The following is a 144179-nucleotide window of genomic DNA, read 5'->3' as shown; positions in this document are numbered from 1 at the left end:
ATTACATTGGTATAGTATCAATTTTCTATTGCACGATTCTTGTTTTACGAATATGACCTACCAAATTAGACTATTTACCGAGTTTGTATTAAATAACATGCGTAACACGACGATGGAACAGGATCTGATTACCCTTCCAGAGCACCTAAGATCATCCCGAGGTTTTGGTGGGGTTCATTTTGATTACAGTAGTCTTTAGTTTTCTATGTTGTGTTGTGTGTTCTATTATTGGTCTGTTTTTGTTTTCTTTTTTAGCAACGTCGTTGACAGTTTATTTTCGATGTGTGACTTTGAATGTCAATCTGCATGGAATCGTTCACCTCTCATTCAAATAATGGCAAAATAAAATTACTACATAAATAGTTTGAATAGATTTGAAAATTACAAAAATATTAGGACTATAGACAGCATGGAAGGAACTGTGCTTGATATTCATATGATGAATATATAATCTTTCAATCAATTTAATTGAGGTCTGGAGCTGGCATGTTAGTAACTCCTAGTAGTCCTTTGTTAATTATTGATGTATTATTTTCGTTTTGTTTAGTTTCTTTTGAAACCTATTTTGACATCGGACTGGGACTTCTTTTAAACTGTGTTTTTCTTTGTGTGTTGTTGTGGGTTTGTTTTTTCTACATTGGCAAGAGGTATAAGGAGAGGATTGTGGGCTTTTTTTTCTAAATTGGATACTAAAAGTAAAGGGGGAGGGTTTGTGATCTTATGTTTAAACCCGTAACATTTTTGAACATGCCCCAAATTAGGAGCCTCTGGCCTTCGTAGTCTTGCATGATTTTATTTTTAGTTTCTTTCATGTATTTCGGAGTTGATACCGAATTTAATCCTTGTATCTATGATGAGTATATTTATAACAGGCGCCATTTGCACTGCATTTGACATCGAACGAAATATATTGAAAAAAAATATAGATTAAAAGATTCCGTATTGAATTCTATAGGATTAAAATACACTGATATATTAAATAATCCATTTCACAATATCAGATGCCGATTATGGTAAGACCGTTGCGGATTGCACCAAACGTAAAATGGTATAGATGTACATGTATCTGTATAAAATGTTTAACTGTATTATGTACAAACCACCCCTTTTGCCAAATTCTTCAAGATTTTGAGTATTTTATTTCAGGAGTAATTCAGTCAAGTAAAAACTCTATGCAAAAATGGAGCAAACAGATTCTGCACGTCTGGGTACCAGGCAAACACACCGCTAACACTATTACCAGCTGTCTGCTTATATCCGCTCTGACACTATCGTCATGGTAACCAGGTCATCTTGCTCTTCATACATTTATACGAATGGATGAATATCAGAACGAGCTACAAAGAAGAGTTTAAACAAGCAAGCAAAATAAATTGCGTTTATCACAAGCTAGCTCTCTTTTGCCAGGTTAAATTGATTTTGTCACTGAATCTCAGAAATAAAGAAAAGCAAATGTTGGGATGTCAAGAACCGAGTCATTCCAACCACCGAGTCATTCGCCGATCGAGTAATCCAACCACCGGGACATTCGACTCATTCCATTACCGAGCAATCAAACCAACAAGTCATTCGATCACCGAGCAATCCAACCACTGAGTTATTCGATCGCAAAGCAATCCAGCCACCAAGTCATTTGATCACCGAGCAATTTAACCACCGAGTGATTGGATCCCCGAGTAATCCAATCACAGAGCCATTAAAAAACCGAGTCATTCAAACACCGCGCCATTCGATCACCGATCCATCCAACCACCAAGCTATCCAACCACACAGTCATTCGACCTTCGAAAACATGTTGGATTTGGAAAAAAAGAAATATTACTTGGTGACATAAACGAATTCCAAGTCATGACATTGAAGAAAACTACTTGATGTGTATCGTTGTAAAAGTTATTTATTGATAATAAAAGAACATTTTGGGAATATAATACACTAGACTCAATCTGAAAGAGACTTTACACAGTAAAACAATAAGAACAAACAAACAAACAAAACAAAGATTCGTTCACAGCTCAATCTTAAATACCCGTGTTGTATTCGTAAGTTGCTTGAAAAATTAAATTATCATTAAATAAGTGCTAACTGTATCCATTTCACATTTTGGATATTTCATATACACCGACCTAACCCTAAGTATATAGCTGATGATAAATATTTGCTTGCGAATGGTTTATCTAAACAAAGAGGTTTTCTGTTCTTTACCTGTTTGGCTTTAACAGATTTAACAAAGGTATGTCGGTCCCCTCCGTAATATATCCAGTATGTCTTCGGAATGTCAAATAGTGTCAAAAATTTCAATAACGGCCGGGTACTAGTCTATAACAAAGGTGACTAAGATACCTGTTTAGTACAAGGGAGAGATCCTAGTCTATCTTAAAGATCTTTTCAACATTGTTTTAATATACAGAATAAACATAATTAAGGGGACATTCAAAAATTTCAGTAAAAAATAAACTGACAACGCCATGGTTAAAAAAACAACAGACAAACAGACAAACAACAGTGACGCAACGTCAGATATAGCTACCATTTAGTGTAACAGAAAAAGGACGTTAAATTGGAAACGCGCTTTATCAAATTCTTCCTGCTTTCCTTTTTGGGTAAATACACACAAGTATAAATGCCGTGAGAATATAATCCAATATGATTTAATAATTTTATTTAAAAAACATAGGATATTCAATTTTACTGCTAGTAATTATGTGTTTTTGGAGGAATATTGCTGCATTATATATTCAACCCGAGTATGACATTCAATAGCTTATACTTATGATACTGAAGTTTTCTTACTTTTTGATCGTCTTATAGATGTGTATTTTAGTAATGTGTGCATCATTTCGTTTTGTTGAAAGCAGGACATTTATATTTAATGGAGGAAGGAACACGCGAATGCAGCTCATGCCGTCCCTAGCATATTACGCTTGTTGCGACGTCAAATTATGATAACGGACAAACTTGCAAGACATTTTCATTAATCCGTATTTTTTATAGATAACCCTGTAATCTTAATGCTATTTGGTGTACCAACTTCAACTTTAAAAGTACTTTTTATTGGTATAGTTATCAAAGCCGAACAATAATCTTCATGAAATCAAATCTCTGTTTTTTTGGCCGTAAAAGTTTTGTGAAGGCATGAAAGTTTAAGTCGGACATTTCCGCAAGACATTACAAATCTATTGTTTTGAATTGAATATGTAGCTCAATTTATTTTTCAATTCGAATTTTGGGAGCTAACACTTAGTACAAAACGATCGTACTTACAATTTAATGAATTATCTGTCAAAATTTTATTTTTGAACTGAAATGTTTCAAGTTTCCAAATTAAATTTCCGTACATCATATTCTTTTGAAAATTGTATGAAAATTTTAAATGGAGACAGCCATGTTAACCAATACTGAAATATATCACGTTATAGAATGTTCATGGAAAATTTCGAAGAGTTGCGTGAACATTTAGCGAATTTTTCGAGTTTTATCTTTCGAGTTTGTTACATGGGACAACGCTAAGTAAACGTTTTTCGGATAATCTGTGTCTTCCTAAGCCTATGAATATTATATTTTTATTCTTTCTCTATCATAATGTGAAAATTTAAGAATCAATCTTTATTTTCATGTATAATTTGAAATATTTATTTCAGCATTTCTATAAAAAAAAAATCCCGTCAAATATTTACTTAACGCTATTTTTCGTGGTAGTAGCAATATCAAACGTTGCGTCAGTACACAAAACACAGCATACAAAACTAAAGACTCAGCAAAACGAACCCCACCAAAATCTGGGGGTAATCTCACGTAAAAACGCTACAAAATGTCACCTGGAAGTCCGAAGTAAATCCTCCGCAGAGGAAAAAAATCATTGCATTTCTATGCGCATGTCAATAACACTTTGAGTTATAATTCGTATGATAATATGCCTTATTGTGTGGTAAGGGTGTTATATTGGAATTTCAATCTCTGTCACTCCCACATTAACAATACAGATGAATACGCCTTTCTGGAAAAATATTTGCCATTGGACGTTAAGCAAACAATCAGTCATAGAATTGTCAAAATGATCACCAAATATAAATTAGACCGTTGGTTTTCCCGTTTGAATGGTTTTATACTAGTAATTTTGATCCCTGTATAGCTTCTTGTTCGGTGTTAGCCAGGGCTCCACCTTGAAGGCCGTACCTTGACCTATAATGGTTTACTTTTATAAATTGTTGCTTGGATGGATATTTGTCTCATTGGCACTCATACCACATCTTCCTATATCTACGTAAATATATCTAGAATACAAGTCTTTTTCATCCCAAATGATATCTTCAAACAAATAAAAACAACTAGATATGTTTGTTAATTTAATGCATTTTTTATCATGTTTATGGTTTTGTAGTATGAGGTGAAAGTTGTCGGTTCAACCATGTCAGTATAATCCTTTCGGATCTGTCTGCCTGGAACTTCGTGAGCCGGTATACGTTTATAATATTTCTTGGATGAAGTATCATTAGTATAGAATTTGATGATCTTTGATGGTACTAAAGTTATACGATACTTACATATTATCGAAGGACGTCATCCGCAATTGATCATATTTAAATCGAAAACTAAGTATGATCCCCGTTTTCCCTTGATTTGTTTGAGATCTCGCCACTAATCATTTTACCGATCATCATAACATGCTACTGTGATTACTGATCTATTTTTAATTTATTTACCTGCAACCTTGCTCATCACAGATATTCTGCATCATATAACTTTTCTGCTAATCTCGCCAGATTACTAATTACAAAAAAAGTTAATTATGATTTGCAAATTTATACCAAAAATCTGTTCAGCTGGCGTAGTCAAGTGGATACTTCGTCACCCGATTAGCTCAGTCAGCAGAGCATGAGACTTTTCATATCTCAGGTCGTGGGTTTGAGCCCCACTCAGGGCATGCGATTTTGATTGTTTCAATTGACACAGTCCAGCTTTTTGAGATAATTGGGTACTTTATCGAATGAAAACAAGCATTACAATGCATTTATGTATATCAGTCTAATCATGGATGTAAAAATGACAATCGATTCTTCCATGGTTCAATCAATGTGAATAGTCATGACTTTGTATGAAGTATTAGCAACAAACGACAGTATTAAAATAAGGATCATATGAGAGCGAAAACATTGCATTTATTCACATTCATTACATTTATTTCTAAGGAACAATAATTAAGATACTACAATGATACTGTTTAATTTTTATACGACCGCAAAAATTGAAAAACTTTTGGTCGTATATTGGTACGACGTTGGCGTCGTCGTCGTCGTCGTCATCGTCCGAAAACATTTGGTTTTCGCACTATAACTTAAGTATAAGTAAATAGAAATCTATGAAATTTAAACAGAAGGTTTATGACCTTAAAAGGGAGGTTGGGATTGATTTTGGGAGTTTTGGTCCCAACAGTTTAGGAATTAGGGGCCAAAAAAGGCCCATATAAGCATTTTTCTTGGTTTTCGCACAATAACTTTAGTACAAGTAAACAGAAATCTGTAAAATTTTAACATAAGGGTTATGACCACAAAAGGAAGGTTAGGATTGATTTTGGAAGTTTTGGTCCCAACACTTAAAGAATTAGGGGCCAAAAAAGGTCCCAAATAAGTATTTTTCTTGGTTTTTGCACAATAACTTTAGTATAAGTAAATACTTATTTTGGGAGTTTTGGTCCCAACAGTATAGGAATTAGGGGCCAAAAGGGCACAAAATTAAACTGTGTTTGATTTCATCAAAAAATGAATTATTGGGGTTCTTTGATATGCCAAATCTAATCGTGTATTAGATTCTTAATTTTTGGTCCAGTTTTCAAATTGTTTTACAATAAGGTCCAAAGGGTCCAAAATTAAACTTAGTTTGATTTTAACAATAATTGAATTCTTGGGGTTCTTTGATATGGTGAATCTAAACATGTACTTAGATTTTTGATTATGGGCCCAGTTTTCAAGTTGGTCCAAATCGGGGTCCAAAGTTAAACTTTGTTTGATTTCAACAAAAATTGAATATATGGGGTTCTTCAATATGCTGAATCTAACCTAAACCATGTATTTAAATTTTTAATGTTTAGGCCCGGTTATCAAATTGGTCCACATTGAGGTCTAAAGGGTCTAAATTGAACATTATTTGATTTCATCAAAAATTGAATTCTTGGAGTTCTTTGATATGCTGAATCTAACCATGTATTTAGATTTTGGATATAAGACATGGCATCATAGGTAAATGTCCAATTTAAAAATTTTAAGTTTTTAAGTTTAAGTTCTTAGACCACATTCATTCTGTGTCAGAAACCTATGTTTTGTCAACTATTTAATCACAATCCAAATTCAGAGCTGTATCAGGCTTAAATGTTGTGTCCATCCTTGCCCCAACTGTTCAGGGTTCGACCTCTGCGGTCGTTTAAAGCTGCGCCCTGTGGAGCATCTGGTTAAGATTAGAAATAGTGTCGTCAATATAATAAATTCAATTCATGAATGTAAGTAGATCTCTATGATTCCAAAAGAAGATCCTCAATTTCATATGATTGTGCCCTTGAAGTTTGTTTTAAACAAGGATGTGTATAGTAAACAAATCCTTGGTTCAAATCAGGTCATCAAATGATCATGCATGAATTTTTATTTAAAATGTTCGGTGATTTTTACTTCATAGGCTATAAGAGAAAAATATAGACACGTGTAACCTGCCACCAAAGTAAGATTGTGTTTACGATAAAAGAAAAAGAAAAAAATGTTTTTTTTAGATAAAACAGTACAAAAAAGGGGGTTACTCCAACCCTGTAGTGGCGGATCCAAGGAGAGGGTTCCTTGGGTTGGAACCCCCTCTTTTTTTACGATCAATGCATTTGAATGGGGACATATAGTTGGAACACGCCCCCTTTTTTTGACCTGGGTTGGAAACATCCCCCTTTTAAAATGGCTGGATCCGCCCCTGCCCTGATATCCTATTCCAACTCCAGGCATATCAGTGCATGTTCATATATCTCCGTTGTGGTAGAACTTAGACATAATTCATCCATGCATATTTGAATTAGTCCTTTTCCCGAATGCGTTTTGCCTCCAAGGTGTAAATGGGGGAAATCAGCAATTTCAGTTTGATTTCAGGCTTATTCCTCTCAGTTAACATGTATACGCTATTGTTCTGGAGACACTCCTCTAGAAATTCGTTTTGATGCAATCACATTCTCTCTATGAAACTTATTCTTGTTCATTAAAGGAACTCTGTTGTCCAATTGTTAATTTACATAGTATAAATAATAATTTAACGGCTGTGCGACTGAACATAAATTTAATAAAGAAATCTTTCGCATACACTTTTGAATAAACTACCATATGAAATAAAATGTTGTGAAAATCCGGGCGCTTTTAAAATAAAATGTATAGATTTCTTGACTGTGAATGCTATATAACAACTCACTCATATATAATAATGCTTTTGTATTTTATGTATATATAATATTATTTTAATTTTTTTTTCCACAGACAATGTATAGTCAGCATGAATATTGCATCTATATAATATGTTCAAAATTGTAAGCTTTGCAATAAGTGGACTGTTTGTGAGGGCTTCAAGATAGATTAGTTCTACGGCATGCATACGTTTTTCCCGCTTAGAATCATTTACAGATTTGTTTTTCAGTTTTGTACTATTGTCGATTATAAACCGAAACACCATTTTCGTATGAAATGTACAATTTTGTACAGTCGTTGTTAAAACAGATATGACCAAAGGGTCGATCTAAATCTTCATTCAACATTAAGTCGCTGAACGTTCCATCCGGTTTTAGTCTACACACACCTTGATTTTTGACAACGACGTACACGTATCCTTGACTATCTATTGCTATTCCATTTAGACTTTTGTTGTCTGGTGGTTTAAAAGTAAAAATGTTTTCACCATCGATTCTAGTACAATACACGACTTCACTGTCACTGTGATAGATGTTTACACTTTTATCTAATGCAATATACCTTGGTGTTGATTCATTATTATTCAGTTTGATAGATCGAATATGTCTGCCATTGAGATCTAGAACTTTTATGTTTCCTTTCGTGCCGACAAAGATGTTTTCATTTGAAGCAGCAACACCTGCTTCTTTGCATCCCTCAATCGAAATTTCGTTTAATACTATGGAAGTGTTAAAATCTACAAATTGAATTGTATCTTTTTTTGACGATGTTATTATTACTCTGTTGTGGGCCGGAACTGAAACAATTTGCCATGGTACAATTCTGATTTCCATTTCGTAATTGAACTTTTCATTATTGTCAAACACCTTTATTGAATGACCCAAAAAAGAATTAGCAGTCGAAATAATAAGTTCGTTGCTATGATTTACTGTTATTCCTTTAACACTATCATATAAATCCAAGGACATGGTAACACCTTGCTTCTTAATGAAGACCGGTAAAACTTGTTGTTGTACAATTGGAATTTGAGACTGTCGCTTCTTTCTCTGAATAAATTTTTTCGAAGCGGGTACTTCAATGGTGTCAATTGTTCCGATAGACATGATAGACATAATACTTTGTTTTGGTAAATTTGTATTTAATTTAATTGACGAATTAATTGTCTGCTTTGTAATTGTACTTATTCTTTGTTCAAGATCGGCCAGATCAGTTTTGTACGCATGAACAGCAAGAAAGGCTTGTTTTTCAGATCCATGTGTATCCACTATATCAAACGTGTCTTTTTTTTCTTTCGCGATTCTTCCAATATCTTGTAATTCAGTGATCGTCACCTTTGCATTGTTTAATATTTTTTCTTTTTTCTGCTTTAAGTCCTCGAGCAGTGTTTTTTCTAGAGATTCAATGTGACTTATTGCTTCTTCTTTCACTTTCCTAATTTCATCTTTAACCAAATTTGCTTCTTTTTCAATACTTTCAATCAAGGTGTGTCTGTCCTCTTTAATGGTAGGTATTGTCATTAAAACATGTTCTATGAGTTCGACAGCATCTATAAATGACTGAGAACTTTGTATGCCTTTAGATGCTATGTCAACTGACATAATTTTCTGACAAGAACGATGTGATTCTACTTGACATTCCTTGCAACAAAGACTATCATGGTCAATACAAAAGTACTCAAATGGCAAATTCTCGTGTTCTGAGCACCGTTGATCCGAGATATTTATATTTATAGGCTTTATGTTAATATTTAAAAGTTCGTGACTGCGGGAAATTTTCTGAACGCGATGGTGTTCCGTGCATTCTAAACATAACGCTTCTTCACAAATGACACACCAATGAGTCGGCGTGTTGTTCTTGTCTCGTGCTCTGCATGGCTCACACTGAGAGTTTTCCATTATCTAAAATAAGAGAAACCTGTTAGTGTCATTTCCTATAGAAACAAATCTGTTATTTTCCCAAAATACATATAGTTTAACTGGCATAAGCCAAGATCTCTTGTCAGTGTTAATTCATTCAATATAATGAATAATGAGCTAAAGATGCAATTTGCTGGTGATATCGTTAACATTTACGAAATTTTTGTTTATAAGAATAGACAAAAGTCTAACAGGCTGTGGCTTTGTCTACGTACGTGAACATTTATTTTTTTTCTTATTTCTTAAAGAGACTGTTTTCATATCAGTGAATTCTAGCTTCTGCAATATAAAAGCTCCACCCGTACTATACGTTTCCAGAGGTGTGTATGACTAAGTACATACAATAAATTTCGATAATATATATTTCAAACCACATAGTTCATAAGCATAGCTATAACTAAGTCAATACGTAAAGTGTTCGGCTAGTTTTGTTATCAAATGAAAGGTTAAGGACTTGGTATTACTGTAGAGACCTTGTTATTATTTCCATTTGAATAATTAAAAAAGATATGAAATCAAAATAAAAGGGCATAGTTTCCTTCCTACTAATATCAGAAGTACCTGCTTTTATAAAATAAGAAGATGTGATTTGATGACAAATGAGACAACTATCCACAAGAGACCAATTGACTGAAAAATTAACAACTACAGGCTTTCAACATTAAGCAAAGCCCATACAGTCTATAACGTAAGACCACCATGTATCATTAGTAAAGTTGAAACGGAATATTTGTTAACAAGATCTTCCGATAAACTTTTTTTTTTTTGAAAGAAAAGATGTACATTGATATAACCCTGGTTCACTAACTTTCTGCCAAGACATGAACTATTTGTGGATTCTTATGAATTCTATTGTGACGTATATAATTTCCTGACGTCAGACACGCGAATCAATGAATGTGTTTGTATATAGATGTTTTTATGTTATGTTAAATTGTTCCTTTTAAAATTGTTACACGATGATGACTAAGGGACCCATATTTTGACTATATTATTTTTTATGTCTTTTTAGTTCACGCATCAATGTAAATATTACGAAATTGGATGAGACTGTCAACAAAGTGAGAGGGTTAGCGCCATAAAACCAGGTTTAATCCATTTTCTACATTTGAAAATGGCTGTACCAAGTCAGGAATATGACAGTTATTGTCCATTCGTTTTCCTCTGAGTTCAGTATTTTTTATGATTTTACTTTACACTGCTGACGTTTTGTTAAGTCTGAATAGCAGCTGCTGGCTCATGAATATCGTATTAGTTGCAAAATGTATTCTCTATATGGGTCATTTTAAAAACATTTTGAAATTGAAAAATTTATTAAAAGTTACTTATTCAAACAACCCTCTATGTAGGCAAATCAAAACAAACAGTACTTAAAGAACAACATATTAAAAGATGCAATCTTAATAATGTCAAATAAGAAAATATATATACGTGGTACAATATTTTGTCTCTCCTGTTACCATTTTCAAAAGAAATTTTGGGTTATTAAGAAAACGTTTAGATAAAATTTTAAGCTTGTTTTACGTAGGCTATTAGATAATTTTCCAGAGAATAAACTTCTATATATATTCATTCTGTATAATAATAGATTACTTGCAAATTTTCCAGGTTGTACTGAAAAAGGCCTCTAAAAATTGATTTTCAAAGGTTGTAAAAATTACCCCCAGTAATGCAAGTCTAAGATAGCAATTCATATTGTTCGGCATTTTTTTCTCTCATAAGTTAGTTTACTTTTCCCTTTATTTCATTGGTAACAGGAACGTACGTTTATGATATATCCCTATATAAAAGTCCATCCTGTTTAAGTGACCTTTCTGTCTATCCTGTTACCGATATCAGTATTGCACCTGCATATGCTTAATTGGGAAGAATAAGACGTTAAAATTATAAGATTAGTTCAAACAACAAAATTTTTCATTCGTTTTGCAACTGTATGTTAAGATAAAAAGTTTAATGACGTTTCTGTCTACAATTGCCTATCCTGTTACTGTAGCCATAGTAACAGGATATAAATAACAGGATAGACAAATTTCTTCATTTTTGAATGCTGTTGTGAAATAACTACTCCCTTTGGTGAAGTGCATATGGTTTTCTGTTGTGAATTTGGTTTCCAACACGTTATTGCTTTTTTTACAAGTATACTGTTCGTGTAATTAATAAAAGCTGTTGGTAACAGCATAGGCATGAAAAAAAGTACCCTCTATTTTTTTTTCACTAAATGTTAAAATTTCTTTTCTCTACACTGTCGTTCAAGAAACGTGGCGTTTAAAATGTTAAGGTTACTTTGCACTTTTGAAATAAACATTGACTGATTCAATATTCAGAGGGAGAACAATTAAACGGCTGATTAAAGTAGCGGTAACAGGATGGACATGAACTTCCCGTACGCTGATAGAATTTAGTTTGTAGATAATATGTTACATATAATGATAAAGAAACTACGATTTTTTGTTAGAGGAATTATTAAAGATCTTTAAAAGTCCCTTTTGCAGATATCAAGGCGATCAGAAAATCGGGAAAAATCATTTGAAATGTGTTTTTTTCGGACACTGTACGCACACAAATACCCCCAAAATCGGATTTAATTCAATATCTTATCAAAATAGATGTATATCGTGTTTATTATCAATGTTCTGTATCATAAATCTGACAAGGTTTCATTTAAACCAGTACAACTTAAATTTTCATTAGAAATACAAATTTAAGCATGGGTGTACTGAAAATTCGACATTTTTTTTAAATGACCCATATATAGGTGGAATAGGTATTTTACTACTTAAGTGGGGGAAATATGTAATTTCAAAATTAAAATCGGTTCAATTATCATAGATTCCCGTACTGAGATGATTGCTCATGTCAAATTCGAGGTAAAAAATTAAACATAAGGTGGAAACCGTGAATGTTTTTTCTTTAATTTTTAGTTCTGGTAGAAAAAGTAATAAAACGTAATCAGAAAAGTTAGGATTGTTGATAGAAAGAACATCATCAGTATATCTGAATGTGAAATTACAGGATCAGGCTGCTTTGATAAATTGTTTTTGACAAGTGTCAGAAGAAAAAAACGACTCATATACAAATAAGAAGAGGTCGCTAGAAGGGACGCACAGTTCGTTCCCATAGGACTGCCGATATTGTTTTTGAAACATCTCCCATCAGATTCAACAAGTATGCTGTAAACCAAAAATAATCCTCCACTTGTTCCTTGGTATAGCATGATTTACCTTTTTGTGCATTACATGCAAGTACTCACAAAATACCAAATGTATGCCATATGGTATTACAAAATAGTGTTTATAGCGTATGCTACCATTTTCATATTGAAAAACATTGCGGTTTATTCCATTTAAAAGATTTTTCAATTTCACGTCGGGGATGGTGGTATAAAGGAAAAAAAATCAAAAGAATGTATTTCAGAAAAAGATCAAATTTTCTAAGAAATTAGTTGTAGTTTTTTTTTAATCCACGTATGGTTAATTCTACTACGCGAGTTTCATAGTATTTATGACGTTTTACGTTAACTGCAGACAGTTTATTAGTCAGTCTGTTGGAAATTCCTTTGTAGAACATGCAGATGAGTCGGTTATTATGTATCGTTTTTCGTAAGGAATTTGTGAACCATAGCCATTTAATACAAACAAGGTAAGACAACAGATTTGCTGTTAAAACTATTGTTCATTGAAGCTATGGATAAAGTATGCTTCGCCATAATTTAATCCTTGTCAAATGATATATTTTGTATGTGGGCTTACCTTAGGAGTGCTCATTTAACTATTTTACAAGACACACGTGGTACGGTTTACATAATTAAACAATGTTAAACAATAAGAGGTAATGTATAGTTTTGACATGAAATGATTGCAACTTTTATTAACAAGAAAGACATCAGTAGCATATCGCTGTTCAATAGTCATAGTTCGATTGAGAAATACAATTCCGATGTACACACTAAAACCGAGGAAACATATCAACTATAAGAGGAAAACAACAGAATTAATTAACTATAACATAAGCAAACGCCCACATACATAGTAACGGACAGAAGATAACAACTACCATATTCCGGACTTGGTAAAGGACATTCGAGGAAGAAATGGAGGATTGAACCTGGTTTATTGGCTAACGAAACATTCCTCTTATATAAGAATGTTAAAAAAGTCTCAGATTCATGCTTTTTCTTTTAAATTATATACGATTAATCGAGAAAGGACATTTAATGCCCAACAGAATATATTACGTTCAAAGTAATAAGTTTACAATCTATTTGATTTCAGCATAAGTGTTTAATGAATTTTGTGAGATTTCTATTTTATTTCTATGCTCAAAAGATGAAAGTTCGATGATTGTGTTTATCATTTGTAGTTATCACACAGAAGGGCAACATATGTTTTCTCAAATTCGATAACCATATTGAAAAGATTAAAAAATATTAAAGCACATTTTGCTCAGTGAAAATGTATAAATACATAAAGACAGTTATTGAGATTGTGTAGAATTAAATGCTATTTTGGTATAGAAAATGATCAGTTACAATACTATTCATCTAGTTTTATTATCATTTACAACCAACTCTAACATAAACATACCTCAATTTATTCTTACTTTAAATATGGCTACCCGGAAGGTTTATGCGTATCTAGTCTCAGACACATATTTAAATATAGCTCTACTTTGAAAAATAAAGCGGCTGGATGATCGAGACTAATGCGTATCTAACAACAATATGATCACCTGATCAAATATTTCAAACCCAAACAGTAGCTTTCCAAAAACCTTGGTTTGCCGCAGAGCATCAGATAAGCTGCGTATTTGCGTGATCACGCAATAAAAATAATTGAAATTTTTTGTTATACCTTCTTAAGAAAATATCTGGAGCTGTATTAATGAAACACGGATCTTACACTTAAACATGTGTTTGACTTCATGTCGAATATTGTATTGCTTGAAATTCAGATAACTTTCCTGAGAAATATATAAAATAAGATATAAACCAAATCATAATTCGTTACATTTAAATTATCAACATATGATGTGTAGTATACAATGTGTAAATCTTTTGCTTCTAAATGCGTCAGACTAAATAGGATATAGTTTGTCTTTATTGGAAACCATTGTATTCATCTTGCTGCTGATGAATATATTATCCTTGAACAATATGTTCCAATGGTAACGGACCTGACATTTAACGACTGTTCATGTAAACAATAAACCATCAAAGATAACAGGAGCTAGACGCGCGATTTGTCTACAAAAGAATCATCAGTGACGCTCGACTAAAAATAGTTAAAAAGGTCAAATAAAGTACGAAGTTGAATGGCATTGACGACTAAAAATACTTGAAGTTTTGCCAACTCAGCTAAAGTAATCTATTCATGAGGAAGTAAAGCCTTAGTATTTCAAAAATTCTAAGTTTTGTTAACAGTTGATTTATAATTATGACCATAGCAATGATAATTCATGTAAACATAGAACTAATGGGCTGGCAATACCCTCAGGGAATAAAGAAATTCACCAGCGGTGGCATCGACCCATGTTGTAAATAAACTCATTATAGATACCAAGATTGAAATTTTATATTACAGCATTCATACTTAACTATTTTAAAACTAATCATAAAATAGTTCAAACTGATAAATATGATGATTAAAGATGAAAAACTTGGCCTATTGTTAATTATCTAGGTATTAAGTCGAGCAAAGTAACAGTAATATATGTATGTTAAATTTAGAACTTTTTTTCTAATTCATCCCAAAATTCCAGTTTATAAACGTTAGTCAAAGTAATAGCACAAAGACCTTCTGTTGGTATTTTTTTTTATTATTCATACTGTAGAGCAGTTATGTAACAGTTAAACTTAAGAACAATCTAGAAAATGGCTTACCTCACCAAAACGACCAAAGCAGAAAAAACATCTAACAAAACAAAGGCTGAACTTGGCAGAGTATTTTATCCCCATCACAAAAATGACAATAAGTACATGGGATTCTCGAAGTTACTTACACCTAGATAAAAGTCACCTACAACTAATAAACACTCATGCATCTACGAATTTTGTCTTTCTTTCCTTATTATTACAATTAAATTTGGAAAAAAGTATACGAAACTAGAACAAGTTTCACCAGGTCACTGTGTGATCATGGGATACACGTTCTAGCTTTTGTCTAAAAGTATATCTATACATGTGTCAAAACAAATATCCTGAAAATGTCATCATTTTCTTCCTTTCATGACTATGTCGGTAAAAGATCAATATCCTACATACTCCTTTTTGTTGACAACTACGTATACATGATCGTGATTGTCTTTCGATATTCCGTAAAGCATATTATTGTTCAGCGGGGTTTGTATGTGAAAAAGCAATACCATCGATTCAAATACAGGAGAGATATGTTGTGGGTGTAAAAGATGTTTCTAATTCTGTACACTACAAGGTTCTTTATATATGGTATTGACGCTCTCTAGTCCACTCGCCCATCTATACTTAACTTCAAATTCAACTTTCGGTAGCATAGGTAACAAAAGAAACTAAACAAAATGACAATAATACATAAATTAACAAAGGACTACTAGCAGTTACGGACATACCAGCACAATCCCTGCTGTTAGGGGTTAAGTATTATATCATCATAAAATATATGAGAAGAACATAACCCGTATCATAACAAGAACGTCACCATCTAAAAATGAATAATTAAAGATAGGAAATAAAAAGTCATCTCTTTTATCATAAATTTTTGTATCAAGCTTCCCGTTAATGATAAAGCTATCAAGATCGAGGGAGTCGTCATTATTGAGAGCCAATATATGTGTGATTTTTTTTTTAATAAGAATATGAGGCAAAGCGATATAAAAAAAACTTTGAAGAGATTCAAAAACACCAATACATGCATACTTCCAACGAGTGTTTGACACTCCAAAAGTAATTATTTCCACTATTTTCAAAGGCCTTATTTGAACGATTTGTTATCAGGTTTTTGATTGTACAAAGTGAACTAATAAGTAGAATATACAATTTAGTAGTGGAACAATGGCTTGAAGAGGAAATAAATCTAAATTTGTAAGGTGTTTTGTGTAGCCTCGGAACCCAGTACAAAGTTTGAACTTTCATTGTATTTGGTTTTGCTTGTAAAAAAAGTAGCTAAAAGTGTATGTGTGTTAAAGATGTCGTTTTCTGAAAATGGAGTCAGTTGGAATGTTGGTGAATTCGTGATTTCCTTTTGCAGAACCTGAATGTAAAATTTACGTAAACCAATAATGATATTATTAGCAGCTTTATCAGCCGGGACAAAAACATATATGTCTTCATAGGTTGTCAAAATCAAAAAATGATTTTCATTCTGTTTTGAGATCAGATCACTTCTAAATAAGGATCAGAACATTATTGAATTATTAATAAGTATGTTAGAAAAGACAATACCATGGTAATAAAACGAAGACAAAAAGACATTAAACAGTAAACAAAACACGACATAGAAAACTAAAGACTGAGCAACACGAGGCCACAGAAAACCGGCAGTGATCTCGTGTGCACCGGAAGTAGCAGATACTGCTTCCCATGTGTCATCCGTCATGTTTCTCATGTAATTGCAATCCCCGTAATAAGTCAAATTCGGTAGGTCACAATCAGGAAAGGGTACGGGATTGTAGTTACGACCGAATTTTTGTACTATACTTGTCAACAAAAACAAACACGATACAAGGCAAGGTATTTTCCATATATAATGAAATTGGATACACTGTACCGAGATAAATAATTGCCCTATTGGTCTACTTTTTACAGAGTGTTATTTTCTCAGCAAACCCATTGATTTAAGGCAAAAACGCGATTTTTTGTATTTTCCATTTTTGTTATTTCAAAAAACGTAATTTGACCCAAAAATTCAAAAATCGATATCAGAATTTACAATTTGTGAAAATAAACATGGTCATCTTAAAATTCTGACTGCCTTTGAACATATTTGAATACTTAATTCTCATCTTCAAAATCAAGTGCCGATTTTTGTCATCTTTTCCCGCATAATAAATTTGTCCCCTGTGTTTAATAAATAACTCGGTATTTTCAAACTTTCCAATTTTGTCAGATCGTTTTTTTAAATTTGCTTTGTAAATGCATGTTTTTCATTGGATAATTTGACAGTTTTTCCTTTCTATTATATTTCATTAAAACTTTTAGTTCAAACTTGTGCGTCGTTTCTGTTGTTGACTAGTATATTTCTGGCGGTAAACTAAACTCTATTTTCACATGAGATGTACAATTGTGTGCATTCTTTGTTAAAACAGATAAACATGAGAGCTTCCGAGCCTTCTCCATTCACTAGTATGTCGACAAATTTCCCATCCGGTCCCAGTCTCCACACATATTGATTGTCTACAATGATATACACATAGCCGTAGCTATCTATCGCTATTCAATGCACTATATATTGTTTTCTGGTGGTTTATATATAAAACGATATTCACCGTCATTTCTCATGCAACAAACTGCTTCGTTGTCACTGTAATAGATGTGACCAGTTCTATCTAAAAGAGGGACGAAAGACACCAAAGGGACAGTCAAACTCGTAATGTTATATACTTTTTAACTGAACTGCTTATTGTTTTGACAGAACGAATGACTTTTCCCTGACGATCAAGTACTGCTATGTTTCCTTTCTTTCCAATAAATACGTATTCATTTGAAGCAGCAACTCCTCCAAACTGACGTCCGTTTACAGACACGTGTCTTATTTTGAAAATCAATGAACTGAATACTATCTCTTGACTCAAATGTTAGCACTCCTTTATTTTCACTCATCGGAATTGTAGCTATTTGACATGGTTGATATAGTGTATTTATTTCATTTTTTAATTTTCCATTCTTGTCAACCACCATTATTCCAACTTTCATTTTTTTTAGATATATCAATCCAAGTGATTATTACTCATTAGTATCATTTACAGATATTCCGTTTACCATAGTGCCTCTTGTTGGTTTATCTTGCTTCTTTACGAATGTATATGAAATATGATGCACAATTGGAATTTGAGACCGGCGCTTATAACTTTGGACACATTTACATGCAGTTGGTAATTCAATAGTTTCGATGGTTTCAATATACATTTTAGTTGTGTTAAATAAACTTGAATTCAATTTAATAGAAGATCTAGTTTTCCTCTCTGTTATTGTACTAAATTAACTTCTGTTGTCCAGACCCATCAGAACAGTTTGGCAAGAATGAACAGCAAAGAAAGCTTGTTTTTCAGATCAATGTTTCTCCACTATATCAAACACTTACTTTTTTTCATTCGTCATTCTTTCAATATCTTGAATTTCTTTGTGAATCTCCTTTGCATTTGTTACTATTTTTTCTTTCTTTTGTTTCAGGTCTTCGATCAGTGATTTTTCTAGAGATTCAATGAGACTAATTCTTCTTTCAGTTTCATAATTTAATCTTTAACCACACTTGCTTCCGTTTCAATGCTTTCAATCAAGATATGTCTGTCGATTCAAATTAAGGGTATTGCCATTGAAATATGTTCTATTAGTTCCATTGCATCTATAAATGACTGAGAACTTTTAATGCCTTTAGACGCTATGTCAACTGACATAATTTTCTGACAAGAGCGGTGTGATTCTACTTGACATTCTTTGCAGAAAAGACTATCATGGTCGATACAAAAGTACTCAAATGGCAAGTTTCCATGTTTTGAGCAGCGTTTGTCTGATATATTCATATGTTTAGGTCGCATGCCAATGTCTAGGACTTCGTGAGTGCGGGAAATTTTCTGAACGCGATGGTGTTCTGTGCAGTTGAGGCATAACGCTTCTGCACAATTGACACAATAATGTATCAGTGTGCTGTTCTTGGTAAGTGCTTTACATGGCTCACAGTTGTGCATTATCTGAAACAAAACTGAACAGATAGTTTGATCCCTTATTTTAAAAGCAGTGTTTGTTGTTGAGGGTTCATAGAACCAGTTTTACTCCTATACATGACGACTTGACTCTCATAAGACAAAAAGAGAAGATAGTACCATTGAGGAGTCTCAAGTTCAATTTGCCGTTTCAGAATCTAATGCATTCTGGGTAATATATTTAATAGCGTACACCAAAACGTTGTGATTGGTTTACAATTTTCTATAAAAAATAACAATCAATCCAATGGCGTTATGTTATTTTCATTTCGGTGTACGAATAATGAGATTACCCATATCCCTTTTAATTCTGAAAAGGCGAATTGAGCTTACCTTTTCAAACAATCATCTCACTCAAAGAAAATTTATAAAGAAGCATTGTTTTTCTTAACAAATTATTTAGTTCATAGTCTTTATTACCGATTTGTCGAGGCGGAAATCGAAATAGAGAGCTGGTTGCACTGGTAAAAACGTCAACAATGTATTAGTTTGTGATCATGTCAGTATTTCCATGACTGGTTTCTGAATCCGTGATATTTGTGTCAAGTGACCTTTATAGTTAAATGATTATTCTCTAAATACATATTGTTCAAACGTAGGGGAATGAATTACTCGTGGTTTGTTGGTGTTTTTGTTATGCAGTTGAATTTGCACTAGAACTTTATATTTTCATGAATATTCTTTGGCTGTACAGTTTAAGTCAAATTGTGAATTGTTTACATATTTTAGTATCGCTATTTGCATTTCACATTTGCATTATTAAAAAAAAATACATGAAAGTGAAATAGGTCTTATTCGTGCAGATTTTATTTCGTTAATACCGAACGTAGTAAGTTTGAATTACGGACTGTTTTATAATGATGTCCAAAGTATGGGTTCACGCCATTCACTGAACTTCGTGACTATTTCTTGTGATCTTGCCGTTTTCAAGAAAAAGATAATATATTAGCTTTGCACCGATTTTATTCTTTTAATTTCCAGTCCGTGCTCTTACACCCTATTGCTACGTGCTTATTACAGAATTTGAAAACTATTCGATGATAAAAAAAAAATAATATTACCTCTGTCGTATGACCCCCACCCCACCGACCCCAAACCTTGTTGCAAAAGATCAGTGAGTATAAGTTCTTTTTTTTAAACCAACGTTCAGTACGGAGCGGCTCCGTGAACGTAAGAAATAAGTGGAATATTAGAAGCTACAGTGGTGACACAGAAAAACAACTTACCGTGGATATTTTCCTAATGTCGTAACTACAATCTCGTCCTCTCTTCCCGAATGTCACCTACCAAAATTGACTTATTACAGGGTTGTACTTACATGAGCAACACGACGAGAGGGCAGGATTTGCTTACCCTTCCGGGGCATCTGAGATCACCGATGTTTTTCGTACTGTTTTTTTTTCTTATTTAGTCATTGCTACAATTTGTATTCGACAACCGCGAAAGTCATCTTTGATCTAACGGTATCGAACGTTATTCAAAAATAATAATAGTAGAGGTTTGTCTGATATAAAAGTATAATATTCAAGGGAAATGTCATCAGATTAAATGGAGGATGTGGTATGAGTGCTAATGAGACAACTCTCCATCCAAGTCACAATTTATAAAAGTAAACCATTATAGGACAAACCCATTTCAAAATGCAAAATTTGTGAAGATTTAAGTATTTTTGCATGAATAAATTATGCTACTTTCTGATAAGTGCTCATTATATTAACTAATACAGCGCATATTTGAGTCACAATAGTGATCATATTTCCAATAAATAGCAAAAGGTTAATACATTTTAACCATTTCTAAAAATATTCAGGTGCCAGAAAATTGCCGACTCCTGTAGCATGTTGTCGTACTTCGTCGTTTCTTCGTCCGTTTTGGATATTATTCAGTGCCATAATGTATATGTACTGTTATACTGATCCTCCTTTTAATGGGGTTTATAAACTAAAATTATTCACAACTCGTCTTCTTTAAACCAATAGTTTTTAAGTTTTTACATGGTATTTATATGTCACATATTGCAGATACTTTCCGCGCCACATGACACTTTTATTGATATTAAAGATTTGCGCAACCTCAAACGGATGGCCGGACAAATAGAGATTACGAATGGACACTCCGTTTAATGAATGCATGAAGGGTCCCTTTATAGCTAGCTTACTGTTCGGCGTGAGCCAAGGCTCTGTGATGAAGACCATACTTTGCTTCACGTCCACTTGTACTTATGTTCATCTGATGAGTTCAGTCTTTTCCAACTAATTTTAATAGATCGTTCTTATGTTGTACTGTTATACCACTGTCACGGGTTAGGAGGGTAGGTTTTGTGATCCCGCTAACATGTTTAAACCCGCCACATTATGTATGTATGTGCCTGTCCCCAGTCAGGCGCCTGTAATTCAGTGATTGTCGTTTGTTTATGTGTTACATATTGTTTTTTTGTTTATTCTTTTTATATAAATAACGCCGTTAGTTTTCTCGTTTGAATTGTATTACATTTTCATTTCGGGGCCTTTTATAGCTGACTATGCGGTATGGACTTTACTTAATGTTGAAGGCCGTACGGTGACCTATAGAGGTTAATTTCTGTGTCTTGTTGGTCTCTTGTGGAGCGTTGTCTCATTGGCAATCATACCACATCTTCTTTTTTTTTATATATTTGACCTATAATGGATTTCTTTTTAAAATTGTGTACTGGATGGAAAGTTGTCTCATTGAATCTCATACCCAATCTTTTTTAGATATATGCTTTTGTAAAAAGCTTTCTAAACAGAGAAACGTAACAATATATTAATGTATTCCTTTCGGAACTTATTAAAAATGTTACAGTTAGTGGTTTATCTTCATATACAATGTATTATATTTTCTAAGTAAGTGATGGTGACTCAATTAGCATTCACTAATATACCTTAAACCCCTCACAAACAGTACAAATATTACAAAGCTTACAATTTTGAACATATTATATAGATGCAATATTCATGCTTATTATACATGTACATTGTCTGTAGAACAAGAGAAAATTAAATTTAAGAAATAATTCCTTCATGGCATGCTCTATGCTCATTTTAACATGGATAGGCATAATATTTTTTTGATATTTTACACTGAGCGTTAGCGAGGTATGAAGGAATTATTTCGATTCTAACAGGACAAATACAGTACTTTTATAGGTCGAAGCGTACGAAATTACCGTAAAAATGTTTGGCTGTTCCCGTTTCCTCCTGGAGGAGTCTGTGCATTGCATTTCATATTTGATAAGTTTAAAAGCTACGAGCAGGGTAAATATATGTTGTTTCATAAAAAAATATAATAAAAGTTCATGTTAGCTGCTTAAATGTATATATTTTTAAAGGATAACGATGGAAATAACGTTAATATAAACAGTAAGTTCGTGTGCATGTGTCAAACATATTTTGTGCTCAATAGAACACGGCTTTGTTTACAAAGCGTAATAAGGACGTCATATTAGAATCATGAATATATACATAAAATACAAAATCATTAAAATAAATGAGTGAGTTGTCATTTACAGTCAAGAAATCTCTACATTTTCGTTTAAAAGTGCCCGCATTTTCACAATATTTTATTTCATATGGTAGTTTATTCCAAATTATTGCGGAGCTATATGCGATTCATTAAATTTATGTTCGGTCGTACAACAGCTAAATTACTATTTGCAGATGACCTTATATTTCTACTATGTAGGTTAACAATTTGACAACACAGTTCCTTAAATGAACAATAATAAGTTTATGATATGAAATTCTATATAAGAAATTTGACTATTTTAGTTCTTAAAAAAATCTAGGTGTTATACTTGGAGCATCAAGCATAATCCTTGCAGCTTTTTTCTGCATTTAAAGAATTTTTTATATCCATCTTCATAACAATACCCAATACTGAACAACAAAAAAATCAATTATGGGCTGAATATAAGCATTATAAAACAGCTTTGGACTATTTACATCCAAACATTTCTAAATTCTAGATAGCAATGCGATACGAGAACTAAAGTTTTTACATACATAGTCAATTTCAAATTGATTTTTTTGGCCAAACAAATTACTCTTAATCTGGCATTTTAACATGAAGTATACTTAAACATGATGGTTGTTTTATAAATAATTATTGTATGTATGTACTACATGATATACATTAGTTAACAAAGTAATGGCATTCATACGTCTTTTTTTCCTTAGTTTCATTTACAGATTTGTTTTTCAGTTTTGTACTATTGTCGATTATAAACGAAAACACCTTTATCTTTTGAAATGTACAATTTTGTACAGTCTTTGTTAAAGCAGATATCCCTAAAGGATCGATTTGAATCACCAGTATATAGTAAGCCATCACTGAATGTTCCATCCGGTCTTAATCTTTGCACTCCTTGATTTTTGACAACTACGTACACGTATCCTTGACTATCTACCGCTACTCCAAGGGGCCTTTTGCTGTATGATGGTTTATAAGTAAAACGATTTCCGCCCTCGATCCTCGTACAACAAACAACTTCACTGTCACTGTGATATATGTTTCCATTTTTATCTAATGCAATGTACCATGGTGTTGATTCATTATTATTCAGTTTGATAGATCGAATATGTTTGCCATAGAGATCCAGAACTTTTATGTTTCCTTTCGTGCCGACAAAGATGTTTTCATTTGAAGCAGCAACACCTGCTTCTTTGCATCCCTCAATCGAAATTTCGTTTAATACTATGGAAGTGTTAAAATCTACAAATTGAATTGTATCTTTTTTTGACGATGTTATTATTACTCTGTTGTGGCCCGGAACTGAAACAATTTGCCATGGTACAATTCTGATTTCCATTTCGTAATTGAACTTTTCATTATTGTCAAACACCTTTATTGACTGACCCAAAAAAGAATTAGCAGTCGAAATAATAAGTTCGTTGCTATGATTTACTGTTATTCCTTTAACACTATCATATAAATTCAAGGGCATGGTAACACCTTGCTTCTCAATGAAGACCGGTAAAGTTTGTTGTTGTACAATTGGAATTTGAGACTGTCGCTTCTTTCTCTGAATAAATTCTTTCGCAGTGGGTACTTCAATGGTGTCAATTGTTCCGATAGACATGATAGACGTAATGCTTTTTTTTGGTAATGTTGTATTCAATTTCATTGACAAATTAGTTGTATTTTCTGTAATTGTACTAATTCTTTGTTCAAGATCGGTCAGGACAGTTTTTTGAGCATGAACAGCAAGAAATACTTGTTTTTCAGATCCATGTTTATCTGCTATATCAAACGTGTCCTTTTTTCTTTTGTCTTTCTTTTAATATCTTCTATTTCATTGATCGTCGCCTTTGCGTTTGTTACTATTTTGTCTTTTTTCAGTTTCAGGTCCTCGAGAAGTAATTTCTCCAGATATTCAATGTGACTTATTGCTTCTTCTTTCACCTTCCTAATTTCATTTTTAATCACAATTGCGTCTTTTTTAATGCTATCAATTAAAGTCTGTCTGTTCTCTGTAATGGTAGGAATTGTCATTAAAACATGTTCTATTAGCTCTATTGCATCTATAAATGACTGAGATCTTTTGATGCCTTTAGATGCTATGTCAACTGACATAACTTTCTGACAGGAACGGTGTAATTCTACTTGACACTCCTTGCAGCAAAGACTATCATGGTCGACACAGAAATACTCAAATGACAAGTTCTCGTGTTTTGAGCAACGTTGATCCGAGATATTGATATGTGTAGGCTTTATGTTAATATCTAGGAGTTCGTGACTGCGGGATATTTTCTGAACGCGATGGTGTTCTGTGCATTGTAAACATAACGCTTCTTCACAAATGACACACCAATGGGTCGGCGTGATGTTCTTGTCGAGTGCTTTACATGGCTCACATTGAGAGTCTTCCATTATCTAAAATAAACGGCACCATTTAGTGTACAATACATGTTATTTAACTGTGTATAAGGCAGGATATCTCATCAGTGGATCCGGTTTATTTTTATTAATATTGTATTATAAATCAAAAGGAACTAAATGCTGGTCTAACCTTGCTTATTGAATAATGAACTTAAGACTTCATTTACGTTTTTTTTATATCGTAAACATTTACATCTCCTTTTATCTAAGAATAGACCAAAGGCTAACAGGCAGTTGCTTTGTCCACATGTGTGAACATTTTTATTTCTCAAAAGAACTGATTTCTTTGTATATGTACATTGCAATTTCAATCTGTACCAAAGTTTTCCAGAGGTTGTCATAATTATGAAGGTACTTAAATAATTATTCGGAACATACACAAAATCAAAATAGTACGTATTTCAAACCATATATAGTTCATAAGCATAGCTGCAACTCAGTCAATAAATGAAATGTTTGTTATCTAATGATAGATTAAGGACTTGGTATTACTGTACAGCCTTATCAATAGTTCCTTTTAAATAATTAAAAAGGATATGAAATCTTAATCGAAGGACATATTTACCCTTCTACTAAGACCAGCAGTACCTATGTTTTTTATAAAAAGAAGATGTGCTTAGATGACCAATGAGACAAATAAGAATAAACCAAATGACACAATAACTAACAACTATAGGTCGTCGTCGTACGGCTTTCAAAAAATAGCAAAGCCCATACCGCATAGTCAGATATAGAAGGCCCCGAAATGACAAATGAAAACAATACAAACGAGAAAACTAATTATACCGGCCTATTTTATATACAAAATAAAGAACGAATAACAAATATGTTATACAGCAATATAAACGACAATCACTGAATTACAGGCTCCTGCTTTTTTTACAGGCACATACAGAATACGACGGGGAAAAACTACTTTGTGGCAGTCAACCCTCCCCAACCTAGGACAGTGGTGTAACAGTAAAACACATAAACAAACTAATAAAATTCTGCTTCTAAAAGACTCAACTTGTGAGAATAATTGTAGAAAAATATTCAAAAAGTAATATAACAAAAATACGATATCTCCAAGGAAAATTCAAAATGGAAAGTATTTTTAAGTGGCGAAACGAAAAGTTCAACCACGTCAAACAAAACGGAAACGACTGCCATGTTCGTGGCATCGAACATGCATTTTGTTGAGTAGACAATGGTGGATTAAACCTCGTTGTATAGCTTGCTAAACCATCACTTGAATTGCACTTCCCGCTTGATGACATCCTTAAAAAATTATCGCTGAAGTCATCACTACGTGACAGAAATACAGCACAAACACATGCAATAACATCACAGAGAAATGCACAAACAAATAATGTGAAAGTCAACACAACATGCAAACTGCAGAACAAAAACATGAACAACGAACATGTTCCATCAACGACAAAACACCATAGGATATAAAAAAAAGAGTGACGCGCTTACGTAACTAACATGCAATCTTGGACTGTATACAATTATTTGAACAATACTCGTCCAAAGAAATTTCATGTTAAAGGTAACTCGTAGTTGTACGGTTTTCATATTAAAACAATGTTAAAAAATAAAAGTAAATGACTGTATAGTTTTGACATGAAATGATAGCAACTTTTAAAACAATAGAGACAACAGTAATGTACCGCTGTTTAATAGTTATTTAAGTCAAAACAAATCCTAGTTACACACTAAAACCGAGGGAAACAAATTACCTATAAGAGGAAAACAACAGAATAACAGAATTACTTGACTACAACAGAAGCAAACGCCCATATAATAGTAACGGACAGAAGATAACAACTACCAAAAATACTGACTTTGTACAAGACAAATTTTGTAGAAATGGCGGATTGAACCTGTTTTTATGGCTAGCCTAACATTGCTTTTTATGACATTGTTGAAAATGCCGCTAAAAAGAGGGACGAAAGATACCAGAGGAACAGTCAAAACTCATAAATTGAAAATAAACTTACAACGCCATGTCTAAAAATGAAGAAGACAAACAGATCTTCCTATATCTATAAACAATAATACACATGACACAACATAGAAAACTAAAGAATAAACAACACAAACCCCAACAAAAACTAGGGATGACCTCAGGTGCTCCGGAAGGGTAAGCAGATCCTGCTCGACATGTGGCACCCGTCGTGGTGCTTATGTGACAATGACAACACTACGTGACAAGAAAAACAGTATAAGCTCAAACAGTAGTGTAGGATGGTTTTTTTTAAATGTCCTGTACCAAGTTATGAATATGGCCATTGTTATATTATAGTTCGTTTCTGTGTGTGTTATATTTTAACGTTGTGTTTTCTCTTATATTTGAGTGTGAATTCACATTACTATAAGACGTGGCACGGTACTTTTCTATCCCGAATTCATGTATTTGGTTTTGATGTTATTTGTTATTCTCATCGGATTTTGTCTAATGCTAAGTTCGTTTCTGTGTGTGTTACATCTTAATGTTGTGTCGTTGTTCTCCTCTTATATTTAATGCGTTTCCCTCAGTTTTAGTTTGTTACCCCGATTTTGTTTTTTGTCCATCGATTTACGAGTTTTGAACAGCGGTATACTACTGTTGCCTTTATTTAAGTGAACAACCGACGAGAAAAAAATTACCAAATATCATCTAAAACGGTGGTTTTACCTCGAGTCTCTAGTTCATGCCGTTTCTTTTTAAAATATCCGATTAATCGAGAAAGAAAATTTCACAAATTGATGTTTTGATTTTAAGATTGCTGAATTAAATGATTAATTTTGCGGTTCTATATTTTCGAATATAGACTGACACTTGAATTCAATAAAACTGCATACAAGGATATTTTATGACCTTTTGTCTTTCACCTTAAAATCGTCTTATGATGACAGTTTTAACCAATACTGGCATTGGCTTCCCTGAATAATAAAAAAGGATGAAATAGTTTAAACGCGAATAATTGTAAAATCAGGTTTGATATTTTTTGTATATATCATGTGTCTGATAGTCATTATACACATTTTATTAAAAACTATTTGTTGATATGAAACGGGTTATGTTCCTCTCATATATGTTATGATGGTGTGATCCTAAACCCCTAACGGGAGGGATTGTGCCTGATATTCATATGATAAAGACATAATCTTTCAATCAGTTCAATTGAAGTCTGGAGCTGGCATGTCAGTTAACTGCTAGTAGTCTGTTGTTATTTATGTATAATTGTCATTTGAGACTCGGACTTCTCTTGAACTAAATTTCAATGTGCTTAATATTATGCGTTTTCTTTTCTACATTGGCTAGAGCTATAGGGGGAGGGTTGAGATCTCATAAACATGTTTAACCCCGCCGCATTTTTGTGCCTGTCCAAAGTCAGGAGCCTCTGGCCCTTGTTAGTCTTGTATGATTTTTAATTTTAGTTTCTTGTGTATAATCTCGAATTTAGTATGGCGTTCTTTATCACTGAACTAGTATATATATTCAAGTTGTGAAGGGGCCAGCTGAAGGAAACCTCCGGGTGCGGAAATTTATCGCTGCATTGAAGACCTATTGGTGACCTTCTGCTGTTGCTTTTCTATGGACGGGTTGTTGTCTCTTTGACACATTCCCTATTTCAATTCTCAATTTTATTAGTGTCGTAAGTTTTTAAAATATACGACAAAAAATGAATCAGTACAAAATTATTATACCAAATACAACTAATGGTAGCAAGAATAGAACAACAATTGACGATGATGGAGAACTGCATGTCTTATGGTAAACTAAAATCATAATCTGGTATGCATGAATCCAAATCCTTCACTGTACTAGAGAAAAATACAAAACCAAATTTATTACGTTCTAGGCCATAAGGTTACAATCCATTCGATTGATTTCAACATAAGTGTTTAATGACCTTTGTGAGAGTTCTATTTTATTTTCTATGCTCATAAGATGACATTTCTATGATTGTGTTTATCATTTTGTAGTTATCATACATTAGTGCAACATATGTTTTCTCAAATTCGATAACCATACATGGAAAGATTAAAGCCAAGCACATTTTGGTCAGTGGAAATGTATAAATACATAAAGACAATTATTGAGATTGTGTAGGATGAAAAGCATTTGTTTTATGTATAGAAAATGAACATTTACGATACCGTTCATCTGGTGTTGTTATTGTTTACAACCAATTCCAACATCAACATACCTCAATTTATTCTTACTTTAAAAATGGCTACCCGGAAGGTTTATACGTATCTAACAACAATATGATCACCTGATCGAATATTTCAAACCCCAAACAGTAGCTTTCCAAAAACCTTTGCTTGCCCAATAATATATCTGTAAACAATTTAATGTATGTACGATGATATGAAAAACCTCAAAGGCAATTAATATTTGGAAGCAGAATTGAAATAAGATTCAACACATATGAGTTTAAAAATAATAAAAAATGCAAAATAATTGGTTTTGAGGTATGATGTTTAGATTACCTAGCATATCAAGCAGATTGTTGAAATATGTTCCCTATTCCGTTGAATAAAAAAAACGCAATACATTCAGTCACATGGCCGAATATTTTATACAAATACTTCTGCTTACCAACATCAACAGTGATCAACCTCAAAACATAATTTGTTTCACAGTTTATCATATTTTTATTTAGAACCTGTTAATATTTTGTTGATCGTATGATTCCATTCGTGATTTCAATTTTGAAGCCTTTGCAATATTAAGAAGAAACACCGAACTGTAAATCATATACCATATAGTTAGCAACTTAAAGCAGCTGAGAAACAGACCTTACTACGAAATATTTGGCATGAACAATATGTCAAGATCAAATGAACCCTCTCCAACATTTGGTTATAAATAAGTCCATTATAAATACCCGGATTGAAATTTGAGTAACACACTTAATATTTCACTACTTGATATTTCAGTTCAAATAATTTTCTAATAATTATCTGATAAAACTGTGTTACGTTTACTGTAATCTTATTATTTATATTACAGCATTTAGACTTTACTGTCTTAAAACTAATCAGAAATAGTTCATACTGATAAATATGACGATTAAAGGTGAAAAATTTGGCTTATTGTTAATTGTCTACTTTTAAGTACTATTAAGTAGAGCAAATTGACATTGTTATATGCATCTTAAATTTGGGACTTTTTTTCTAATTCATCATAAGTTCATAAACTATAGTTAAAGTAATGGCACCAATATATACTAAGACATACTTTTGGTATTGTTTTATTGTTCATAGTGTAGCGCAATTGTGTAACAGTTCAACATAGGAACAATCTATAAAATAAAATCAGCTGAAAATGGCTTACCTCATCAAAACGAAGAAAGCAGAAATAAATCTAACAAAAACAAAGGCAATTTATTTTATCCCGATCACAAAAATGAGAGTTCTCGAAGTTACTCACACCTAGAGTCACTTACAACTAATAAAAATTCATGCATCTACGACTTTTGTCTTTCTTTCCTCATAGAAATTCTATTACAATTAAATTCGGAAAATAGAATACAACTAGAAAAAGTTGTCTCAAATTATATCTATACAGGTGTCAAAAATAATATCCTGAAGAGGTTACGGTTTTCCTTTCGTTCACGACTATATCGGTAAATGTTCAATCTGGTGTTATCCTATATACCCCGTTTTGTTGACAACTACGTATATACAGTCGTGAATGTCTTTTGATATGTCATAAAGCCTATTTTCTTCTAGCGGGGTTTGTATGTGAAAAAAGCAATATCATCAATTCCAATACAGGAGAGATATGTTGTTGGTGTAAAAGATGTTTCAAACTCTTTCCAATGCGAGGTACTTTGTACATGGTATTGACCCTCTATACCACTCGGTCACCTAGACTTAACTAACAGTTCAACTTTCGGTAGCCTAGTGTTACTTTTCCACGTCAGTAGAATCTAGCGTTGAAAACAGTACATGATATATTAGGCATGCAGATGGAATTCATTACAGATAAACTAAATATATATCGTAAAGGATCGTAAGTACGTCTAAACAATTAACATACTACGATTTATCAATCTATTGGATCATCAGTGAAGGTTACACACGGCTGAAAGCATATATTATATTCACGGAAAATATCAACACAACATTGTTAAATCTGCAAATTTGCGGAGGCAAATCATTCTTCCTTTGCCGGAATTCGAGCTCATGCTATTGGGATATCGGGATAATACCGCATGTACTATATCATGCACTCAAGACCACAAGACTGATAAAAGTAAACATCATGATTTGATATGAAGCTCTCCTTGTTTGCACTAGATTGAAACGCTGGTTTTAGTTCATGGGACAAATAAAGGGAAAAAAATCAATCACTAAAAATCGAAATGTCACATGTTTGAGAGATAATCAGCAAATATTTGTTTCAATTACCGACTCCACCAGGAAGGTTTAAAAAGAAATCCTACATTCGAGGCAAAAACACAACAACACTCCAGTTCATTCCTTAATGATATATACATATAAAATAGCCCATTACACTGCCCTTTTATAAGAATTTAAAACATATATATCGAAGTTTTAACGAAACATTGTGTTCCCAAGAGATCTGTTCAAAAGGCGAAGGAAGTTTCAAGTCTTCATAGGTTGTCAAAATCAAATGATGGTTTTCATTCTGTTTTGAGATCACTTTAAAAAAAAGGATCAGAACAAAATTAAATTATAAACAGGCCTGTTAGAAAAAACAATAAACAGTACAAAAAACACAAGATAGAAAACTAAAGTCTGAGCAACACGAGCCAACAGAAAACCCGCAGTAATCTCGTGTGCACCGTAAAGGTAATCAGATCCTGCTCCACATGTGGCTACCGTCAAGTTGTTCATGTAAGTACAAACCCCGTATATAAGTCTAATTCGGTAGGTCACAATCAGGAAAGGGGACATGATTGTAGTTACGACCAAATTTTTGTACTATTTCTGATAATAAACTAAAACTCTATTTCCACATGAAATGTACAATTGTGTACAGTCTTTGTTAAAACAGATAAACTTAAAGAGTTTCCCAGCCTTCACCATTCACTACTATGTCGACAAATTTCCCATCCGGTCCCAGTCTCCACACATATTGACTGTCTACAATGATATACACATAGCCGTAGCTATCTATCGCTATTCCATGCAATATATTGTTTTCTGGTGGTTTATATATAAAACGATATTCACCGTCATTTCTCATGCAACAAACTGCTTCGTTGTCACTGTAATAGTAGTGACCAGTTCTATCTAATGTTATATACTTTTCAACTGAACTGCTTATTGTTTTCACAGAACGAATGACTTTTCCCTGAAGATCAAGTACTTCTATGCTTCCTTTCTTTCCAATAAATACGTATTCATTTGAAGCAGCAACTCCTCCAAACTGACGTCCGTTTACAGACACGTGTCTTATTTTGAAAATCAATGAACTGAATACTATCTCTTGATTCACTCCTTTATTTTCACTCATTGGAATTGTAGCTATTTGACATGATTGATGTAGTGTATTTATTTCATTTTTTAATTTTCCATTCTCGTCAACCACCATTATTCCAACTTTCATTTTTTTAAATATATCAATCCAAGTGATTATTACTCATTAGTATCATTTACAGATATTCCGTTTACCATAGTTCCTCTTGTTGGTATATCTTGCTTCTTTACGAATGTATATGAAATATGATGCACAATTGGAATTTGAGACCGGCGCTTATAACTTTGTACACATTTAATTGCAGTTGGTAATTCAATAGTTTCGATGGTTTCAATATACATTTTAGTTGTGTTAAATAAACTTGAATTCAATTTAATAGAAGATCTAGTTTTCCTCTCTGTTATTGTACTAAATTAAATTCTGTTGTCCAGACCCATCAGAACAGTTTGGCAAAAATGAATAGCAAAGAAAGCTTGTTTTTCAGATCCATGTTTCTCCACTATATCAAACACGTACTTTTTTTCATTCGTCATTCTTTCAATATCTTGAATTTCGTCGTGAATCCCTTTTGCATTTGTTACTATATTTTCTTCCTTTTGTTTCAGGTCTTCGATCAGTGATTTTTCTAGAGATTCAATGAGACTAATTGCTTCTTCTTTCAGTTTCATAATTTCATCCTTAACCACACTTGCTTCCGTTTCAATGCTTTCAATCAAGGTATGTCTGTCGATTGAAATTAAGGGTATTGCCATTGAAATATGTTCTATTAGTTCCATTGCATCTATAAATGACTGAGAACTTTTAATGCCTTTAGACGCTATGTCAACTGACATAATTTTCTGACAAGAGCGGTGTGATTCTACTTGACATTCTTTGCAGAAAAGACTATCATGGTCGATACAAAAGTACTCAAATGGCAAGTTTCCATGTTTTGAGCAGCGTTTGTCTGTTCATATGTTTAGGTCGCATGCCAATGTCTAGGACTTCGTGACTGCGGGAAATTTTCTGAACGCGATGGTGTTCTGTGCAGTTGAGGCATAACGCTCCTGCACAATTGACACAATAACGTATCAGTGTGCTGTTCTTGGTAAGTGCTTTACATGGCTCACAGTTGTGCATTATCTGAAACAAAACTGAACAGATAGTTTGATCCCTTATTTTAAAAGCAGTGTTTGTTGTTGAGGGTTCATAGAACCAGTTTTACTCCTATACATGACGACTTGACTCTCATAAGACAAAAAGAGAAGATAGTACAATTGAGGAGTCTTAAGTTCAATTTGCCGTTTCAGAATGTAATGCCTTCTGGGTAATATATTTAATAGCGTACACCAAAACGTTGCGATTGGTTTACAATGTTCTATAAAAAATAACAATCAATCCAATGGCGTTACGTTATTTTCATTTCGGTATACGAACAATGAGATTACCCATATCCCTTTAAATTCTGAAAAGGCGAATTGAGCTTACCTTTTCAAACAATCATCTCACTCAAGGAAAATTTATAAAGAAGCATTGTTTTTCTTAACAAATTATTTAGTTCATAGTCTTTATTACCGATTTGTCGAGGCGGAAATCGAAATAGAGAGCTGGTTTCACTGGTAAAAACGTCAACAATGTATTAGTTTGTGATCATGTCAGTATTTCCATGACTGGTTTCTGAATCCGTGATATTTGTGTCAAGTGACCTTTATAGTTAAATGATTATTCTCTAAATACATATTGTTCAAACTTAGGGGAATGAATTACTCGTGGTTTGTTGGTGTTTTTGTTATGCAGTTGAATTTGCACTAGAACTTTATATTTTCATGAATATTCTTTGGCTGTACAGTTTAAGTCAAATTGTTTACATATTTTAGTATCGCTATTTGCATTTCACATTTGCATTTATGAAAAAAAATACATGAAGTGAAATAGGTCTTATTCGTGCAGATTTTATTTCGTTAATACCGAACGTAGTAAGTTTGAATTACGGACTGTTTTATAATGATGTCCAAAATATGGGTTCACGTCATTCACTGAACTTCATGACTATTTCTTGTGATCTTGCCGTTTTCAAGAAAAAGATAATATATTAGCTTTGCACCGATTTTATTCTTTTAATCTCCAGTCCGTGTTCTTACACCCTATTTCTACGTGCTTATTACAGAATTTGAAAACTATTCGGTGATAAAAAAAATTAATAATACCTCTGTCGTATGACCCCCATCCAACCTACCCCAAACCTTGTTGCAAAAGAAAAATGAGTATAAGTTCTTTTTTTTTTAAACCAACGTTCAGTACGGAGCCGAGCGGCTCCGTGAACGTAATGAATAAGTGGAATATTAGTAGCTACAGTGGTGACACAGAAAAACAACTTACTGTGGATATTTTCCTAATGTCGTAACTGCAATATCGTCCTCTCTTCCCGAATGTCACCTACCAAAATTGACTTATTACAGGGTTGTACTTACATGAGCAACACGACGAGAGGGCAGGATTTGCTTACCCTTCCGGGGCATCTGAGATCACCCATGTTTTTCGTACTGTTTGTTTTTCTTCTTATTTAGCTTTTGCTACAATTTGTATTCGACAACCGCGAAAGTCATCTTTGAACTAACGGTATCGAACGTTATTCAAAAATAACAATAGTAGAGGTTTGTCTAATATAAAGTTATAATTTTTCAAGGGAAATGTCAGATTAAATGGAAGATGTTGTATGAGTGCTAATGAGACAACTCTCCATCCAAGTCACAATTTATAAAAGTAAACCATTATAGGACAAACCCATTTCAAAATGCAAAATTTGTGAAGTATTTTTGCATGAATAAATTATGCTACTTTCTGATAAGTACTCATTATATTATCTAATACAGCGCATATTTGAGTCACAATAGTGATCATATTTCCAATAAATAGCAAAAGGTTAATACATTTTAACCATTTCTAAAAATATTCAGGTGCCAGAAAATGGCTGACTCCTGTAGCATGTTGTCGTACTTCGTCGTTTTTTCGTCCGTTTTGGATATTATTCAGTGTCATAATATATATGTACTGTTATACTGATCCTCCTTTTAATGGGGTTTATAAACCAATAGTTTTTAAGTTTTTACTTGGTATTTATACAAAATGACTGCTCATTTATGAATTATAATAACATATACAAGTAGAGTGACATGTCACTATTTCCACAAACTACTACCTGTATCTTGTGAGAAGCACATTAAAAAGCATACTCAGTGTGCTGATCTTATACAAAGGCCAAAGCAGGTAATGTGTGTTGTCTCATTTAAAAAACATGTTGATGTGATAAATTTGCAATTAGATATTTGCCGCTGGGCGACAAGCAACTATCAATACTAATAATTACCTATTGCAGCTTTTGTGTTGATGTCAAATATTGCAGATACTTTCCGCGCCACATGACACTTTTATTGATATTAAAGATTTGTGCACGCAACCGCAAACGGATGGCCGGACAAATAGAGATTACGAATGGACACTCCGTTTAATGAATGCATGAAGGGTCCCTTTATAACTAGCTTACTGTTCGGCGTGAGCCAAGGCTTTGTGTTGAAGACCATACTTTGCTTCACGTCCACTTGTATTTTTGTCCACGTCCACTTGTACTTATGTTCATCTGATGAGTTCAGTCTTTTTCAACTAATTTTAATAGATCGTTCTTATGTTGTACTGTTATACCACTGTCACGGGTTAGGAGGGGGTTTTTGTGATCCCGCTAACATGTTTAAACCCGCCACATTATGTATGTATGTGCCTGTCCCCAGTCAGGCGCCTGTAATTCAGTGATTGTCGTTTGTTTATGTGTTACATATTGTTTTTTTGTTTATTTTTTTATATATAAATAACGCCGTTAGTTTTCTCGTTTGAATTGTATTACATTTTCATTTCGGGGCCTTTTATAGCTGACTATGCGGTATGGACTTTACTTATTGTTGAAGGCCGTACGGTGACCTATAGAGGTTAATTTCTGTGTCATGTTGGTCTCTTGTGGAGAGTTGTCTCATTGGCAATCATACCACATCTTCTTTTTTTTTATATTTGATCTATAATGGATTTCTTTTTAACATTGTGTACTGGATGGAAAGTTGTCTCATTGAATCTCATACCCAATCTTCTTATATCTATATGATTTTGTAAAAAGCTTCCTAAACAGAGAAAAGTATCAATATATTAATGTATTCCTTTCGGAACTTATTAAAAATGTTACAGTTAGTGGTTTATCTTCATATACAATTTAATATATTTTCTAAGTAAGTGATGGTGACTCAATTAGCATTCACTAATCTACCTTAAACCCCTCACAAACAGTACAAATATTACAAAGCTTACAATTTTGAACATATTATATAGCTGCAATATTCATGCTTATTATACATTGTCTGTAGAACAAGAGAAATTTAAATTTAAGAAATAATTCCTTCATGTCATGCTCTATGCTCATTTTAACATGGGTAGGCATTATATTTGTCGATATTTTACACTGAGCGTTAGCGAGGTGTGAAGGAATTATTTCGATTCTAATAGGACAAATACAGTACTTTTATAGGTCGAAGCGTACGAAGTTACCGTAAAAATGTTTGGCTGTTTCCGTTTCCTCCTGGAGAAGTCTGTGCATTGTATTTCATGTTTGATAAGTTTAAACATATATTTACCCTGCTCGTAGCTTTTAAACTAAGCTACGAGCAGGGTAAATATATGTTGTTTCATAAAAAAATATAATAAAAGTTTATGTTAGCTGCTTAAGGTAGCACAATACAAAGATTTTTTCACTCCCAATCAGACAACTTTAAACTGATGTAATTCATTTCATCCTTCTTTATATTTTATAAATGAGGTACCAAAAGAAAGAAGAAAGATTAATCTTTCAAATTGTGATAATGTCATTATGACATAATTATTACATAATTAATTATTATGTAATTAGTCGCTATATTGTGATGTCCACACTTAAATGAATTTAGCGTCTTTGTTCTTCATAACATCCCAAAATATTTTATAGATTCTTGTACAACACAGCTTGACCTCAAAAACTGTGTCTCAGATTTCCAAAAACATCAATAGAACAAATTTTATACCAAATTGAATTTAGTGGTGTCTAATGAATTGATGTTGCAAACTTCATTGAAGATTTATGAGAGAATGAAATACAATAGGAAAAATCTGAGACACAGTTTTGGAGGTCAAACTGTGTTGTGCAAGAATCTATAATTTTTTTTAGGATGCTATGAAGAACAAAGAAGCTAAATTCATTTAAGTATGGATATCACAGAATGGCAACTAATTACATAACAATTAATTATGTAATAATTATGTCATAATGAAATTATCACAATTTGAAAGATTAATCCTTCTTCTTTCTTTTGGTACCTCATTTATAAAATTTAAAAAAAGATGAGTGGAATTATATTAGTTTAAAGATGTCTGATTGGGTATGAAAAATCTTTGTATTGTGCTACCTTAAATGTATATATTTTTAAAGGATAACGATGGAAATAACGTTAATATAAACAGTATAAGATGTTTTACATGGACGGTTACTTCTTACTATCTAAATTAATTCCAAATGATTGAGAGAGAAAAACTAGTTTTAAAGGAAAACCCTGTTTATATTACATTTAAATAAATAAATGTTCCGGACCATATGAGTATTTGGGTATATACTCATTTTGTCCGACCATACGCGTATGGTCGGGGTAATTAACACTCTGTTACAGTTTACTTTTAATACTTCTAAACTCTGCATATGGTATGACCGTTCATCAGAAGGGCGCTATCATATAGGTAATTTTATTATTATATTATAATAAAACGATTAATAGCTAAATAAAATTTAGAAGTTTCACACAGTAAATTTTACTTACTTGTCAAAACTATAATAAACACATTTTATTCTTATGGTCATTACCGATGGTCATTACCGATTTGTTATTACGAGTGAATGGCAATATGTCTATTTAAAAAAATATGTTCAAAAAATTTCTTAATGAACTGTTACACAAGAAGTCACTGGAAAATATGGTGTATTGCAGTCATGCTACAATATTTGAGATCTAGAGCCTCTTAAAAACACCGTAGACATATTGGAATGGCCCAAGACTAGTTTTTCACTCGCAAACAAAATGTGTACGTGAAAAGGATCGTGCACAACCAAGACTTGCAAAAGCAAAAAAAAAAGCTATGATACCGTGTGGAAGTAAATGTGACCCCAAGCCTACATGCAAGAATGTAATTAGCGATAAAAAGCTAACAATGGCATCAATGTTTAATTTTTACGTAGTATTTGAATTATAAAAATAATACATTGTCATGAAACCATCATTTTTTTTAGGTAAAGTTTTTGTATTATTGAAACTTTTATAATTTAATTTTTTTAAATACCTATATGATCCAAATACTCATATGGTCCGGCCCGTTAATAACCAAACGAGTATTATACTCATATGGCCCGACCATACGCATACGGTCGGGCCATACGCGTATGGTCGGACCATATGAGTATACGCATATGGTCCAAATACTCATATGGTCCGGAACATAGATACATATTAAACTTCATAATTATCATATAATTCTATACATAGCTACAACATGTTAACAAACATGTATTTTGCGTTACTCGTTTCAAAGTTAACACTGATTCGATTTTATTTCCCGTTAAAAATAAACAGATACTCGTCTAAAAATAAACTCATCGAAATAATTTTAACACCAGGAAGAACCCCCTACCATAAACAAATAAATTGAAAAAGCAAACAAAATCAATGAAATTTAATAGATATAGATTACATGTAACAAAAATCAAGATAATAATAATATTAAACAACAACAAAATATGTGGGTGCACATTCAGATAACAGAGTAGAACAAAGTAATTGTTATGATATTTCATACAAACACTAAACAGTTAATTGAAGGTTATCAGTAACGAAATTTCTATTTGATTGTGTTCCAATCATAATGCAAATTTAGATAAGGTGAAAGGCCTTGGATGTATCAAAATTTTACCAATTGAACAGATACGCGCATTTATCTGTTATCGCGTGTTACACACATTGAAATTGATAACTAACTGAGTATTATAAATAACTTAAACACTAACTGAAAAACTGAAGAGGACAATCTGAACCTTGTTCTTCTACACATGTGAGTGGCAAAAGCAGGGGTTGTGTTTCAATATGTTGTATATATATTTTTTTTTTATCCACAGCCCGTGTATGATGATTAATGCATGCATATTTCAGCTTAACTATGCTGATTTTCATAGACAGACACTATGAAAATAGGGAGATGTTGTATAATCGTCATGAAACAAATGTTTATTAAATTCCAAATGACATAGTGGTAAGCAAATTTACGTACGGACTCAACATTTAGTAAACCCAAGCATACAGTCATCTATAAAGGGTATAGACAATATTGGTTCATTACTCACTTTGATTAAAGTGAACGACTGAAATGAAAATACCGCTTATATAGTTTGTGGTTTGCCTGACACCTGATAAGTTTCACAATCTCGAAGCATGCACGCTTTATTTATTTTTTTAAACGTATCACAAAAAAAGAATATATAATGATATGACTCTTCATTTTAAAGACCTAGTGAAATTATATTTATGTCTTTAGTAGTTTGTAAAGGCGAAGCTATGCATTATCGGCGTATAAACATAGCCTTTTCCTCATATTAATAAAACAGTTGATATTACCTGATACAGATACCAACATATAATACATTTTGAATAATCTATAATAACAAAATTTAATCCTTTCATTGTCAATATCTAGTTGTATCTTTATTTCACGCCTATTTCAATATTAGTTTGATATGAAACCCTACTTGATACAAATCATCATTACATTTATTGCATGCTATTGTAAAATCATGACTATAAACTAAACGTATGTGAAGGTCTGTACTACTGTTGATTATAAACCAAAACACCATGTCTATATGATGTGTATAGTTTTTTGCCGTTTTTGTTAAAGCATATATCCTGAAGGGGCAGACATCCTTCATGAACTACTATATCTGCAAATGTTCCATCTGGTCTTAGTCTACACACCCCTTTATAGTCGACAGCTACGTACACATACCCTTGACTATCTATTGATATACCATAAGGCTTATTTTTATCTTGTGGTTGGTATATGAAAAGAATTTCACCATTGTCTCTCATGCAACAAACGATTTTACTGTCACTGTAATAAATGTTACCATTACTACCCAAAGAAATATACCTTGGTATTAATTCTTTATTGTTTATTTCAATAGAATGAGTATAACTTCCGTTGAGATCAAGAACTGCTATGCGTCCTTCCAAACCAATAAATATGTTTACCGTTGAAGCAGCAACGCCTCCCTGTCTGCTTTCTTCTAATGATACTTTATTTAAAAATGTCTTTTTTTCAAAGTCTACAAATTGAATGAAATTCAAGTTATAAAATGTAACTACCCCCTTGTTTGTGTCTGGAATCAGAGCAATTTGTCGTGGTACATATTTAGTGTCAAGTATATGATATAGTATTCCATTGTGGTCATATACCCTTATTCCTCCACTATTTTTAAGTGTTTTGTGGCCCAATCTATTAAAGGTCGTAATAAGTTCGTCTTGGTCATTTATTGTTATTCCGACAACAGTTAACGAATTTCCTATGTTCATATCTTTCTTTTGCACGAAGCGCGGAACACTTTCTTGATGAAAAACTGGAATTTGAGATTGACACTTTTTCGGTCGACAAAAATTAATATCAGTCGGTACTTCTAATATCTCAATTTCTCCAAATGAGGTAATGAGTTTCTGAAGAGCATTTGGGTTGAATTTCATTTTGCTACGAGTTGTCATCTCTGTGAAAGCGCTTATTCTGTTTTCTAGATTGATAAGGACAATTTTGTAGGCATGAACCGTAAGAAACGTTTGTTTTTCGGTTCCATGCTTTTCCACCATATCAAAAGTGTCTTTTCTTTCTTTCGTCATCTTTTCAATTTCTTGCATTTGGTTAAGCGTTTCCTTTGCGATTGATACTATTTTGTCTTTTTTCAGTTCCAGGTCCTCGAGCAATGATTTTTCTATGGATTCTATTTGACTAATGACTTCTTCTTTTAGTTTCCTAATTTCATTTCCAATTGCATTTGCTTCCTTTTCTATGTTCTCAATAAAGGAGTGTCTATCATCTGAAATTGAAGATATGGTTCTTAAAATATTTTCTGTAAGTTCAACGGCATCTATAAATGACTGTGATCTTTTAGCACCTTTAGACGCAATGTCAACAGACATGACTTTTTGACAGACACGATGTGATTCTACTTGACATTCTTTACAAAATAGAGTATCATGGTCGATACAAAAATATTCAAATGGCATGTTATCGTGTTTGGAGCAGCGTTGATCTGAGATGTTTATATGTGTGGGCTTTGTCTCAATATCTATAAGTTCGTGGCAGCGAGACATCTTCTGTACGCGATGATTTTCTGTACATTCTAAACATAACGCTTCCTCACAAATGACACACCAATGAGTCGGTGTGTTGATCTTGTCACGTGCTTTACATGGCTCACATTGAGAATTGTCCATTTTCTGAAATACAGAAAACTCAAACTTTTAGTTATATTTCTCAATAACGTTTTTATACATATCCCTGTCTTTAACAGTAGAAAGGTTTTTCCAGGTAGTTTTGATTAACATTGACAACAATATGCTTTAAAATAAAATAAAAATCCTCATAAAATATACAATGCTCATATAATCTTTTTTTATATCATATAATTGTTTATGTCAGGCGCGTTTTTCGTTTACAAGGCACTTTGAAAAGTTACTACTTTAGAACCATTTGGCCAAAGTTGCATTCTTTCAAATTATATGATTTGAATTTAGTTTATCCTTGATATACATTTCATTTAAATGCACAATTAGATGACTGACCCCCTTAAACATTTATTGAAGTTGTATAGATTCAAACTAGCTGATCAGAATGTGCATTTTGCATTGATGACAATTATATTCTAGCAAAAAAAAAAAAAAACTTTTAAGCAAGTCACCATAAGACTGAATGGGAATGGCCTAATTTAGACTGAACTGGTCATGACGTGGTTTCAGAGGAAATGACTGTAAGTAATGTTTCACAACAGATAACCGCGAAAAAAAAAATTACAATAGGTCTATAATTCTATAAAAAAAAAAACACTTATATTATTATAATTCAAATTCAAACATGTATTGCCATATAAACTTTAAACATTAAGTTTGTGACATACAAAATAAGTAAACAATATAAATATAAGTCCCATATGTATACACGCTATCATTCAATTACAGTAAATAGTCCAGTGTCCCCTGTCCTCAGTTCTAATAACTTTTTGATGTAGGATCCCAATTTATTTATTTGTGAGGGTGTTGATGGATTGAGACTAAAAATCAACTTGTCTTCATCAGATAAGTCTTTAACGGTTAATTAAAGACCCTGAGTCATCATAATTTTTTTTAAAAGGTTTAAACATTTCTTTCCTATCCCATATCCATCTTATAAAGTTTATCAAAAAGCAACTCTTCATACCGAGTCAAATGACTTTCTTAAATTTACAAAACAAGCATAAAATTTCTTTTTTTGCTTTTGTTATTTATTAGAAATTTTAATATAAAAATGCAATCTGCAGTTCTGTTGTTCTCTCTAAAACCAAATAAGCTGTAACTCATTTTTTAATCTATAATTTAGAGTTGCATTGAATTATTTTGACACACAATTAATCATAGAGATTCCTCTGTAGTTATTGGGGTAATTTTTATCCCCAGATTTATGTAATGGGACTTAAAATGAGTGTCTCAATGTTTAAGTGTATTTCCCTGTTTGCAGGAGAAGATTAAATATTTTTACATAATTTTTAATCATAAATTGGTTAGAATATTTTATTACTTCATTTACAATTCTATCTGGACCAGCAACTAATTTTAGTCTATTTATAACTTTTTGTTTATTTCTGAATAACTAAAATTGAGAATGGAAATTGGGAATGTGTCAAAGAGACAACAACCCGACCATAGAACAGACAACAGCACAAGGTCACCAATAGGTCTGAATGGTTTATCTGTTTCTAAATTTTCTATAATATTATTTTTTTAATTTTTAAGTCTATTTTCTTTTTTAATTTGGAAGGTAGTATCAATTTTAGTTGGATTTCTTTAATCAATCAAGTGTTTGATAAGTTTGTCTTCTTCTTTTAAAATTTCAGGGATATCATCCGTTTCATCTTTTTTTTTTTTAATTAAATGATTTTAGTTTGTTCCAATATTCTTTTGCACTTTTACCACTATTATCCGACTGTGAAGCAAATATTAGCAAATATTTATTTCTTTATATTATATTTTATAGCTTGACCATCTTTTAAAGATTTTTATATAGTAAACAATATTATTGTTTTAAATGATTATTATTAATTATTGTTTTATTTTATTACCAATGGAATTAATCTCTTTTTTTGTTTCATAAATTACATAATCTGACCAAGGTTGTCTTTTTTCTTTTTCTTTTTTTTTTTTTTTTTTTATAGTTGTCACACATTATTTTGATACTAAATTTTCTATTACAAACTGTCTTATATATCGATTTGTATTTGTACATTTCGTATGCTGCAGGCATATTCTATTTATTCAACTGTAACGATCTCGAAATTCGCTGTGACTTTAAATGTCGGAAATATTTGTTAACATCTGAAACATGTAGGATTATAATTTATATGTGTCAATAACCTTTAAACTCTAAGCTTTTGCAAACATCTTACAAATACACCCATACTTCAATTATATAATTTCTGTAAACAAGATGACCCTAACAAACTGTGTTGTTATAGCAACTTAATTTGGTTTTGAAGAAAGATAAATTAATTTATATTCAGGGACTCCGTTTGGATATATATGCCAACGAGAGCACGCGTACTGCGTTCGGATTTTTTCCTTCGCAATCATATATATTGTTTTTGGTTTGAAATAACTAATGAGTAACACTGATATTTTATATTTGGACTTAATTAAATGAGTTTGGACTTTACCAATTTGTTTGTATTTATTGTACATGAACTGCCGACTTGTTGTGGAATAAAGAGCTAGTACCCCGCATTGTGAATTGTTCCCAAAGACTCAACTCAAAGCCATTATGGAAATGTTTATCTGGAAAGGTACAAAGTATTTCTTTATACTTTCAACAATTTTCTTCCACGCTATCTCAGACATATTTTGTAAATATGTGTAAGCTTCTCAACAACTGCTTCATCAACACCATCTTGAGTTTTATTAATATTAAGCACTTCCAGATTTCCATTTATTGTTATCTAGTTTAATCTTGGAGTTCTCATTAATTGAACATTTGATCTTAGAGATATGTTAAATAAAGGCAACAGTAGTATACCGCAGTTCAAACTCATAAATCCATGGACAAAAAACATAATCGGGGTAACAAACTAAAACTGAGGGAAACGCATTAAATATAAGAGGAAAACAACGACACAACACTACAATGTAACACACACAGAAACGGACCAGGCATCAGACAAATCCCACGAGAATAGCAAATATAACATCAAAACCAAATACATGAATTTGGGATAGACAAGTACCGTGACACGTCTATTCGAAATGTGAATTTACACTAAAAAATAACAGAAAACAAACGACGCAACGTTAAAATGTAACACACACAGAAACGAACTATAATATAACAATGGCCATATTCCTGACTTGGTACAGGACATTTGTCTTAAAATATTGAACTGAGGACAGGAGACTTTAACTCACTAAAGCACAATCAACAGTGCTAAAACCATTTTTAGACATATATGTATAATAACCTAACGAGTCCCCTAATAAAGGCAACAGTAGTATACCGCTGTTCAAACTCATAAATCCATGGACACAAAAATAACCTCCCATTTACTAAACGTAGCTCTGACAGTTAAGCGTCCTTTAAATAAGTTATACCCTTCGTATATTCTTTTCTGATGTAGATTATTACACCTCCACTATATCTCCGATCTCGATCCTTTTTTCTTCTTACGATTACATTTTGAAATTAAGTTAAATCCATTTATTTTGAATACCTCAAAGTCTCCTTCCCAAGGTTTTAATAAAATATTAATATAACTTTTAATATAATTTAGAAATGGATCATCTATCTATTTGTCCTCAAGGCCATGAACCTTCCATGATGAAAGAAAAAGTTGTTATTGTATAGTAGTAATGCAACTTTTTGTGTAAATTTGATGATAATACACTATCAAATTATCAAATGATTATCACTTTTTGTACTTAAAAATAATGATTAAGTATTACAATAATAACTAATAAGAGATTATCCTGACAATGTGAGAGTTGTAGTAAGGTTAAGTGCTTCTTTTTGTCTTAACAAGAAAGACGGAAATTGAAATTTGTTTCTGCCTGGTTGACCTTATTTTACATCCAGTTTTTTTCATTACCTATGAACAAAGGGTAATTCAAACGTTTAACTTACCCCAAATTATGTTGAAATCAACTATGGCTACCCGGAAGTTTTATAGATATTTCACAACATTCAGATCACCTGATCTAATATTCAAGAGAGCACAAAGTAGCTTATTAAAAAGCTTGTTAAGGGTAACACATAAATATACAATATTAGGTCAATGTCAGGAAAATATAAACTTTTTTGTGTGAGACTGGGATACTGGGGAAAGACGAGGTTCTCCCGAGGTCCTCCCCAGTTTTGTGTTGAGTTCAAAAATGTTTATATTTTGACACTGACCTAATATTAATTATATACTGCATCTCGTAACACAAATGTTAAACATATTTTCATCCCTTAATCGACCCTTGATTGTTGAGAAAGTGTTCCATAACGAAGAAAGTGTTCCATAACGAAATTGACATTATACAAAATAGCTATGTTACTATATTAAGGAAATAAACACAACTAGTTGCAGTTTAAAAAGTGTTTATATAAGTGTTGTACAATGTTACAGACTCTAAATATGAATTCGTAAAGATTTTGATGTGAGAGAAACATTTATATTTCCATCATTACCGTACTGAACACAGAAATAACACGACAGGTGCCGTATACTGTGCAGGAAATGCTTACCCTTTCGGAGCACCTGATTTCCCTCCCGGTTTATAACTGTTGATGTTAATATCCTTTTGTGTTTTAGTCTTTGTTTACTCCTTGGTTTTGATTGTTATTGTCTTATATGTGAGAGAGCTGTCTACTTATTTCATTATGTCAAATTCCGATTTTTCATTTGATCTCTGACTGTAAGTTTTCTTATTGGCAATCATACTACATTATTTTTATATCTACTGCAGGGTTTGCTACTCGTGCTGTCTACTATATTATTCCATAATATTGACTTTCTATTTGTCATATGTTCTCTTGATGAAGATTATTTCATTGATAATTATACCCTATCTACCCTATATCGATGATTTAGCATATTGATAGGGTTAAAATTTGATTCATAAAAATGGACGTAAGTTATGGTATGTATTTAAGACTGCATAATAAAGCCATCATGTCTTTAAAAATACTCCATGTATTTGCTTTATACGACTGTTTATTGTCAAAGTGTATTGATAGAGGTTAAATTTTTAATGGTAGGGGTTCAAAATTCAATGGCAAAATAAAAAAGTCAAACTATATTTTCTAACATATTTATCCATATCAAATGATAAGCAAAGCTTATTACTATATACTCAGTTTGAATAGCTATGGAAATTGGAAAAAAAATCTTATGGATATAGAAGGGTTCCATTTTCCATGGTAGGGGGTTCAAAATACAATGGCTAAGGGGGAAAAAGGGTGTTGCATACCGAATAATTATTGAAGTGATATTGCTATATATGGAAAAGGTATATTATTTGAAAATTGTGGGTTTATAGGAGTACAACTATCATGGCTATTTAAAATGTTTTATTATCTTTTATGTCATGCTTTATTCATACGACTATAGAAAATCTAAGGTTGGAAAGTGATTTCATTTTCCATGGTAGGGGGTTCAAAAGACATTGACAGTTCAAACATTGTTCCTTAAATGTGTAATCCATCGCTAGGGTTTATCAAACTATCATTTCTAAATGAAACTGTGGCATTAACAATCTGAGGTCTTTAATCTTCTATGGAAGGGAGTTTACAAAACTATGGCTCAGTAAAAATGGTATTACATATTTTCTATACATGTTTCATGAAAAGGGAAATATGGTCTAATTGCCAATGGGTCTATCCACCAAATTTCAAATTAAGTGGATGTAAGCAATTATTGACAACAGTTTTCATACCAAAAGCTTATGAAAGCAATGTTACTGTAAGAAGTAGTTTGAATGGCTATTGTAATTTGAAAATCTGAGGTTTATAAGGGGTCTATTATGACCATGGCAGAAGGTTAAAAATGACATAAATAAATAAAACTATTCAGAAATTGATTTATACCAAATACTCTGATGTCTGAAGGGAATTAGATTTTTTCATAGTAGGTGGTCAACAAACTATGGCTTAGTTAAGATATTCAAACATTCTTTCATGTTTATTCATACCAAATTCTTCTTAAACCATTAATTAAATATAAAATAGTTCGTATCATTAAATCTTCTGAAAAGTCTGCACAATAAGTTTTACAGACAATTCCAGTCATACAGTTAATTCTAAGAATAATTCACCGTGGTAAATTCAGTTCTGATCTGACAACTTTGCTTTCAGTCTATTTTGTACTCTTTATCTGCGATTCAGATAATTCAATAGTTTTGATGGGTACAGGTTAAAATAAAATAATACCGAACTCCAAGGAAATTTCAAAATTGAACGTCTCATCAAACGTCAAAAACATCAATCTAAAGGGAAACAACTGTCATATTATTGTATACTTTGCAATGTCATCAATCAGGACAATTTGTAAGCATAAATGAATCAGCAAATTTCCGAAAGTATTTATTCTATTAAAAAATTGATGAATGTTGTCAGTAATTGAAGACGTACAATTAATTGAAAGTTAACACCTTGCTTGGCAATGTCCTACAAATCATTATATAACAACATATGATTACTTTTTAGCATCGTCGTTTCTGATAATAAATTAATAAATTAATAAACTTTATTTAGTGTCGTCATTGTATACAAACAAGGAAATAACATAAGCTCTAATTAGCTTTTAACCGACATACAAGACAATTAAAACAGAACAACACAAAATACACATGCATATACACATCACAAAATTGAAGCGCTAAAAGCATGAAGGTAATAAGCTGAATATAAGCTTCATAATCTAGGTATTAAAGCTAAAAGCATATGAAATGTATTCTAAGCATGGTCAGAAAGCTGGTCAAATGCATAGCATGAAATATTAAACAAAAGGTATGATTAAAATGATAAAATTTAAACATATAAATTATAATTAATAATCTTCACAAACTATCCACATGACTTTAGAAAATATTAATAAATTAGCTAAAATTAGCATTTTTTTCTAAACATCATCAGTGGAAATACACAAATTATATAACCATAACATATCAAGGGCCAACAATGCGTTAAAACTGTTTTAGATGCACAGGTCGTATATACTAAGAGTAATGTGTGTGGTTCAAACACTGTCAATATTTTATCTTTAGCCTTAAAATAATGATATTGAATTTAAAAGACCAAAGGAATTTCTATATTTGATTCATTTTTATCTGTGTGCATATATGCTGTGTGGATCATTGACGAATTAACATCACTTATAAGTTATATATAATTAGATTATGTTTGTGAAACTATTTTTTTTTCCTTTTAGTCTTGTAATTCAACTAGTTCAAGTACGTGGACACTCTTGAACTACCAAATTGAAAACCACCTTCAAATTTCCCATTCAGATCAGTTGAAACGATTATAAACTAAGATGCTTTTACCGCATGCGATAAACAATTTAGTACAGTCTTTGTTGAAGCCAATATCCTGGGTCCGCGTTATTTGTTTATCAACAACTATGTCAGTATATGTTCCATCCGGTCTCAGTCTACAAACTCCTTTATTATGAGCAAAAACGTACACAAATCCTTCCGTGTCTATTGCTACACCATGCAGTCTTTTGTTGTCTTGCGGTTCGTATGTAAACAGACTTTCACCGTCGACTGTCAAACAACAAACTATCTCATTGTCGCTGTAGTAGATATTTCTATCAAATACGATGTACCACGGTGTTAGTTCTTCGTTAGATATTTCAATAGAACGAATATAGCTGCCTTTGTGATCAAGAAGCGATATGTTTCCTTTCGTTCCAACAAACACGTTTAGTTTGGATGCAGCAATCCCTCCTAGTCCACTCGTTTTTAAGTATACTTTATTTAAAAGTTTCTTTTGGTCAAAGTCTATAAATTGTATAAAATCTTGTAAATACGATGTAACTACACCCATGTTTTTATCTGGAATAAGAGCAATTTGCCCTGGTCGGAATTCAATATTAAGTTGGTATTTGAAATTAACCATATTATCATGGATCATTATTCTTGAATCAGACAAGAATGAATAGACAGTTGTAATGAGTTCGTCTTTCTCGTTTATTATTATTCCCTTGATAACATGTCGCATATTCCCTATATCTATATCTTGCTTATGAATGAACGATGGTAATCCATGATGTTTTCCAAGAGGAATTTGCGGCTGCTGCTTTTTTGTATGAACACATGTAATGACAGATGGTTCTTCTTTTATTTCAAGTGTTCCAATAGACGTGATGGTTTCTTGAATCATGTTTTGATTCAGTTTAATTGTAGGTTGGGTTGTTTGCTCTGTCATGGTAATAAGTTTCTTTTCGAAAAAATCCAGAAGACTTTTGCAACTATGAACAGCAATGAATGCTTGTTTTTCTGATCCATGTTTCTCAACTTTATCAAAAGTATCCTTTTGTTCTTTTGTTATCATTTCAATATTTTGTATTTCACTAAGCATTTCTTTAGCGTTTGTTACTATTTTATCTTTTTGTAGTTTCAGATCCTCTAGCAATGACTTCCCCAGAGATTCGATGTTGCGGATCGTTAATTCTTCTCTCAATCTCATTATTTCAATTTTTACTCCAATGGCTTGTTCTTCTATCCTCTCAATTAAGGTGTGTCTGTCGTTTGAAATGATGGATGTAGTAGTTAAAACATGATTAATGAGTTCAATAGTCTCGACGAATGACTCAGACTGTTTAATGCCTTTAGATGCTATGTCAACTGGCATAACTTTTTGACAGAAACAATGAGTTTCTACTTTACATTCTTTGCAATATAGAGTATCATGGTCGATACAAAAATATTCAAAAGGCGATTTGTTGTGTTTTGAACAGCCTTGGTAAGGGATAGTAGGATGATATGGCTTGTCGTTAATATCAACGAGTTCGTGTTCTTGAGTCAAGGGTAGGGTGTGATGGTTTTCTGTACATTCTGGGCATAATGCACTTTTACACGTGACACACCAATGAGCCGATATGCTGTTCTTACCTAGTGTTTTACACGATTCACATTGAGTGTCTTCCATTGTCTGAAACACATGTATTACAGGTAATTCGGTAAAGAAAATGTTAGTCGTCGTCAAGACTTCAAGCATTTTTTGGAGAGAAAAATGGTGTAACCTTAATAGAAAAGATACACATGAAGACATCGGCTGTTTTAAAAATAAAAACGTCTCTAAGCGTAACAGTTGTGTTGTCAAGCAGGAAATCAAGCATCTTGATGATAATGACAGTTTCAGAGATTTTTGTTGTTTGAATCTCAGTATGATTTATCTCTTCCTAAAAGGATATGTGTCGTCGTAGGCCATTCCTTTTACGAAACCATTTGTCTTTTTAGTTTGAAGATTCTAATGATGAGGATTTCGAAAACAGAATAGAATTTTTTCACGGTTACACTTAACTCCTTCCTCGGAAACGACGTGACCCAAAAAGGACACTTCTTCTTCAAAGAGGGCACATTTCTTTGGTTTAAGTTTTAGGTTTGCTGACTGGAATCGATGGAAAACAGTTGTCAAGTTTTGTAAAGTTTCATCAAAAGATTTCCAAAAGATAATAAAATCATCAAGATACACAAGGCATCTTAAATTCATCCAGTTTCATCCTGAAATGTAGAATTTCTTTTTGACAGTAGCAAAATGTTTATTTTGTGTAGGAATATCTTGTCAAACTGAGCAAACTCACAATAGGTGCATAAGACATAGGATTTAAATGTTCTGGATTACTTAGTGACTAACATTTGCGTCGTAGTTTGCACTAAGTGGTACAGTTATCAACGTTACCTAATTCTGTAATTACATATCTTTGAAATTTAAAAACATGTTGTATCATTCAACAAAAGTTTATTCGGAACACAGAGAATTTTGTAAAACTATGAACAAATATTGTGTTCTACTTGCTGTTGGTCTAATTAGTTCCTTTGTCAGGTATAAGTTATGTTGAGTCTTTTAAATTTTTGTTCTAACATAGGGTAATAATGCAACACATTTATTTAAAGTTGAGTCATAAAAAATAAGCATTTTTCAGACATTTCGGGAAAAGTATGTATAATAAATCATATACCCACTAGCGTTCGTCAAACAATAATGCAGATACAATTATTTTCTATTCAGAAGGAATGACAATTCTATATTGCATTCAATATTTTACATTTAATTTTACTCATACTACCAAAATGTCAATATAACGATAAACATACCTCAATTTATTTCTTCTTTAAATATGGCTACCCGTCTTGAATGCGTATCTTATAACATTCTTAACAATGGAATCAATATCTAGAACATTAAATACAACTTTTGAAAAGTTTAATTGTCCTGACTAGACATATTTGTTTATGTTAAGATAAATGTCATATGAAATTTGAGAATATGGTCCAAGGACACAGTTATCGTCCTTTGGTTTTCGTTCATAGTCCCTAGTGTGAACAGAGTATAACTTCTTTTTTTTTAATACACTTTCCCATTTCATTTCTTGATATTTTATGCATCAAACTGGATGAATTTAAGAACAATTAAACTATGAATACTAACCTTCTACGTCTTTTGGTTTCTGGCAATCATACCACATCTTATTTTTGTATGGATATGCGGTATTGGACACGTTTATAAGTGATCCACGAAACCTCTCTCTGAACTACGTATACCAATTGAAAACCTACCTTCAGGGCAGTGTGAATCAAATGTACTTACTTAAAAACCAATGGATGTGTGTAGATCTTACCTGAACATTATTGCTGTTTACAGTTTATCTCTATCTATAATAGTATTCAAGATAATAACCAACCAGATGTTCCGCAGGGCGTAGTTTTATACGACCGCAGAGGTTGAACCCTGAACGGTTGGGGCAAGTATGAACACAACATTCAAGCTGCATTCAGCTCTAAATTTGGGTTGTGATTAAATAGTTGACACAGCATAGGTTTCTGACACAGAATGAATGTGGTCTAAGGAACTTAAAATATTTTGTTTTGCCTTTGAGCAATTCACTATGCTGTTGAATATTAATCCTCTCAAAAAAATATTTTGACGAAATTTTGTTTTTATTTCTGAAATCTGGAATGAGAAAAATTGACCCCCCCCCCCAATTTTTTTTCCCATCCCCCTTTCCCTTATTGCAAAACTGATCTCAATTCAAATTTATAATGGAGTTTGCAACAATAACTACTCATTTAAATACATCATAAAATATTAAAATGTAAAAAAAGTGTTTGTAATCACTTAACGGTAAAGATTGTTTTAACTTATTAGTTGGTAGTAAAAGTGAATATACATTGTATATTGTATAAAGCAATAATTTAAGTTGATTCAACTACTATTCTGGACAACGAAAGATAACTCCAATTTTCAAAGAATATTTCATATTAAGCATTGGTTTAAGGTGATTCAAAAATCATTCTGGACAAAGAAAGATAACTCCAATTTATTTTCTTGAAACTACAATAATCATGGCTAAAAATAAACAAAAACATTTTATATTGGCAAATTTCCAATGAAGTTTATTAAACTAAAGTCATTGGCAAATTTGCAATATACATAATTTAAAAGCAGTTTAGGTGAGATAAACAGCAACATTTTATATTGGCAAATTTCCAATAAAGTTCATTAAACTAAGTTATTGGCAAAGGAGTAGGTCCGGTAAGGACCGATTTTGGCCTCAAATTTCAGGTTCATCTTACGAAAGATTTTGACCACTTTTTAAACACTTAAGTGTCTATTTCATTTGAATCAATTAATTTATGTGAAAGATTTTAACTGATTTAGTTATTAAAAACAACCCGATTCAAGCTCAAATATGAAAAATATACCAAAGATGCCGAAAAATGTCACTTTTCAGATGATTTTTGTCAAAAATGAAAGTGGCCGCATCCGTGTTCATCCTCAACCTTTATATATGTTATGTATTATCATAAAATACAACTTACATTTCAATATTAAGGATGAACACGAATGCGGCCACTTTCGTTTCACACGAAAACTGTCTAAAATTTAACTAAAATGCTAGAATTGTGAAGATTTCAGTAATTTAGCATGACTTAATGGTGCTAGTACCCGATATATGTGCATTGTATTGTCAAAAACAGCCCATATTTATGTAGCAGAAGCATACTACTGTCCAATAAATAACTAAAAGTTTACATTTTAACAATTTTGTAAAACTGCTATATTTTGGGGCCAAAAATGGCTCTTATTGGACCTACTCCTTTCCATTGGAACTTATTAATAAAAAAGTTTTTGGCAAATTTCCAATATACTTTTTTAGTTTAGGTGAGATATTAAAAAAGTTTCAATTTCCAATGATACAATATTCCCGTGCTGCATTTCCTATTATGATTATCTTGATAGAGGGTTGCTGCTTAGAAGGAAGCTATTAAACCAAGAGTTCCAAATCGTGAAGTTGAAATCATCCCTTTGTAAATTTTACGGACGCCATCACGAGTTGGTTGACCGTTATGGAATAACCGTTTCACAAATGATATCGGATATAATCCTTATGTCGTAACTACAATCCCCTTCCCTTTCATGAATGTGACCTACTGAATTAAGACTATTTACCGAAATTGGTATCACATAAGCAACACGACGGTTGCCACATGTGGAGCAGGATCTGCTTACCCTTCCAGAGCACCTGAGATCACCTCTAGTTTTTGGTGGGGTTCGTGTTGTTTATTCTTTAGTTTTCTATGTTGTGTCATGTGTACTATTGTTTGTCTGTTTGTCTTTTTCATTTTTAGCCATGGCTTTGTCAGTTTGTTTTAGATTTATGAGTTTGACTGTCCCCTTGGTATCTTTCGTCCCTCTTTTACACTGCTTTTAAATTATGTTTTGTACTTAAGTAATTGTCCATTAACCTGGAAACCCTTTTTTCCCCTTTTTTGCACCTTATTCCTTAACGGTTTGAGCCATTACTCCCAAAGACACTTCTTACCATCCGTTGTGGTATTCCAATATCCAAAATCTAAATACATGGTTAGATTCAGCATATCAAAGAACCCCAAAAATTCAATGTTTGATGAAATCAAATAAAGTTCAATTTTGGACCCTTTAGACCTCACTGTGAGACAATTTGATAACCAGGCCCAAATATAATAAATCTAAATACATGGTAAGATTCAGCATATCGAAGAACCCCAAATATTCAATTTTTATTGAAATCAAACAAAGTTTAAAATTGGACCCCGATTTAGACCAACTTGAAAACTGGAAACCCTTTTTTCCCCTTTTTTGCACCTTATTCCTTAACGGTTTGAGCCGTAACTCCCAAAGACACTTCTTACCATCCCTTGTGGTATTCCAATATCCAAAATCTAAATACATGGTTAGATTCAGCATATCAAAGAACCCCAAAAATTCAATTTTTGATGAAATCAAATAAAGTTCAATTTTGGACCCTTTAGACCTCACTGTGAGACAATTTGATAACCAGGCCCAAATATAATAAATCTAAATACATGGTTAGATTCAGCATATCGAAGAACCCCAAATATTCAATTTTTGTTAAAATCAAACTAAGTTTAATTTTTGACCCTTTGGACCTTAATGTAGACCAATTTGAAAACGGGACCAAAAATTAAGAATCTAAATACATGGTTAGATTCGGCATATCAAAATACCCCAATAGTTTAATTTTTGATGAATTCAAACAAAGTTAAATGTTGGACCCTTTTGATCCCTAATTCCTAATTTGTTGGGACCAAAACTCCCAAAATCAATCCAAACCTTCCTTTTGTGGTCATAAACCTTGTGTTAAAATTTCATAGATTTCTATTCACTTATAGTAAAGTTATTGTGCAAAAACCAAGAAAAATACTTATTTGGGACCTTTTTTTTTGCCCCTTATTCCTAAACTGTTGGGACCAAAACTCCCAAAATCAATCCCAACCTTTCTTTTGTGGTCATAAACCTTATATTACAATTTCATAGATTTCTGTTAACTTATACTAAAGTTCTTGTGCGAAATCCAAGAAAAATGCTTATTTGGGCCTTTTTTGGCCCCTAATTCCTAAACTGTTGAGACCAAAACTCCCAAAATCAATCCCAACCTTCCTTTCATGGTCATAAACCTTGTGTTTAAATTTCATAGATTTCTATTTACTTATACTCAAGTTAGAGTGTGAAAACCAAATGTCTTCAGAAGACTACGACAATGACGACGACGATGCCAACGTCATACCAATAAACGACCAAAAAAATTCCAATTTTTGCGGTCGTATAAAAATGGCAAAATTTCCTTAAAAATTACAAATTCAGGGACAGCAACTCAACAACCAGTTGTCTGATTCATCTGAAAATTTCAGGGCAGATAGATCTCGACTTAATAAAAAATATAACAACTTTCCAATTTGCTCTAAATGCTTTGGTTTCAGAGGTATAAGCCAAAATCTAAATTTAACCCTTATGTTCTATTTTTAGCCATGGTGGCCATCTTGGTTGGTTGGCTGGGTCACCGCACTTATTTTTTTTTAACTAGATACCTCAATGATGATTGTGGCCAAGGATGGTTCAATTTGGCCCACTAGTTTCAGAGAAGATTTTTGTAAAAGATTACAAAAATTTATGAAAAATTGATGAAAATTGACTATAAAGGGCAATAACTCCTTAAGGGGTTAATTGACCATTTTGATCATGTGTACTTATTTGTAGATCTTACTTTACTAAACATTATTGCTGTTTATAGTTTATCTTTATCTATAATAATATTCAAGATAATAACCACAAGAGTGCACACGCTGAAATGTCTCGCCTTCTTTACTAATCATTGATATAATGTTGATAGACCTAAATATAAAGCTTTATTACAACTGTCACATAAACTCAACATTAACCAAGAAACATTGATCAATGAACCATGAAAATGAGGTCAAGGTCAGATGAACCATGCCAGGCAGACATGTACAGCTAACAATTCTTCAATACAACAAATATAGTTGACTTATTGCTTATAAATTAAGAAAAACAGACCAAAACACAAACGCTTAACACTTAGCAATGGACCGTGAAAATGAGGTCAAGGTCACATAAAACCTGCGTAACAGACATATAGATCATAAAATATTTCCATACACCAAATATAGTTGACCTAATGCATAAAGTATTAGAAAAATAGACCAAAACTCATAAACTTAACTTTGACACCTGAACCATGAAAATGAGGTCAAGGTCAGATGACACCTGTCAGCTAGACATGTACACCTTACAATCATTCCATAAACCAAATATAGTAGACCTATAGCATATAATATAAGAAAAACAGACCAAAACACAAAAGCTTAACTATAACCACTAAACCATGAAAATGAGGTCAAGGTCAGATGACACCTGCCAGTTGGACATGTACACCTTACAGTCCTTCCATACACCGAATATACTAGACCTATTGCTTATAGTATCTGAGATATGGACTTGACCACCAAAACTTAACCTTGTTCACTGATCCATGAAATGAGGTCGAGGTCAAGTGAAAACTGTCTGACGGGCATGAGGACCTTGCAAGGTATGCACATACCAAATATAGTTATCCAATTACTTATAATAAGAGAGAATTTAACATTACAAAAAATCTTAACTTTTTTTTCAAGTAGTCACTGAACCATTAAAATGAGGTCAAGGACATTGGACATGTGACTGACGGAAAGTTCGTAACATGAGGCATCTATAAACGAAGTATGAAGCATCAAGGTCTTCTACCTTTTAAAATATTAAGCTTTTTAAGAAGTTAGCTAACGCCGCCGCCGCCTGATCACTATCCCTATGTCGAGCTTTCTGCAACAAAAGTTGCAGGATCGACAAAAAATGGCAAAATTTCCTAAAAATTACCAAATATGAGGCAGCAACCCAACAAAGGGTTCTCCGATTCATCTGAAAATTGCAGAGCAGATAGATCTTGACCTGATAAATAATTTTACCCACATGCAGCCATCTTGGTTGGTTGGCTGGGTCACCAGACATGTTTGTTAAACTAGATACCCCAATGATGATTGTGGCCAATTATGGTTTAATTTTGCCCAGTAGTTTCAGAGGAGAAGATTTTTGTAAAAGTTAACGATGGATGACGACGATGGACCACGCCACATTCCGGACGCAAAGTGATGAGAAAAACTCACTTGGACCCTTTGGGCCAGGTGAGCTAACAAAAGGGGGGACAATACAATATAAGGGAGATAATTTTTTTAGGGGATGATGAAATCCTACATAGCTCCATCTGATTATACTTCATAATGAGGCCTACGTGTATCAGTGGCCAATATTTGGTCTTGATAACTAATAGAAATGAGGAGGGCAGGTAAAAAAGTGTCTTATTATCATTTATGTTGGAACTGAAACCATTCACTCAATTAATTCAAAATTAATAATGCACTATTTAAACTGATATTTCAATGATTATAGTGGTGGTCATCTAGTGTGCATACACCCTCTTTCCATTACAAAATTAAATATCATGTTTCTTACAATATATATTTGATATTTTAGCATGAAATTGTCGAATTTTTATGTTTTTCATTGTTAATTGTTTGCTTTTTTGTTGTTACCGAACTTAAACTGTTAAAACTGTGCCAACTAAATATACTGCAGATTTATTTTTTGTTCATTTGATACCATATTTAATGGATTTTGTGGTTACAGGTGAATCATTGAATTTACTGTTCAATGAATGACACATTTTCTTATAGTTTGTATGCAGACTTTGGCAAAACCACACAATTAAATATCAAAGAAATGCATGAATCCACAGAAGACAACAATAATTTAAAGTTTCAAAATGTGCAACTATTTTAAGGAACTTCTAAAAAATATAACAACAACTACATGTATATTTTTTTATTATCAAACTATGCTTTCCAAGATCACATTTAATCATATTATATTCACTCAACATAAATCACTTATTTTCTCTCATTAACATTAAATTTATGCATAAATAATGAAATGTGATAAAAATGTTAAATCATGCAAAAATGTGAAAAATTTGTAAAATGTGTAAATGATGTGAAAATAAAGAGTATAAAAATGTTCTTCTATTCTACAAATATTCTCTCAACAATACATTTTAGAGTCAGTCTTTATTTAAAGCATACTGACTAGCAATATTATATTAACAAACATTCAATATTCAAAAACAAGAATATACAATTTAAGTTTGTGACCATTTTCATAGGTGGTAAAACTAGAGGTATATAGCTTGAAAATTTGATACTTGTAAAATAATGTCCTTATCTTTCAAAAAAAAAATGCCATTAAAATATAAAATGGTTAGAAACCACGCAAATAGATGTACTATAAAAATAAAGGTGTACAAATTCTCATATGAGATATTTGCAAATATCTTTTTAGGTGATAAGAATATTTGATTCACAAAACTGTAAGTACTATACCAGCAAATGCTTAAGGTGGTACCAAACACATTGACTATAATTAATTTTGCTCATTTAATTTCAAAACATTTTGACAAAAATATAAACATTTTAAAAAACTTGAACCACACACTTTATCAGAAAATATATATATATAGCAGTTTGATGAACACAAATTTTTATCATTGAGAAGCATAAATTGCCTCCTTAAGCTGATCAATACAGAGTTATCTCCCTGCAGTGTTATGTACCATCTTAACTTTAGTCATTTGATGTCACAATTAAAAAGTGATTGTTGCCCGACGTCAGAAGATTATTCAGAGCAGATCTAAGGTCACTAGGAGACAAAATTCAGCTTACAAATACCGAAAGTGTAAAAACTTTTATTCAGTTTGTAGAAAAATTTGAATTAAAAATAGAATAATTGAGCTATAAAGCTACATTATAACAATACATAATTTTACCAAACTTTTTTCACAATAAATAGCTTAACTATCAATATACAAAATTGATAAATACTAGCAATCACTATAAATTGTCTTTTCAGTTCTCCTAAGAATAACATTGATAGTATGTTAAATTGATTTTTTAAAGATAGTTAAAATCGGATAAATATACACTGAAATATAGTTCCATCTTGGCAAAAAAACAACTATCACACAATATTCTTAATGATAAACAAATGAATCCGAATTCTTTGATGAGTACATTAATTTCTATGTATAATTCCATTTTAAAGCATACAAATGAGTTCCTTCCACAACTTTAAAAGGACAGTTACCGGGGTTTCACAATAAGAGATAATCATTTCTATTTACATACAACCTTTGTTATGAAGTGGTTTTATCACATAGGCTAGAAAAAATAAAATTCTCAAGTTTCTCAAACGTTTCATTGTTAATTTAGCAGAACAGCATTATTTTTTATTTATTCCTAGCCATTCTACACATAAAAAAACTAACATTTTATGAAAAATAAAAGGTTTCTGCCTTTTTGTATAAATTAACACAAGAAAGTGTTTAAGCATTTTCTTAATGTTAAAAAAAAATGAAACTTCGTTACACAAAATACACAAAACATAACTCATAACTACCATCTCTTAAGGTGGTACCTAACACTACAGGGAGATAACACTGTAATTCAGCTAAACGTTTTAACTACGTTGCGTTGTAAAGAGAATATTAAGCGTCTCAATGATCAAAATTAGTGTTTGTCGAACTGCTATATATCCAGTGTAATTTTTCTGATAAAATGGTTGGTTTTTTGAAATTTTTATATTTTTGTCAAAGGGCTAAAGTAAATACTTCGTCAAAATTTTTATAAAAATTAAACAAGCCAAATTGATTTTAGTGAACGTGTTAGGTACCACCTTAAGGAGAAAATGCAGAAAATACTTGAGAATGTAACTTAGAAATTAATTTGATCTAGCCTTATAATGCAATACAAATTATTGATTAATTATGACTACCATATACACTAAACAATGCCCAATTGCCATTTTATGGCTCTGAGACTCTTTGTACAATTAATTAATTCTAAATTTAAATTACATTTTATTTTGTTCTATACATGACTTTTATTTGAGATTAACTGGTTACGGAGGATACAAACTAGGGTAACTTTGAATCAGTAGCTGAAATAATACAGGGATCACAAGTTATTTAAGGGAGTGCTCCTTAAAATTTGAATTTAGCACCATTCTTTGATTTCCAGCATCATCTTAAATTTCTCAGCATAAAAATGAGATAATTTGAGATAAGTTTGGCAACAAAAATTTAATCAGTACAATTTTCATTGATTTTGAAAAACCAAAAATAAGATTTAATTTTAACTTTCTATTATATATTTATTTTTAAGCATTCATAAGCTCCACCCTTGACTACATTTCTATGGTAACCCCTGTAATAATTTGCTATGATTCTTTCTAATGAATATTCATTTTAAAATACTTGGTTATGTATCCATCATACAAAATGGTCAATTTTAATTTCTATCGGATTTATTTTTATAATACTTTACTGTTCTATAAATAAAATTGCCTATGTAATCATAAATGCACCAATGAAATATGAAATGAAAACACTGATAAAATTTTAATGGTGAAATTGAAATATTTTTAAAAGTATTAGTAATTCTAAAATTAATCCATCATATAACTTCTATTTGACGAAATTTCTTCCGTAAGTTTGATACAGGATCTTTGAACAACACCGGGTCCATCCGTACTTTTGATCGAATGAGAGGCATATATCCAAATAACTGGACAAAATGAGCTAAGCAAGCTTGTCTCTGTGAAAAATGTTGTTGATCCAATGAAAAAGAGGTTCTTGTCCGTCCACTACTTCCCAGCATGCTCTCTTTGTATATTTTTCTATGAGTCACTTTGATTGGTGGTTGTTTGGTCACATGACTGACTAGAAAATTCATAAGTATATCCTCACAGTTCTGAGATTGGTCCACAATTTGAGTGAATACAGTACTTAGAGAGTTTGTATATAAATAATTATAATACCTGAAATAAAAGACAAAAATATGTAAACAGACACAAGTAATAAACAATGTGTATTACATAAGAAATCCTTCTTTTTTTTCTTTCAACTAAAAATATTTTTTTGAGGTTATAATTATAATTCAGTATGTAGATGACTTGTATTTGAAGTCAGATGTTTTTATATAAATATATACAATGAATATTTGTCCAGCTTTCTTTGGTGAATACAATGATTACAAGAATTGATGCTTGTGTTTACCTTTTATTTTATCCACTAAGTAATTTTAAAATCTCACTGAAGTTCTAGATACAACCATCAAATGAATCTTGGCAAAGATACAGTGCCAAGATAGTTGTTTTGTTTCGTGTCTGTCCTTATTGTTATTTTAGTTAAATATTTTCAAATTAAGAAATAGGTTTACTCGTTTAAGTTGTTTCATTTTTTTTTGTCTAGGTTATATCTTTTGAAGGCTGTAAGGTGACCTATAATTGCTTATTTTTACTTTATTTTAACACTAGTGAATAGTTGTTACGTCCTTGAAGGCTGTAAAGTGACCTAAAATTGCTTATTTTTACTTCATTTTAACACTAGTGGACAGCAGTCGCATTTGCAATCATATTACATCTCTTCATTCCTATATTAACAAATCAGTAAGCTGGATAAGTGATTTGTCTACAATTAGACAATAATACATCAGTGGCCTTCATTTCAAACAGTTTGAAGGCCAATGAAATATAAATCTAACATACCTATGATAAACTGCAGCACCTGTTAAAATCATTGAATATTCATTACTATATGTAGATGTGTAGCTCCAGCGCTTTTTTGTCGTATCATAAAAATGTTCTCTGGCGGGATAACCAACGATTCTATCTGGAAACTCTCTCCATACACCAAAGGCAAAGTCAATCTGTGGAAACAAAATTATCAACAAATTAGTGTTCAAATCCTAATGATATAATCAGTATACCGGTAGGTAAATTTGTAGTTTCTTCACTGCTGGTTATCATTTTTTTATCTTTGTTTGTGTTCTTATCTATACTTGGTTTACTTTTTACAGTAAGCTCATTGACGATTGTAGGTGTTTATTTTCCAAGTAAAATATTCAATATAATTAATTTTCAGTTTTGGTTTTAGGTTAACAAAATCTATTTGATTTGTATCAAAATCAATCAGTTTAACCTATTTTTAATTTACTTTACATTATGTTTTTGACAATTATATTGTAAATATTCTGCTCATTTTGGGCACCGTGATTGGCAAATAAATATTTATTTGTTTGTTTGTTTGTTTTTGTTCATTTAATTTGAAGCTTTTAATTGGGAAAAGTATTAAAGAATTGAAAATTATGAATTACTTCCCTTTAATCACATCATTGGCTTTTTTGTTGTTTGACTTCAACAAACAGAAATTTCATAGAATCTTAGGAAGTATGCAGTGAAAAATTGTATAAAAACATGAATTATAAGGTGTTTGTCAAGCAAATTTAACAAATGAGTTATGATCCCAAAAACTGAGATATTGTTTTATCCCTGAGAAGTGGGTACTTTTAAACTAAAAAGAAAATGTCTGTAACAAGATAATTGGCCACACATTTCACCTATCCTGCCTTGACTGAATCTAATGATACTTTCATGACGGATCTAAACAGTAATGCTGAATTCCTTCCCCTGACTTACCTCATCTGTGGTGATTAAGGCATCTTCATCTAAACTAAACACTGCATCTGTCTGTACGTCTGGAAAAGCTTGGAATCTGTCACTAATTGACTGAAAAATAGGTGTAGCAATAAAATTATTAAATCATAAAACCAATTTCAGTCTGGATCAAAGTCAGGAGCCTATTATTCAGTGGTTGTCGTTTGTTGCTGTGTTACATATTTGCTTTTCGTACGGTAACCTATAGTTGTTAATTTTTGTGTCATTTGGTCTCTTATGTAAAGAGTTGTCTCATTGGCAATCATACCATATCTTCTTTTATATCTAACCCAAACTTTCCCGTGGGCAATGCCTGTGCCAAGTCATGAATAAGTCAGTTGTTTTCCATTCATTCTGTTAGTTGATATATTGGTAGTGTTTGATTTGGTCAGTTTTTACAGACTTCCCCTTTTTTTAATAAACCTTGAAGCATGGTATTTTTGTTAATATTTTTTCATTAAGAGTCAGCCTTTTCCTCAAAGTCATGGACAGGCTTTCAAACATAAGCCACAGCTTAAATTCTAATTGCAAATTCAAGATGCAACTAGCAAAGCTTTGAGCGAACATATTTTTTTCACTTGTTTTTAATTTCTACCAAGTTATCTACACAAGGTCTGTTTACACTTTATTTGGATGTAGAATGGATTTTTCATTCTTTTGTCCATACAGTTGTTTGATTTTAGTTGCTTTGTTCTTTAAGTGCCAAAATCTTCTAATGTTTTAGTTAAGCATACCTGTTGATGAAAAATATAGTTCTTTACAAGTCGGACTATGACTTGTTTTTATTAGTTTGATAAGTATGAGCTATGTCATTTGATGACATTCCTTGCTGTTTGGTATTTTTGTTATAAGACTTATTATACCATTACCTATTTACCTGTTTGCAATAATTTACCTTTATATTTCTAGTTTTGACTAGTACAGGTACACCTAAGTTTCCTGGCCATTTTTGTGCAGGGGGTGGGGCTATATCACAGTGCCATACAACTATCATCTGAAAAAAAAAAACCCAACATGCAATGATAAAATTTAAAAATAATGACTGGAATTATTGTCAGATGAGTCTACTCATTTATTTAAAAACAAACTGTCTTTACACCACCACATTCTTAATGTGTCTGTCTAAAGTCAGGAGCCTGTTTGGGACAGTAGTAAATGCTTGTCTTTGGTTTGTCTATCATAAATGTTTTTTTCAAAGATTGTTTTGCTATGAATAAGGCCAATATTTTTCTCAATAGACCACTTTTCGAGTTCATCCATCACCGGAAAAAACTCGTCAATTAGGCGCCCCTTTGCAATGTCATTTACCAAATAGAGGGGATTGCCTGTATCCATGCACTATTAACATTTATCAATTAAGCGTCTTAGTGATCGTCATTGTGCAATAACTAGAAATAATTTTTGTTTTGTAAGTACTTAAAAGCAATTCACTAATGTCAGCAGTACTGATTTTCAATTATGAGAATTTAGTTTGCTGAATAAATCATGCAATATAGTATTATAATTTTCCAACCACTCGCTCAACATTGGAATAGAAGTGACAATGCCCCTAAACACACGAATTATGTTCACTATAACCAGAGTTTTTGACAGAAATACATCAAACTCGAAAGTTGTCTAATGAATTGTTTCATATTTTTCATGTCAGTAATTTTATAGCTGACTATACAGTATTGGGTTTTTTTTTCATTGCTTTCATCCACTTTATTTGAACTTTGGTGGATAATTGTCTCATAGGCAATCATACCACATCTCATTCCACATCTTTTTATTTCTATAATAATAACTGACAGAATTTAATTAGCTCATTTGACAACAGATAATTTGTTTCCTAGAAAAAGAACATTTTCTTATCAATTATTTATATTAACTGTGAAGAAGTTACTAGAAATGCTAGTTCCATTCATGTTCAAGGCTAAACATAGTTCTTGTTATTTATAAATATTGGACAACAGTAAAAAAATAATTACATTGAAGCTTACATCCACTTCATCTGTAGATGGATAGTTGTGTCATCGACAATCATACAAAATCTCCGTATTTTTTTCTAACTTCAATAAAAAATCTATAGATATGTTGCCTTCTGGCTACATTTAACATCAAAAACTGGTCATCAAGAGAAAGCAATAGTGTAGACAGTGGTGTTAAACACCAACAATAAATCAATCAATACAATGTCCTGACTTTAGAAATGCACACAAGTACAGATGTCTTTTATAAAAGGAAATAGTTTTATGAAAATAATGAGATGTGGTATGATTGATAATGAAACAACTATCCATCAAAGTCAAATGAAGTCACTCAGTCTGGATGCAAACATAGGTAAACCATACGACTTTCCACAATGAGAAACTTCTAGTTCATTTTTTATCATTGACCTGTTTAAGTTAAAATTTAGAATGTTAATGAGGAATGTGTCAATAAGAAAACAACCTGACCAAGGAACAGTAAGCAGCCAATGGCAACCAGTTGTTCTCCAACACAGCAAGAAAATTCCACAACCTGAAGCGACCTTCAGGTGGCCCTTAAAAAATGTGTACTAGTTAATAAACTATACCTTATGTACATATGAAGATTTAGCAACAGTTCTGATGAGACGAAACAATGGAGCAGAAGACAGCATGACAGGTGAGGTTGCATAGATAATGGCGGTAAACTGGTGCCCTGGACTGGTCCCATTGTCAGAGTAATAGAACGGGAACTGTGTTTTGGAGGTGGAATATTCTTGTAGTACAGACAGAGCACCTGGGAAACTGTTCCACACGGCTAGAGATCTTGCCAAATGTCTGTTCACACGATCTTTTACAACCTGAAAGTAGATAAAAGTTACTTTGAAATTTATCTCAATAATTTCGAATTGCAGCATTTTAAAATCATTTGTCTTCATCTAAAATAAGGTTTTCAAAATGATACAGTTCTTTGTAATTATTTCAAAGTAAACAATCTGTTGTAAGGAAAGTGATATTTCACAGATTTCCTACAAAATAGCTCACTAATTAATGAAAACTACTATCTCACAGAACAAACTATGCAGAAGTTTGCATATTTTTTCTTAAAAAAAAGACAAAAACTCACCTAGTTGTTATTTTGAGTATATCACTTTGACTTATTTATCGTAGTTTATTTTACTATAATTTTTATTTCATGACATAAAGAAGACATTAGACAATTTTTTTCACATATAAAAGCTACAATTTGACAAAAATATTTCAGTTATGTCCCCTTGACCACTACTATCTTAATTTCTAGTTCTACTAATTTTGAATACTTGTAGAACTAAAACGTACAGGTGAATTCAAAACTTCCAATATTTTACAAAGTCTTTTAGGCCAGGATTTTTTAATTTGTTGGTTTACGGATCCGCCGACCCGATTTTGCCGATTTCCAGAATAAAAATAAAATTGACTTTTCATGCTTTTTTATTCTTGCCGACCTTAACAAATGCATTATCCCTGAAAAATAATTAAAATATTCTTTTTTTATGAAATGAAATGCATTAATCACTAACAAAATTGATAACACTTTCTGTTGTGAAAAAATAAAACTTCCAGTTTACGTTTCTAAAAATAGACAAATTAATTATAACTGACCTTGAAATGTCATTTGCGCAAATAATTTTGTGGAACGAAACCTGTGTTTAAAACCAATTACACAATAAGTTTGTTTCCCTAATTTGTCATCAGTCCGTAAGATGCATCATCTCATAGAAATAGACTTGTCCAAATATGGACAGGTGGAAGACATCAAGTTAGTACTGAATATTAACAAATCATTTGGAATTTTCTTGTTTCATAGATAATAAAAAAATATTATCCATTTGGATAAAAAACGGGAATGCACGACAACTGATTAACCCGATATTCTCGTTTTTCCAGTGGACGAGTCTATTAGTTTTTGACACGTGTGTTGAAACTTATTTTCGTACGATGTTTTTACATTTTTTTTGTTTATCAGTTTTCGTGCTTGAAGATCATTATTCACCAAGTTTTCTGGAATTGATTAAGAGCTACGCGAATCTGTTTTTCTTGTTTGTGAAATGACGATTAATTTCGTCTATGTCTGTGCTCACACCCCTTTTTTACGGGAAATTATTTGACAATGTCATGCGATGTTTATGACAGCTCAGCAATAATATTTCATCGAACTAAAATTTAAGAAATGATGACAATATAACATAACAAACATATTGTTAGAAAGGTGAAGTATATATTTATTTTGCATATTTTTCTGTCTTGAAAGATATTTTTTTTTCTTTTTTTTCCCGACCGACCGACCCAACTTTTTCATGGGGAAAATCCGTAAACCATCAAATTAAAAAACCCTGGCCTTACTTTTATTTTGCAGTAAAAACCTCTTCAGAAGTGAATCTCCCCCTTCGTCTCTTGTGAGGGAGATGAAAATCTTCCTCTTTGAAAAGTTCTCCTCAATCATATGAGCTCTTTAATAGAATTTTCAGGGATTGATTTTCACTGAATTTGCAAATCATTTCCATTTTGAATCTCACCTAGAACATTGTTTTAAATAATTCAATTTATGCAAAGATAACTCATTTAACTCATCGTTTAATGCCTAACTAAAAATCCTGAATCAAAATTAGTTAACAAGTCCCCTAAGTAAAATTGATCCCCCTTGTAGTTAGATTGTTGTTGGTTTTTTAACATCACTTTTGGGCTATTTCTTGGATGTTAGTTTTTATGGGTGGCGGTTCCTGGAGTGCCTGGGGAGAAAACCACCAACCTTCGATAGGTATACTGACAATCCTAGTCAATTAAGATTGGAATCAAGTGCATTTGCACCAGCTAAAAAAAAAACTCACAAAAAGTTGACAAGATACGCATACATTATGATCATACAAAAAAAATGCTGTCATGTGTGAACCAGTCTCGTCTTAATTCAATACCAATATGATTTATACATGTAATATCTGCATTATAGTGTGTAAGTCATTTGTCAGACACGACAATCATCTGTAACCAATTCTTTTTTTACGATCCATAAATTCACACAATTTGTTTGAAGTTCAGTTCAGAAAACATACTTATGTACATAAATATTTTATATTCTGACAGCAATTGTGCAGTTTGAAGTTTAGTTCAGAACATACTTATGTACATAAATATTTTATATTCTGACAGCAATTGTGCAGTTTGAATTTTAGTTCAGAACATACTGAAGTACATTAATATTTAAAATTCAGCACATTGTGCAAATGGAGTTAATATTTTCCGATATCTATTGGTATATCTTGAAAAGGTGTGACTTCTCTCGGGAAGACACTTAACATCAACATAAAACAGGCTATTATTTGAACTTGGAATTATTTTTAATTATGGAATTTGCATATTTTCTTGTGTTTAAAATTTTTAATAAATTCCATGTTTATTTGGTATTATAATCTTTTGAGCGGTTAATAGCACTTTCCTTACAATGTATTTTGGTTCGATAGTGTTGTGCGCAGCACAGTACATTCTATTGAAAGTATACTATTTTCTTTGTAATAGAAAGTGTTGTGTGCAGCACAGAACATTTCAAGACAGAATAAACATGGAATTTATCAAAAATTTCAATAACAAAAAATCAAGCAAATTCCATAATTAAAAATAATTCCAAGTTCAAATAATAGCCTGTTATAAACTGTACATTAAGTACCATGCAGTGCACTAAAGGAGTATGCAACGATATGATAAATGCAAAAAGTTCAAGCCTACTTAAATTTTTTTTGATAACTTAATTATTTAGGATATAGAATTATGTTAAAAATCCTATTCAGTGTTTACATATATAAATTGTATACCCTTAATACAGGTGCACTATCATTTCTAATGACTGAATATGTTATGTATAGGGTATGACATTTTGTATTTTGAAATTTTTATCTAATTTTCATATATTCTCTAACTAGACAATGCCAGATGAGATATAAATCATAAAGAATGCATTATAAAACTCAATTCTAAGGCAGATAACTCCAATAATATGCATATATATAATCTATTGTAAAATCCTTTCCATCTAGTTTCATTTAAAGAGCAGTCATGGAAATTATTACTCCCTTTCATCTACATCTATATCGCAAATGATTGACACAAATTATTATTGTGATCTTTCATGAACTTTATCACAAATTTCTATTTTGCTTATATAAAACCAATTCTCATTTAAATTGTTTTACTTATGTCATTTCAGGGCCTTTTACAGAGCTGACTATAATGCAGTACTGCGGTTTGTTCGTTGCTGAAGGTTGTACAGTGACCTAAAGTTGTTAACTTCTACACCATTTGGTCTCTAGTGGGGAGTTGTACGTGTCATTGGCAATCATACTACATCTTCTTATTTCTATATATATATATCTATATACAAGTTCTTACTTTAGCATTTGAACACACTTTTCTTATATCTTGTACCTTACTATTTTTACTGAGAATACTTTAAGGTTAAATCAGTAGCATGTGGGAATTTATAAAATTGTTGCTCTTTGCTGAACATGGACTTGTTGTGGGTTCTGAATAATGTATTAAAATCATTTCTGAGAATAAATTCTGATTATTGTCTTTCAATGATTTCCCAGGAGAAATTATAAGTCAAGTATTAGTGTTCAAAATTTTACAGATTGGAAAAGCAATTCTTCTAATTTATATTTGAGAAACGTCTTAGACCTTCATCAGAGATTTGTTGCTTTTTATGACTTTTTTTCAAAAGCAATTGAGAAGCAAGTTAACTGTGGATTCATTATTATTCATTGGATACTACTTTTCGTTGATTTCGTGGGTACACATATTTAAATGTTCAACGAATATCAAATTTTCTATAGGCTTGTTTGCAAACTTCGGCAAAACCACAAACATGTACATTTTCCTTCATCGACGAAATTGATACCAAAAAAAATAAACGAATCCAGTGTCAGTACATGACAATACAACTGAATTCTATCATTATGAAAAACGAAGAACAAGAGAACTACTATAGATGTGAACAAAATATGATTAACCTGTTACTCACCAGGGAAAGAATAAATTGGCTTCGAATAGACGATTTAATATTACCGAATTTTGACTCCGGTTTATATTATTTTTGACAGGTTACCTACGACATCCTGGTACCAAGTCAAGTTAGAGCAACGTAAAGAAGTAAAGTCAATTATATAAACTTCAGAGTCAAAAGTCGGTAATATGAAAATACAGTCTATTGGTGGAATATATTCATGAATTAAATTGAAAGGCGAAATTAAAATTGGATCTCTTAGGATCTCTTACTCATGATTCTATTCAATTATTTTGGACGTTAGGAAGCAAAGTCAGAGTTTGTAAAAAGAATGACAGAATGTTCCCATTGATTGGCAGACCTGTCTGTTTGGAATATAGATTTTAAATTGTTTTTTAACAATAAATATACAAAAGCTGATAGATTTGTTAACAATTTATCAAGGTCTATAAAAGAAAAAGAAATAAATGGACAAATGGAATACATGACAATGATGAGGCAAACTAACAGGCATAATCAAACTATAAAGACAACTGGAAATAGTTATAGTGGTCTCCATAAAAAGAAACATCTCAATTATCAACACCATTAATAGGCCAAGCTCTAAATTTCCCTGGAAATCTTGACAACTTGTGACAAAAACATCAAATTCTATGTAAAACCACATATTCTTTCGCTTGGTAAACATTCATTAGAACTCAAAAAAAGGAATTGGGACCAAAAATAAACTCTGCTAAAAAATAGTTTTTCATTTAGTTAATACTGTAAGTTATTTCCCTTTTTTATGCATTAAAATTCTTTATAAATCAACCAAATTTTTTTATTCTTAAAATAAAGAACTCTTTTCATATTTGTTTGAACTCATGGTTAAGATTTGCATGTCAATAATAAAATCAACAGGTTTTCTCCCCAACATTGTAACCAGCCAAGGGAAATAACTGCAATTGAAATTGATTCATGTTAAATCTTTTGTAAGAATTATAGTAAAACAATTCTAGAGGATAATAGAATCTCCTTGTTTCTATATTCTGTTAATAGAAACTAGCAACTTTTAAAAGTATCAAAGAATGAGAATTTTAGGAAGATAAAAGAAAAATTCCACTCATCTAAACAAAAATGTCTACACCTGCAAAAACTATTCAACCTATTGTTCAGAGAAACAAATCTTTCTTTCTTAATTGGCTCGATCATACACAAACATCTCTGGCAAATTATAAAGAAGGAGTAGCTTAGGAATAAATGTCTTACAACAAACACCCAGTTTTAATTATTCTGTATCTGTATAGGATTTAGAGGGTTATAAATCACATGTATTAGTGTCTGGATGGGGTGCACCATTTCTATAAGAAGATGTGGTATGCATGCCAATGATACAACTCACCATCCAAGTCACAATCGGTTATAAGTAAATGATTATAGGTCACAAAGTACGGCCTTTGACACAGCCTTGGCTCATACCAAACAGCTAGTTATAAAAGGCTCTAACCCTTGATCATCAGTCTGTACATCCATCAGTCTTTCTCTCTCTTGCGATCCAATCGGTCGCATTTGTATCCTCAGACACATTTTATTTTTTAATATTGTTTTTCTCTATTCTTTTAATATATATTTAGGCCATTATTCACTATTTTTAATATTTAAACACCCCATTATTTTCTAATTTCTTTTGGCCTATTTTCCAAATCATATATATATTTTTTTTTCTGCAGTTATTGAGACAATTACTTTCTATTCTGTAAAACCAATCCAAGCCCTCCTAAATCACATGTATGAAGTTTCAGATGAGTACACATTGATATAAAACATCCTTCATCTGTCAGCTATGTTGAGAGAAGCATGTGAAAAAAGATCCTCGTCAGAAATTCTTCACACTTCAAGCATGCTATCCCTTGGACATTGACAGATTAACTGCATATCTACTGTGATTAGAAAGTTTGGATTCAATTGCCATTTTTTAGTTGGGTAAAATACAAAACATAAGAAATATATATAACACTAGAACACACCCGTGAATATCGCGGGTCTGTGACTGAATTAAAGAATATAATCAACAGCATTGTACTATATTAGTTATATATAAAGTTGAATTCTTTGATTCATCGTTTTTACGTGATGACGGCTAATAAATTGGACCTCGATCGTTATTTTAGTATTATAGATGCGAAAACTCTTCAGAATATTTCTCTTGTCAGAATAAAGTCTCAGAGAAATATTGTCATAAGCAAGTTTGGAATATGTTCTTAGTTAGAGTCAATTCAGCATGGAAGAATTAACATGTGAAATCTCATTAGAATTGTTCTCTCTGCAGAAGTCTGAACCTCTAATCTCCTCTGATTAGCCAGTCAGGAATTCCATTGCTTTTTTTTTATTAGTGGGCAACCAATACAAAATGAAATGACATGTGAAATCTCATTAGAATTGTTCTCTCTGCAATCCTAAGATTCCTTGGACATTGACAGAAAGTTAACCTCTTCAACTCTGATTAGCAAGTTTGGAATGAATTGCCATTTTTCACTTGAGGCAATATGTAAGAAATAAACTTTTCTCTGCAGTTCTACTATCCCTTTGTTAACTACTGTGTTTTCTATTATTTTGTTTATATTATTTTCAGGTACATGTTACTTGGTGGGTTTAGTTTATAGTTTAGTAAAGACATTAGAATAGACAATAGAATTATATTGAAGCCATAAATAGCCAATCAACACCCTTGGACATAGACAGAAAGGGAACATCTCATCTCCTCTGAGATAATAGCCAGTTATGAATTTAGTAGAGGTCAACGATTACAAAACATAAGAAATAACAATGTGAACAATCAGAATACTCTCGCTCAGAAATCTTACTTTTAGTATTTCTTGGGACATTGACAGAAAGTTGAAATAAACCTCTCATCTCCTTTGAAATTAGCAAGTAAGGAATTTAATAGAGGGCAACCAATACAAAACATAACAAATAACAATGTGATCACTCATTAGAATTATTCTCACAGAAATCAAATGTCTTTAATATGACTAACCCGTCTGGTACATAAGTCAACTTTATATTTGTGTGTTTAATTAGCAGTAATAAGAATCTATGACGTCATTGATTGATGCAAAAAATGAATTATTAATACTTATAAGCAAAATAAACTTTCTGATCAAAATCCTTCCAAATGTCTGTGGATTTATTCATTTCTAAGGGTACAAACTGGACGAGTTTGATGTACAGTAGTTGTCGTTTGTTTCTGTAATTTATACATGATTCTCATTTCTCATTTTTTTTTATTTTATATAGATTAGACCGTTGGTTTTCCCGTTTGAATGGTTTTACACTAGTAATTTTGGGCCCTTTATAGCTTGTTGTTTGGTGTGAGCCAAGGCTCCGTGTTGAAGGCAGAACATTGAAATGGTTTACTTTTTTTAAATTGTTATTTGGATGGAGAGTTGTCTCATTGGCACTCACACCACATCTTCCTATATCCAATTACCATGCTTTATTGCTTTGTTCAAATATCAGGTTTTGAGTTTTCTTGTTTAATTGTCTTACATTTGTCATTTCAGTGCCTTTTATAGCTAGCTGACTATATAATATGCAATAGTGCTTTGCTCATTGTTAAAGGTCTGTATTGTGACCTTTAGGTGTTGACTACTCTCCATCATTTTGTCTCAAGCTGAGAGTTATAATGTCTACATCTTCTTATTTTTATCGAAATGTTTTTTTAATAAAATCCCTAATTATGGATAACAAATAACCATTGACCACCTGAGAGATCTATGATCAATATACTTTATACAGATCATTGGCTTCTAAAGTCCCCTAGAACAGTATTTCCATATAAATCTTTCATGCAGTAATCCACAATGTCACAGAAAGTAATTCAACAAGAAAAACCTTTAATGTCTCAAGAGTTGTAAAATTAATGGTGAGACTTTCAGATTCCATTACAAGGATAATGTATCTTATTATTGAAACCAAGTTGTACGATTGATCATTTTGTCACATACGATTGGACATTGTGTCTTTTAGAAAGTCATCAATTTCATGCTCTTAGATTAGCTGTCTGGGTTTCTTACAGCACAGTCATCATTGTACTTTATAAGGAGAGGTACAGAGGCTATAGGATTGGTTTAAAATCAAATGTTCCTCAGAAAAATTTAGTCCTACTTTAACCTTATAAATGCCAGAACAGCATAGATTTTTCTATAGGTTTGGTTAAGAGAGTCTCAGAGCAAATGAGGATTTTCTGACAATCAAGAATGTCCATTATAACTTATAGAAGGGACTTTGATTGAACCCATCCTGTGTTCTCAAGGAGAACCACGAAGGTCAAAGGTTTTAAAAAATACAAATTCTCTATAATAATTAAGCTTGTTAATTATATAAGTAAATAATAGATTGACAAAACAATGATATCAAATATCCATGAAATTGTAATCTTTTCCTAGTAATTCAAATTTCAGTCATTCATTTTGTCCTTTAATATAATCACCCAAAAATCAAGATATATTCTATCTGAATTATTCAAGAGAGAAATAATTAGAGATTTCAATTGAATCTAAATATTTCCTTATACAAGACAGAATTCATCAATAAACAGTTATGAACTTTGCCATGCATACAAATTAGAAAATTTCAAATCTGTATTGAAAATATATTGCTTAATCAGATCAGAGGGCTTGACTCAAACATCCAACAGCAATCGAATAAACTATAGTGTCTGATGATAAGGTTCAAGGACATAGTTATCCTCCTTTGACTTTTCCTTGTCTACAAATATAGTCCCTTAAGTGTCTACAAATATAGTCCCTTAAGTGTCTAAAAATATAGTCCCTTAAGTGTCTACAAATATTGTCCCTTAAGTGTCTAAAAATATAGTCCCTTAAGTGTCTACAAATATAGTCCCTTAAGTGTCTAAAAATATAGTCCCTTAAGTGTCTACAAATATAGTCCCTTAAGTGTCTACAAATATAGTTCCTTAAGTGTCTACAAATATAGTCCCTTAAGTGTCTACAAAAATAGTCCCTTAAATGTCTACAAATATTGTCCCTTAAGTGTCTAAAAATATAGTCTCTTAAGTGTCTACAAATATAGTCCCTTAAGTGTCTACAAATATAGTCCCTTAAGTGTCTACAAATATAGTCCCTTAAGTGTCTACAAATATAAGATCTTAGAGAACTTGACTAAAACATATCTAACAGAAATTGAATAAAGTTTAAGTGTCTGATGATACTTAGGTCCTAAGACAGGGCACAGTTTAAAACACCTTTGATTTTCCTTGTCTTCAAATATAGTCCCTATAGTGTCTTCAAATATAGTCCCTATAGTGTCTACAAATATAGTCCCTATAGTGTCTTCAAATATCAGATCAGAGGACTTGACTCAAATATCAAACAGCAACTTTAATTTTGGTTTCAAATGATTAAAGGAAAACATTATATAAATCTCATTGACCTCTGGCAGTGATAAAAATATAGACGTTTAACTGTTCTTTTCCTGTTTGACACACACAGACCTAGAAACATGAGATATTAATGGATCGGTTCCACATACGGGTTAAGCCACTGTGGCAAATGAAGTACTACCATAGTCTCCCAATTAAGTCCCATAATCTCATTTCTTGTGACTAATTTGGGTCTCTGTGGAGCACTAGAAACTGAAAATGAGATGTCACAAATTTTGAAGCTGGAGTCACTTATATTATAAGTTGCCGATCCAGAAATTTTGATAAATGGTGGTTTACTGACTCAGACAGACTGCCTGAGAGGGGGGCCGCCCTAGTCATGCTTCAGTGATTCCCTAAATAATGATCAACCACTAAATCCACCTCTGATAATGACTAGAATCATATTCAATTTCCTTCATAATTATGAAATACTAACTTAAAAGTATTAATGTCATATTGATTTTCATACGAGAATCTTTAAATAAGATATAAATTGAAAAATTTTACAAAAATGCTGATCTGTCAATTTCGATTTTAATTTTAAAGATTTAAACTTTTCAACCTCATAATTTTTCTGACAGCCAGTTATGCAATACACTTCCTGAAAATTTGCTATGACATTTTGATGGTGAGTTACAACATCTTTACATAATATTTTATATTTTGTGTTCAGATAAAATCCATCAGAAGATTATTTATAAGGCTTAAATTTCTCATAAACAGGAGATAATTTCTGGGAATCCATTTTTATTCCCGAGAAAATTCCATGGATTGAGATGTATTTCTGTCAGGATTGTAAACTTTTACTGCTGCTGAGCATGCAACATGTATTTTTTCTTGGAGCCTGTTTTGAAAATATTGACAAGTTTATTTCAATGTTTTAACTGATGTTTGCATGAAGAGCATTTTGAAAAGGAATGAAAAAAAAATTACTGCATGATGAATGAGCACATTGTGTCACAGCTTAATATGAGCTGACATTTACGTCCCACCTGACTTTATTCTTTAATAACCTAGTTGTGTTAACATATATATATTTATGTTATATATTCAATTATAGATTTGAAAACATTTTCTGTATAAAGATTTTTTTTTTTGGTATTTGGTTTGAAAGAGGAATTAAACGAAATATTTTAACGCTTGCCTGGCATTTTTAACATCTGCTCCTTGATTTCCTAAGCCTTAAGGATAATTTCAGAAGTTTCCAGTACATGTATTGAAATATAAAAGTAAAACCATTAAATTGTCAAACTAAATTTTATTTGTAATATGGATGTGGCATTTGATATAACATATTTTTTATCATTTTTTCTATGCTTACTAAAAGAAACTGATTTCACAGTAACATTATAACAACTGTGGAGTATTAAATTTCAAAGTTGATCAAAAGTGACACTTTAGATAAGAAAATGTCAAGTCCTCCAGACATCAATTTGTCTTGTAAATATTTCCCCTGAAAATAATCCAATGCAATTTGTCTAATTCATGGTCCTGTCAATCTTTTCTAAGAATTTAATACCCACAGGAGTGGACAGATTATTTTTGTCTAGTTCAACAATTTTGTCCAGTGATGACCATATTTGTTATCGCCTTCTCAAACTTAATTAGGGATAGAGTGAAATGCCTTTCTGGTCTTTAACTATACTTGTGGACATTGTCACCAAAACCATATCATTCATCAAAGTTATTCTTAAATAAATTATAATGCACCACAAGGGAATATGATCACAGGAAAAAAATATGTTGCGGTATTTGGAATCAAATTAATAATCTCTCATTAGTAATTCTCATATTTCCTTGGCACATTATTACAAAGAGCAACAGTTGTATTTTTCTTCATTTCTGTCTCCACTCTTGTAGCTAGGTTTTTAATGGACCTGAATTTCCAATGCAAACAAAATGTTTAAGGAAAATATAAAAGTTGGCAGGGGTATAGTGACTTATAATTTCTTATATATTCACTTCAGTCAAACTCTTGTGGACATTTGTAATAGTATTTGTCGAAAATGGTGGGCATCAGTGTTAAACTGTTCACTCAGAGGAAAATCAAATTGGAAAGTCCCTCATCACATGGTAAAATCATTAAATGACAGCAAAACACATCAAAATGAATGGACAACAACTGTCATATTCCTGACAAAATATAGACTTGTTCCATTTGCTAAATAGTACTGCTGAAGAGAGTACTTAGCATAATTTTACTGTATTATAATGGTCAAGAAAAAAAGAAATTTACTAAATGTAGCAATTAAATGGTCAAAAAACCTTACACCTAGATAAGAATTTGTGTGTCTTTATATTTCAAAGTAAAACTCCAGATGATTATCTCTTTCATAGTATCTTTTTTGCTGATGTTTAAATTTTATCAATATTACCTAACAAACTTTTGTAAAAAAAAAAGTATAATGTTATAACAGATTAGATAAACGAGACTCAAAGCTAAGTCATTAATTCTATGATCATATATAAACTATTCCTTTGATTCTAAATAGAAAATCATTGATTTTTCCTTTCAAACCATCCATCTATACCATGAAATTATACATTAAAACTGTAATCATATTTCACATTTATTTTGTCTTGAAACATTAGACACCAACAGAACTTATAATCTAAGTCAAAAGAAATTATTGCATCTTGATTCAGTTTTACTTGAAATATTGATATTACAGATATATGATAGTGCACAAATGTACAGTGCATGGACATAAGTATTGATAGCTATCTATTTATAAGAAACCACATTTAAGAGAAAAAATGCTGTTTTAATCAAAACCAGCAATCCATAGGTATATATATAAATTTAAATTGGAATTGAAAGCACTCACAGGGTTTGAACTCACAACTGCAGTATTGACATGTATGATTAGGGGCCTTTTATAGCTGACTATGTGGTATGGGCTTTGTTCATTGTTGAAGGCCATTATACATTGACCCGTCATAGTTGTTAACTTCTGTGTCATTTGGTCTCTTGTGAATATGATACCACATCTTCTTTTTTATATTTAGGTTAAGTGATACAAAAGATGAACTATTAGATTAGTTCACTTCCCAAACCATAAGGCCCTTAAAAAGGTGTTTTGTATTGAAATAATGGAGACTTTAAGTGACTGAATACTTAATGGTTATAGTTTTCTGCTCCCTTTATACTGCTTTAGTCTGAAATTGCTGTAAATGAAACGTTCAACTGATATACAAGTAAGAGGTATAGCTAGTTATAAAACCAGGGTGTCAAATGTCTTCTATACACTTTTCCTGATCGGTGACTAATGGTACACCAGACCAAAAGATTACAATAAATTTTAAGGTAATTAATTTTAACTGAATGCACTGTTTTGCACATTTGAAAGAAAAACATCTGCAACATCATTACCCAGTTCCTTTTCAGCTCTATTCAATTTTTTTTTCTGGAAACATTGTTATTTGTACATTTTTTCCCAAAGGTTATTGGTTCATTTCACTTAGCAACGTACAATTCCAATTTGATGAATTAATTTTATTCTAGAAAAGCTGAACACATCAGTTCTATTTATGTAAATTCTCTCCCTTTTATTAACTCTTCTCTCTGGAGGGGTGTGAAATATTGATCACAAATTACTTTATTCTAAGGGTAACAAAAGACTAATAAGAAGGAAACAAATTACAAATAAATTGTGAAAAATTAATGGATTATTTTTTTAATTCTTCATACAGTTTTTGAGTACTTAATTGTTTTCTGTAAATTTCTGCCAATACATTAACCTTTATACTGTACAGTTCTCACCTTAAGGTAATTATAGCCTTTATACTGTACAGTTCTCACCTTAAGGTAATTATAGCCTTTATACTGTACAGTTCTCACCTTAAGGTGATTATAGCCTTTATACTGTACAGTTCTCACCTTAAGGTAATTATAAGTGTTTGTCACAAATAAGAAGTTTTTTGGCAGCAGATTTGTGCACTACACTATAAACAATTTGGATTTGAAGGCAAATTACAAGCATACAAAATAGGAACAGACCAATATAAGGATATAAAGAGATGTGGTATGATTGAGCTGACAACTATTTACCAGAAACCATAGAACATTAGGATGTAAATAACTAAATATAGATCAAAGTACCACCTTCAACAATGAGCAAAACCAAATCAGTGAAACTAAAAAATTGACCCAGCATGACAAAATGTAAATCAATTCAAACAAAAAAGACAACAGCTTGATTTAAGCTAGGGACCTGCAGGAACAATTATGGGAGAAAGCAACAAAGTACACAACAGTTTAATAAATAAGCATAATCACAGGCATTTGTCCCTAACATAATACGAAACAACCATCAATAAAAATTCTAATGAAATCTAACCCCAAATTGAATTAATTTACAGTGTTTAATCTGGACTATCAAATCAAACTTATCAGAACACTGTGGCATTGATTTTAATCAAACGTCCGTCAATATAAATGGTAAAACAAGGATTAATTCTTCCATGAATCAACTGGATGACTGATTTGAATGTATGACACATACCGAGAAAGAGCTTGCCCTTTTTTTCAATATTAAATTAAATTTAGAAGTGCTTCAACATTATGCATAAATTCGCAGCCATAGAATTCTATATTGCATTTGTTCTTGGAATTTGAGCTCTCTTGTTCAATATAAGATTAAATTTAGAAGTGCTAACATTATGCATGGCTTCACAAGCATAGAATTCTATATTTGTTCTCGGAATTTGACTCACCCATGCTTGATCAGCTGTTTTCAAAATTACTAAAACTTAAAATATTTTTGTTTTTATCCTTTCAATTGCTTTACAATTTATCAAGGCAAGGCTTTTTATAGCCAACTTTGAGACATTGGCTTTGTTCATTGTTAATAGCTGTCAGTGGGCTTAGTGCTAAAAGGTGCCTAAATCTATTTATTTGGACTCTGTGAGTTTGATAGTTATATGACTCATTTGCAATTAAACCATAATGCAACTCTCCTTATTTTCGCATAATAACAGAAAACTGAAGTAGGGAAAAATATCATACATTTTATAATAATGTAATTTAGATCTCATAGCTAGGTTGTTTTGTGTGAAAAGCACAGTGTGATTGAGATTAATTATTTAAAACTAATTTCCAGAATGAGTTTTGATCTAGGTCAGAATTATGATTTACTAAAATTATTAAAGATGTGTTAGAATATCATTATGGGTAGTTTTGTCACAACTGAAATTGTTTTGATATATTTGACTTGTAATTGACTATCAGTACAACAAATAAGTTTACTACAATGCAATGCTTTTAAGCAGACAAATTTACTTAATATTTATTGTGTTTTTTTATTTTGTTTTAACATGAACTAAATATTCCATTTGAAATTCAAATTTTACTGAATATATCTATTCCACATCTATTTAGGAAGGGTAGAGCTCTGGGTTTTTCATCCCCAAATCCCTGGAAAAAAAACTCAGAATCTTTAATTCGTTAAAAAAAAAGTCTTTCCTTGATCCTGAAAAATTAATCATTAATTTCAGTCTGAGTCTCAATAAGAGTTTATCCTAAATCCTGCAAAAATAAAGGCCCACCCAAACCATTCCCAAAAAAGTCTTGGTGCCCCTGAATATCTATCTAAAAGAATAATTTGCATGATTGTCAGATTCAAACAAATATTTTCAACATAAATTGTTTATATATCAAGCTGCATCTGCATCTTAAGGCAGAAAATAGATTTAAAATTAGAAAATTTTGTCAAAAAACCACAAGTTGCATTACTCAACTGTTGAACATAAACGTTTTGTTGATGTAGCAGCATGTGCATCTGATTCACTTAAGTGTTTTGAGATCCTTGTCAGGAGGTGCAATCCAGTAAAGAGGAAATTACAATAGCCTTAATAAGTAGTGCACTAATAGCAAATCCATGACATCTTAACATTAGCCAAGTGTCCACACTTAAGTCTGGGACAAATATAAGTACGACAATTAGAGAATCAAAGAACATTAAGACTCCAGAAAAATCTATAATCTGGGTCTTTTCGTAATCTTTTTATTCATAATTTTGTTTGATGCAATAATGAATCGTTTGATCAAAAGTGTCATTTTGATCTAAACAGACAGACATAAGCCTAAAGGTTGCTACTATTATAAACCTACACAATTATACGTACTTATATACTAAGTGTCCGATTTCTATAGTAAAAGTGCAAAAGGAAACTGAATTTTTTTTTCAAATATCAATTAAATGTCACAATGTAACTCCAATCAAACTGTAATTTACTCATTTTTTTTCAACTATTAAACATTTTTAAACTAAGAATTATGAGATAACTGTATTGTATTTTAAGCTCAGACCGCATCAATTGGTGATTTGATGGTAACAAATTAAGTTTACTGACAAAGCTTTATAGGTCAAGTTTTTGCATTTCAATTATTGAGAACAATTAATTTTCTTACTCTTAATAAAATTCTCTCTAAATCTCAAAAGTGATGGCAAAATTGATCCCATCTGAAATTCACATTGCAATACACTTTAGACCAAGACTACTTAATTTCAAATCAAATATATATGTGATGTAAAGTTGCTGAATACCTGCAGGTAAACTTTCAATATGAGCCTCGGAGTGAGTGAGTGAGTTTTATAGGTAATATTTATTGATGGCAGATACTGATATCCTGGAAATATAAGGAATTCCAATCAAATCTTACAACTCATCAAATCATGAAATGCCACATTTCCAATCATTGTCATATGAAGAATAGTGGAAATACACATTTTATTAGAATTCAATGATCAATGTACCGGTTGTGTTTTTGTGGATATATATTCTAAGGTTTTGCTATTTTCAAAACAGCGAAAATCATGTGAAAATACAGTTTGCACTGTTATAAGCCATTGGTCAGATGTCCAAACTATGTTTAATAAAACACATCTATAGGTAAACTGTTGGTCTTTGGACTAGAAGTTGGTAAAAATTTTGGTGCTGACATTACCATTATACTCATGCTAAGATGAATACAAAATGTGTAAAATAATTTACTCCGAAAAAATTGTCATCCTAATTTAAATTTAACTCCAATACATGGTTTACTATTAAAAATTGTGACCTGGATGGAGAATTGTCTCATTGGCACTGACATACCACATCTTCTTACATCTAAGTGTTCTGTTTTTTTCATTTGTTTCTGTTTACAACTTTTTATAATGTAAGTTATATATTTAATATTTAGAACATGATCAAGAAAATATGTAACAAGTTAAGAAACCATTTTAAAACTGATCAGAACATTTTTACACCAGGATGAAATCATATAAAAAACTAATTTAGAATTCTGTAAGGAGGCTTTTAATACTTCATATAATCGCTATAAACTGATTTAAAACATTTTTCTTGTATAATTTCACAGGATGGTAAGCTGACCTTAAATTATAAGTAATTGTATATAGATTTTAATATAATTTTAACAGTTTGAACAGAAATAATGTTTTTTTCTAATTTTATATCCATTTATAGACAGACATCAATTAAACCTGTTACAAGTATACATGAAAAACTTCCACTAAATTTAATACATATTTTAGTTTATATTAAGTCTATTGAAGTCTTATAAAATGAATTGATCAATTGGGGTAAAATTAAGAAGAAACTTTTCAAAAATCAAAATTTCTGATACACGCAATTTTGCGCCTATCCCAAGTCAGGATCCTCTGGCTTTTGTTAGTCTGGTATGATTTTTAATTTTAGTTTCTAGTGTATAATTCGAAGTTTAGTATGATGTCCATTATCACTGAACTATAGTATGCATATTTGTTAAGGGGCCAGCTGAAGGACACCTCTGGGTGCCAGAGTTTCACGATACATTGAAGACCCATTGGTTGCCTTCGGTTGACTTGTCTGCTCTATTGGTAGGGTTGTTGTAGCTTTGACACATTCCACATTTTCATTCTCAATTTTATTATTGACATTGTCAAGTTGCAACAAAAATTGCACTAACTTTCTCCACCCTCTATTTTACATGCGACAAAAAAAATATTTATTGAAGTAGTATATCCAAGAGGAAAGGTAAAGGGAATAGGAGATTATTATAAAGAAAGGGAATTTTTACTTTAAGTAAAGATTAAATGCTGATGGCCTAAATGTTATTTAACTTTATGTAAGGATAATTTAACAGGCTGAAACATCAAAATTTTCTAAGTTGACAGAGTCAAACATAGCTATGCAATTCTTACAACTGGTTTATCTAACGGTGTTCATGACGACAACGCATTTGTTTTTGTTAAGGTAACTTGGTCTAATATCAATTTTGTGACCAGTTGAATAGGGGCCAGCTGAAGCACGGCTCTGGATGCAGGATTTTCTTCCTCTGTTGAAGACCCATTGATCAGGCCTTGTTTTCTGCTCTTTGTTGGGTTGTTGTCTCTTTGACTCATTCCCCATAATGGCATTTCCATTCTCAATTTTATTATTTACCTAAATAGATCTGCTCTGATTTTTTAAGTGGAAAGGGAAAACAGCTACCATATTATTGTTACTTTTAAACTGTCTCCGTGAAGTAACCAGGTGCATTTTTCTTATGCCAAACTGCCCTCTTTAATAACTGAATGAGATTTGTAAACATTAAAAGCAAGGCACCAATATCAAATTGTAAGTTGTTTTTGTACTGGCCATGAATTCAATTTATCTGAAACATCTACAACTCATAAAAATCTTCCTTTCCCTTGGTTAAAATTTAAGCCTCATTTTCGTTTTATCTCCTGTATAAATACACCAAGCATTATTCTCCAGGTGTGGAAGTCATTTACCAAGTTATGCAATGTGTTTAGCTTGCATTTCAAAGTCAATTACCTGAAAGTTGCAATAATAAACACAGCATGTGTTCACACTTTAAAATCTTCACTGTAGTTTGAACATGGAAGTCATTTATCTCAAGTACTTGGCTTTGATAATGTAAATAGTTAGGGAAAGATCGGAATTCTTTTCTAAATAAAGGACAGGTGTTTAAATTTAAATATAAATTAAAGTACAGCTGACCTTTCTGACTACCATATATATGCATGTTAGTAGTTTGCTTATATATATGGTCAAGACCATAATAAACCTTACTCAGCGAAATTTAGAAAAGAAAAAAAGACGAAATAAATTCATTGCCATCATCCTCATACAAATATTTCTTAAATCTTAAATTTCTTTGTTTGATGATTTCATCAACCAGATAGCTAGGTCTTGGTTTTCATAAAGATATTTCTTTTAACACTTGATTGCTTTCATTAATTACTGCTGCTATTTGGCAAACACTTTAAAATATACACAGGATATGAAGGGTCCTGAACCCGAAACCCCGCGCTTATAAAAACACGAAATTTTGAGGTCCCAAATTTAAATAAATTCAAATCCTGACTTGCCGAAATTCGAAAAAAGAATTCCATGATCCTGAAAAGGTCAATCCCGAAATCCTTGAGTCCCAATAAAGGTCCTATCCCCCCTTTTCTAACAACTTAATTTTGCAAAATATTCTTCTACCTGCAAAATCACTCATCGAAAAAAGTTGGTGAACTTTTTATATTTCAGCACTGACAATTATAAATTTCAGAAAAATCCAAATAATATACAACATGCAAAACTAATTTGTTCACCGACAATGTAAAGAATTTTTACCATGTGAAATTGTTTTAATTTTTTTCCATATAAACAATAAAATAGAAAAAAAATTAAAACAATTAAAAAAAACCAGCCATAATAAATTTCTTTTTATTTCCAATAAATCTATTTATTTTGAGAAGATTTATAAATATATACATCTGGTTATATCATTACCGATTAAGATTGATCACTGATTTGTTCTGATGATGGGCTAATTGAATGAAAAGATTTACTTGGCATCTCATCAAAGAAAATTGTTATAGTATAAAGTCATCATTTGACTTTACAAACACTTAAATTTAAACTGCAAAATGATTAATTACAGCTAAATGCTTCAATACTTTCTCTACAGATTACTTGCTTAATTAAAACTGCCTGCTATTTTAACCATGGTCTTTTAAAACTCTGTGTCTGGGACCAGGCTGCTAAAACTTTAATACACTTAAGCATAACATTATTTATAGAATTTTTCAGATTATTAAGTTGGGTTTTGGTGGGCTTTGTGTTGCTTTGTCTTCAGTTTTCTATGTTGTGTCTTTTGTACTGTTATTTGTATATTGCATGTCTTATTCTTTTATAGCCATGGCATTGTCTGTTTGAATGTCCCCCCTAGTATCTTTTGCCCCTCCTTGGTACGGTATATTGCAAAATAGTCAGGTTTAACATCTACTTATCAAATTTAGTGCCCATCAAAAAGAAGCTCTATTTGTGATGATACAAAAATTATTTGTTTGTGCATTAAATCATATATTTTGGCAGGCTGCACATTTTAAATCTTAAATTTTTTATTAACTTTCTCAGAAGCAGAGAACTATTGTAATACACTTGATGCAGTGTTGGAATCTATCTTCATCCATTTACAATACTTATATAATGTTAAAATTCATTTATCATATTAAGTATATGACATAATCACATGTATTTTGGTGAGTCTCTATGTGCTATGTACCATATCTACACTAATTATGTACAAAATCCATGTCTTTCAAATAAATTACATCATTTATATATTGGTCCAAATTATGTCAGTACCTGTTGCAGATATCACCATTATTTAAATTAACTGGTAAGGTTTTGTAGTAAATTAACAGATAATTATATAATTAACATGGTACCAGGAACTAATAAATCAGACATTTTAAAAATACCACTATTTCCTGAAATTAAGAAATAATTGAGCTGTTAAAACAATTATTTCTATAATATGTTAAGTCGTGAGACAAAAATTGTTTTAGACATGAAATCATCTGAGATCACTTCCTGGATTATTGCTTTTCAAATACTCCCAAGTATTATATAATGCATGCATGTACATTATATAATATTGAATTAACTATTTTTAGCATTTTTACAATTGTATTTAAAAAGAATTAATGCAAAAATCAGCTTATTGATACTTATTTTAATGGTATTAAGGGTTACTTAAAAATGCTTTTACATTAATTTGATTGGCATCAGTCTGGATGGATTTATTTTTTTCTTTACTTAATTATAAAGAACACAACTATGGAGAGGTTATTTTGTCCCTGCCGCAAGCGAAGGTGGCATTACGTGTTACACTTCACTGTCTGTCCATCCCATTTTTCTTTCCAAAGTTTTCCTCATCAATATTGTTCACAGAATATGAATTTGGGCAGTGGGTCACTTAAGGCCTCAGATCACAATTAATTCCCTTTGTTCGTGGTCTAGGAATATAGTTCCCAATTATTATATAGGGTATTTCTTCCCAAGTAATCTGTCTACTATTTTCTTTGAAATGTTTACTATTTAAGTGGTCCTATCAGTTGCATATATATTGAAATAAGTAAAACATGTGGAAAAAAATTATTGTTGAAAGTGAAAGTAGTGATTTGGCCAAAATGAAAGTAGGGTAGAAATTAGCCTTCGTCATTTATTCAAGATTCAAATCCTACCATTGGCATGCTAATAGGGCCCTCAAAAGAAAAAGCACTGATGGATTGTCCTGGGACAAGCATATTTTATTAGAATAATAATGGTCTATAAGCAGTTAAATTTATTTCATGTTTGTGGCGGTGCAAATTTTTAATTCACTTTGACTTTAACTAAAAAATGCATTGTAGCCAAGGGGAAGAATAATTGTGAGGCCTAGGAACTGTTCTAGAGTTATGCCCCTTTATACCATGGAAAATTAAAAAAAAAATAACAGGGAAAACACATGCTCTCAAAAAGGATTTTCATGTATCATAAGCACATTTCATGTAGATTGAATCTGTATTAAAAGACCACCTCACCTGTCTAATGAGACCACTTTATGTGCTATCCTAAGAGGACCCTTAAAACTACCAATTTTTTTTTTATCTAATCTTATAACATGTAATCAAAAGGAACCTTAGAACATTTATAACTTACAACCATCCAGTAAATAATCAGCTGATTAAGAGAGATTAATTAAATCATCACAACCCTACAGTCAATGTGTGTGGCTCTAACAAGGGTTACAACTGCCAATTAAAAACAACTGTCTGGCATTCCCATGTTTCTATCTTAATATACTACTGTTAATTCAGAAATTATTGTGTGCATTTATTAATGAGAATTTTGTAGAATAGACATGAAAAATGCCTGATTAATTATTGCAATTTCAATAAATAAAATTTAAAATAGAAATAGGACATGTGTCAAGGAGACAACAGCCCGGCCAAAGAGCAGAACACAGTCCAAGGCCACCAACAGATATGTATCAGATTTCAGAATATGAGTTATTTATTTATTTATTTTATATGAGTTCTTATCATTGCATTTATGAATTATTAATCATTTGCATTAAAAGCCTCATATATATTACAGTAACTTGTAAAAACCTACCAGCCAAAAAGCTGACATGTAATTGCAACATAGACATTTTTTTAAGAATATTAAAAATTCAATGTCAAATTTATCCATTTTTTTTTTGCCTTACTACTCTTATCTTTTACTTACCTCTAAATTTTGAAAAAAATAAAGGTATTAAGATAATCTATTTATAAAATGTACAGACTAGATCTGCTATATAATTGATAGCATCTCAAAATCCAATAATTTTTATGTTAAAACGAAACAAGAAATAACACACAATTAAAATCAACCAGACAATTTCATATGCATGGATTACAAATATAAGAAGATACTTTCAAATATTTAATTGAACGGCTACACCAAGCAGTCATTTATTGAATAACAAATATATTTATCAAACATTTATCAAACATCAAAAGTTTTAATTATGACATAAACTGCACTTCTTCATAATAGTCTGCAGTTAAATATATATGACAGCTAAAAATGAACATCAATATAGTCACATCATATTAGTTTTGTCTGCATTTCATTTTTTCTGGGAGCTATTAAACCTTTAAAAAGATATTAAACCTTAAATATCTTTTTAACTGACAACAAGCTGGGATGATAAAAAGTTTATTACCTCTTTAACTGCCAACATGAAGACTTCTCTGACATATAAATCAACCTCATATGTGTTGAACCTTTTGTTCAAAAAGTGCACATGACCTTCAATATTGCATAAATTTTACTCATTTTTAGTGAGAAAAAAGTTTATTCAGAAATTTCTGCTTTCCTGCTGTCAGCACTAATTCCAGTTGGAGCTACAGTTGGACATTCACTAATTAGTTCAGACTTTATTCAGCAATTACTGTTTTACTGATGTCAGCATTTATTCCATAGCTAGTTGGGACATTGGTGGTTGGTAAAAAAGAGAAAAATTTTGGTATGGTCCAGGATACCAGATTCATAGTCCAGCATACCAGATTCATATTCGTTCTTGTACTGAGGAGTCATTATTTTTTCTTGTGATATCTATTTTTTGTGGATTTCATGGCCATGAACTTTCAATTTCAACAAGTTCAATTTTTTCGATACACTTTAAAATATGGAGTTTATTCAAAAATCCAATGAAATCATACATCCCCTTAATATGTTTCCTCTAAAACCATGAAATAATGGTTTCCACGAAAAATAAATGAATCACCTAACACTAAAAAAGATTTAAATTTATAGTCACAAAATTCGCTTTGTTTTTAGATCTTTTTACATTAATAAACATGTACTTCTTACAAGACTATGTATTATACATGTACTTATCACAAAACTATTTATCCTGAGTTAGAGTAATTTCTCGCATTTTGATTGGCTGATATTGTCCTAATAAATTTCAGTACAATGTTTTATCACGTCAATTGAAATTATCTCCCTTATACCATTGACCTAATAAAAAAAAACAAAAAATTGAGTTGCTTTATAGTCATAATATTTTTAATTTTTCAGTTTTAGATTAAATATTTAAAATATATTATTGATATTGTCCTAAAATTGAATTTGAATATAATAATATGTAATATGAAAAATCAGGATAAATTCGTGTTCAATTGTCCTAATACGGAATTTATCGCGTCAATAAAATTCATATCAGGTTTGGTTTCGCCTCACCCAATATGAATTTTATTGACCCGATAAATTCTCGTATTAGAACAATTGCACACTGTGTAACTAATAGTATACACAGATCTCTTTGACCTAAACACCTATGTAGAAAACATGTAATATGTTCGCTGAAAGGATAAAAGTTTGTTTCAAGACCGAACTATCAAAGAATATTTTACAAACCTGTAACACGGTGTTGACAATTTTATCAACAGAAGAGAAATAAGTCTCCCATAGGAACTGTGTTTGTTGTTTTAGCGCCAAAATCTCTGGAACAGACAAGGATCGGACAATGGATGGAACCTGAAAAATATGTAAATCAATTAAATATTTTTTGCTAATCCATACCTGTCAACTGACCTGTATCCTGCAGGTCACACCTGAGAATTTCACCCCATACCCGGGATAGTTGTCACATGATTAGCCTTAATAATCATGCGACTACTATCTTATTGATATGTATGGGTGATAACTCTTAGTTTTCACCGATAAAAATACTTCACTATCTCCAATAAGGAGCAATGAACATGCATAAAAACTTCTAAAAGTTACAATACTCTAGCCAATCTAAACATCATCTAAAAACAAATGTATCTCAGTTTGCAAGACTTTGATTATTAGCTCAACCACCCAAATGTTAAGATAAGAACTACTCTGATTTAAAAATACAACTGGTATTGACAGGAAAAATTTCAGAGGTTTGCTTTGCTTATTTCAAGATCATACATAGTGCTTGAAAACCTTCTTTATGGAATCAATAATATCTGAATATAATGCTAAGGATTTTTTTTTTTTTATTTCTATCTGTAATAAAAATAACAAGCTGAGGTTATTGAGACTATTAACTCTCCACCAGAAACCAAATGACAATAGAAGTAAGCAACTATAAGTCACTGTACGGCCTTTAACAATGAGCAAAACCCATACTACATAGCAGAGTTAAAAAATTTAAAACAGTTATTAGGAATAGGCACACAGCTTGTCTAAAATTACATGTTTACATAAATTTTATCTTTGGAAAAACTTCAGAGATTTTATATTATCATTTATCAAATGAAATAGGACATTCCTGAAGTTTAACCTTCCATCAACTACAGTACTATATAAATAATATACTTGATCCACCCCCAACTTTTAACTACAGGTAATTAAACTTAATCAAAGGTAAATGCTACAATTGACCATCCATATAATTGGTCAAATTTAAAGGTTAAGGTACTAGTAGACCAAATCATTAAATTAATTATCAAAACTAAACTAGGGGTTTACTGACAGAATGGAATGCTATTCAAAGCAAGATTAATATACCAAACATGATAGAATTTAATGTATAGGCTATTTTGGTAGTTTAACCTTTCAGTCCTCAAATATAACAAAAGATCAGATTTATATGAAAGTTAGACTAAAAGAAAATAATGATTATCAGAAGAATTTGACTTAAGGTGGTACCCAACACTTTCACTAAAATTAATTTGGCTCATTCAATTTTCATAAAACTTTGACAAAATGTTTACTTTGACCCTTTGACAAAAATATAATAATTATAACACTGGTTATATAGCAGTTTGACAAAAACTAATTTTGATAATTGAGAAGCCTAATATTTCTTTACTATAACAGTGACTTTAACATTCAGCTGATTTTTTCAGAGTTATCTCCCTGCAGTGCTGTGTTCTACCTTAAATAATGAAATTCAAAATTATATGAAAGCAGATATCTCAGGTTAGTCTTGGTAAAAAAAATATTGTACTAGATATGAGGTTTTTTTTTATCAAAGGATTGTGAAAATTTTCATGACATTTGGTTGTGGCAAACTAAAGTTAGAGAATATAAACGAAAAATTCAGCAATTTCTATTTGTATATATAAAGGGGAAAAGCTCTAAGTAAAAGATACCAACAAAATTTAAACTAATGAGATCCATGTTTTGTGGTAAGAAACATTGTGCATAAGATTAATGATGCCTGGTTGATGCAAACTTCAGTTAGAGAACGGAAATGAAAAAAAATAGACATTTTTCCGTTTGCTACTCTGAGTCAAACTTGATCTATATTCTGTGATATTATGTATATGTTTCATGACATTTGGTTGAGGAAAACTAAAGTTAGAGAACGGAAACAATTTCGGGATGTAGAGATTATAGGATGTTTGAACGGTGGGAAATCTGAAAAAATTAACACGTTTTATCTTTAGTACATGAGTCTGGGTCTCTTCTCTATAAGTTATACAAATACTAAATTCAACTACTTTTTTGTCGATTCATCATCATCTATGTCTGACCTACATGTATTATAAGTCCCATACTTATCTACTTAATGTGACGATATTTGAATGTCAAAGTCTACCTGTTTCTAAAGCTCTATATTTAGTTCTGTCAAAGGCATGGGTTATGAAATAAGTTGAGGCAATCTAAATGTATTAAAGAACGGAAACCAACTTTGGGACCTACATATGTATGGATGGACATACATATGGAAGTACCTATGGACAAGGGTAAAACTGAATGCGCCCTCTCATATGGCAATCTAAAGTAAGGGAACAGAAACCAACTTTGGGACTTACATGCATAATGGACAGACGTACAGACAGACGAACAAGGGTAAAACTTAATCTTAATGCCCCCTCCACTACTGTGGGGATGTAAAAACAATAAAAGATAATACTGGGATGATAAATTTGAAAATTCTAATTATTGACATATAAATCATAATCAAAAATTCTAAGATTTCTTGCTCTATAATATACTTTTAATTTTTTAAATCCAAAATAATTCACACAACTTTTTAGTACACTGGCCCTCTAAGATGTACAAATACAAAATCGACATCATCATTGTGTCTGACCTACATGTAGTTTAAGTCCCATACTTATCTACTTAATGTGACGATATTTGAATGTCAAAGTCTACCTGTTTATAAAGCCCTATACTTAAATACCTACAAAGTCGTGGGTTATAAAATAAGTATATAATTGTCTGGTCATTTTGACATGTTCCCAAGAGTATAATGTCACCAGTCTCTCCAGAGCGGTGTCTGACCCTTGACTCAAGGACCTGTTCAAGTAGTATTATAAAGGACACACTGCTCCTTGTGATAACATAAAGAAGAATTTATTACATTGCTTGAATTACTGCAATTTCCCAGTGAAATAAATACAGAACAACACTGATAATTAACTCGTGCCCTACACACACTCATGAATTAATGTGTTCATAGACGGATCCAGGGGTAAAAATTTGGTTGATTATATAGGGAATCATTGAAGCTTGACTGGATCCCCCCCCCCCCTCTCCCCCTTATAAAAAGAAGATTTGGATCCGCCACTGGTGTTGTTCGCTCACTCACTATTTTTCTATTCTTTGATAAGTTATTCTATAGTACTCCAATGGGTGGACACTTTTGTACAACCAGTTATTTTTAAAAGTAATATACATGTACCTATCATGACTCTCAAATTGTCTTGTGCCATATTTCAAGTGATGACTAATTGGTAACTAATTTATTGTTATGAAATGTTATTGGTAGCTTTTAAATTCATTATAGCACCAGTCCTTCGGATAATTGGGATTTGAAATGAAAACCATAACACATTCTTTAAGTGCTTGTCCTAACCAAAACCAAAATCACCATCATTAATTTCAATACCAGCAGCTTGTTTATATAGTCTAGCTTCTATCTGAGAGTATTGTTTTTAATATATCTTCAATAAGTAAAATAAATGATGATTTAAGAAGTCTTTTTTTAAAAACTCAATACAAAGATTTTTCTGATAATAAAATGAAATATATACCAAATCCAACCACTAGTCAGCAAGTGAAATCTTTAGGCTCCTTTATTACACAGTCTATGGAACTGAGGACAGGGAGCACTTGAGGTCATTTGTTAATGTTTTGGTTTATTTTTATTTTTTATGTAAATTTTAATGTCATCATTATATTGTTGTTATCACATGTAATTGTCATGCCTTTGGCCCTCTTAATGGGTCTAATTTGTGCTATAATAAAGTTATATTAGTTTCTCTCTATCTGTTATAGTTTTCAAGATTATAAACCCGCAAAATCAAATAAAATGCTAAATATCATGATGACATCAAATTTAGGCACAAACCCAGGACTTTAATTTGTGTAATGTTGACCTATTTGTTGATCATTACTAAAGACATGATTTTGATCAAGTCACAGAGATGACAATAAAATAGCAACCAAACAGCACATGGAAAACAAATCAAATCTGTAGGTAAACAAACTGTCACCCTTATAGTCCTGACAGTTAGGATTAAAATCTATCAAAATATCTGAAGAGTAAACATAAAATTCCTTAATGGACAAAAAAACACTTTAAGATATTTGTAAACTGTCACATCTGAAGGTTGCAGACTTCCAACATGTGTTAGTGTAAAAACTAAGCTTTAAAATAATTTGTCCTTCTGAAATGGCCATTAATTTTGATTACTATACAGCCCCCCACAGCATGATATTAAGCAGGTGTGATCTTCTTAATAATTTATTAGTACATATCATCCTCCTGGGTTAACAGAATGACAAAGTACAGGTGTTAAGTACAGGTAGGTCACTATATTGTCTATCTAATACAAATGTACTAACAAAGTACTCAAAAAGTACAATTGTATAGTAGCTGATATAATGATTAATTGATTGTTGCTACCTTAACTTCCTAAATGTCCAGTGGCAGGTATTTCATATCATACCTATTCATGCAGGACTAGAACAAATTATCAACAACGAAGTACAAAAACAATAATGTGTCCATAGTACACGGATGCCCCACTCCGCATTATCATTTTCTATGTTCAGTAGACCGTGAAATTGGGGTCAAAACTACAATTTGGCAATTAAATTAGAAAGATCATATCATAGGGAACATGTGTACTAAGTTTGGACTTCAACTTCATCAAAAACTACCTTGACCAAAAACTTTAACCTGAACAAATGGACGGAAGGACGGTTAGGGACGGAAGGACGGAGGGACGGAAGGACGGAGGGACGGTAGGAAGGGCGGAAGGACAGACGGATGGACGCACAGACCAGAAAAATAATGCCCCTCTACTATCGTAGGTGGGGCATAAAAACACAAGCCCAGTCTATTTGAAAATGTTAGCTTTCTTTTATTCAGACATATCAAAGCGATTACCGATTTTACTGTATTGAAACATTTTTATTTTCATGGAATTAAAACTTTGTGGTTTTGTCTCTAAATTCAATTTTATTGGGAATAACTATTCCTGGGTTTTTTTTCAGTATGTGAAAGTAAAATTCTTTGTATTAGTTTTGTTTGATTTTAATTTCTGAGATTACAAAATTTAAACCAGTGGCAGAATTTGAGAGGGGGGATGTCTGGACCCGTATGGAGCTACATTTTTGGTGAAGGCAGACTTTTCACTCTAAATGTTAATTCGTCATCTATCATTATCAAATGATAATACTAATGTTATACAGTAAAAGGTTCTTTTTCTTCAAACATCTTTTTAATGTTATGTTCTAAAGAGACAAAAAAACATTCCTTCATGTTGATAACAGTCATCAATGCCCTCATTAAACTGTCAAATACAACCTCAGTACAAAAGACCATTTAATTTAATGGTCATCTCAAAATACACAAGTTAATACAAATTAATTTAGATAAATAGTATAAAACTTCAAAGTAGACATCTGTGAGCATGTTATCTCAGTTAACCTTAAGATTATCATCTCTTTGATAACACATTAAGAGATTCTTTGATTACACTTTATGAGAAAGAATGATATTTTAACTAAGTGTGTAATAAAGATGAACTGCTTAGGTGATAGCATAGGAATAGAAGCCTAAAACCCAAATCAAAAGCCTGGATTATGGGTCCAAAAAATTTGTCTTCAGTAAGAAGATGTGATATGATTGCCAACGAAACAATAATTTTAAGAGGGGGATGTAAAGCACCTTCCATAATATTTCCACAATCCACTAAAATAAGCAAGATCTCAGTGGCGGATCCAGCCATATATAAAATGGAGACTCCCAACCCATGACAAAGGGGGGTTCCACTATATGTTCCTATTCAAATGCCTTGATCGGCCAAAAAAAAAGGGAGGATTCCAACCCCCGGAACCCCCCCCCTAGAATTCGCCAATGGATCTCCAGTTGAGCTCAACTCAAATCAAAAATAGTATTAGCTGCTTTCGTAATGACTATTTGTAAATCTTTGAATCAACGGTTTATCATATTAATCAAAAGACATATTGATACAATTGCAAAAAATTCAGTAAAATCTTATTGTGAAATCTTTTGAACTAAGCAGATTGCAAATTTTGTAAAAATTGTAGAAGACTTCCAATTAATTGCTACCTGTAGTGGCAAATATTTCATGCATATTTATGTAAAAAAAAATCGAAAATACCAGACTTGAAATTTATACATTTTATAACAACATCACATCGTTCGTTTCATTCAAGAAAATTCATTCAAGAAAAGGATGCTTTTTATTATATTTTTTTATGTCAAAATTTCTAAAAGATTTCCTGAGAATTTGGTTTCACATAGAGATAGACATCACAATTTATAATGTACTTGACACATTGCTAAGGTTTAATGCTATTGTTTTGGTCTGGTGAAAAAAATAACATGGGAGAACTGATATGCTTCAATACATTAACATTATCACAATATGCTGATTCTGGAAGAATTCCTCTTTGGTTTTCACCAACAATGATTTAATACCTTATCAACACTCCTTTCTAAAATTCATAACCTTCAGCCTTGAAAAATCAAATAGAGGCTCAAAGTGTATTTCATTGAGGCCTTTACTAAAGTCCAAAATTTTAATAATTTTTAATAGAAGATCCAGATTGGCATTAAATGTTCTGCAATGGTGTCTATCCTCACAATATCATGACATATTAAAAAGTATACATATTTTTTTTTCAAATATGTGTAGTAGATTTTCAAGCATGAATAAAAGTATTTTGACTAATCTGGATAACTTCAGAAATTGCATATTTTGAATGTTTTTCATCAGCTTTCATGGTTTAAATTCCCCTAAAAAGTGGTTCAAAGATAGCTATAGAAGATGGTGATTAATTTCATAGGGAACTTTAAATTTTAAAGGATGCAGGCTTCAATTCAGTTCTTGGGGCTATAATAAGTACACCATGCATACCATCTATACAGAAAATATTGACTTCATAAGTTCATATTGTCATGATTGTCAAGTAAACTTATTGTAAACTGTTTATACAGAGGTATTTTGAGTTATGTAATCCTAAACTGTAATGATTGTTTATGCCCTTGCCACCGGAAGACATGTATCACCATTTAGTCACATGCATCTGTGACAAGGGAGACAAATAACAGATTGCTATACAAACAGAGGAAGTGCAGATAAATAACTGGTAGCTCATCAGGCCATAAAAAAGAATAGGTTTGTTTGCCCAAACGCTACCTACCCAGAAAAAAGCTGCCTACTCAAATTCTTTTATTGTCCTGATTTGAAGAACTTTTTTTTAATCAGATAGGCATGAAGACTAATAAACACCCGATACTTCAATTTCTCTTTAATAAAAAAAAAAAAGAAAATGCCTACCTACCTACCCACTGTCTCAGCCTTTGGGTAGGGTTTGGGCAAACCAAAATATTTTTAATTGTGGCCTCATCATGTCAAGCCTCCTATTATGTCAGTTCAAATCAGCTGCTGTACAAAGGAATTAAATAAGACTTTAACTTGGGGAAAGCCCATAGTGTGCAAAAAAAAGCAAAATATAAAAATCTGCAGATTAGGCCAGGCAAAAATTATTGTTTGATTTTACCCTCAGGGTCAATGCTTTTTTTCTTTGTTTTAATTGTCTTATAATTTAGATCTATTCATAAAAAAGTTTTATCTATCTGCCTTCTTAGAGATAATATATCACATATATAAAGATCAAGATCTGAGATCAAGATATAATGTCAAACAGAAGTTTCCTGTCAAGCGTTTTTTGTCAGTCAGATTTAGGAAAGAACAAAAATCTCTGTTACATGAAAAACTGATGTGCTTTGTTTATTTTTCTTCCAAAATATATAATTTAATTAAAAGTTTTTTCCAGTCTGCAGATATATAACCTTTAAAATTTCATATATCAGACAAAATCCAAGTCTGATAATTTTCCAATCGCTTTAAACAATTCTTTCTTTCAAATTAAAGGACTATGGGAATTCTAATTGTTCTTACACCAACAGTGATATTGTTGTTTTTTTTCAAAACTACCTCTACCGTTTTTTATTGGGAAAAATGCATAAATTGTATTGAAATTGGGAAATTTGTATATTTTATTCTAAACCCATCACTGATTATTTGATGGCTTTGCTGTCTTTTTTGCACTGTTTTTTCATGTATATTTAGGTTGTCAGACATTTTCAATCTGAAAGGTACTTTTCGGAGAAGGAAAGAAACAGAAGCAATGATGGTACTTAATGCATTGAAAACTACATGTGTTACAAACACCATGATGATTCTGATCAGAAAACCGGATCTCAAAAGTGCTTTCTAATATCAAAATAATAAAATGAATACGATATTTACAAACATTACTTCCAATATGCCATCACTGTTTGGGGAAAATGTTAAACTTTTTGGGAGGAATTTTAAGCCATTTTTTTAAGTAATTGGGAATTTTCTCTAGGGGAAAAGGCCGAATTTCGGCTGTAATTTGAGGCAAACAATATCACTGACCAAAATGAAGAAAAAAATCCATTGTTTAGAATGCTTTAAACCGATCACAACACCTTGGTGTACGCTTCTGAAAATATTACCCAGAATGCATAATAGACTGGAATAGTGATTGGATAGTTAAGAGAAGGCTACAATTTTAAAGACACAAGAACAAACCACTGACACCCACTAAATCTGCCCTAATTTTTTGCATTCCTCTTCAACTATTTAAAGTTTCTGTGAGAAAGTTAGAGATATATTTGCACATTTTAACTACACCAACAACATGGCCATCTTTATGCAGCAGTATCACATGTATCTGTGCACCAGACTAGATAATACAGATAAAATATTAGCATCACAAAAATGTAGGCTGAGATCTCTAATTATGATATTAAACACAGACAAACTAAGTGCTCGCCATTTTATTATTTTGGGTGCTAGTTTGGGGGACAAAATAATAGAGTTTAAATCATTAGCAATTCAATTCAATTCAATTATTATTGTCACATATAAACTCTTAACAATACGTTTGTGACAAATTATATAAAAATACATATCACAAACAAATTACCATAGGAAAACATATCCCATAAAACATAAAAAGTAAAAAACTAAACAATCTATCTATCTATATACATAATTAGCATCACAAAAATGTAGGCTCAGAGATTTGGAACTATGATAAAACACAGACAAACTAAATGCTTAGCTATTTTATTGTTTTTGAAGCTTCACATTTAATCATTTATCATATTATATTTAAAGTTTGGGAGAGATTTACCATCTGGTAGATATAATTGATCATTATGATATAACAGGTATAAAACTTTACATTCTTTTTAAGTATTACTTTATCTGTATAACCTTGGCATTGTTTTCCTCATTTTCTCTCTGCTTATTCAGCTGTATAAATTTACACTTAAGACACAAATGCAATGAAGTTTTGGAAAAAACCATGACCAAGATTATAACACATAAATATATATATTGTAAAAATAAACAGACCAACCACAAGTGACCAAATGACATAGAAATTAACAACCATATGTCATTAATGTTTCTTGGTACACTGAAACTAGAGGCTCTGAAGAGCCTGTGTCGCTCACCTTGGTCTATGTGAATATTAAACAATGGACACAGATGGATTCATGACAAAATTGTGTTTTGGTGATGGTGATGTGTTTGTAGATCTTACTTTACTAAACATTCTTGCTGCTTACAATTATCTCTATCTATAACAGTACTTTCTGTGGAAAATGTTATTGAAAATCTTCAAATTTTAAGAAAATTGTTAAAAATTGACTATGAAGGGCAATAACTCCTTAGGGGGTCAATTGACTATTTTGGTCATACTGACTTATTTTTAGTTCTTACTTTGCTGTACATTATTGCTGTTTACAGTTTATCTCTATCTATAATAATATTCAAGATAATAACAAAAAAACAGCAAAATTTCCTCAAAATTACCAATTCAGGGGCAGCAACCTAACAACCGATTATCCGATTCATCTGAAAATTCCAGGGCAGATAGATCGTGACCTGATCAACAATTTTATTTCCTGTCAGATTTGCTCTAAATGCTTTGGTTTTTGAGTTATAAGCCAAAAACTGCATTTTACCCCTATGTTCTATTTTTAGCCATGGCGGCCATCTTGGTTGGTTGGGCAGCGCACCGGACACATTTTTTAAACTAGATACCCCAATGATGATTATGGCCAAGTTTGGTTAAATTTGGCCCAGTAGTTTCAGAGGAGAAGATTTTTCTAAAAGATTACTAAGATTTACGAAAAATGGTTAAAAATTGACTATAAAGGGCAATAACTCCTAAAGTGGTCAACTGACCATTTTGGTCATGTTGACTTATTTGTAGATCTTACTTTGCTGAACATTATTGCTGTTTACAGTTTATCTCTATCTATAATAATATTCAAGATAATAACCAAAAACAGCAAAATTTCCTTAAAATTACCATTTCAGGGGCAGCAACCCAACAACGAAATGTCCGATTCATCTGAAAATTTCAGGGCAGATAGATCTTGACCTGTTGAACAATATTACCCCATGTCAGATTTGCTCTAAATGCTTTGGTTTTTGAGTTATACGCCAAAAACTGCATTTTACCCCTATGTTCTATTTTTAGCCATGGCGGCCATCTTGGTTAGTTGGCCAGGTCACCGAACACATTTTTTAAACTAGATACCCCAATGATGATTGTGGCCAAGTTTGGTTAAATTTGGCCCAGTAGTTTCAGAGGAGAAGATTTTTGTAAAAGTTAACGCAGGACGACGACGGACGACGGCGGACGACGATGGACGCCGGACGCCAAGTGATGAGAAAAGCTCACTTGGCCCTTTGGGCCAGGTGAGCTAAAAAGGGTACATGGTAAGTAATACCTCAACCAGGACTAGGTACCAATAATACCTCTACCAGGACTGAAGGTACCAGTAATACCTCAACTAGGAATAAATAGCAGTAATACCTCAACCAGGATTAGGTATCAGTAATACCTCCACAAGGACAAGGTACCAGTAATACCTCAACTAGAAAAAGGTACCAGTAATACCTCTACCAGGACTAGGTATCAGTAATACCTTCACAAGGACAAGGTACCAGTAATACCTCAACTAGGAAAAGGTACCAGTAATACCTCAACCAGGACTAGGTATCAGTAATACCTCACCCAGGACAAGGTACCAGTAATACCTCAACCAAGACAAGGTACCACCAGTAATACCTCAACCAGGACTAGGTACCAGTAATACCTCAACCAGGACTAGGTACCAGTAATATATCAACCAGGACAAGGTACCAGTACTCAACCAGGACTAGGTACCAGTGATACCTTAACCAGTAATATATCAACAAGGACTGGGTATGTAACCAATTATATCTCACTCAGGACAAGGTACCAGTAATACATCTATCCATATATTAGATAGCAGTAATACCTCCAACCATTCCAAAGAAGGTTATAAAAGAGTAATATCTCAACCAGGACAAGGTTATCTCAATCTAGACAAGGTACCAGTCCAGACATGGTACTAATAACATCTCAATCCAAACATGGTACCAGTTATACAAACAGAACACTTTACCAATCCATTAAAATAAGTTAAAACATCAAATTACGCAACCATGTATTCTCTAATGTGCTTTCATTTTAACTGGTTACATAAGCAAACTATTACGTAATAACGAATAATTGAATTTTTGGTAAGTTTGTCCCGTCAGTTCAATTACCTTTCCATGATCAAAGAAGTAACAGTAGACATTCACATCCTGTATCTTGTATACACATTAAAATGCAACCATTTACTTTTAAAGAAACTACATATAAATTATTATATAAATGTATACCTGTTTAATCTATTTTGTTTTTTCACTATATAAGTGTTTTTATGTCACAAAATATTATATAAATGTACTCTTCATGCACGTGTTTAACCGATATTGATTTTAACTATAACTGTTTTTATGTAAAAAAATATCATATAAATATATGTAAAAGATAAAATTTTATCAAATATAGCATGTTCATGTAAAATCTTTTAGGTTAATTTTGTAAGCATTTCCGTGTCACCATTACCACATACAAACATCTTTTCATTTTTTTTTAATTATGGCTTCAATATATAGTCAGGGTTTTACATCACCCTTTCAGCACCACCTATTCAAGGTGTCACAGAGTTTTAAAAAATATAACAGCAAATGAAATACCAAAACTTGTGAAGCAAGTCAAATAGATACATATATGTTTTAATACAAAAGAGTTGTTAGACTATTATATATAAACCATTCAGGATAAATAATTTGCATATGGGCCCAAAGTTTTCACGTATATTTTCTCATATAAAATTCTACATAAAAACAGTTTAATATAAACATTGTGTTATTGAAATGAGTAAAGAAATTTATATATATGTAAGCAATAAAAGGCACTAGGGCACAATCGACTTATATATTTAGGTAATTTTTAGTTATTTTAATCCTCTTTTTTGACCTGTTATATGGGTCAATATATGGATTGATTGATGTATGCTTAATTTCTAGTGGCAAATAGTTCCTGCTTGTTCAGGATACTTGAAAAATTGTTAAGAATCTGTAATAAGAATTGTTCAAATATCCCCTCCAATTCTATTGGGAATAAAAAATATCATAACTTTCAAAATGGTACTCTCTCTTCAAGTAAAATGATTAAAGCTCATAAAAATCTCTTTTTAAAGTACATGGAAATAAACGTATTTATTTATTTTACATATTGGCCTATATTTTAAAATTCTAGGTCACTAAGTTAATGAAGATTTAACCCACAGACAAAATCAAACAACTAAATGATATGCAGGACTTGAAATAAAATATGCCCAGGGACAAAAGTACTATTATTACACAAACTACCTGTTAGATTAAAAATATTAAGACATGACAGAACAATTTCATTGAGTATTTAGACACATTTTGCAAGTCATTTTACCATGTTTAGTGTGGTTTCTCATCATAATGTATGCAGTGTTGACTTTTGGCCCACATACAATAAAGGATAATAAAACCTTTTATGTTGCTAATGTTTTTTTTGTAAATAAAATGAGATATTTGTATAGACTTAACACTCGAAGAACTGAAAAACATCTTCAGAGTTAACTTTTCTAAGGAAATAATGAAATTTTCAAATAAATATTGAATAGGTGCACTTTGTCATTACAATTTAGGTACATGTATATGAAGATTTGTAAAGAGAGAGCAATATCTCTTGCACGTATAAGTCACACTTGTAGATTTCGAAAAAGAGAAGGCTCATGCTGCTACATTTTAGGCAGCACTCGCACTGCAAAGTGGAAAGGGATTAATATAAGTTGTAATAACTTGTTTCCCTATCCACTATAAATAAATATGTTTAAACAAAGATAGCTTACTTTATCGCTATTTTTTGCATTTTTCCTATGATATTTTTTTGTGATAATTTTCATATCATGCTACTCACTTCAGATGGAAAATTATTGCTAGAAACTAAGGAGCCACGTTGCGTTGCTAATGAAATTGACAACGTCGTCTAAAATAGAGATAAACAGATTATCATTGGTCATCTCAACTCGATTGCTTTTCTCGCTTTCGCCGTAACCGGCTCAAGCGAGAAAATTAATCTCGTTGAGATAACCAACGATAATCTATAAATATAAGTCCTCCACCAATAAAATATAAGAACTTGAGGTGGAATATACAATTGTGAGATGCCAACTGGTTGTTTAGACCATTATGTATTGCAAGCAAAAATGTATCTATGACACATGTCTACATGTATTGTATTTAGCAAACTTAAGTGGATATATATAGTTTTATATACCGTAGATATTTTATATTTAATCCTCTATTTTATATTTAATCCTCGTCAGAAGACAATTTATGTCTGAACAATGGCTTCTTTCAAAATTCAAACCATTATTTCATATTAAATCCCCAGAAGATATATATAGTTTAATATAAGTTATAGTTAAAGAATATTTTTATTTTATCCTTTGGATGAAGACTTCTGTCTGGACAATGGCTACTTTCAACATTAAGTTCTTTGGAATTGAATGCTCAATAATTGCCTACTGGTACAATACATTAAATGTTCCATGGGTCAGGGTTATGCGTTCATAAAATTGCCTCCCTGCAGTGGACACATTAATCACCCCTTAGATGTTTGCTTAAATTCTATATGAAATAAAATAACTTTACTTTTCATAAAGTTGAAAAGATAAATTAATTCTCTAGTTCAGGTCCATAAAGCTGTAGTTATGTCTTTGTCATATTGCCAAATGATTTTTTAATCCATTCATACTCAATTGTCAACATTTAACCGCCCCTTTTTTCCCCTATCTAAACATCCAGTTGATAAATGTGTGTTTCATTGTCCATATTGAGTTAAAATTTGATTCCTAAGATTTAACGTATAATTTCATTAAGATTATATTTTATAGAATGCTTGAAATATTATTTGCCAAGCTGTTTTCTTAGCGATAAAGTCCAAGTGACAAATTTGATTTTAACCTTCGAACAAGCAAGATAAAAATCATTCAAAAATTAGATCTTATTCAATTACCTTTTATTCGGGGTATGAGCTTACATAAGCAAATTGTATTTTACACTTTGATTACACACAGCATATTTATCTCCAGATTGTGCAAATTAGCAGAAAATTTGAGGACAGAATTACTTCTGTAAGGGGGATTATGTAAATGTGTTTAATCAGGAGAAAATTAGGTCTACAGTAGTCAAATTGTATCAACTTTCCTATGAAAAAGGATAATTTTTATCTGTAGCCTAATTGGTGTTTTATCAAAAGAAAATGAGGTCCTGACTGTAGTCCAATTTTATCAACTTTACTTAACGAGAGGAGTGTAAATTTGAGCTGGAAATACCCCTATAAGTATACTTAATATAAACATAGGAAGATAGTATGTTTGCCTATGTAACAACTCTTCATAAGAGACCAAACAGCGTAAAATGTAACAATTAAAAAATTAGGTCCCCTTAAAAGTAAATTTTTCATCTTGTTGCTGGTTGGGTGATGTTAATTCTTTTTCCAAGCATTTTAATGTAAATTGCTCACCAAAACAGCTATTTCAAACAGACTTCTGATAATAAAATTCTTCTGTGAGTAAGAGCTTGAAACATGTTATAAAGAAAGACCACTCAAGTTGTGACTGTATTTTGCCATCAAAGAAAATTTTCCCCTTGGGATACCTCATCTTAATTTGCAATGACTGCACAATTTAACTGCATTATTTAAAAGGATATATGTACTGTTTGATTCTGATCAAAGTAATTTTAATTGCAGGTTAACTTTACATTGTACATGTTGTATAATAGGAAGTTATCTGATAATCTAGTATAAATTTAGATCTTAAGATTGCGCAGCGTGTGCAAAATTATTCAAGTAAAAATAGATAAGTTTCCTTCTTTTAAATGGCTAAAAACTAAGGTTTTTTAAATTTAAGAAATAATATTTGAATTTTATTGTAAAACTGTCTGTATTGTTCATTTCGAATGAATCAATTCTTTGACTGATAGTCTGAAATTGTCTATGGTTAAATTGAATTTTTTTTTAAATTTAAGAAATAAGATATGAATTCTGATGCAACGCTGTCAATATTATTCCTTTTGATCGACCAAGTATACACAATTGATCTGAAATTATGAATGCATCTTTGGTTTATGGTGGTAGTGATCATATTACATGTAGATCTTCTTATTTTTATATGCAAGCACAAGCCTTGGGAAAGTCTGTTATTAATTTTCATTAAAACTGGGATAACATTATTGAATTTGAAGATTTGTGGATATCAATTCATTATTTGTTGGTAGCAATTATTTGTTAAATGGTTCCACTGTTGCACCACCAGTTGCTTAATAAAAATGAAATCGCCAACAGTAAATTTATTTTCAAAAAAGATATATTCTACTCTCTCATCCTATTTTTCTAACTGATGTGGTCCCTTAAACAAACATAATATCTTTCTTAAAAATAAATAAGATTTCTTGTAAATTGCATCACAGGAGTCGCCTTCATAAGGGACAATAACATCAACAGTTTATGAAGTATAAAATAATTATACCCTGTCATCCTATATTGTTACTTTTAAACAAACATAATGTCTTTCTTCAAAAAGTTAATAGGATCTCTTGTAAATTTTTCAATGAAAATATCTTCCTGAATAAATTAGCAAAGCAAGGAACCAAACAGACGAAAATTGATGGATTCAATGCACATGTGAACAACCAAAAGTGCATTTAGTACAATCTGTTGTCTGTCATTCCACATGTCATTCAAAACTTTTCAAATTAAGATAAATAATCTGTCCCATGATTCATACAAGAACAGCGTTTTAAAAAGATTTAAAAAAAATTTGAACTCCACTCTACACTTTCAAGCTGTGCTATATTGTGTCTGAATTAAAACTTAAATCTTTGTCACCCGATCGGTGATTATCATGTTAAGTCAGGAATACAATATCACATATTTATCAACAAGAATTGCCTGAATATTTCAAATTTTATGTATCTTTCTTAAATATTTATTTCTAAACATTATATGGTTTTTATGGTTTAAACGTGTGAAAATTTCCTTAAAATTGCTTGTATTAGAGCCATTTCAACATCTATTTAACCTGATTTTTACAGAATGTAAAAATTATTTGAGATTTGTTCTATTTTAACAACAAAAGACGACAAATGTTTTACTTTTTATTTCATTATAAAACATCCTTTTACCTCTCATTGTGAAAAACTGTCAACAAATTTAACACCTTCGAATATTATATATACAAATCTTTTTAAATTTGACACGTCAGTAAAATATTTCGTTCTTTTATGAATGACTGTATTCTGTTCAAAAGAACACCTGAAGATGTCGTTATTTTTATGTAACTAGAGTATACAGACTACCACCCTCCTTAGAAATCGTCAGGTGCACTTGTTTGGAAGGATGTGTCAAATCTACTTTGTAAAACCTGGTTACCTAAGTGTATATAACAAGTTCACAATATAAATTATTCCCTAAAAAGCAAATTTAAATGCTAGAATCTAATATTTATTGAGAAATTGAACCAATTTGAGATTTAGATAAAAAAAAAAGAAGAAGATATATCAATTTACAAGGTTGAGGCCAGTGGTGGATCAAGAAATTTTCATATATTCATATATAAGTGGGTACTAATTTGAGTGGATGATGGAAAATTTGCATGTTGGTTGACATTTAATTTCGTGGTTTTGCCGAAGTCTGCATACAAGCCTTTAAAAAATTTGTTATTCGTTAACATTTAATTTTGTGGTTCACCTTCACCCATGAAATCCATGAAAATTAGTATCCAACGAATAATAAAGAATCTACAGTATCTTGCATGGCCAACCCAGGTCCCTGCCCTCAATATGAGTACAATTACTGACAGAAGTCCACAGTATCTTCATGGCCAACGCAGGCCCCTGCCCTCAATATGGGTACAATTACTGACAGAAGTCCACAGTATCTTCATGGCCAACCCAGGCCCCTGCCCTCAATATGGGTACAATTACTGACAGAAGTCCACAGTATCGTGCATGGCCAATCCAGGCCCCTGCCCTCAATATGAGTACAATTACTGACAGAAGTCCACACAGAGCTCCAGATAAGCTGCGTATTTGCGTGATCACGCAATACAAATAATAAAAAACCCAATGCAATTGCCCATTGCAGGGTTCAATAACCCAATTAATTCAAAGGAAAACCCAATTATATTCCAAAACCATGAGTTCTCAACCCTTTTATTGGCTACTATTTGCGTTATTTACCCTTATCTGTTTACAGTGGTCGCGTAAACTATTTTTATAATATTTATAATTGGAAATTTCCTTTCGTTCTAAAAATAGATCCCTGCATCAAGTAGCTGAAATGGGTTTTCCGTTGCTCAATAGGTACACGTGTTTTTGAAAACATTTCGATCTTCTCGGCATTTATCCATATTAGCGTGTGTCATGAAGTCATATTTTTTTCGCATTGCTTGGGATTTATCATTACATACATTGAATTAAAACAAAAGTGAATGTCCGGTAAAATTATTAAATAGAAGCATGTTTTCTGCTTCTTTTGAAAAGCTTAGGGAAAGTTATGATGATAACAAGACTCAGCCAGTGTTTTTAGGAAGCGTCCATCGAACGCACGGGCGTGTGTATGTACCTTAACGAGAACATTGCTAATAAAAGCAGGCCTAGGGTTTCCTCAAAAACGAAATCAGTTGGAAAAAGTGAAAGGCCAAATTAATTTTGACATGATAAAGCATCAGAAACCAAAAGTTCTAATAAAAGACAACTAAACCCAGATTTATGAAAATTGGAATAAAACAAAAACATTCAAGTATAATTAGAGTTTTATATATACTATTTTTTTTTCATTTACGGTTAATTAATGAATACACACACAGGCACTGGTCTCAGAATTGATAATATAAAGGTATAAGACGAGTGCCTGTGAATACACATATCCATTTTTTTACAGTTTATATGAGAAAATACAAAACTGGCAGAAGGTTTGAAACGGAACACAAATTAAACCTACAATTGCTTCTCAGTCAATAAACCAAATAAAACAGCTAGCAAATAACCCTAACCCTAAACCAAATAAAACAGCTAAACAAAGAAAGGAACATATTTAAGATGGAAAAAAAATCTGGGGTTGATATTGCCTAAATATTCAATATTGTGTTGATGAAAAAACCCAATACATTAAGGAGCTTGGTGGTGAAAAACCCAATTTGATATTAACATGAGGGGTGAATTGGAATTGATAATGCAATCAAAAAACTTTATCACCCAATTATATAAGAAAATGGTGGGTAAAAAACCCAATTTGTGAATTCTTATCTGGAGCTCTGCCACAGTATCTTCATGGCCAACCCAGGCCCCTGCCCTCAATATGGGTACAATTACTGACAGAAGTCCACAGTATCATACATGGCCAACCCAGGCCCCTGCCCTCAATATGAGGCCACAATTAAAAATATTTTGGTTTGCCCAAACCCTACCCAAGGTTGAAACAGTGGGTAGGTAGGTATAGGCATTTTCTTTTTTTTTTCAAAAAGAGAAATTGAAGTATCAGATGTTTATTAGTCTTCATGCCTATCTGATTAAAAAAAAACTTCTTCAAATCAGGACAATAAAAGAATTTGAGTAGGCAGTTATTTTCTGGGTAGATAGCGTTTGGGCAAACAAACCTATTCTTTTTTATGGCCTGAGTACAATTACTGACAGAAGCTATGACATAGTCACTGAGGCAAGTGTTACTTTTTACCTGCACAGCAACCCCCTCAATACAGGTCTTATTGACAGAAGGGAGAGGTCAAGGTAACTGTAAATCTATTTATATCCCAGTCACCCTAAGGATGCTGTGTTTTATATTCCTACACAATACAGATGCCTACAACCCAAACAACTGTTCATCATGTTCATATAGCAGCATTGCTTTATATGTATTTCAGGTAAATAAATTCTGGAGGCATTCATAGATAGTGAATGGACAATTATTCTCTTGTCAAAATAGATGGGATAACTTCCAGCATATTTTATTTAATGAGCAAGGCATTGATTCATACACATTTTTTTTCATAACAAATGTGACTGACATATCTTTAGATTAAAGTTTGAACTCTTCACCAATTAGATTTTTTTGTTTAAACAGCAAAATCATAATAGTCAAGCATTTCAAGGTCAAGGTCATTGATTCATGGACAGAGAACGGATATTTTGTATAGCTCAGAATATCTGAACACAACAATTGATCATCTCCAGCCATAATAAATACAGTGTAACCTGTGTTATCTGACACACTGGGGGACCAAACAAAAAAGTCAGATTAAGCAGGGTGTCGGGATACTCAGGATTTTTCTGAAGGATAGACATATTTTGGGACCATGAAAATATGTTGATTAAAGCAAAATGATGGAATACTCAGGTGTTGGATTAGAAAGGTTTCACTGTAGGTGATGGATTAGAAAGGTTTCACTGTACTTTGAAAAGGACGTGTTTTAAGTCGTGAACACAGTAAATGCTTGGTTTACACACTGATAACCTCACAGACATAACAATTACAGGGTTATGTAAGATCTAAGGGGAATTAAGTAAAGAAATTGACTTAATCCTATTGTCTATAGACAAACCGAATTATATCTAATTCACGACGGTGACGTAATATTAAGACAAATACTAAGCAATGTTAGGATCAGTCAAACGGAAGCATGCAGTTTTACCCAAGATACGGAGACATTTTACCTTTGATTTGATCATTTCACTTTTGACTCCTTTAAAACTGTCAATCTGCATTAAAACTTGACAATCAAGTACTTATCTTTATAATTATTTTGACTGAAGATGGTTTTATTTACAAAAGAACGGATTAAAATATTTTCCATTTCTTCTAAATCCAAACCTTTCACACTAAATTCCTACCATAAAATTCAAATACTCAATCTCTAACCTATTCAGAAGTCCAGAGTATTATCAAAGCTCCTGAGAATATGTAGAATTAAAAATAACGACCATATTTTTAGACAAAAATTGACTGTAATTATACTTTTCTTGAAGAGGAGGGGGCTCCGGCTAGTGTGCCTCTGTCTAAAATCATGTCTGCATTCAATAATTCTGAAATTATGCCTCATTGACCAAGGTTTTTAAAGGAAAAGGGGGTCACGTTGGGTCAATTTAAGACTGCATTTAATATATATCTAAAATGGTTGATTAACCTACCTGAAACAATAGTCTCTCATCACCCCACACTGCAGCCTTGCTCCAGTCAATGACCTCAGAGAAGGGTAACTCCCATCCATTGCTAAGTAACACAGGAATACACCCTGCCTGCAGGGCTTCTAAAAATCTGAAAAATGACAGTCATTATTAAGTATAATAAGTAACCCACTAGTGTTAAAGTATAGTTCCAGCTTTGCACTAGACCAACATGCTGAACGGGATTTTAATCCTCCTTGTTCACAATGTAACAGTGTCACCCTTCCTTGACATTTTATTCTGACTTCAAGCCTGGCGGAATTTGCTCAAACTCTGTAATGCATCGTGTAAAGTTTTACAACAGTTTCAAAAGTCTTTGGTTTGTCATTGCCTAGATTTGAACCCATGTTGAGTAAGTTTTTGTTTAACTTTCTTGTTTGTTTTGTTTGATTCTATGTAAAGTTCTCACATGTATTTCAATCATTTATCAATAGGCATCACATTGAATATTAAGATGAAGAACAGCAATAAAATTACTGTTCCTTTTCTTTAAGTGGTTTGTTGTGCATGTACTGGTACTCACATTGTTGTGTCATTGATGCAAACCCTTTCTATTATAAGACAATTGTTACCTAAATGATCCTAATCTTCTTCCTCGTGGCACCAAACAGAAAGTAGCATTGTATAACAACTTCTTATAATCATATCTGTAAATAAAAATAAAATATAAGTATTACTTTTATTTCTGTACTTATTACTTTTATTTCTGTACTTATTACCAGGATAAAATATGTGATCTTTTGGAAGATATGTGTCGTCTGCAGTTATCCAAACAATATAAGCATATGATATCGATGTTTAGGTAACCTGAATAATTCAGTCGTTATATTCCGCTGATCTACGAAGGCTACATTAACGCCTGAACGTCTTCCTCAATCAAGACCGTCAACCGGAAGGAGGAGGAGTTCCGGATGTTAATTGATGTTAATTAATCATTATCGGATTTGTGTTAATTGAACACACGTGTTTGGTAAGACAATTACAAGACAGTTGCCCAGACTCATTATCCTGATCGCCGCCGATTGGCTCTCTCTCACAGAGAGCAGGCGACGCGGCCAATGATCATAAGGAGTTCAAGCCCTCTTGTGGGAGAAAATCGGACACGGAAAGGGCTTGAATTATTCAAGTTCATGTTTAGGCAGAATTATTAGAAGGGATCATGCTTGGTCCCCCTTCCCCCTTTGAATCTTTTCCTGTATATTGTCAAAGCAGGTGGGCATTAAAATATTCAAACTAAAGATGACTTCATTACTCATAACTGGTTTGAAACATCTTATTTCATAATCAATTATTAACAACTTCTTAAGCAATCCTAATTAACTGCCAGCTTTGATGATATAATCTACTAAAGACATGCTGTGAACAATTATGTTATAGAGATGTCATTGCTTCAACAATTATCTCTCAAACAATCCACAAATGTTATGTCATACAGAGTTTTTAACTTCAGCTTAAGAATACATGTAACTCTCGCTTTGATGCATTCACAGAAAGAAACCTCAAAATCAATTAAAATTGAATTAAAATCAATTTTAAAATGTTTTGAGAATTTTCTTTCAGTATGCATGACACATCTTCAGAAATTTCATCAACATGATCAAATAGGTGTAGAACCGAAAAATTTGGAGGTTATACATCATGTACATGTATAAAAACATTCTTGGGAAGCATCTACATCAAAGCCAATATATTTAAAAGTGCTAAAAAACATCCAACAAAAAACAAACTTCTAAGCACAAGTTCTGTGATATATTTGAATATAATTCGTATTAACAAAAGCAAATTCATGTTACACCCAAAATCTTCAAATACAAAGAATTGACATTTTAGCCTTTATTTAGTTTTGTTACATACATCAAAGGACCTTGATATTGTGGCTTTTATATGATTTTTCACTGGAAATCTATAAAATTAATGCAAACACATGGCTTCTCGTAGATTCTGCCTCTTTATATTCCCTAACTAAAAATTCTTGTTAATGTTTGTCAGCTGTAGTTGAGACAATCAATGTCATTAGCATACCCTAATATTTGCTAACACTTCAGGCCAGAGTTGAGAAAGAATTGATTAATAGACTTTTGAAGTTGTCTTTAGAATGACACAAATGAGAATTTATGCCACTCAAACTAATTGTAAATCTATGCCACTCAAACAAATGAGTATCTATGCCACTCAAACTTATTGTAAGTGACAATAGAATACATTACCAAGTTAAACATTTCAATCATTAGCAGAATGTTTTTGTTTTCTTAGAAGTTATTTTTTTTCAGAATTATCATGGTAATTTATTGAACTCAGGACTTTTTAAGACAAAATGAAACAAATTATATGAGTACAATGTTAATGATCTACATGTACTGTGTACACCATTATAGATGAAAGAAATCCTAATTGTACCGGTATAAATGTTTTTCCAGAGGAAAAGATGTTGTCAAACAATTAGATGAATACAAAAATTGTGCACGGTAGTCGGAACCAAATGTCATGGAATGAAATCGTATTTTGTGGAAATTTGATTCATAGATATATGCAAATGATACAACTCTCCATCCAAGTCACAATTTCATGATAAAAGTAAACCATTATACGGTAGCTCAAAGTACGGTCATGGTAGCATATATATAGTTTTCCCGAAGTTGCCATTTATATAAATTCATGATCCACAGAATAGCAAGCAAAATATATATTTCATAACTGTCTGTCTGATCAAATGAAACTCAATGAAAAGAATTTTTGTAGTTAAATTCCATCAGCCAACTCAATTCCGATATCATCTTTTCTTTATTTTCTTGGCATTTCATCCATCAGGTATATATATACAAATGTATATGATATCAATATTTTTACAAGAAAAAATGTGTTTGAAGGCTGTTGGTTTAGGTACTAGTGAAATTTTACCAGATTTCAATAATCAGTTTGAGGTGTTTATCGATTAGAGCAATGATGGATATATTATTTATCAGGCTTATCAGTAAGATGTAGGAACATGTGCCAGTTCAAAGCTGGTATAGACACCAAAAAAAGGAGTATTTTTTCTGATTTTTTTCTTCAGCATTTGACATTGAAGAAATAGAAGTAACTAATGAAAAAAGGAAGCCATTTTTTTTTTTTATTAAAACAAGAAAGTTAGAAAAAGAAATATAAGTTTTTGACATGTGCATCAGGGTAAGACAGACAGGACCCCTGGTGGTCAAATAAGTTTGTGACTAGATATCAGCTGTGAATTAGCACTGTTCAGCTGCTAGCAAATTATTTTGCAACACTTTAAATTAATCTTAACAAATGCAAAAAATTCAAACGTCAATCAAAATCTTAAGTCGTAGAAGTAATTATCGATCAATTAGCATGATCAAAAATAAAATTTCTAGAAAGGACACCTTAGCACAAAAAAAGCTGAATCCTAGAGAAAGAGCCCTGTAAATGGCAAAACAGAAAGACAGAAAAGATAAACTTCCAATCCACGAAACAGAAAACAGAAAAAAAATATTTACATGATCACATGATGAGGTGACACCCCAATTATATGCTAAAATTGGGAATGGAAATGCCGGAAATGTGTCAGAGACAACAATCAATCAAAGAGCAGAAAACAGCTAAGGGATCTACCATTTGATTTTTATGGTGGGGCTAGGATGAAAAATTTTGTCCTGCATTTTTTTAAAGCTGTAATCTCTGTCCTGCCTTTTTATTTTTCACTCTGTTCAGTCCTGCCTTTTTTTTTTAGTTTATTCTGACTTTTTTTACCTAAATTGTCGTCCTGACTTTTTTTTTTTGCAAGCGTCTCATCCTGCCTTTTTTTTACTCAAAACTCCTGTCCTGCCTATTTTTTTCAAATTTCATCCTAGCCCCCCCCCCCCCCCTTTACCCAGGGGCTCTTTAACAAAAAATGTGTACTAGTTCAGTGAAAATGGACGTGGTATTAACATTCCAGCACCCAAATTGCACAGGTCTAAAATAAGAAAATTTCAACACCTTAACCCAACATGATTGAATCCCTCCAATGATAATTTTATTAAAGTTCAATATCTTTCCTATTGAATATTGGACAAGGTACTCAAGAACTTTTTAAGTATCATTAAACAGTAAGATATAATCTGTTTGTACAAACAGTGAAATATTTGGAGTACCTAATAAAAGGGGGGTAATGTAAACCTGTTTGTTTAAAGTCATGGAATTTTTATCCTGTTAAAAAATGTGATGAAATTATTGATTTAAAATATATACTAAATTGGACAGTCAAGTTTTAAAACTGAAAAATTTGAACTTTAAAAAATTTAAAAAAAAATATATGTATGTATTATAGAAACTCATTGAAGGCTTAGTCTGAATGAGTGTGTCTAATTTTCACCAAGATATCATTGTCAGTATCAGAGTTTGCGAAATCTTTTTTTCCTTGGTGGTCCTTGAGGGAAATCTGCTGGTCCTCACTATTAATTCTATTGAAAAATACTAAAATTGTGTCAGTCCTTTGCAAAATTTTGGTGGACAGTTTTCAATAAATTAGTAGGGGGAGGGGAGTCTTTGAGAGATTTGACAATATAAATGATATTGAAAATTAAAGCAAAGTAGATAAATGCGATTTCATATTAGACATCTCTAGGTGTAAATATTTTAAATGCTGCTATTAAGTTATAGTACAGTCTATAGCTCTTTTATGCATATAATTAATTATTTACAATTTTAAACACAGCAAAAAAAAAAAGGGGGGGGGGCTTTTAAAATTCAAGTGCCTAGAGTAGATGCTACCCATTATACTGAATGTACTGTACATTCACGACATCAAAAACTTTACAGGAGGCAAAAATATCAACAATAACAGATCTGTTAACTTGTATACATTAATATTAAAAGAAAACGTTTACACTCTCTTTGAATAGAATTTTCTCTACAGTTTTGAATCCATCATTCCAATTCAAATCACTAAACAAACATTAATGTCTGGACTCCACCTTAATTTGGACTTAACTAAGAACACCCTTTCACCTCGACAAATGGCCTAGAAGAGGTTCACCTATAATAAACAGTACTAACAACTCAGTTATCTTTCATATCTGAATATTTTTTCAATATTTTAACTCAAGCATTAAACCTTTATGTAATAGCACAACAAACACTGAACAAAGCCGATCATTTTGTTAAATTCCTTTTTAACCATATACATACAATTTAACGTACTAGAATTGAGATTGTATCAGAATTCTTATAAAATTTTAATGCCCTGTTTGGGGAAATAAACTTTGTAATTTCGTTTTATTACACCATTGGTATAAAAATTCTTTTTTAAACAAATATGGAGAAAAAGTTTTTGATAACGACCATTAAATTTGTTTGCTATGTGACATAAAACGTTTGATTTACTATTCAACAATGTAAATATAGCAAAGAAGTTTTTTCTTTCACACGCCTTCTAAAGGTAAAAATATCTTATAGACTTATATTTGACCATGATAACCCATAAGATACACCCTAGGAAAATTTATGTACAATCTGTGTTCTAATTTAATGAATGATGAAAGTTCAGTTTAACAGTCAATAAGATGGTGTTAAATTTATACCTTTAAGTTGTTTAATGCTTGATATCTAATCCTATCAATCTCAGTTTAAAATCAAATGATTTCAAAAATGATTAGTTTTCTTGAATAATGTAGTCAATTCAATCATCCTATCTATAATAGTGGATCATCATTGTATTATGCAGCAGTACTCTTCCAATATAATTACAACACTATCAGTGGCATTTCCAGAGGGTGCAAAGTCACCTCCCCCCTTTTTTTTTATTGGCGGATCAATGCACTTGAATTGGAACATGTGGTTGGAATGCCCACCACCTTTTTAAATTGGCTACATTGTCTTCAAATTTATCAAATTTAATCATAGTTAGTCTTATAAAAAACATGAAGAATATGAGGTTTTATATATTTACCAAGCATTTCTATCCTGATTTGAGCATAGCAATATAAAAAGTATTTGAAGCAATGTGTGTACCTGTTTACTTACTGGAGATTTTAAATCTGTTGTAAATGAAATATTTTGGGTATAAATCAGCAATTTTGAAGTTGAAGAGGACAACTTAAAATTCCATAAACCCACAGTGTTCTTTATAGATTCATAAATTTAACTGTATTAAAACACATGTCACAAATAAGGCTTTGTAAGGTCAGTAACTGTACAGTATAAGGACATCTGTTAAGATCATCATGTTCAATCATTTGACTTCATGCATGCAAATACATGTACCACATGCACAGTTGCAGTTTAGAACCTTACATCTATGCATCTAATTATGCTAGGTCATTCACCCTAAATATATATGTCATTAATTATATATAAGGATTATGTACCCTTGTGTTGATTCAATGCTAATTAAACATATGGAAATTTTATAGAAAATCCACAGCCTTTATCATGTTTATTCTTAATTGTAATCTCATATTTGGCAATTTAATGACTGATAGATATAGAACTATTGCATGCAGTGATAGCATTGATTTCCTTAAAACAAGTTTATTAACATAGTTATTGGTTTAAACAAATATAAATATGGACCAAATCAAGTACACCTTTAAGGGTGCGCTAGACTTTTGTGACTCAGCACGAGGTATTTTGAAATTTACAGGTTGCTAAGAACTTTTTGTAAACAATTTACACTAGCACATCATAGAAAAGCAAGTGTGTAATCTAATTATTTCAAATTTTAAAACAAAATCTCTGTATTAAAGGTTGTGGATTTTCTATAAAAATCTTGGTTTATTTGCCACAAAGTCCTCTTTTTCTATAAAATGCAACGAAATAGTAAATAATAATGCTTTGCATTAAGTTTTCCCTTGGTATACATGTACAAAATGGCCTATCTCTATTATTCATTATATATCTGTAGTTTTGATACAATTGAAATTTGAAAAGTTCATACAAAAATGTCAACAGAAGGGGGTCATAAACCTTAAGTGGATCTATAATATTACATATATATATCATATTACATCTGTTTCCAAAATAAATGATATCAACTACCTACTTCCCATCAGTTAATGACTTTCTTCCTTAATTCAACAATTTCCATCCTGTGTCATAAATGTTTAGAATGTCATGTCATGTTTTTATATTTCACTTAATCATTATTCATCTTAATATATTTCCTATACTTAAAAGAACAGTGTCTGGTTACATATTAAAGTGTTGATGCTACACACCTTTGAACATTGGTGTCTATAAATGAATCACCTGGTTATGTCAGAAAACAAAATTGTTGTCAAGTAAGAAATGCAGCGAACTTTTTTTTCACCCCAAAAATCATATCGTTTATATTTTAAAGCATTAGAAACAAGAATGCGACCCTAGTACATGGATGCCCCATCTGCACTATCATTTTCTATGTTCATGATCAGCATGATCATTGGACCATGAAAATGGGGTAAACTCTAATTTGGCATTAAAATTAGAAAGATCATATCAGGGAACATTTGTACTCAGTTTGAAACTTAATTATTACATTTGTCAGACAATGGAACATGATTTTTACATTTGTCAGACAATGAAACTTAATTATTACATTTGTCAGACAATGGAACATGATTTTTACATTTGTCAGACAATGAAACTTAATTATTACATTTGTCAGACACTGACACTGGATTGTTACACTTGTCAGACAATGAAACTATTATATTACATTTGTCAGACAATGGAACTTGATTTTTACATTTGTCAGACAATGAAACTATTATATTACATTTGTCAGACAATGGAACTTGATTTTTACATTTGTCAGACAATGAAACTTAATTATTACATTTGTCAGACAATGGAACTTGATTTTTACATTTGTCAGACAATGAAACTTAATTATTACATTTGTCAGACAATGGAACTTGATTTTTATATTTGTCAGACAATGAAACTTAATTATTACATTTGTCAGACACTGATACTGGGTTGTTACACTTGTCAGACAATGAAACTATTATATTACATTTGTCAGTCAATGAAACTTTAATATTTATTACAGATGTACATGTAAAACAATGAAACTTTAATATTTATTACAGTTGTACATGTAAAACAATGAAACTTTAATATTTATTACAGTTGTACATGTAAAACAATGAAACTTTAATATTTATTACAGTTGTACATGTAAGACAATGAAACTTAAAATATTACACTTGTCAGACCAGAAAAGTTTAAATAATATTAGTCACAGACAATGAAAAATTTAATATTACATTTTCTGGCAATGGATGATGTTGAATTACTCTGTTTGCCTCTAAATAAAAGCTGTTGCTCTACATGCACTAAGCCTCTTGTAATCTTCCACAGATCAATAAATTCTTGGAAAAGATGTTGCAAATAAAATTTTATTATTTCCAATTATATTTCAAAATGTTAGATGAAAAGCATTTGAAGTTTTGATCTGCTGACTAAGAACAGATATTCCAAACTGCACGCCCACATGTAGTAAATTAATAAACTTATTAAACCCACATGCATAAATTTCAAACACTTTATGCAGGAAGATAGGACTTTTAAGTCATAAACCAGAAATTTTATAATCGATTCCATAATTTGCTAATGCATCCTGAATTCTAAAAGCATTCAAATTCAATTAGAACTTTCTGAACTTGCTAGAAAGCTTTATATCTTGATAAATAAATTCTCAGCTTTTCACAGATGTTGAAATATACATGTAAAACATTTATACAAATTAATTTCATGAAATATAAAGACCCATGCCTGTATTGCCCAAATAATTGTGATTGGTATTTATAAGCTAAGGAAATATGTAGCTTCAAAATTTCAAAACTATTTGGAAGTTTTTTTCATTCTCCTGTTAAAATTGATGTACATGTGAAACAAATCCATTGACACTGTGTGTGCAAGAGGACACAATCTATAAAAGTCTATAGACTAGTTTTGGCCAATGATCATGATGAAAGAAAGCTGTTAAAATTGTCCAGTGACAAATAAATTATTTACTCGATCATAACAAGAACATTTTAACCTGATATGAATATGTACCCTGTATTACTAGACATGTAGAGGGATATGCTGAGCCAAATTTTTAATCTGCTAGCTCACAAGGTGTTACTGTTTTCAGGAAGATATGTCACCTTTTACTAAGACACACTATTTTGACTGAAGGCGGCCAGTTTTTTGTATTACTACTTCATGTGGTACATGTACATGCTTAGTGGAGAAGCAACAAAAAAATGTTCTTAAGTATAATTGTTCAAAGTGGCCAGGATTCAAACCCACAACCTTCTATACTTGAGACTGGGAGCATATGAACATCAGATCACAGAAGTTGAGATTCAGAGGACAGACTGAGGACAAAAAGTACATATTAAATCCTTCCACTTCTTGATATTTTTTAATCCACATCTGTAAGATGTCTATCTAACACTGTTTATTATTGTTTATTGCTGTGTATTATTGTTTATCAAAGTGTACAAACAATTCTCAAACATCTGTCACCTTCTGATATACATTTTTTTTCTTTTTTGTACTCAAGTATTTCTGAATTCTCTGTCATAAATCAATGCGAGACATCAACCATGCAGATCCAGCAAGATTTTTGTCCATTCTACACCAAGCTTTTTCTTTCTATTCTATTTTATCTTTGGTATGATCTTACACACTATGCATGGTCTACAAGTTTATTTAAATGTTTATTTACTAAAGATCACTGTCAGCCTTCTGGAGAGCACCAGATATAGAGTTCATTCCAGGTTCTTACATGTTTATTTACCAAAGATCACTGTCAGCCTCCTGGAGCACCAGATCTAGAGTTCATACCAGGTTGTTACATCATTTGTACATGTTTAACTTGATAAAGTCTTTAGTTTTGTGTGTGGCATTTCTAATTTCTGTTTGTATCGATATCTTAACATGCTAAATGTTAGCTTTTTTAAAGCAAGTAAAAACTTATTTAGAATAAAAAGAATCGAACTAGACCAATATGTAATGTGCTCTGCTAGATGATACGATAAATACACTTCAGTGTATCAAATATTTAGGTTTTTATATTCACAAAAATTTTACGAACAGATTGAGGTATAAATGCATTTTTAAGATAACAAAACACTGTGGGCATCACAGAATATTTGTTCCACTAACACCAATACCTTAAAATGTCTTATTGATAATTGCTTAACATCACATCAGGGCTAAGATATCCTTAGAAGATGACAGGAATTTATTCAATTGTTTGCTTTTCATCAAATGTTTCATTAGAAGAACAGACTCAAGTACAGCATTTCTGTCAGTAGCTAATAGAGGCATGACAGGATTAAGTTCATTACCAACACTGCCAAGGTTTCTTGATAAACATTCGGTCAATTTCAGACATTGTGTACGCTACAGCAAAATGACTCACACAATTGAATTTAGAGACCTTATTATATATATATTAATGATGAATAAAATGGATTTGTCACCAAGAGCCAATGCACGTCGAGTTTAAGGGGGACTATCGAACATGCATAGCCCAAGGCACAGGGGGTCAGTCTTTCGCAAGACTTAAGCAATGGCAGGCAAAACTATAAAGCAAGCAGCAAGTTGTAACAATTTTATATAATAACAGATCTAAATGATGATAATGATGCCGAAACAATTTACAAATAAATAAAGTTCAAATGTTCCAAATAATAAAGTCACTAATTTCACTAATTCACAGTTAAAGTTAAGTCCAAAATGTTCGTAATATTCCAAATTGATGTTGTCTGGCTTGAATAGTTACTGTTGTGTTGAGCTGTCTTTTGAGTTAGCATTTTTCCTGAGTAGCTGAGCCTGGTTGGCTTTGGAAGCACTCCTATCTGGATAACACTGACGAGACTACACTGACGAATAACTGTTCGACTCCGATATTTAAGGCGAATCCTGAAAACTACTCATAAATGACAGACATTGATAATTTTGATAATTGAGATGATTTGAGTTTTAATAATATTGTTTACAATGTCCAAAGGTGAAATATGAATAATGTCAATTAGAGAGATACAAGTTAATTACATTTATAATCCTAATTAAAACATAATATTGCTCAGATTAATTAATGACAATTGACAAGATACCAAAGTGTTGCTCAGAGCAATTATTTACAAGCGACATGTTTAACAAAATTTACCTGATTAATTAAATTCAAATTTGTAATAAAATATTTCATAATTTCATATTTTCTAAAATAATATATTTTCTCAATAAAATTCACTTTGAAAACTTTTACCTAAAAGAACACCTATGACAAATTCCCCCCTTCTCCAATATGTTTGTCCTCAAACATGAGAAAATATACAAAAACATTAAACGATAAACATAAATAAATATATACAATAATCATGAAGAATAAACTGATATACACAAGAAAATGCCTAGATAAAGATAGCATTTTTTGCAAGACAAGATGCATAATTCAAGATTAGACAAAATTGCTATATTAAGAAAATTGCTAATTTAAGAAAATTGCCAGATTAGATATGAAAAGCAAGACTAATGAAAATAAGAAATAAGAAAAGACATATGTAAAGAAAAATTCTAAACTGAAAATTACATAAAAACAAATAAAAATTTTAGGCTGTATGCTTCTTGTATAAGGTGGTCGGCCCTATACAAGTGCAGGGTGTGGAGTTGAATGACCAGTCCAACTCCAAAGGGTTTAAATCATTGATCATAAATATCCTTTTTAAAACAAAAATGTTACATAAAAATAAAACAAAACATACTAGCTAGTATTACAATAAAAATACAAGACATACACTATATTTACAATACCGGTACCTATCTTTTCACAATCACTATATTATGTAATTCATTATTTGCCAATCTATGTGGCTATACTCTATAATATTCTCATTTATACCAATCTATGTGGCTTTACTCTATTATATTCTTATTACCATGATTACCAATCTATGTGGTTTAATTCAAAAATCTATTCTTTGACCATCTTTGTGGCTAAAAATAGTAGCTACAATTCATTATTTCATTCTATAAAACAATATCATATTTAACTATTGTACATGTACTTTTCACAAATTTATCTTCTCCTCATACTTATTTCTATCTTGTATTGTTGTTCTAATACATTTATAAAGTTATTTATTGACGCATTTGACAGACTATCAAATGTATCCCACTCTGGTGCAATGACTGGATTCCTGTATCCCGATAAATATTCCGTTGTACCATCTATGTTGTATCTAATTTCATGTATTTTACCATCGGAGGCTATTTGAAAACTGCAGTCGCGTTGATTTTCTTTTCCTAATCTTTTCTCCATAGTATATTGAATGTCTTGTTGTAAAAGGGCTTGTTTGAAATGTTCCTTGTGATCTATCAAAACTTGTCGTGCGGTATTTGGTACTGAAGTCATTGATTCATATTTTGTTGTATTTCCAGATTTAATTAAAAAGTATGGTCGGTTGTTGACAATTTTCACAGCCAATAACTGTTGATTTTCATTTCCTTGTTCATTTATGGTTTCAGTTTGTGTGCTTATATCAGCTTTGACTTTAGTTGAAATATATTGTACACTATTAACAGCTGGATCTGGTTTTGTGAAAAATTTGTGTTTATTCTGCTGTAATGGACGTTTTCTTTTCTTACCACTCATTGTACGATGCGCATGAAATTCTCGTATTAATTTTGCTGGGACCTTGCATGGGAAATACCATTCTGTGTTTCTAGATTTATCGGTAAACTTAAGTTTATAGTATAGTGTACCATTACCTCTGACTGATGATAGAACTTGTTGAATCTCCTCTTCTTTGAATGCTTTGCACTTATTGTTCTTACAATCCTGACAAGATGGCTTGTTGTCTTTAACTGGTGCATTTACGGTTGAATCTAATGAAGGGCCTACAGTTCTCTTATTTGTTTCACTATTTTGTGCTGGTTGTTGATTTTGTTGTTGTCTGTTGTTGATTCTATCGACAGGAAGTTGTTGTTGGTTCTGAGTTGGCCTATTGTTGTTTATAACAGGAATTGGTGGTTGTTGTCTATTTATTCCATTGTTGTTGATTGGTGGCACAGGTTGTTGACGATTGTTTGGTAAAAGTCGATCATTATCATTGATATTGTCATCTTGTATTTCTTCTGGATTCAATTCTTCGTTGTCATTTTGAAACTCATCTGGTAAATTAGTCGGTCTGTCTTTTGGATCGTAATATGGCTTCATTCGTTGCGCGTTTACCATTGACACAACCTCTTTGTTTGTTGCACAATTCCTAAGTTTGTAGGTACTATTTGGTCCAATGCGGGTTATATAATAAGGTCCTGACCATTTTCTATGTAATTTTGGTGCTTTTCCGACAGGAACTTTGGTACAATAAAGCCAAACACGTTGAGCTGGTTGAAATTCAGGTTCTTTAGATTTTTTGTCATATTGTTGTTTATATCGTTCTTGAGCTTGCTTGATGTTTTTAGCAGCAATCTTTCTTGATGTTTCTAAATTTTGAAGAATTCGGCTTAAAAATATTTTGTGATCTTGTGCCAAACGATCTTTTGGTATTAGCGCTGTGTCAATGGGTAATGTCATTTCTCGTCCATAAAGTAAAAAGAATGGTGAATAATCAGTTGATTGAGTGGCTGGCGTAGCACGGTAGGCCATTAAAATTCCAGGTAGAACATCATACCAATCATCTTGTTGATCTCTTGTATAGGCTCTTAACGCTTGTAAAATTACAGAGTTCATTCTTTCGCATGCTCCATTTGTCTGTGGATGGTATGAGCTTGTAAGATGTCTTTTAATATTGAAGAGTTCTGAAAGAGCTTTAACTAAATTTGAAACAAAATTACGTCCGCGGTCTGATAAAAGGGTCCTAGGAGCACCATAACGGGATATTATTTCTCTATATAAAACATTTGCAACTTCACCTGCTTCCTCAGATCTTAACGGAAAAGCTTCACACCATTTTGAATAACTGTCAACTACGAGTAGAACATGTTTATATTTATCTTTGGTTGTTGGAAGGCCACTTAAAATATCCATATGCCATCGTCCGAAAATATCATTTGTTGGTTGTGGTTGTAAAGGTGGTGGTTTTGAATTGAAAGCGCGTTTGGACTGCTGGCACACTTCACACGTTTTTACATACTGATTAATGTCACTATACATCGATGGCCAGAAATATTTGTTTCTAATTGCAGCATATGTTCGTTCAAATCCTTGATGTCCTCCTCCCAGAATGCAGTCGTGATATGCTTTGAGTATTGAATCACGGAGATTCCTTGGAACTGCAATCTGTTTGACAAGTCGCTCATCTTTTGGCACTTTCTTACAACGTTTTGAGTAGAAGTGTTTTAAAATTCCATCTTCTAACTCAAAGTTGAATGATTCGGCTACGACTGCCCTTGCAAGTTCTGGATTCTGTGGTACTCGTCCTGTCTGTTTGTATTTAATAATATCGGCAAAGTCTCTACAATTCTCTTGTTCTTCGGCTAAATTGGTTAATTGAATATCATTGATTGTCGCGGTTTGTAAACTTGAAATAACTGCATCTTCATTTTCACCCTTATAAATAAATGTTATTTCGCTATATTCTTTCCGTATATCGATGGAGCCTAAATGGTCTGCAAGTTCACTAGAGTCAAAAGAAGCACTATTGTTAATTTCTAAATGTTTTTGTCTTGATAAGCAGTCTGCTGGGTTTTTAGATCCTGCACGATGTTGAATTTTAAAATTATATCCTTGTAATAGCAAACTCCACCTACCAAGTCTTCCCTGACAATCTTTAATTTTCTGAAGGTACTTAACTGAGATATTGTCTGTATATACTGTGAACTCTTGATTTGCCAAATAATGTTTAAAATGTTGAACTCCTTCCACTAATGCTAGAGCCTCTTTATCAGTTATATGCCACTTAAGTTCTGAACCCCTTAATTGTCTACCGCCATAAGCAATCACATGTTCTAATCCATTTTGAATCTGACTTAAAATATATCCATTTGAAAATTCTGAAGAATCTGTTGCTAAGATGAAAGGTTTGTCTAAATGAGGAAATGATAAAATTGGAGCTGATGTCAAACGGTCTTTTAAATTTTCAAACGCAATATCACATTCTGGTGTCCACTTGAATCTATGTTCTTTCTTTAGAAGCTTTGTTAATGGAGCTGCTATGTGGGCATAGTCTTTCACAAATTTCCTATAGTAGTTTGCCATTCCTAAAAAACTTTTAACTTGCTTTGCAGTGGTTGGTCTTGAGAAGTCCTTAACTTTTTCTGTATTTTGAGGATTGACGCGAATGCCATCTTTTGATATTACATGTCCGAGATACTTGATTGTTCTTGTTGCGAATTTACATTTTTCAGGATTAAGTTTCAGGTTTGCTTCACGTAGGTTGGAAAACACTTGTTGAAGGTGATTAAGGTGGTCTTCAAAGTTCTTTGAGAAAATCAGAATGTCATCGATGTAAACCAATGCAATTTTGAAATTTAAATCCTTTAGCACTTTTGTCATTAAACATTGAAAAGTTAATGGAGAGTTCATCATACCAAACGGAAGTCTATTAAATTCATATACACCTTTATGTGTAATGAATGCACTTTTATGCTTTGTTGTTGGGTCTAGCGGGACCTGCCAAAATCCTGACGTTAAATCGAGAGATGAAAATAGTTCTGGTTTTGAATCTGCTAAAGTGTCAAATATATCTGTCATAGTTGGAATCACTGCTGACATGGGTTCTGTTATACGGTTTAAAGCTCTATAATCTACACATACGCGTATACTTCCATTTCTTTTCTTAACAAGTACGACTGGACTATGCCATGGTGAAGTAGATCCCTCAATAATATTATTTCTTTCCATTTCATCAAGTTGTTTATCTAGTTCTTTGCGCATTTGTGGAGATTGTCTATATGGAGCAGCACTAATTGGTTTTGCATCACCAGTATAAATTGTGTGGTAATGCAAGTTGGTATGTCCCAGTTCACTTAAATCCTTTGCAAATATGTCCCTATTTTGAATTAAAAAATTTTGAATTTGTTGTTTTTGTTCCACTGTAAGTTCTAAATTGTCTAAATTAAATCCTAGTTCTGAAAGTTCACTACAAAGTTGATTACTAGTTGTTTCACTAAGAGAGTTTATAGGAGCAGATGATCCTTCTGTGAACTTTGTAACACGGTTCGACTGTATAGTTTCGGCTTTCGCAATTTTAGTCCTCCTGGGAATGTAAACGGTTGAATTTGTAGGATTCATAAGTCTGTATGAAGCTATGCCTCTTAACACTGTAGAAATTGTCTTCCCTCCTGCTACTTGATGTTCAATGGATAAGTTTCCTTTAGGTTCTAAAATTACTGTTGTTCCATGTTTAAACTTTCCAACATGTACTGGAATTATGATTTCAGATTGTGGTTGTATTTGGACTAAATCCACTGTGGTTGCCATGGCAATCTGAATGTTGTCATCTATGAATGTTGGAACAGTAACTGTAGACACCATGATCTCCTTTCCTTTCAGTGTAGCACTATCTTTTTCTGATACATTAGGCACAGATATTGTCATTTTTCCAAAATCCAAATTAACCTTATGAGTTACCAAGAAGTCCAATCCAAGAAGTATTTTTGAATGAAGCGTTTCGAAAATGTGAAAGTTCTGTAAAATTTTGTGTTCGCCGAATCTAATTTCCAAAATAGTTTTTCCTAGCACTGGGTGTACTTCTCCACATACTCCAACTCCACTAAATATTGATGATCTTTGTATTTCAGCTTGTGGTTTAAGTTGTTTTAAAAGATGTTGACTTATACAACTTATAGTGGCTCCACTGTCAATTAAGCACTTTTGATTTGAATTTTCAATGTTCAGGTACATAAAGTTTCTTTCTAAAGATGATTTAAATTCTATATCTGCTTCTTTTGCTGTAACAGTTGAAAGACTTGCACATTTTGATCTTTTGCAGCACCATATATTCTTAATTCTTTTCTTTCCCATGACTTCTACTAAAAGAATTTTGGCTATATTAGATAAAATATATTTACAGAATAAAAAGGCAATGTGCCATATAAAATGTGTGTAAAACTACAAAATGTCTTAAATTTATTAGCAGTCTCAATAATTTATATATATTCACAACTTTTCTTTGAAGAAACTTTTTGCTTTGATAACTAGCAATTTTATTTCGAGAATTATTATGAATATTATTATTTCAAAAGCTACTTATCTTTAGTCTCTGTAGTAGTTCTATTTTGTTCACACACTGCAGTTGTCTTTCTTTACAATTAGTTTGCCAACTTTGGTACAGCAACTTTTAAAGTTGAAAACTGAAACTAAACAAGATTATAATTAGACTTCTGTAAATGGTAGACTATGAAAAAAAAAATCATTTGAATACTACCAATAACTTTTACAGATTTAAAACTAATTTTTATTTTTAATCTATTTAGATTCAATCTTGCACAATATTTGCTGAAACTGGAAAATTAAAATTTAAATGTTAAGATAAAATAATAAATAATATTTCAATAAGTTACTTAGCTTCAATAGTTGATTCTCATTCTCTGCTGTTCCTTCAGTTGAATTTTAGTTACGAAATTCCATCACAAATTTTGTAAGTAGATAATTTAAAAGTAGTTTTGAAAGCTGTTGCTAATAATAATGCCATGCCAAAGCTAAATGGATCGAAATGCTGCCAACGGGCCCGCCACCAAATCTGTCACCAAGAGCCAATGCACGTCGAGTTTAAGGGGGACTATCGAACATGCATAGCCCAAGGCACAGGGGGTCAGTCTTTCGCAAGACTTAAGCAATGGCAGGCAAAACTATAAAGCAAGCAGCAAGTTGTAACAATTTTATATAATAACAGATCTAAATGATGATAATGATGCCGAAACAATTTACAAATAAATAAAGTTCAAATGTTCCAAATAATAAAGTCACTAATTTCACTAATTCACAGTTAAAGTTAAGTCCAAAATGTTCGTAATATTCCAAATTGATGTTGTCTGGCTTGAATAGTTACTGTTGTGTTGAGCTGTCTTTTGAGTTAGCATTTTTCCTGAGTAGCTGAGCCTGGTTGGCTTTGGAAGCACTCCTATCTGGATAACACTGACGAGACTACACTGACGAATAACTGTTCGACTCCGATATTTAAGGCGAATCCTGAAAACTACTCATAAATGACAGACATTGATAATTTTGATAATTGAGATGATTTGAGTTTTAATAATATTGTTTACAATGTCCAAAGGTGAAATATGAATAATGTCAATTAGAGAGATACAAGTTAATTACATTTATAATCCTAATTAAAACATAATATTGCTCAGATTAATTAATGACAATTGACAAGATACCAAAGTGTTGCTCAGAGCAATTATTTACAAGCGACATGTTTAACAAAATTTACCTGATTAATTAAATTCAAATTTGTAATAAAATATTTCATAATTTCATATTTTCTAAAATAATATATTTTCTCAATAAAATTCACTTTGAAAACTTTTACCTAAAAGAACACCTATGACAGATTACTACATATAGTACTGTAAATTGTATGTCGCTTAAATGGACAAAAAGAAATGCTGAAATGGATGGTATCTTAATTTGCCATTTAAATTCTGAATCAGTGAAATCCACAAAAATATAAATGTCCTTTAGGCTATGATGTAATGACAAATTTATCTCAGCATATGGCATTATATGGTATTATATGGCATTATGTGGTATTTTAAACAGATATATCATGTTAAGGAGGGGTATTTGCGAAAAATACCAGTCGAGAGAATGGTAAATTTCGCGAGCCGTAAGGCGAGGGAAATTCATTCTCAAGACTGGTATTTTTCGCAAATACCCCTCAAGAACATGATATATCTGTTTAATTACACCGAATGTCAATGTTCAAAAACGCATTGATGATCGTGACGTTACAAGCGTCCAGTCGGATAGAGTATTTTTTGGCAAATACCACGGAAGAGAGGGTAAAAAAGGCATATTTTTTTGGCAAATACCCCGGCGGCGTTAAAAAATGAACGATATGCATTTGATAACAGTAAATTGGTGAAAAATACACTAGCTATCAACCAATCAAAATCCAGGATTCTTACATAAGGTGTAATTATAATAAATAAATGTTCAAATTTTTGTTCTTTGGATTTTGCAAACAGTTGTCGCAAAAATAAACAGACCGAGTCATACTACATGTACTAGTAGTGAGCATTGATGACGACAAATGTCCTTTAATTTTTTATATTTTATACATGTACGGCATGGCGCCAATAAATCTAATGTATGTTAAAGACACCCTTGTAGATTTCGAAAAAGAGCAGGCTAATGCCGCAACAAGGCAGCACTCGCACCCGCAAAGTGGAAAGGGATTAATATAAGTTGCAAAACTTGTTTCCCAATCCACTATAAATAAATATGTTTAAACTAATGTAGTACTAGTGCACAATGTTTAATTCAGAAAATTTTTTGTCCCTTTCTAACTTGTTACAAAATTAATTAAATATACATGTATCATAGATTAGTAATCTAAATTATCAAGACATTTAGAGACATGCAAATATTATAATTTCAGATTCTACTAGATCAATTTTTGACACAGTAGATAGGAAACTCTTATGAAACAGACACATATTTTTGGCCATCCCTTTAGATCAGAACTTCATGTGTCAATCTCCTCTATACCCCCCTCTATTTCTTGTTACAGAAGCAAACACTTGACTTGACAGACTGTGTAATTAAACAGCCATGATTCACATGTCACCCTCCTCTATACCCCCCTCTATTCCTTGTTACAGAAGCAAACACTTGACTTGACAGACTGTGTAATTAAACAGCCATGATTCACATGTCACCCTCCTCTATACCCCTCTCTATTTCTTGTTACAGAAGCAAACACTTGACTTGACAGACTGTGTAATTAAACAGCCATGATTCACATGTCGCCCTCCTCTATACCCCCCTCTATTTCTTGTTACAGAAGCAAACACTTGACTTGACAGACTGTGTAATTAAACAGCCATGATTCACATGTCACCCTCCTCTATACCCCTCTCTATTTCTTGTTACAGAAGCAAACACTTGACTTGACAGACTGTGTAATTAAACAGCCATGATTCACATGTCACCCTCCTCTATACCCCTCTCTATTTCTTGTTACAGAAGCAAACACTTGACTTGACAGACTGTGTAATTAAACAGCCATGATTCATGTGTCAGTCTCTGTACTGACATACCTAACAGAATAATTTGTTATCTTAAACCTACTGTTTTCCTTTAGTTTGCTATAAAACTGATTTATTACAAAAAGTCTGAATAGTTAATGAAAGAGTATTGCTACTGTTTGATGATGTGATGAAAATTAATTCTGTGTACATGTACATGCATAATTTGCAGTTGACTGATGGTGATGCATGTATATTTTGTACTAAATATATGGAGTATATATATATGTATGTACAGATGTATGCTTGTTGTGCACAAATTAGATGTGACAATTGAAGACAGCACAGACTTGAATTTCCTAGAACTTGTACTGTATCAACCCAATACACTGAATCCCCTGTGATTTATATTTTATATTCTCTGAAAACTATCATATATAATTTTTATATATATATATTTGTCAACACGATTTAATAACAACATTTTTCGTATAATAACATCTTATATCAGTACCGTTGTGCAAATGTTTGATACTGATATAATTTTTTCCTTATCTGCATAGTATCGTCTAAAAGAATAGACGATCTGGTACATAGTAAATTTGCTGCTTGGTCCTTTTTATAGACTTCTATATATATATAATAAAAATTGAGAATGGAAATGGATAATGTGTCAAAGAGACAACCACCCGATCATAGAAAAAACAACAGCAGAAGGTCACCAACAGGTCTTCAATGTACAATAAGGAATGACTGTATTATTTTTTCTGTCTATGCAGAAATAACATAAAAAATGTGGTGCACACTGAATAACGCGCATAGCGGGTTATTTACAGTGTGCACCACATTTTTTATGTTATTTCGAATAGACAGAAAAAATATTACAGTCATTTCTTATAATTTAATTCTAAATTCCATTTTAAACCGTAGAAAACCATGAAAAAACGTTGATGACGTCACGGTCACATGACCAAATTATGTCTATGGGCTCAAAACAAAATAACGTCAGCCAATCAAAAGATGCGTTACATCCAAAATTAAATTATATGTATATAGTATATATGTTCATACTTGTCAATCGAGATAAAGATGTCAAAGAAACAACATACATGTACAAAAACTTAAGACACATAAAATATACAATTGTACATGTATTTATTTAACTGTCTAATGTTTAACAGGGGCGGATGCAGGAATTTTCGAAAGGGGGGGTGCTAACCCAGGGCACCCAGGGCAAAGGGGGGGTGCAAAACATATGTCAAGATACAAATGCATTGATCGACAAAAATAAAGGGGGGGTGCGCACCCCCGGAACCCCCCCCTGGATCCGCCACTGTGTTTAACAAAGTAGAAGACTTGATTATCAGCAAACTTTTCCATTGGAAACTTCTAAATACACCATGTACACTGCTGATTCTAATAAACTGTGAACTACTATCAAATTTCAATATTTGTCAAGTAAATATTTACACCATTTTGTTGACGGTGATTTTGAAGTATTTATGTTAAGATTGACCAGCACAAATAATGTACACAGTCACACTGATATAAATAAACATGATAAATGCCCAGTCTTTGCTGAGTCCTAGATGATCAATTCCTTGATGACACAAACACACACAAAAGTCACATGCATGTAAAATTGAGAATGAAAATGGGGAATGTGTCAAAAAAGAGACCACAACCTGACCAAAGGCCAGAAAACAGCCAAATGTTATGTTTATTTGCAGTATACATGTACAAAAATACAATTATAGTATATATACTATATGGATAATAAAGGAATTAATGCCAATTTCTTTTTAAACTTATTTAATACATGTAATTGGTATAAACATGATAAAGTGATTTTCATGTTATAATGTGGAACCTCCCCCTTTTTTACAGCTGGTCATCCAATAAATGTTAGAATATTTACAGAAGTCAAGAGAACATAGATCTATCAAATTTTGCCATGAGCATGACCATGCATGATAAGAAGTTAAATTCAAATTTTCATAAAATGCACAGTTAAATGCATATTACTGCATGTAATGCATTTATCATGTGTTTTATAATTGTAAGTATATCTGATCATTTCAAGTAAGCTATAAACTTAATTTTGTATTTAATATGATCTTAGTGTCTAAGTGTCAGACATTCTTATATTTACATACTAAATAGTGGCCCAAGACCACAATTAATGACCCCGCTTTTCGTTGTCCACGAATATAGTTCCTTTTAATTAGAGTGTATTTTTCCTTAATTTTTTTTCTTTCCTTTCCTCACTCATTCCTTAAATCTTTTTGGGTGGAAATGAAAGAAGAGAGGTCAAATAAATTTTTGGAGGTTGTATTTTAACTGATTTTGATATGGAATGAGTGATTAGGTCAAGTGCAAAAAGGTGATATTTACAGTTTTCGGAACATCTCTTGACTTGTCAATAGGGGTATGGATGTGTATTGGATAAATTTGTAAAAGTGATTGCTTCAATCTTTCTGAATTTTGGATATATATTTGGACTAGGACAATACATTACACACACAAAAAATTAGACAAAAGTGCATGGTGCAATTTTTTAAATGATGCAAAAGGTTATAAAGAACTGATAGAGGAATTAATTGTGGTCTGTGGCCTAAGAGGTGCATTTCAGCAAATTTAGAATTTTTACTTTGGCATCTTTTCTGAATGATCTATTGGTATTGATTTGTCAAACTATATGAGAAGAAATGATTTTCACTTTCATTTGATTGAAATTTTGTGAAAAAGTCACTTTTCAGGTTAAATGCCTAAAATGTAGCTTTTTCACTTTTTTCACTATTTTTTCAAAAACAGCATGCTTAATTTCTCTCTGACAGTTTTTTTCTGATATCTATTTGTGTTTGTGGTATTTATTTCAGTTGTTTAACTTATTTGTGAACTCTGAACACAAAAAAAGTAGATAAAAACATAAAAAGAGTGCAAAATGTGCTGTTTTAATAGTCTAAGTCTAACGGTCAGTGTACGCAGCAGGTGAAATGTGAAGTTCTATGCACTTAAAAGTTGTATTCCAAAACAGATTGCACTGAACCTACATCAAAAACACTTATTACTGGTTGCTTAACCATTTCTGTTTCACAGACTACCTTTATTTTCTTCTGTTGGATAGCTAGTGGTATAAATATTGGCCTTTTGAGGCTGACATTTCATTCAGTTTTTAAACAGTAAAGTTAATAAACTTTGCATCAGACCATACTGTCTGCATCATGCATATATAGTTGAAAGTGACAGTCTTGTTACATCCAGGCTCCATGTTTTATCATATCTGAGCACAGATTTTAGCAAAAAGAAGTTTATCTCCATCTCCCATATCATTTATATGCTTTTAAATATGCAAATGTGGGGAACGGCCTAAACTGGCAATCTGTTTTTTTAAGCATAACATTGCTAAAGACCATTTTATCCACATGCGTTATGCTATTTGAAACTTATATTTCCATCAAAAGTACATTTATAACCTGTTAAAGTTTGTTTGATAACTTAACAGCTTCAGAAAATTGTGGTAAGTGAAAAATATTACATTTGATATAAGGCCTCACCCTAATTGAAAACCTCTATTTTTTGGCACAGGCTCATATAAAATTAACTTCTGGCCATTTTGCATAAGTCTGATACATGAAATATGCTTTCTGTTGCTTTAAATAGATGTTAACTTATACATAGAGACATTAAAAAGGGTTAGTTTTGGTATCTTTTGGTTTTTAGAAGCTCAAATTTGATAGTTTTAATTGTTCTAATTCAACGCCACAATTCAGCACCCAAAATTCAGATATAAAATATGCCACATTTTTTTTATTTGGTATCATATGGCTTTGAAACTTTGTAACCTGTTTTATAATATACTAAGCTTGAATCATGCCAAGTTTTATTAGAATTGGTCAAGTTTTAGGCCTCTAATAGGCCCAAGACCACAATTAATGACCCCGCTTTTCGTTGTCCACGAATATAGTTCCTTTTAATTAGAGTGTATTTTTCCTTAATTTTTTTTCTTTCCTTTCCTCACTCATTCCTTAAATCTTTTTGGGTGGAAATGAAAGAAGAGAGGTCAAATAAATTTTTGGAGGTTGTATTTTAACTGATTTTGATATGGAATGAGTGATTAGGTCAAGTGCAAAAAGGTGATATTTACAGTTTTCGGAACATCTCTTGACTTGTCAATAGGGGTATGGATGTGTATTGGCTAAATTTGTAAAAGTGATTGCTTCAATCTTTCTGAATTTTGGATATATATTTGGACTAGGACAATACATTACACACACAAAAAATTAGACAAAAGTGCATGGTGCAATTTTTTTAATGATGCAAAAGGTTATAAAGAACTGATAGAGGAATTAATTGTGGTCTGTGGCCAAATAGTGTGTTTAGGTATTGGATCATCAAAATTGACAATACCATGAATACTACACAAACAGGAAAAATTATATGAGTCTAAAAGATTGTGTTACACAATCTTTTAGACTCATACTCTGAGGACTCATATATATATATATATATAAGTGACTGTTCTTTTTGCAGTAAATACTAAAATGTCGTATTCAAGTCTCTCACAGAAAAAAACAAGATGTCAAGAATGTGTCCATGATAGTCATGATAGTACACAGATGCCCCAACGGCACTATCATTTTCTATGTTCAGTGGATCGTGAAATTGGGGTCAAACTCTAATTTGGCTTTACAGTTGGAAAGATCATATCATAAGGATCATTTGTGTAAAGTTTCAAGTTGATAAGAGTTCAACTTAGTGAAGAAGGACAGAGGGATGAAATAAACAAATGTACGAGCGAATGAACAAATGGACAAATAAACAGACGGACAGACCAGAAACATTATACCCCTCTTTTATCGTAGATAAAGCATAAAAATAAAACATGAACTTAATTTTCAGTAATTTAAATTAACCTTTTAACATGATTAAGGCTGCATATTTTCTGAACATATCAAGACTCGAAACTTGTCAGATTAATTCTTTGGCCAATATACATGTACCTGTAATATAATCTTTCCTTTGATTTTTCTATTAAATTTGAATAATCTCAACCTAACTTCACACAACACTTGTGTCAAAGAAAATTAAGTTTAAAATACTTAAAAATGAAGTCAACACTATTTCACCAAAGATTTGGCTTAAATAGGGTTTTGTATTCAAAATGATTCAATAGAAAATGTCTACTGATAGAATTGGTTTTAATTTTACGACAATGTTTGACATGTACATGTACATGTGTGTAAATTTGATGAATGAGCTTCAACTGCATGTTTAAATGTACATGCATGGGTAAACTAAAGGTTTTTATCAAATACAGTTCTGTTTCAAGTGTTTTGTACTCAAATTCACAAAAAACATGTTTTATTATACCTTTTAAATCTGCATTTAATTTTTCATATTTTGAATTATTATCGTGATTATGTGAAACATTGAAAATAAAATTCCCACACTGACTATAAATGACAATACAATATTTATAAGTTATAAATTTCCTTTCAGTCTGAGAGATCTGACATCATCTTCCACATACATTTTGTACATGGAGTGCACATTTCTATTATTTAAAGCCTTTTATACAGCATATATTTTTATTGAAGCTTCAAATTGTTCAATGGTTAAATTTACAACTTCTTTTGTAAATTACATGTAGTGGGTACATTTATGATACCTGTAATAAGGAAATTTCATAATTTTTATTTATATCTTGAATTGCTCACCTTTCACTGGGAAAACCAAGCTGTTTGTTTATGAACCCTGCTTTTCATTTTTGAGGAAATGAAATATTACAAATGAAAAAAACAAAAAGAAAATCTTTAAAAAAAACACAGCAAAATATGAATTCAAGTAAAATTAAAGAAATAAAGCAAAAATTTTTGATTTAAAAAAAACAACAAATCTATTATAAAGCTTTCCTTTGGATTCACTATGATTTCTTTGCTTGGTTTTTCTTGTTCTGACCCCTCCTGCATTATAACTGAAACATTCAGATGAGGGGGGCAGGGAAGAAATAGCTGTTCTTCGTGTTCTTACAAACATACTTAATTGTAATATTGTATATAAATCTTAGTTCATGTAATATTATTTTTAACTTACTTGTCATATTCTTCGTTATCAACTTTACATCTTGTATCATTTAATTCTCTTGCTTTTTTCTGCCAGTTTTTTCCATGTCTGCATGTAGTTAATAAAATTATATCCTCTTTGTTATGAATATGGTAAAGTGAATTTCTCGTTTCTGAACCGATTCCTGTTAAATATCTTTTTCCTTTAAATCCTAATAAATATTCTCGAAACGGTGGGATGTTGTTTATAGAGTTATACACATAAGCTCTTTCCCCACCTATTTCGGGGAGTTCTTTGGCAAATAACGGAAACGATATATCGAATCCAGGGCGGAATTTGAACACAGATAAACTTGCCTTGGCAATCATTGCCTCGCCTATATCAAAATCCAAACTTTCTATATAGTTTGGCCAAGTTCCTGAATATAAATTTAAAACAATATGATTTTTACCATTATTCCATAACGACAATTGGTCCAATTTAGACTGGATATCTTTGGCGTAGTCTTTACTAAGGGTATCACGATCTAATGTATCAATGGATAAAATGAATACACATGCTTGCTCCGGGTCCGATGTATAATATATGGAATTTTGAATGGTCCGTAAGATTTTACTATAGGTTTCTGAAACCCTTTCTTGAATGGGGTAAATATAAACTTTAAATCCCAGTTTACACTTATTGAAATCAAAGCAGGTTTCCATTCTACAACGCTGTTTTTTGGACTCAGATGCGGTTTCTCTTCTTTGTTTAGAGGACAAGTGCAAGTCCTCTTCAAAGATTTCATCCTCGATGTCAAAGAAACTGTACAAATTCCTTTGAAAAATTCTTCCATGGTGTGAATTTTTATGGAGCTTTGTACCCAAAAAACACAATAAACATATGATAATCCCTAGAAGAATTGAAAGAAAATATCGCTTTTTGGCCTGCATGGAACATTTGATCCTATTACTCTAGACTGTCATTTCGAATCAACAATATTTTACCCAATTTCAAACATATTTTCAACTAAATCCATTAGGAACGAGAAATACACACATCCATGGTGGCCGCCATGTTTACGTCAATGCTTTGTGATTAGTTGAAAGGTCAAGCGATAGGGTGCCTATTGGGGAAATGTTGTGTATTAATTATTAATCAGATTATATAACTACCTATTAAACCATTAGAGGTGATAATCATTTAATTAACGCCATTATACATTAACTGTTTAATCTAATCAACACTGAAAGTATAATGATTGCGGGAAAATCGTTAATTGCATATTAAACGGGCACCTGTCGTTTCGTTTTACCGTAAATGTTATAATTCTACTGTCATGCCTTTTACTATTGTACTAAAATATAACAAGTCGCTAAAAAATATGTAATTGCAGTTCAATATTCTAGCATGCATTTTTGATAAAAAGAAACTTAAAGTACCTTAAATTTTATTTATTTTACACTGTCATAATTCTATTTAGTAAATTTAGTAGTTAAAAAACGGCTTTGCAATACAAAATACCTGATATTATTTCAAAATCAAATTTAATGTAAACTTTTTTTTTTTATTTTGTCAAATGTATTTGCAATAGGATTTTAACTTTTGAGGTTGTATGTATATATAAATGAAGCATATGATTGTGACTGATTTTAAAATCTTTTGAAGTTATTTCATAGATAATATGTAAGAAGATGTGATATGAGTGCCAATGAGACAACTCTCCATCCAAAGGCAAGTCACAATTTGTAAAAGTAAACTTTTATAGGTCAAAGAACGGTATTCAACACGGAGCCTTGACTCAAACTTAACAGCAAGTTATAAAGGGCCTCAAAAATGAATATTGTAAAACCATTCAAACACTTGCATTCAAACGAGAAAAACAACGGTTTAATCTATATATATATAAAAAAAGAGAAACGGGAAAAAAACACTTATGAACCACACCAACAAACGACAACTACTGGACATCAGATTCCTGACAGGTACAATTAGGTGCTCAATACTTTATATTCATTACTATTTTTAAATTCTTATTTTCCCTTTGACAGAAGATGGTAAAAACAAAATGGTAAAAACATTTACTAAATTATATCATGTGTAACAGGAAATAATATCGTAAATATAATTTGATATTTAACATTCATTCAGACATCTTATACGGTCAGGTATTTCCATGCAATCTTTAATGGTAGTATTCTTTACAAAGCACAAAATATTCATTACTATTTTTAAATTCTTATTTTCCCTTTGACAGAAGATGGTAAAAACAAAATGGTAAAAACATTTACTAAATTATATCATGTGTAACAGGAAATAATATCGTAAATATAATTTGATATTTAACATTCATTCAGACATCTTATACGGTCAGGTATTTCCATGCAATCTTTAATGGTAGTATTCTTTACAAAGCACAAAATTGTCGACATTCACTTCAAAAGCTAACCAAACATTTAAGCAGACTAATTCAAAAGGGATTTTATCAGGTCATTTCAGCTGACATATGTTGTTATTAATATTGATTCACTAAAAAGGTCTTTGCATCGGAAAGAAACACATTTATTCTAAAACCAGTTGTTGGTTATGATACGGATTATGTTCTTCTAATATATTTTATGATGGTTTGATAGTTATAAACCCATAACGGGAGGGCTTGTGCTTTATTTTCATATGATGAAGACATACAAAGATAATCTTTCAATCAGTTTAATAGAGGTCTGGAGCTGGCATGTAACTGCTTTAGTAGTCCTTTGTTAATTTATGTAGTAGCATTGTCATTTTGTTTAGTTTCTTTTGTTGCCTATTCTGACATCGGACTCTTACTTCTGTTAAATTGAAGTAAAACAGTGCGTATTACTGTGTGTTTGTTTTCCTACATTGGCCAGATATATAGGGGAGAGTTGAGATCTCACTAAACATGTTTAACCAAACCGTATTTTTGTGTCTGTCCCAAGCCAGGAGCCTCTGTTCTTTGTATTATTTTTTAATTTTATTTCATTTATATGTTGAGTTAAGTATGACATCCATTTTCACAGAACAAGTAATCATTTGGTTTTGGGGGTCAGCTGAAGACCACCTCCGGATGCGGGATTTTCTCGAAGTGTTGAAGACCCATTGGTGGCCTTATGTGGTTTTCTGCTATTTGGTCGGGTTGTTTTCTCTTCGACACATTCCCCATTTTAATCTCAATTTTATTTTAAGCTATATTAAATCAGGGATTAGAATACCAACCCTAATTATAAAAAAGAAGATGTGGTATTGATTCCTTGTTCAATAAAAATATTATGGTTAAAGGCTACATAGTGAATAGTCTCAAACATTTAAGAATTACATTAAATTCTAGTGTTTGATGATTGTATTATTTTTTCTCAAAAAGTAAAGCACATAAGACTGAGTAGCACAAATTTATAAAAATCTTTAAAAGTGCAATGAAATAATATTTAATAAGATTTAAAATGACTTAACAAAGTGAACATGCATTGATGCTTTGGTATCTTTGATATACATTATAAGAAAATGTACCATAAATCTCGAAAAAGTTCGTACGCGTTATGACCTGAGATTTGATTCTTCAATGCAGGTCATGACCTGCATTTTCATCTTCACAGGTTGACAGGTATGTTAACGGGACCCATCCCCTACAACTTGGACAACGGGGGTGTAACAGTACAACATAAGAACAAAATATAAAAATCAGTTGAAAAGAGCTTAACTGATCAGGTGGACACAAATTTTTAGAAATAGGTATAACAAAAACACAGATTGAGTGGACTTGGCCGGGTACCGTTGTATCCGGGCAACAACAAAAAGTTACTCGGCACTGATCTGAGGGTACTCGCAGTTACTCACAGCTAGTACAAAGCCTCTATCAACTAATAAAACAAAGCATGCATCTAAGACTAAATTGTCAATCAATACACATCCAACATCTAACGGATTTAGGTGAAAGACATCATAAAAAGTCAGAGAAAAACATAATCCTAACCCTTTTTTGACGGTATATATGTAAGTAAACAAAAAGCATATGTAACCGTTTTTCTTTTTCTTTAACAAGGTTCTACTTTTCCAATACATTGTTTGTCTAATTTTCCTTATTTGAGCGTGTATTAAAAAGAAATTCATGATACTATAATTTAATGTCGTATAACTGCAACGTGCGCATATGCAGATCTATATACTACTAGTACTCTGAATTTCGGTAAAAAAAATATAAAAAAGAAGATGTGGTATGATTGCCAATGAGACAACTGTCCACAAGACCAAAATGACACAGACATACTTTAGGTCACCGGGAGAGATCTGTTTGCGCCAAAAATGCGTCGTTTGGCGCCACAACTTTTTTCTCTAATGCTACGTTTGCGCCACCTGTTTTAAAATTACATGGTCTCATATGCGCCAAAAATAAAACATACGATTGCGCCAATTAGAAGAAAAATTACTTCCCTCCTCCTTTATTCGGACTTGGAACCGACAGTTTACACGGCAAATTTTTTCTTTTCTGAAACATACTTTCTTCTTACTGCTACTGCATGATAACTTCCCAATCAGTTAATGTATGTAGTAGCTTATATAAACTTCACTTTATTGATTAAAAAGACAAACATTGAAGGGTGAAATGCATAAGACAGTTCATAATAGTTCATGTGGAATGCTTCTGCTCCATTACTGGTACGTCTTGAGATAGATAGAGTTTCAGACCATACGGGTCATGAGAACAAAGCACTGTGTCATCAAAACATGTGGCTATAACATAATCAGCAATTTAAAACTTCTTTTCTTATTCTCTTTTGATATATCTTGTCTTAAAGATTCAGCAAAGCAATCAGTTTTTTTCTCTCTCTCTCTGTACATGGACTGTCTAATGCATTTCCAGTCATTTTTTTACAGATGCTTATCTTCATGGTGAGATATCTCCGACTCCAACATATGATACTTTTTAAGCCAAAAATAGTTAAAAATAAATACCAATCATTAATATTTATGATAGATATGTATACGGGTAAATTGGCCTTTACTCCTTTCTTTTGTGTGTCTCTCGCTACCTCTTTCCTTTCTGCCACTCCTTTCTCTGTATCTCCCTTTACTCTGTCAGCCACCTCGATTAGGGTTAGGTTTCGGTTAGAAACTTAGCTTTAATTGTTAGTTTTGTATGATTCTCATGAGTTGACCTGAGAGGAATTTGACGTTCATGGTTTCATCCTTAGCCTTCAAATTTTCGACTTTGACCGTTCCTGATGAAGGAAAATCCAGAAGAACGCTTTGGACGCATAATATTTTTTTAGAGTTGCTGTTATCATTTTTTAGGATAAAGACTAAATTGTCAATCAATACACATCCAACATCTAACGGATTTAGGTGAAAGACATCATAAAAAGTCAGAGAAAAACATAATCCTAACCCTTTTTTGACGGTATATATGTAAGTAAACAAAAAGCATATGTAACCGTTTTTCTTTTTCTTTAACAAGGTTCTACTTTTCCAATACATTGTTTGTCTAATTTTCCTTATTTGAGCGTGTATTAAAAAGAAATTCATGATACTATAATTTAATGTCGTATAACTGCAACGTGCGCATATGCAGATCTATATACTACTAGTACTCTGAATTTCGGTAAAAAAAATATAAAAAAGAAGATGTGGTATGATTGCCAATGAGACAACTGTCCACAAGACCAAAATGACACAGACATACTTTAGGTCACCGGGAGAGATCTGTTTGCGCCAAAAATGCGTCGTTTGGCGCCACAACTTTTTTCTCTAATGCTACGTTTGCGCCACCTGTTTTAAAATTACATGGTCTCATATGCGCCAAAAATAAAACATACGATTGCGCCAATTAGAAGAAAAATTACTTCCCTCCTCCTTTATTCGGACTTGGAACCGACAGTTTACACGGCAAATTTTTTCTTTTCTGAAACATACTTTCTTCTTACTGCTACTGCATGATAACTTCCCAATCAGTTAATGTATGTAGTAGCTTATATAAACTTCACTTTATTGATTAAAAAGACAAACATTGAAGGGTGAAATGCATAAGACAGTTCATAATAGTTCATGTGGAATGCTTCTGCTCCATTACTGGTACGTCTTGAGATAGATAGAGTTTCAGACCATACGGGTCATGAGAACAAAGCACTGTGTCATCAAAACATGTGGCTATAACATAATCAGCAATTTAAAACTTCTTTTCTTATTCTCTTTTGATATATCTTGTCTTAAAGATTCAGCAAAGCAATCAGTTTTTTTCTCTCTCTCTCTGTACATGGACTGTCTAATGCATTTCCAGTCATTTTTTTACAGATGCTTATCTTCATGGTGAGATATCTCCGACTCCAACATATGATACTTTTTAAGCCAAAAATAGTTAAAAATAAATACCAATCATTAATATTTATGATAGATATGTATACGGGTAAATTGGCCTTTACTCCTTTCTTTTGTGTGTCTCTCGCTACCTCTTTCCTTTCTGCCACTCCTTTCTCTGTATCTCCCTTTACTCTGTCAGCCACCTCGATTAGGGTTAGGTTTCGGTTAGAAACTTAGCTTTAATTGTTAGTTTTGTATGATTCTCATGAGTTGACCTGAGAGGAATTTGACGTTCATGGTTTCATCCTTAGCCTTCAAATTTTCGACTTTGACCGTTCCTGATGAAGGAAAATCCAGAAGAACGCTTTGGACGCATAATATTTTTTTAGAGTTGCTGTTATCATTTTTTAGGATAAAGACTAAATTGTCAATCAATACACATCCAACATCTAACGGATTTAGGTGAAAGACATCATAAAAAGTCAGAGAAAAACATAATCCTAACCCTTTTTTGACGGTATATATGTAAGTAAACAAAAAGCATATGTAACCGTTTTTCTTTTTCTTTAACAAGGTTCTACTTTTCCAATACATTGTTTGTCTAATTTTCCTTATTTGAGCGTGTATTAAAAAGAAATTCATGATACTATAATTTAATGTCGTATAACTGCAACGTGCGCATATGCAGATCTATATACTACTAGTACTCTGAATTTCGGTAAAAAAAATATAAAAAAGAAGATGTGGTATGATTGC

At 31.8% G+C, this 144179-nt stretch overlaps 2 protein-coding genes and 3 long non-coding RNA genes across 6 annotated transcripts; all 5 read right to left on the bottom strand.

Moving 5' to 3' along the window:
- Positions 1-7619: 7619 nt before the first annotated feature.
- Positions 7620-13998, bottom strand: LOC143054605 (uncharacterized). Its single transcript, XR_012971752.1, has 2 exons — positions 13921-13998; positions 7620-9319 (listed from the first exon to the last, which is right to left on the bottom strand). It is a non-coding gene; the product is annotated as an uncharacterized LOC143054605 (long non-coding RNA).
- Positions 13999-24563: 10565 nt separating this feature from the next.
- On the bottom strand, positions 24564-29353 carry LOC143054604 (uncharacterized). Of its 2 annotated transcripts, none has more exons than XR_012971750.1 (3): positions 29308-29353; positions 27986-28036; positions 24564-25120 (listed from the first exon to the last, which is right to left on the bottom strand). It is a non-coding gene; the product is annotated as an uncharacterized LOC143054604 (long non-coding RNA). The 2 variants fall into 2 exon arrangements; XR_012971751.1 differs by having other exon boundaries at positions 24678-25120; positions 29258-29335.
- Positions 29354-41535: 12182 nt separating this feature from the next.
- Positions 41536-46098, bottom strand: LOC143054598 (uncharacterized). Its single transcript, XR_012971747.1, has 2 exons — positions 46047-46098; positions 41536-42127 (listed from the first exon to the last, which is right to left on the bottom strand). It is a non-coding gene; the product is annotated as an uncharacterized LOC143054598 (long non-coding RNA).
- A 3271-nt stretch (positions 46099-49369) lies between these two features.
- LOC143053473 (uncharacterized) lies at positions 49370-51079 on the bottom strand. The gene has a single exon (XM_076226269.1). The coding sequence runs from the start codon at positions 51057-51059 to the stop codon at positions 49416-49418; it is 1644 nt and encodes a 547-aa protein (XP_076082384.1). The 5' UTR covers positions 51060-51079; the 3' UTR covers positions 49370-49415.
- Positions 51080-61359: 10280 nt separating this feature from the next.
- On the bottom strand, positions 61360-138198 carry LOC143054597 (exostosin-1b-like). Its single transcript, XM_076227612.1, has 9 exons — positions 137166-138198; positions 111548-111622; positions 110940-111066; positions 90193-90312; positions 66127-66378; positions 64465-64563; positions 63552-63641; positions 62622-62782; positions 61360-61892 (listed from the first exon to the last, which is right to left on the bottom strand). The coding sequence occupies exons 1-9, from the start codon at positions 138065-138067 to the stop codon at positions 61529-61531; spliced, it is 2190 nt and encodes a 729-aa protein (XP_076083727.1). The 5' UTR covers positions 138068-138198; the 3' UTR covers positions 61360-61528.
- Between the last annotated feature and the right edge of the window lie 5981 nt (positions 138199-144179).

The sequence above is a fragment of the Mytilus galloprovincialis genome, chromosome 12 (genome assembly GCF_965363235.1).
Source record: "Mytilus galloprovincialis chromosome 12, xbMytGall1.hap1.1, whole genome shotgun sequence".
Lineage (NCBI taxonomy): Eukaryota > Metazoa > Mollusca > Bivalvia > Mytilida > Mytilidae > Mytilus > Mytilus galloprovincialis.
The sequence above is the reverse complement of the archived record's forward strand: the minus strand, read 5'-3'. Positions and strand labels throughout refer to the sequence as shown.

Bases quoted from the DNA above. Each gene is read 5' to 3' on its own strand.
- LOC143053473 (XM_076226269.1), bottom strand. From the start codon at position 51,059: ATGGAAGACACTCAATGTGAATCGTGTAAAACACTAGGTAAGAACAGC.
- LOC143054597 (XM_076227612.1), bottom strand. From the start codon at position 138,067: ATGCAGGCCAAAAAGCGATATTTTCTTTCAATTCTTCTAGGGATTATC. The intron at 111,067-111,547 runs GTAACAATTGTC...GTCATTTTTCAG, and splicing joins AGAAGATTAGGATCATTTAG to ATTTTTAGAAGCCCTGCAGG. The intron at 63,642-64,464 runs GTAAATTATTGC...CCTATTTTTCAG, and splicing joins TCAAAACTAGAAATATAAAG to TCAATTAGTGACAGATTCCA.